Source organism: Molossus molossus, unplaced genomic scaffold (assembly GCF_014108415.1).
Source record: "Molossus molossus isolate mMolMol1 unplaced genomic scaffold, mMolMol1.p scaffold_m16_p_1, whole genome shotgun sequence".
Taxonomy (NCBI): domain Eukaryota; kingdom Metazoa; phylum Chordata; class Mammalia; order Chiroptera; family Molossidae; genus Molossus; species Molossus molossus.
Genome location: NW_023425344.1, coordinates 89,263,496 through 89,385,391, shown reverse-complemented (window position 1 = coordinate 89,385,391; position 121,896 = coordinate 89,263,496). Strand labels below are relative to the sequence as shown.

Here is a 121,896-nt window from a genome sequence, read left to right as displayed (position 1 = left end):
GGAGAGTGGATTAGCTATGCCTGTTTTGGTTTTGAATGAATATACCCCTTGGCAAGCCATGGGGCCAAAATAGTTCCTTAGGTGTCACATGTACAGAACTGGTAGCTTGCCCTTATAAACACCCTATATTCCTATGGGGCCAAGCTTCAGTTATCACAAGTGCACAGACACAGGGTCATTGTTCACAGCAGTTTTGCCTGCTTGCTTTTCTTACTTCCTTTCCTCCTATGTTTTGAAAGAAGAGAAGAATATAGGGACATGTCCACAAGCCTTTATGTTGTCCCACTCCTATCACGTTTCCTGGAAAGTCAAACCAGCTAGTCTACGTGAATGACCTACATCAGGAGGGTAAGAATCAGCGAGACCAGCTGGCCCTGAATTTTGTTTTGAAATATTACTCATGAGGAAAGTATTTGCCCGAAGCCTTTCTGCCCACTTGATTGCCATCCACATCTCGCCGGTAGAAATGAGCATACTGTCTGAACAAATCTGTGGCCAGTGAACTTTCAGGGATAATGCACAGGGAGGGCACATGGTCCTTCTCCCGGAGTGGGGATCCCAGCATCCAAGGTCCTGAGAATGTAGTGGGGGTGGGGGGTGGAATCAGTCTCACTCAGGCCTTGGGCCCAGATAACCAGTGGGAATGAGTTTCCAGCGTGGTCTGTAGTACATATAGCAGTATGAGGACGGGTCTCTTCACATTGAGGTTTGTATATCTAAAGATTGGTAGAGTCCTTGAAGATGAATGAATTAAATTTCTCTCAAGACAATACACTTCTAGCAAATTAGAGAAAAGAAATAGTTAAAAATTATTGAGGACAATTAATAGCCGGCATCGGTTAAAATGTCAATAGTACCAATTCTAGTAAAGGAGCTCTCGAATCAGTGCCCCTGCTGCTAGATGCCACTTTCACAGATACTGGGGGAGACGTGAGGGGGCAGATTTCTTTTCTTTAGCTAAAGGGGCATATATATTTAATTCAATATGTACTACACTGATTATACCAATATAACTAAAAAAATTAATAATATACTATGTACTAGGAACAGTGCCAATTCCCAGAGGGCATTAAAAGGATCAGATCATTTATTTATTTATTATTATGAAGGGGGAAAGGGGTGGAAATTTAATTTCATCTTTATTTTCCTTTTTCACCCAGAAATATGATGTTTATTTCTTTCTTGGTATATGCATCTGTTCTCTCCTTGACTTCACTCCAGGTTTATGCCGTTGCTTTCTGGTTTTTAAACTTTGTTATTTTGTTCTCGCACTTCTGGAAGCCAGTCAGCACGGTGGCTCTGGGATTTTTGCTTTGCTGTGGAATCTCTTCTAGAGATGGTGATGCAGGGGTGGAGAATTTGTCAAGACTCCTGCTGAAGTCTGCCTTCTCAGCACTGTCACTCACATCTAAAAACCTATCCATCCACCTATACGAAACACGAGTGATAGGGAATTTTCAACTTCAGTAAATGAGTTGAGTACTTTTTTTTTAATTCAAGGAAAGCACTTTTGTAATGCAAACACACACCCCTGTTTATCTAGCAGCCGAAGGGAAATAAATGCAGTCTTCTGGCCTGAGTACAAAACCTTCTGCACAGAATTATTAAAGATACTACTCTGCAGCAGGGTGTTTTTTCCTCCCTGTTCTGGGCTCTATTTTAGTGCAAATACATTTGTCTCCTCTGGGTCCTAAAGTTTTCAACAGAATCCCCCCCCCCCCTTTTTCAAAACTGCTGTGCCTATTTGAAGCTGCAGAGCAGCAGTTTAAAAACGGCCCCCATCTGCCACACAAAGGCCTCCAAAGGCTCGTCAAGCTCATTGACGCTTTCGTTAGGGGAGGCCATAGATGTTTAAGGGACCTCTAAAATGCTAAATTGAACTTCTCCCAGATTGTCAAGGGCATATTTTTCTCTTATAACTAGATTCCTTATACCCTCATCAGTTGTTAGTTTAAAATTAGTTATTTAAGATAACTGAAAACTATCTGTTTGAGTCTTAAGGAACTACACCTTGAATGTGAGAGTAAGGCAGTATAATTCAATTTTTCAAATTGAGCTCAGCACAGGGCAAGAACACTTTTTTTGAAACTCTGGAAGGGAGAAGACAATTCATCTGTTTCTTCCCCAGTAATGCGATAAAACTGGTTTTAAATCTACCCATTTTTCCTCTATGTTTGGAGGCTTCTCACGGCAACAATGGCCAAAAGACCTCTCTGCGATGACGGAAGTGTTCTGTGTCTGCACCATTTGGTGTGGTAGCCACCAGCCACATGTGGCTGTCAAGCACTTGACCTATGGCCAAGTGCAACTGATGGGCTGAATCTTTAATTTCATTTAAAAGATTAGTTGCTAGCATTTTGATAATATATCCTTATAGCTATTTATCTCTGGCTAGTTAAGGAAATATTTGTTCTCCTCAGACACAATTTTTAAGATTATAATTCTTGTCCCCAAATGAAGAAGAGTAATCTAAACAGTCATTGCAATGTAACACATTTTACCTTTAATCTGTCTATAGTTTAGTAACTTGATGTAAACTTAAAACCTTTGAGTTATTCTTATGCCTAAGCACGATCATAAGAAATAATAAAATTTCAAGTGAACATATACTTTATAGAATATACCTTGAGATAATAGTGATCTAATTGTCATTATTATGTCACAATAATAGAATTACTGTATCTTGACATTCCTGATATCTATTATAAATTTAAAAAATAATCTATCTAGCTAATCTGTTGTGATAGCTCAGCAGTTTGATAAGACATGCATGTATTTCATATTCCCTCATTTCTTTGAGTTAACAGATTTTTCCTACCGTTGCTCTCGTTTTTTGCACGTCTTCCCTTTTTTTTAAGACCTGCTAGGCATTGTCAATTTCACCGATTATATTCAGCCTTTGTCCTATAAAGACATCATTTATTACATTGGAAAAGCTACCAGTATTTCACATAGAGTATAAAGTTCATGTTGGTTTTTAATATATGGTTTTGTTATGTGTAAGTAGTTTTCTTTATTATTATCTTGTTGAGTGTTATTAGTATGAAAGGCTTTGAATTTTGTCAGAGTTCTTTCTGCATCAATTGAGATGATCATGTGTTTTTTCTCCCACTTTGTTTTGTTGACGTGTATTATGTTGATCAATTTTGCCTCAATGCTCATAAGGGATATTTGTCTATAGTTTTCTTTGCTCTTTCTTTTTTAAAAAATATTTTTTTCTTTATTGATTTCAGAGACAGTAAAAGGAGAAAGAGAGAGAGAGAAACATGGATGAGAGAGAACATTGATTGGCCACTTTCTGCATACCCCTCACTGGGAATTGGGTCCACAACCTGGGCATGTGTCCTGACCGGGAATCGAACCGGTGACCTCTTGGTGCATGGGTCGATGCTCAACCACTGAACCACACTGGCTGGGCTTCTTTGCTCTTTCATTAAAAAAATGTTTTATTGCCCTGGCCGGTTTGGCTCAGCGGTTGGAGCGTCCGCCTGCGGTCTGGAGAGACCCGGGTTCGGTTCCCGCTAAGGGCACGTACCTCGGTTGCAGTTTGTCCCCGGCCCTGGTTGGTCGTGCGGGTGGCAGCCACTCGATGTGTCCCTTTCACATCGATGTTTCCCTCTCTCTCTCTTCCTCTCTCTCCCTCCCACTCTATCTGTACAAAAAATGGAAAAATGTCCTCGGGTGAGGATTAAAAAAAAAAAAATGTTTTATTAAAGTAAAATTGGCATACAGTATTATATTAGTTTCAGGTGTAAAACAAAATGGTTTGACATTTATACATTTCATAATATCACTTCGATAATCCAGTTAACAGTAATAGGTAAAAACTTCCAGTTATAAAGTAAGCCTCAGATATGTAGTACATAGCACGGGGAATATCGTCAGCAATACGGTTTCCCTTTGTTGTCGTGACTTTGTCTGGCTTTGGTATGGGGGTCACACCGGTCTCATCAAACTAGTTTGGAAGTGTTGCCACCTCATCAATATTTTGGAAAAGTTTGAGAAGTTTTTATATTAATTCTTTCAATGTTTGGTAGAATTCTTCCACAAAGTCATCATGTCCAGGACTTTTTGATGTTGAGAGACTTTGATTACTGATTCAATCTCCTTACTAGTTATAGGTTGATTCATAGTTTCAGGGTTTTTTGTTTATGATTTTTGTCTTGATAGATTTTGTGTTTCTAGAAAATTGTTCATTTCTTCTAGGTTATCCAATATATTGGCATACAATTATTTATAGTACTCTCTTATAATCTTTTTTCTTTCTTTCTTTTTTGTTTTTTATCCTCACCCGAGGACATTTTTTGTTCAGATAGAGTGGGAGGGAGAGAGAGGGAGAGAGAGAGAGAGAGAGAGAGAGAGAGAGAAACATCAACATTAAAGGGACACATCGAGTGGCTGCCTCCCACATGACCCAACCAGGGCCTGGGACAAACTGCAACCAAGGCACGTGCCCTTAGCGGGAACCAACCTGGGTCTCTCTGGACCGCAGGACGACACTCTAACCGCTGAGCCAAACCAGCCAGGGCGATCCTTTTTATTTCTGTAGAGTTCATTGTAATGTCTCTACTCTTATTTAAAATGTTAGTGATTTGAGTGTTCTCTTTTTTTTTCTTAGTCCATTGAGCTATAGTTTTGTCAATTTTGTTGAGCTTTTCTAGGAACAAACTTTTGGTTTCATTTATTTTCTCTATTGGTTTTTTCCATTCTCTAGTTTGTCTTTCTCTGTTCTAATCTTTATTATTTCCTTCCTTTTAGTAGCTTTGGGTTTAATTTGTTCTTCTTTTTCGAGTTTCTTAAGTTGTAAAGTTATGAGATTTTTCTCGTTTTTTTTTTATTTCTCATCTGAGGATATTTTTCCATTTATCTTTAGATACAGTAGGAGAGAGAGGAAGAGGGAGAGGGAGAGAGAGAGGGAGAGGGAGAGGGAGAGGGAGAGGGAGAGGGAGAGGGAGAGGGAGAGGGAGAGGGAGAGGGAGAGGAGAGGAGAGGAGAGGAGAGAGAGGCAACCGAGGTATGCACCCTTGACCAGAATCGAACTCATGACGCTCTAACCACGGAGCCAAACCAGCCAGGGCTTTTCTTTGTCTTTTTCTTTTTGTTTAAAATGTAACTGTTTATAGCTGTAATGTTTTCCAGCACCATTCTCACTATGTCTCATAAGTTTTTGCTTCATTATTCTCTAAATCTTTTCTAATTTTCCTTGTGATTTTTTTTTCTCTTTTGTACGTGCCCCTAGTGGGAACCGAACCCAAGACTTTCTGGTCTGCAGGCCGATGCTGAGCCAAACCGGCCAGGGCCTTGTGATTTTTTGATCCATTAGTTGGTTAAAAACATATTTCATAAGTTCCACAAAATATCTTTTTTTTTTTTAACTTTTGCATTTGATTTCTACTTCATCCCATTGTGGACAGAAAAGATACTTTGCATCATACCTATATTTTTTAATCTATTGGGACTTAGTTTGTAGTCTAATGTATGGTCTATACCTCCAAATATTGCATGTAATAATTGTGTGTTATAATACTACTTTGTAAACTATTCATTAACAATTCTCTGAGAGCCCTGGCCGGTTTGGCTCAGTGGTTGGAGCGTTGGCCTGCAGACCAGAGAGTCCCTGGTTCGGTTCCAGTTAGGGGCATGTACCAAACAAAACAAAACAAAACAAAACTTTTTGAGAAATGAAAAGCATTTTGAATCCATGTCTCTCCTTATGTCGCCACATTCCCTCCCTGGAAAAAGAACTCTGATTCCTCAGATGGGTATGTTTTTGCATGTAAAGCAAGATGAGTTACCAAGTATTTAACGTGCCAGGGTAACACTGAGAAATCAAATGTCTCTTTTCTTCTTGGCTACAGGACACCTGGAAGAAACAAAAATGGTGCAGCTGGCCTGTCCTTGGAGCATTTCGTATAGCATTTGTTATTAGAAATTTATGGTAACTATAGTCAATAACTGTTTCACTCAAAATTCCCTAACCCAAGGAATTTATCGTAAGATGCCACCTAACATGTTTGTTGAATTAACCTGCGAACTAATCGATTCGTTTTGTAAAACAACACAATTGGATTAGACATTTGAAAAGGGTGGATGTCAAGAGACTCCTGTGAAATGACAACACAGTGAGCTGATGCAATCAGTTCAGGTGGAAGATACATTTCATGCGCCCACGACACCCGTTTAATTACTATGTTAAAGTCACTGGTTGATATGCCTGTCTCTCTGCTGAGTCTATAATCTCCTCAAGGACACAGACTTGATCTTACTCATCTCTGTTTGTGTCTGGCACACAGTAAATACCCAATGTATGTCTCAGCGAATAAAGGAGTGAAAAGGCGGATGTTTCGTATATTGTGTGTGCACACAGAATTTCTTCGTTAGGTGAAGCCCCTAGACGTAGCAAGTATTGTGAGTAAGACCATCAGGCCATAGAAGAGGGGTGGTCTTTGCAAAGGATGCTGGGGACCGAAACGCGAGCAGCGGGTGTGGATGCACCTTCTGTGACCGGCCGCCGGTCAGCATCACACTTGCTGTGCGACGTGCACACAGTGCAGGGAGCGGCGGGTGAAAGCGCCACCTGTGTGCACACGGCCCATCGCTTCGAGCTAGCTGGCACTGAAAGCCACTGTCACGGTTTATGTCTTCATGTAAACCTTGGTTTAAAAGTGTCTCTCTCGCCCTGGCCGGTTTGGCTCAGCGGTTGGAGCATCGGCCTGCGGACCAGAGAGTCCCCGGGGTTCGGTTCCCGCTAGGGGCACACAGCAAAACTAACTAACTAACTAACTAACTAACTAACTAACTAACTAACTAACTAACTAACTAACTAGAAGTGTCACTCTCTCCTAAATGTGTGGCCTCAGATAAAGTGCTTCTCCAGATCTGATTTTTCAAGGCATAAAGAGGAAATGTTTCCACAGAGAAACAAGAAATTCGTTACCCACTGGTTGACGCTTCGTGGAGAGGACGCTTAGAGTAGACGCACGACGGCCACGTTTGGGAAGAAGGGCAGAGCCCAGGGGGAAGGTTTCACCCGGTACCAGGGGCCTGCGAGGGCCGATCCTGGAAACACCGAAGCGGAGCCGCCACGGCTGCCTGGAAACCCGGGCGCGTAGAAAGCATGTTTGTGCTGTGCGGAATTAACCTCAAAAACAGACTTTTAAAAAGTTTTGTGTTTTTTTTTTTTCTGGAAGTTTGGAAAAGTAAGTAGCTTAGAAAATTGATGATAACTGTAAAAGTTAAGTTGTTTCGCCCTGGTGGGCGTGGCTCCGTGATTAGAGCAGTAGCCAATGGCGATCAAGGGAGCACACAGCCCAGATGGAGGTGCACCTGGAGAGCTCAGCTGGGGGGACCAGCGAGGCTGTGCTACTGGACCCCACAGGACACTGGCTACATAAGGCCACTCTACCAAGACCTGGACACCTAGCATCTCTACCTAACACATAGAAACAAACACAGAGAGGTAGCCAAAATGAGGAGACAAAAAAAACAAAACAAAACGTGTCCCAAATGAAAGAACAGAACAAAACTCCATAAAAAAGAACTAAATAAAATGGAGACAAGCTATCTATCAGATGTAGATTTAGTGAGATAAGAAACATAAAAATGAAAATTGAGAACAAAAATGGACCAGTCAGAAATGAAGACTACAACAACTGACATGAAGAATACATTACAGAGAATCAACAGGAGAGTAGAAAAACCAGAGGATCTAATCAGTAATTTGGAAGACAAAGAAGCAGAAAACAGCCAATCAGAACAGAAAAAAAAGAATTGTTTAAGGAGCCTCTGGAACAACTTTAAGCACACCAACATTTTCATCATGAGGGTGCTGGAAGAGGAAGAAAGAGAGCAACAAATTGAAAACCTAAATGAAGAAATAATGACTGAAAACTTCCCTCACTTGGTGAAGGAAATAGACATAGAAGTCCAGAAAATGCAGAGTTCCAAACCCAAAGAGGCCCACACCAAGACACATCGTAATTAAAATGCCAAAGATTAAAGACAAAGAGAGAATCTTAAAAGCAGCGAAAGAAAAGCAGTTAGTTACCTACAAGGGAGCTCCCCCATAAGATTGTCAGTTGATTTCTCATCACAATCCCTTTTCAGGCCAGAAGGGATTGGCAAGAAATATACAAGGTGATGAAAAGCAAGTACCTACATCTAAGATTACTCTCCCTGGCAAAGCTATCATTTAAAATTGAAGACAGATGAAAAATTTACCAGACAAGAAAAAGCTAAAGAAGTCTATCAACACCAAACCAGTATTACAAAAAAGTGCTAAAGGGTCTTCTTTAAGAAGAAGAAAAAAAGATCATAAATATGAATAATAAAATGGCAATAAATACATATCTATCAACAATTACTTCAAATGCAAATGGATTAAATGCTCCAATCAAAACAGAAAGGGTGGCTGAATGGATAACAAAACAAGACCCTTACCTATGTTGTTTAGAAGAGACTCATTTCAGATTGAAAGACATATACAGACTGAAAATAAAGGGATGGAAAACAATATTTCATGCAAAAAAAAAAAAAAGACTTTTAAGAAAGGCTATAGCAAGAGACAAAGAAGGATACAGCAATTCCACTTCTGAGTATTTAGCCGAAGAAACTCAAAACACTAAACCAAAAAGACATATGCATCAGTATGTTCATTGAAGCATTATTTACAATAGCCAAGATAGGGAAGCAACCTAAGTGCCCTTCAATAGACAAATGGATAAAGAAGAAATGATAGCCCTGGCCGGTTTCACTCAGCGGTTAGAGCATCGGCCTCTGGACCAGAGAGTCCTGGGTTTGGTTCCCGCTAAGGGCACATACCTTGGTTACAGTTTGTCCCCAGCCCTGGTTGGGGTTGTGTGGATGGCGACCAGTCAATGTGTCTCTCTCACATCGAGGTTTCTCTCTCTTTCTCCCTCTCGCTCTATCTGAAGATAAATGCAAAAATGTCCTCGGGTGAGGATTAAAAAAAAAGAGGAAGAAATGGTACACAATACAGTGAAATATTATTAGGCCATAAAAAAAGAATGAAATCTTGCTATTTGAAAAAACATGAATAAACCTAGAAGGTATGCTAAGTGAAATAGGTCAGACAGAGAAAGACAAATATCATATGATTTCACATATATGGGATCTAAAGAAAAAAATAAGCAGAAACAAATTCATAAGACACAGAGAACATTTTGACGGCTGCCAGAGGGGAGGCAGATTGGAGGGCTGGGTTCAACAGGTGAAGGGATTAAGAAGCACAAATTACAGTGATACCTCGGTTCTCGAACGCCTCGGTTTTCGACCAAATCGGTATTCGACCAGGAGATTCGAGAAACTTTTGTCTCGGAATCCGAACAAATATTTGGAACTCGAACTTCCGAGATGAGCCGAGTTGAGCCGAATGGCGTTCATTCGGCCCAGCGTGCCTTGCTTGCGTCATCAGTGTGAGTGCAGAGAGAGAGTCACGCTTTGTGGAGTCACGCTTTCCTATTGGGTTTCATTGCTTCGGTTCTCGAACAATTCGGTTCTCGACCGTCCTCCTGGAACGAATTATGTTCGAGAACCGAGGTATCACTATAGTTGTTACAATATAGTCACAGGAATGGAGTACAGCATAGGGAAAAAGACAACAGTATTTTAATAACTATGTATGATGCCAGGTGGTACTAGATTTAATGGGGGTGATCACTTCATAGGTTATATAAGTGTTTAATCACTGGGATGCACACCTGAAACATAATATTGTACATCTGTAATTGAAAAATTTTTAAATTATTTTTAAAAAGCTTTGACACTGTGATGATGATCGAACTTTCTTCTGTAGGCTGGGGGGAAGCTCTTGGTAGTTCTTACACATGGGAAGTGACAGACAGGATCATATCTGCTGGTTGATTTATCTGACCCATGGAAGGTAAAGAAAGGACTAAGAAGAAAAGGGGGGCGGGGTGAGTGCTGATCACCTTGGGCAGGAGCTGCCATTCACTACTTTTTTTTTTTTTAATTTATCAATTTTATTTATTTATTTTTAAATCGTTATTGTTGAATGTATTACAGATGTTCCTCATTTTTCCCCCATTGACCCCTACTCCCCACTCCCGCCCCCCCTCCCGCCTTTTCCCACACTGTTGTCTGTGTCCATTGGTTATGCATATAAGTTCTTTGGTTTATTTCTTCCCACCCCCCAACCCCCTTCCCTTTGAGGTTTGTCAGTCTAGCAACAAATTTGTACTTATTAATCCCTTCACCTTTTTCACCCATTCCCCCAAACCCCTCCCATCTGACAGCCAACAAAATGTTCTCTGTACCTATGAGAATGTTTCTGTTCTGCCTGTTCATTTTATTTGTAGATTCCATTGTCAATAGATATGTATTCGTTGCCATTTTGTTTGTTCATATTTTTTATCTTTTTCTTCAAAAAGACCCTTCATCATTTCATATAATAATGGTTTGGTGGTGATGAACTCCTTTAACTTTTTCTTGTCTGGGAAACTCTTTATATGGCCATCGATTCTAAATGACAGCTTTGCAGGATAGAATAATCTTGGTTGTAGGTTCTTGCTTTTCATCACTCTGAATATTTCTTGCCACTCCCTTCTGGCCTGCAAGGTTTCTTTTCAGAATTCAGCTGACAGCCTTATGGGAACTTCCTTGTAGGTAACTAACTGCTTTTCTCTTGCTGCTTTTAAGATTCTCTCTTCGTCTTGAACCTTTTGCATTTTGATGATGATGTGTCTTGGTGTGGTCCTCGTGGGGTTCATCTTGTTTGGGACTTTTGTGCTTCCTGGACTTATATGTCTGTTTCCTTCACCAAGTTAGGAACGTTTTCTGCCATTATTATTTCAAACAGTTTTCAATTTCTTGTTCTCTCTCTTCTTCTGGCACCCCCAGGATGCGAATGTTGGCACGCTTGAAGTTGTCCCAGAGGCTCCTTACACTCTTCTCACTTTTTTGGATTCTTTTTTCTTTTTGCTGTTCTGATTGGGTGTGTTTTGCTTCCTTATATTCCAAATCAATGGTTTGCTTCTTGGCTTTACCTACTCTACTATTGAATCTGTGTAAATTATTCTTTATTCCAGTTAGTGCCTCCTTCATTTCTGACTGATTCTTTTTTTATGCTCTTGAGGCCCTTACTAAGTTCACTGAGGTTCTCACTAAGTTCGTTGAGCATCCTTATAAGCAGTATTTTGAACTCAGCATCTGTTAGGTTGCTTATCTCCATTTCACTTAGTTCTTTTCTTGGGGTTTTGTTCTGTTCTTTCATTTGGGACCGTTTTCTTTGTCTCCTCATTTTGGCTGCCTCCCTGTGTTTGTTTCTGTGTGTTACTTAACGAGAGGTATGGGGCTATCTGAGACCAGATGCTGCTTCTTTGAAAGAATTTAGGAAAACCTGAAGCAGGATCCAAGACAGGCCAATCCTATGGTTAAGCAACTGGCAACAGCTTGGGTGGGCCTGAAAGCTGGGTGGGGCGGGGCCTCAGGGAATCACCAGGGCAGGGCTACCAGTGTGAGCCAGGTTGCTGGAGTCCCAGATATGGTGGCTGTCTGCTGCCCCAGGGAAGGGCTCGCCAAAGGAACAAAGGCCTCGGACAGCACATCTGTCCTGGAGAAAGTCCCCTCTCCAGCCCTCGCTCCAATGCCAAACAGCTCAGTTCTTCCCTGTATATCTCTGATGCCCCTCGAGCTGCCTCCCCTCCATGCTCAGAGGGAGAGAGTCTGATAAGTCCATGCGTGGGCCCTTTAAGGAGCTGTTTGGAGCTCCAGCTGCCTCAGCCTCCCTGAGCCTCAGTTTCTGCTGGTTTTTCCAGCCAGAAGTTATGGGGATTCTCTTCCTGGCACTGGAACCCTGAGCGGGGCACCTGGTGTGGGACAGGGACCCCTCAGTCGTCAGGGAGGACCTTCCCAGCCGAGGTGTCCTCCTGATTTTTATCCGACACAGGTGGGTGTGGGACCAGCCCGTCGCGCCTCCGCCCCTCCTACCAGTTTGGATGTGGCTGCTGCTTTAATTCCGTAGTTGTAGGACTTCTATTCAGCTTTATTTCAGGCAGTTTTGAATGATGGTTGTTCTGTAGTTTAGTTGTAACTTTGATGTGGTTGTGGGAGGACGTGATACCGCGTTTACCTGCCCACCATCTTGATGGGAACCATGCACTACTTAAGTGAATTCTCACAGCCACCCTGCGAGAGAGTGACTATCCCCACCTGACAGTCGAGGAGACTGAGTTTTCATTTCTTTGCCTAAAGTCACACAGCTAGTAGGTAGGTAAGGGGGCCAGAAGTCAGCCCTCTGCCTGTCTGAGGCTCAGGCACTCCCCTAAATGGAAACTGCTACCCTAGACTTCATTCTGGGCAGCTAGGAGGCTTTTGTCTGCTGAGACCTCAGAGGAAGGGAACATGGGCAGAAGCACACTGGTGCTCTGGACTGAAGAAGAACAGATTTTAAAAGGCTGATGGATGGGCAGGGTGTAGAAGCAGGGAAGTCATTGTTCTAGGACTCTGATGCTGGTTGTACTGTGAAGGGCCAGGACCCCTCCTGCCTCTTCATCTGTCCTCATCTCCAGCTGCTTCCTCAAGTCCCACCCCACAACCAGCTTGGGTGAGTGTGTAAAAGCGCAACCATTAGGTTATGTGCAGATTTTCTTTACACAGAATGACCAAGACTCAACCCAACGCTGCACAGACTGTTTGGAGTACCCCGTTTGCCCAGGATCCTTGTGTGCACGCTCTCTGGGCCACCTTGGCCTGTTTAGGCCATTGTTCTGCACTGAGAACTGTTGGAATCATTCTTCAGTGTAAATACCTGTAAAATGGAGATAATAATTGTCTCTGCTTTATCTGGTGCACGGGAGCAGTAGGTGAGATGAAGCACGTGAAGGGCCTAAAACGGGATTTATTTCAAAGTGAGCTTGGTATCAGAGGTCTGGGTTTTCATTTTAAAGCATAGTCCGTAGAGCACCCTAAGGCAGGGAAATGCTCTTCTCTGCTGCCATCTTGTGTGCATCTTGGGAATAACACCGAGTGGAAGTCACCAGGAAAAGATCGTCTCTGTTGTCATCTAGTGGTCATTTTGGGAATAACATCAGAGAAGAGGTCACTCTGCTGTCATCTAGTGTGCATATCATGAATAACAACTGAGTGGAGGTCACCAGGAAAAGCTCTTTTCTTTCAAAAGGCTTCTGAGCCAATGAAGAATGTATCTGACTTAGGTACCCTGCCACAGATATGATCAGCTGTGCCCTGGAAGCTGCCACTGGGGAGTTCTCAAGGTGAAACTTGATACAGAGCTTGGCATACTTCTTACCTTCTTGCCTGGCTCTTACCTATGCATCCACCCTCCGTATTGGCAGAGATGGTCCTGGAGAAAGATGGGCGAGGAGAGTCCTGGAGGTGGTTTCTCCATTCTGGCTTAAGCCAGCTTGTGAGGGGCAGAGGGGCTTCCTAAAGAAGGAAGGAGTAGAGACTTGGGGGGGAGGGGAGGAAATCTCCATCCCGGATCCATCCTGTTGTGATGGGCAGCTTGGGTGCCTGTGAAAAATGTTCAAGGAGAGACCTGGAGGTGAATTTTCCATCCCAGCTTCAGCCAGTCTGTGAAGTTCTGGGTAAATGGCAAGGAGAGACGTGGAGGAGATTTCTCCATCTCAACTCTAGGCAAGGTGTGAGGGGTAGCTTGGGTCCTGGGGTAAGGTGCCAGGAGAGGCGGAGAGGCGGAGAGGCGGGAGGCAAATTCTGCATCCCAGCTACAGCTAGCCTGTGAGGAGCAGAGAAGGGGCCCAGACCAGTTTCCGGGGCCCAGATTAAGCAAGCACTTCCGGTGGGACCACTTGTCCTGAGAACATCCTCTGGATCGGATTGGGAGCGCACTACTTCCAGTTCCAGTTTAGCCAAGAATATTTCAAGAATATCTTTCATCCCATTGTCGATGTAAAAAATGTCCAACAAAGTGCTCCAGAGAATGGCAGTTTTGCACCTTAATTTATACATTACAATCAGAGGAGGAGGTAGAAGGGGATTACACGAAATTCACTGGTGATAAATTGGGGAGAAGGGAGAAAACAAAGGTGGAGGGAAATCTCTGGGATAGTTAACAGTTAACGATTAACACGATTAACACGATAATAGCAATGAGGGGATTTGTGGTTTCTGCTCTGGTGCAGTGGCTCTGGAGTCTGGTAAAAGAAAATACTTTGCTTGATATTCCAAAGGTATGTTATCAGGAAGTTATTTTAGATGCAAAAAGACGACAGGCTCAGTTATGGTAACGATTGACCCTTGTTAGGAAAAAATATTGCCCTAGGACATGCCTACCCACCACGAACCACTTTTGGTTAGAAAGTTTTAATTTCAGACCATTCTTGTGGCTAGTTTAGCTCTCTGAGTTTGTAAGGCCTCCATGCAGGCCTCCACTGAGCTTGTCAGGTTAGCATGTGGCTCCTTTTCTGTCCACACCATGTATTGTAATAAAGTACCATATAATTTTTGGATGCTCAAGTTGTTTCAGATCGGCACAGCAGCGTTCTTTTATGCTGGTCTTGGAATCTTGAAAAGTCCAAGGATTTTTCAAGAAATTCCTTGGCTTTGTTTTTTTTTTTTTTAATCATTAAGATTCCCCAGATGCACTTGGCACTTTTGCTCCCCCAAAACTAAAAGTAATGATTTTTTTCCAAGGAGCCTGGTTCCTTCAGGTGGGGAATGGTGTATAGAAACTGAGATCTTGTACCAGTACCTGCAACTTCCACTGAGCGCTCAGAATTGTGTCTTTCCTCTGACATTTCATATTGAAAATTTTATTCTCCCACATAAAAAACACATTTCTTCCTAAGACATCAATGTATCTTGTCATTTGCTCAGTTTCACATGTGAAATGATTGCACCAAAGAGAGAATTTCCTTTGGATAGAATCTGATTCATTGACCTTTCCTGTATGTTGTTATAAGAGTTTTCTTAATGATACTGTTGTAATTAACTAGTTTATTAATAACAGGAAAGGAGCAAAGGGAAGTCCAGACATTACAGGCATGTTCCCTGCAAAACTCTGTCAGAGGGATCTCACAAAGGGGAGATAGACACATGCCCAATAAAGTTGGAGTGACATAGGGAAGATGCTTGCCTGTCCATCACACCTGAGGACAGAGATGATTGGCCAGAATGGACATGGCCACTGCAAGTTCTGGAAGATCTGGAATACATACTCTGCCAAACAAAGGAGCTGGTGCCCTTGTGCTATTGGGACTCTCGGGACTCTTGTTGCTCAGAGCATTGCTCTCCTGGCTCCCCTGCATTTGCCCGTATGGCCCTCAGCCACGCAGACCCCACACGGCGGACTGATGCGCCGTGGCCAGCCTGATGTTGAACTGGACCCGGCTTCAACATGGGAAGGAAACTCTGGACACTGGCTTTGTTTTTGCTCTACTGAATCCCCAGCTACACTTCTTCCAGGACTGGACTAAGGGAAATGGGACTTTGGAAACCCAGGAATATAATTCCACACAAATAAAACTTTCTACTATATCTTATCCTCCTATAGGGGCCCCCAGAAATGCTTATTCCAGCAATACCCCAAGAACCCCACTCCCAGCAGCAATGAGGGAGAGGAGGCATGCTCCCCTTTGATAACATTACTCCCATGTTTTAAGCTTTTCCTTTTTATTTTAAAATAATATTTGTGTTGCCAGGCTGGTATGGCTCAGTGGATTGAGCATTGTCCCATGGACTGAGAGGTCCTGGTTTGATTCCCAGTCAGGGCACATGCCCGGGGTTGCAGGCTTGATCCCTGGTGGGGGGCGTGCAGGAGGCAGCTGATTCATGTTTCTTTTTCATATCAGTATTTCTATCTCTCTCTTCCTTCCTCTCTCTCACTAAACAATCAGTAAGAAAAATAATATTTGTGTTGTTTTTCCTTTGAAATCATTCTAATCCAAAGCGATTTATGAATGCTGTGACATGCCCTGGCCAGTTTGGCTCAGCAGTTAGAGTGTTGGCCCGTGGACCAGAGAGGCCCAGGTTTGGTTACGGGTAAGGGCACGAACCTCAGTGCAGTTTGTCCCCGGCCCTGGATGGGGTTGTGTGGGTGGCAGCCACTTGTGTCTCTCTCACATCAATGTTTCTCTCTCTCTTCCTCCCTCTCTCCCTCCAGCTCTGTCTGAGGATGAATGTAAAAAGTGTCCACGGGTGAGGATAAAAAAAAAAAAGAATGCTATGACATTGAGATGCAGCTATTTTTCTTGAAATTAATAGCCAATTGGCCAATAAAATTTTTACACATTCCATCTTTCCCTCTGATCTAAACATTTGTCTTCATCACACAGTAATGTACAAATACAAAATCCTCATGTTGTCCACTTTTACATCTGCTCTTATGATGATGTCTCTACTGTTGAGATGATCATTCACTTACTCTTTTAATCAAATATACATTTATGTGATGATTCCATTTGATAAGTATAGTGAGAAAATATTGGTTATTTTTTATTTTTATTTATTTATTTTTTTATCCTCACCCGAGGACATTTTTTGTTCAGATAGAGTGGGAGGGAGAGAGAGGAAGAGAGAGAGAGAGAAACATCGACGTGAAGGGACACATCGAGTGGCTGCCACCCGCACGACCAACCAGGGCCAGAGACAAACTGCAACCGAGGTACATGCCCTTAGCGGGAACCGAACCCGGGTCTCTCGGGACCGCAGGCCGACGCTCTAACCGCTGAGCCAAACCGGCCAGGGCTTGGTTATTTTTCTAATTCTACATTTTCTGTTTGTAGAATTGAGAATACCCTTTTACAAAAAATGCTGAATCTTATTCAGAAACTCTATCAAAATATACACACATACACAAACACAAAATAGAGGCTTTAATATTTTCAAAATATTTTTCTTTTAACCAGGAACATTTACAATGTTAGTTATAACTGTAAGGACAGAAAACAGGCCTTTCTTTTTCATTATGACTTTTCCACAATTTATGAGGAGCACCTGGTAATTAAACACAGAGATTTCTGGCACCTCCAGACTCAAAGTGCTCTTCTCAAACAGTACAAAGAGAAGGGCTGTGCTTCCCCCTCCCCCTCCCCCTCCCTGCTGTCTTAACAATTCTGGGATAGAAGGGTTTCTGATAAATAGAAAGCCCCCCCCCTCAAACAAGTCTCCCTTTTTTGAACTCTTGGGAACCCCTCCAGACAAGACCCCCTTTTCACACTCAACTTTCTTTACTCCAAATAATATTTTACAGTTAGAGAAGATGCTGATAAAGACACTTCCTTAATGCATCTGCCGGACTGTCTCCTAGGAAACAAACCAACTGCCGCTTCTCAAGGCCACTCCAACTTCTGCTCAACTTCAGTGCGATCCCCTCCCTGCCCCCAATGGCCTTTACTGCCCAAAGCCCCCAGTAAAAGAGCATCTCTCTTCCCTGCCCTACTGCCCGTCAATGAACGGGTCCTTTCCCTGACTTTGGGCAAAGTCACAAACTTCCTCCTTTTTCCTCCTCTTCTCTCTGTTGTGACTTCTTCCACAGGCTAAACCCTAGAAACAACATTATAACTGTGTAGTGTTATGTGGCATTTTATATGAAGAAAATGAAAGGTTTTTATTTTTATATTTGTATAAGAGGTGTAAAATTTTACAGCACTTAGTACATTTTCAAGTACATTCAGTACCAATGAACACAAGTAATTTCATGATGGTTCTTTTGGTTAATGGAAGTTATACCCATTATCTAATGAGTGCAGTGAAGTGTTTGCAATATCTGCGAAACAGGTGCTGCTAATCAGTGTGTAACTGGCTTGGGGGCAGTGTCTTTCTCGATCTTACTCTTAACATTCTAGGGATAAAATTAGCAGCTAAAATGACTGTTAGGCGGCCCCAAAATATTCTGGAGAAAACTCTTTTCAAGTTCTGACTGAATTAACCTGAATAACCTGCACCAACCTGTTGTCTTCTGTGCTAAAAATAAATGGTGTGGACAAAAAGGGGCCACATACTAAACTTGACAAGCTCAGGGGAGGGAGACCTTACAAACCCAGAGACCTAAAGTATCCACATAGGGTGGTCTAAAATTAAAATGTTTTTTTTCCCCCCATCTTGGGTCTCGGTCATATTTTCCTGCCTCTTAGCTCCAAAAACTTTCAGTAGGAAAAGGGTGGAGGGAGGCACTGTTTGGGGGTCCTGAGCTTACAGCTCAGGTGAGACCAAAAGAAGGTGAGACCGCAGAGGAGGGGCAGCTGAGTCCCACCCAGAAAAGGGCCACCTGTGCCCTGCCTCTCCACCAGCTCCCCATATCTCCATGCGCGGGGGGGGGGGGGGGGGGGGGGGGAAGGCTACGTGAGACCCACCTCCTCCAGCACTGGGGTGACTCCTCCTCCTCCTGCAGCAGGTCAGCCTGCTCAATAGCCTTTGGCATACCCTTTCTGGAGGTGTTCTGGACATCACTCCCCATCAGAAACTCATCCAAGATTCAATAGGCCTTCTCAAAATTAAAGATGATGTCCACCTCTTTCTCTGTGATATAAAATATTCGTGGCTCTTGACTGTGGCTCTTGTTGCCTTCCCCCCAAATCTGCGACATTGTTCCCATCGGCAGCTGGGTTGCCTCCTTCCCTAGGCTGCTGCCCAAGTACGTGTCCAGAAGCGCCACGCGGCGGTGGGTCAGTGCCGGCGTGACGAGCTCATTGCCTTGGCCCTGGGTGGTGCAGCAGAACCAGAGGCTGGCGTAGCTCTCGTGGGCCCCTTTGAGGTCCCTCCACCCCAGGAAGCTGCACACTTGGGCTAGCGAACCAGAACAACCTGCACGGGCTCCCGGGCCATCTTCTTCTCTCCTTGTCTGACGCGGTAGGTACCGTTTTTGCAGCGTCAGCTTTCCCTGCCCAAGCGTCTACTTTCTTCAAATACTCAGCCCTTGCTCTCAACTCTGGGCATTCCTGCCAGCTGGTGCCTTTCCTTCGGGGGTGTCAGAGCTTCTGTGCCTGTCTGCCACTTGGGTTCAAATTCTGGCTTTACGAGTTGAGTAACTTGCTTTGGGACAATTACTTTATGTCTTTGGGCCTCGGTTTTCTGGTCTGGGCTGCAAGTTTGATCCTGGGTCCTAGTTGGGATCATGCTGGAGGCAACTAATTGATGTGTCTCTCTCACGTGGACATTGTCCTCTCTCCCCACCTCCGTCCCTTCCACTCTATTTTACAGAGTTGTTAGGAAGGATTAAATGTATGCAGCAGTGCCTGGCACTTGGTAAACACATCCTGCAGCCTCCCTCTGGGCCCATCCCTCTTGGCTAGGGCCACCTGAAACTGAAACTTTGGCTAAAGGAGGTTCCTGGTGGGTAGTCATGTCCTAAGGCAGTATTCTTCCCTAACAAAAGACAATCTTCACCTTAACTAAGCCTGTTGGTTCTCTTTTTTTATTGCATCTAGGATAACATACTGGATAAACCAGCCTTTGCAAAAACAAGGTAATTTCCCTTTTTCGGACCCCTGGAAACACCAGAGACCACAAATCCCCTCATTATCACTGTTATCATGTTAATTGTTGACTCTTAACTATCCTGTACCCACCCATATAAAAAAAGTATTATCCAATCCCAACCACCCATTTTGCTGCCCTGCCCCCGCACCCCAATCTATCACCACGGGATTTCAGGTAACCCACTTAAGTCTTCTCTTTCGATTGTGATGCGCAGAGCAGGGTGCAGAAAGGCCATCCTCTGGAGCATTTCTCAATGCCTTGAGGTTCTGCTTCCCAGCAACTGTCATCAGTTTGGCTCAAATAAACTCGTGAACGTCCTCTGCAGGTGTCAGCGGTTCTCGCGTTGACAATAGGAAAGTCACAATTAGGGCCAAACATCTAAGTCATAAATCAGATGCAACAGTGTGTTGGGGGTGGATGGGATATGATTTCTTTACATGTGAATTCTGCTCTCCCATTAAAAATCTTATTTTAAACATGCTCCAAAACTTCGAGGTTTCCAGCTGTTTTGGAACTTAGGAAAGGGGCAAGATAGCATGAAGCAGACTTACTTAAATGTAGGCTTAAACCTACTCAGCTTCCAAGACACACCTGATGATGGTTTGCCCTGATGTCTTTTGAGGCACTCTTGGAGCGACTTATTAACTTAAATGTTGATCTAAGCAGATTACATGTACAGAAGTTTCATGAATTTCCTACTCCTCATTTTAAGTAATGGTATTTTCTGTCAATCGTTTATTTAGTCATCTGTTCCTAACACCTCCAAGCTTAGTCAATGAAAGCTTTATCATATTGAAGACCCGAATCTCCTAATAGATGCAGGCAACACAACAGATTAAATGCTGTACCCCTAATTTTTTAATCCACCTTAACCAATGAGTTTATGATTTAAATTAGTCTGACTCTGAAGAGTCGGTTTGATGGAAGTGACTCAGGTGAAAAAAAGAACAGTCTATAGTCCCTATAGTATAGTGCATGCTGTGTTGTGCTGCTCGGATCTGTTCAGAACTGAAAAATTTATTCTAATAGCTGCTGGGAGTGCTGCTAGATCATAACCCCCAGCTGTCAGCCCTCTCTGGGACTTGCTTATGGCTGGAGAGCTCCCTGGTCTCCACAGAGGTCCCCATTTGAGCACCCCACAGAATCGCTGGGGTCCTGCTGTGACTGCATAACTCCTGCTGCCCGTCCCGGCCTTTTGCTTCCTTCACAGGTGCTGACCCCAGAGCACCCCCTGATCAACGCCCTGCACGCTGGTGTCTTCTCAGGGCCGGCCCCAGGGAACTCGACCCACAGCACAGTCATGTATAGCTGCCCTGCTTTTATCTTTTATATATACTGGATATTCATGTAAGAGTTCACTTTAAGCAAACCAAACTAAAAACGTTGAAAGTCACTGGTCTGACAATTAAACAAAGGTTTCACCTTGTATGAAAAATTATCATTATAGTTTTGTGCAAGACCAATTTATTTAAGTTAATCATTCCAAATCAACACCTAAGGAGTGTGTTTCTCCTCTGGAATCGTTTTTCTTAGCCTTTTTGTTTGTTGCATTTACACATATATACTCATGTTATTATTATTTTTTATCCTCACCCGAGGACATTTTTTGATATTTTGTTCAGATAGAGTGGGAGGGAGAGAGAGAGAGAGAAACATCGATGACGTGAAAGGGACACATCGAGTGGTCGCCACCCACATGACCCAACCAGGCCCAGGGACAAACTGCAACCGAGGTATGTGCCCTTAGCGGGAACCGAACCCAGGTCTCTCTAGACTGCAGTCTGACGCTCTAACCGCTGAGCCAAACCGGCCAGGGCTCGTGTTATTTTTTAAGCTGAAGATCCATTAAATAATAAAACGAGTATTTTTGATATTACATATGAAAAACCAGTAACATATACAAGGAAAGCAACCATGATAAGCCAGAGAAGGGTATTCAGTAGATGGCACATATTCTCAATTATTTTATGTAGCCAATTCTACTCCCTGTCACCCCTAATTCTTCTTAAGAGTTTGTCTCAAACTAACTAGGGTATAAATAAGTACATTGTATATAGAATTTTCATTCCTCTGTTTAAAAAAAAATTCTCACCTTAAAAAATACAGCATCAACTGACTAGCCTCTTGTAATACAAGGGTAAACCAGTAACAAAAAGGATTAATGGTCTTATGATAAAAGTCACTGTATTCTGTGGTGCCTTGGAAAACTAGCAAGGAAATTTCCAACTAAGAAAGTTGCTGAAAGGTTAAATGATAAAGCTTGGAGGCTGAAAAGATAACTCCGGTTTAATAAGCATATGAATGACTAAATTCTGGATTTTAGCGGGTTACTGCAGAGCTCACTCAATAATTCTAATTTACACAATAGTCAAGAAGAAATACAGCTTGGGTGTAGAGGTTGATTTTAATTTGCATTTTCCTACTACTCTATTGCCCGGGAAGCTATGCACACATCAGGCTTGGGCTTTCTGCTCCAGCAATCCGGACGAGAAAAGTAAATCCGCTCCACTCACTCTTAGGTGTGCTGTTGCTTTGGCAATCTCCGAATCTGATGTGGCAACAATGAACTGATGAGTCGACTATGACATAGGCAGTCAGAAGAGGGACTAGAGCGCAGAGCTCTGGAAGGATATTATTTATTAGAGAGAATAACAAAGTACTTTATGTACATGCTATTGAACACATATTATTGGGGCTACCAACACATTCTAGTGGTGAGTTTATTCTGGATACTAAAATAGCAAACTTAAAATACTTGAGAATTCCTGCTCACAACTTCTAAGAATTAAAATTTAGTAGATTAAGATCTATTGAAAAATATTGGAAAAATACAAAATTTAGGTAGCATCAGTGACCATAAGCATTCTAAAATATCCTTTCTGGAGGAATAGTGATTCCATTAAGCACTACAGTGAAAATGCAATTTATCAATGGGAAGGGATTAAGAAACACAAACTGCCAGTTATAACAGGCATGGGGATGTACAGTGCAGCATGGAGAATATAGTCGATAATATTGTAATAATTATGTAGGGTGCCAAATGGGTACCAGATTATCAAGGTGATCACTTCATAAGTATGTAAATGTCTAATCACTATTTTCAACACCTGAAACCAACACAATATTGGACGTTAACTGTAATTAAAAAATAAGAAAATATTTTTCAGAAGAGAATACATTTTCTCCTACAAAGTGTAAGTGTAGAGTAGCAATACTACACACACACACACACATATATATGCAATATATATATATATATGTGCAAATAACAACAATATTTTGCCATCAAAAGTAAATAAGCTTTAGTTCAGCCGGTGTGGCTCAGTGGTTGAGTGTCGACCCATGTACCAAGAGGTTGCTGGTTCCGATTCCTGGTCGGGACAAATGCCCATGTTGTGGGCCCAATCCCCATTGGGGGGCATGAAGGAGGCAGCCAATCGATGTTCTCTCTCATTGATATTTCTCTCTCTCTCTCCCTCTCACTTCCTCTCTCTCTAAAATCAACAAAGAAAAAAAAAAATTTTAAAAGTGAATAAACTTTATAGATGATAACATATACATTTACCCACTTTCTTTATGCACAATATGTGTTTTTTAGAATAAAAGAACTTTAAAGCACAACCAACTCGAGATTTTTCTTTGTTAATGCACTATAGGGAGAGCAAAAACACATGAAATCGATTTATTCATTTAACAGATACTCTGAGCATGTATTATATGCTGGGCATTGTGTTAGGTGAAGCAATTATAAACAAGGAGACATGTTTTCTGCCCTTGTGATGCCCATTGTCTAATAGAAGAAACTGACAAGTAAGCTATTGCAACAAAGGATGACAAATGCTGATGGGGTAGTGCAGGGTTCTCTGACAGCACACAAGGTACCAAAACTGGGTCTAAAAGAGTCAGAAGAATTTTCCTGGAGGACATGGTGTCTACATTGAGGCATAAAGCTGTGGGCCTGTTGGTGGGGAGGGGTTAAAGAAGGTAAAAGCATGTATAAAGTTCTGAAAGTGAGAAAGCATTTTTCTCTTATGGGAACTAAAAAATGAATTCAGCATAGCTGAGTCTTGGAAAGGGAAGGTGGTAGTACTGGAGATGAAGAATGCAAAAATCAGTTCATGCAGGGCCTTGTAAAACATATTAAGGAGTGAGGACTTTAGTACAGGCAACAGGAAGCCATTGAAAAGATTTAGGCCGCTCTGGCCAGTTGGGCTCAGCGGTTGAGCATGCTTGTGGACCAGAGAGTCCCGGGCTCGGTTCCTGCTAGGGGCACATACCACAAAAATAAATAAATAAATACAATCAATCAATAAATAATAAACTCAATAAAGAAAAAAAATTAAAAAAAATTTAGGCCAAGGAGACCAAAATTATCTTTTAGAAAGATTATTCTGACTATAAAATGAAAAAAATGAAGGCAGAAACCAACTAGAATTCTGAGACAGCGATCTAGGTGAGAGGATGATGGTAGTATAAGTTAAGTAATACTGGGAATAGAGAGAAGTGGACCGATTACTGCTTTAGGAAGTAGAATAGGCAGGACTTGGCTTAGTGATTGGTTATGTATGTGGGCAAGGTAGGAGGGGATTCTGTTATTTGCTGAGATTGGAAACAGAAAGAAGAAAGAAGGATACAAAGTTTCTTTTTTTTTAAAGGATGATTTTATTATTTATTTATCCTTACCTGAGGATATTTTTTCCATTTATCTTTAGATAGAGTGGAAGGGAGGGAAGAGGGGAGAGAGAGAGAGAAACACTGAGGTGAGAGAGACACATTGATTAGTTGCCTCCCGCACGACCCCGACCAGGTCTGGGAGGAACCGCAACCGAGCTACATGCCCTTGCCCAAAATCAAACCCGTGACTCTTTGGTCCATAGGCAGATGCTCTAACCGCTGAGTCAAACCAGCCAGGGCCTAAGTTCCTTTTTTGAACATACTGAATTTGAGCTATAAGGGATAAGTAAGTACAAATGTTGGGCAAGCAATTGAATGTTCAGATCTGATATTCTGTGCAGTGCTCTGAATGGGAGATGCAGACGGGAGAGTTGTTAGTATGAAATGGTCACTAAAGCCACAGGAGTGGTGACATTGTCCAAGGCAATGTATAACGTGATGAGAGAACAGGCTGTTGGAAGAAACCCTAAGAAACACCAAAATTAAAGAGAGAAATAGCCTGGCCGGTGTGGCTCAGTGGTTGTCAACTCATGCAGCAAGAGGTCGCCAGTTCGATTCCTGGTCAGGGCACATGCCCAGGTTGTGAGCCCAATACCCAGTGGGGGGCATGCAGAAGGAGGCCAATTTATGTTCTCTCTCATCGATGTTTCTCTCTCTTTCCCTCTCCCTTCCCCTCTCTCTAAAATCAATAAATTAAAAAAAAAAAGAGAGAGAGAAATAGGAGCTCTAAGTCCAGCAATAATTCTGAAGCAATAATTTGTGCATTTGTTTATATTCTCCTTGGCCAAGTCTATTACTAAAAGTACTAACAGGTTATCTTCTTTTACTTTGCAAAGCCATAACTTGGCAATGAAAACATTTAAAATAACCTGAAATCAACAAACATTTAAATAACAACTGTTAAGATATAATCTACAAGCCAAACAAACAGCCCTTGGCTGTTCATACCTAGCTTTGGCTATGCTAAGCTTTCCACTTTACAGCAAATCTTTACTCATGCTATAATTTGCCCCCCATTGGTTCTGTAATGGTTTATTTCCTGATTGTCTAGATTTTCTTTAATGGATTTGCAGCTAGCTCGGTGACAGTCCAAAGAGATTTTTTTCTGATCAAAACATGTGACTAACAGAGATCTGTCAGGAGATGACATGATCTATGATTCCCACATGGAGAAGATCCAAATATAGTTTTGGATGGGTCCCTGAGGATTTGTCTCAAAATACTTCCTCTTTCATATCTGCAGGAGGAGAGATGGGAATGTAGCCTCTAGAGTGGCTAATCATTGGTGTGTGGATGTATGTTTAACAATTGGCTTGCCAGGGAAAAGAGCCCTGATTTGTTGTGTTTGCCAATTTTTATTTTTTAGAGAGAGAGAGAGAGAGAGAGAGATTGATGTGAGAGAGATACATCGACTGGTTGCCTCCCACACGACCCTGACCAGGGCCAGGAACCGAACTGCAATCAAGGTAGGTGCCCTGAATGGGAATTGAACCCATGACACTGCTCCGTGGGCTGATGCTCTAACAGCTGAGCCAAATCGGCAAGGGCTGTGTTTACCAATTTTTTATAGTGTAAATATCGCCACCACTCCTGAGACCTGCAAGCTACCAACTTGATGTCACTGAAGGCAGAGTAGGAAAAAATGTACACAGTTGGCTTTTGCAAGCTAGCTCCAACATACTACTGGACCAAGAATGATCTGACTGGTAACCAGCAATGAGAAACTACCTTGTATGCAACAGCTTAAGATATGAGAGGAATAAATTCTACAAATACTGAGTTTTTACTCTGAAAATGAATTTATTCACCTATATTCAGTTTATGTGTAGATCTTAACCATTTGCCTTCAAATTGAAGCCTGGTGGTATGAGTAATTTATCATTAATCTAATAATTTAGCATTTGTTAACATATCTTTTTTATAAGTGATACGTTTCTAAAATTGGTTTGTATCTGAAATGATTGAGAATCATTTTCAATCTCATTCGTTATACCATGAACCAAAGAAATGACTATTTTCTTTTCATTTCAGGATATGAGTATACTTTGCATTCTAATATAGTTCATAAAAGAAAATATTTTATTTCCATCAAATAAGCAAAATTTGTTTTTTCCCCCATCAAAGCCAACAATTTGATGGTATACTACTCTAACCAATAATATATGCAGAAAGAATAGCAACAACATACCTCATTTCTTTCCAGAATTTAATATATACACTATTGACACACTATAGAAACATAATATTGTTAGTACACTAAATAATTACTATTAAAACTTACTTTAAAAATATTTTCAACATTAGGCACTGGTGGAACCAGAGCTGCTATTATGCATACTATGTCTTTTTCACATTCCAAAGGGTAATTAAAATTCCTGGTAGCACAGAAAAGGATGCATTTGTTAATATTTAATGCAGACATAAAAAACCTCATGGCTTCTATTAAAAACTTCACAATTCTTCTGACACAAATGAAGACACCTTTTCAAATAACTTACACTTGATACCGAGTTTATAAAGGTGACCATAAAAATACTGCAAGCCCAATATAAAAACACAATGAGATAGTACAAAGTCTTTTTTTTTTTTTTTTTTAATGGCAAACTTTAAAAGGTCTGCATTTATACAAATGCACAATACATTTTAGTGCCCTATGAGTTGTATTTTTGTTCAGGATTATCTGATTTTAGAAATCTAATTTGAACATTTTTCATTAATTTTCTGCTTCAGAATGGAAGACATTGAGAACCTAAATACATTTTAAAAACAGGATTGGGTAAAAGTTTCACAAAGTGGAATAGTAAACACTTTACATGCTTTAGTTATTGCTTTGCCAATGATAAAAATGTCCAATGTCCTATTTTCCTCTTACTTAACTTAAATTTTTAGATAATTATCTTAACTACCTCTTTTGTATATATAGAAACTCTTTTGAGCTAAAGTTCTAAAAATTTTAGGTTCAAAAATCCAAAATATTACTAAACCACTTTCTATTTTCAAAGGGTATTTAAAGAAATTTGTATATCAATATAAAACCCCAAAGTGGTGAATGAAGACACTTTAATAACTTTGCTTTAGCCTTAGAAGAATACTATTATAATTGGCTGTTGAGTTCCAAATTTAAGCATTTGGTTTTTATTCTGTAATACTGTATTTTCTAATACATATATCAAAGAAATGAGCTGATCCCATCCAACACCCCACCCCTGCTGCAAAGAATAGTTAAGTATTTCAGCTCTAGTACAAATAAAATTTTTTTGGGAAAAAAAAAATTATGTCAAGGTAAATTGATTTTTAAAGACTTAGAATAATTGCTATGAAAGAACTATAAAATATAAAAATTTGAAAAAAACAACAACACTGAAAATTTCTAAGAAAAAAATATGCAACTTGTTAGATACAAGAAAATATAGCATTATCATGGGCTAAAACCAACTATGAATCCGACTTATGGGACTTTAAAATTTCACAAAAAGTGATTAGCACCAAAATTATCTAAAACTTCAAATGATATACTGAAGTGATTCCCAAGTGTTTCATCATAAAAATGTCATATTTAACTTGGAAAGTTTCCCAAGCAATAATAAATACATTAGTTTCAATTTTTAGAAGATGTGCTAGCTTTACTGATTTTCATCAAAATATTAAGGTAGTGTAAAATGTTTTACTGGAGCTGTTTATTAGACCTATATTGCCCAATTTGAACTCCATATCCTGTTATTTTCCCTGCTCACTTGGTGCTAGGAATAGGGGTATTTAAAAATGGGCACAGATTATAGTATTAAAACATGAGTTTTGAATAAGCTACAAGATGTATATTGAACCCTGTTATAATCAAGAATTGAATATTATTTTAAACAACATCCATTTGTAATTATATTATGAAACAGTACACAATTTGAAACAAGGCAAACTTTTTGGCTTTCATGTAGTGAAATATATAACTTCACTAATTACATATATATGGCTATCAAATGTCAACCAACAGCTCATTCGGCCATATTTTAATGCTGTGCATAAATAATAACAAGGCAAAGAACAGCAACCAGTCCAAGGGCTTGTAGGCCAAGGAACCACAGCATAACCCAAAAGAAAATGACGATCACTGGTTCCACAATTTGTTCTCCAAAGTACATCCTCCTGCAGCCCATGTTGATGAGGTTTTTGTTCAGCTCACCAAAAAGTGTTCCCATCTTTTTGTAGTCATCTCTAACAGGATCATCAGTGCGGTTCTGTGATTCTTCACAAGCCTTTAAAGACAAACAGGAAAAAAAACAAAACATAAACATAAAATGAGAAATAATGAAGGTCTTTAAGAATAAACACTATAGCCCTAGCTGGTTTGGCTCAGCAGTTGGAGCGTTGGGCTGCGGACCAGAGAGTCTTGGGTTCGGTTCCCGCTAGGGGCATGCGCCAAAAAAAAGCATAAAGACTATCTCAGTCTGGCCAGTGTCGCTCAATGGTTGAGCGTTGACGCATGCACCAAGAGGTCGCCAGTTCGATTCCTGGTCAGGACACAGGTTGTGGGCTCAGTCCCCAGTAGGGGCATGCGGGAGGCAGCCAGTAGATATTTTCTCTCATCGATGTTTTTATCTCTCTCTCCGTCTCCCTTCCTCTCTCTCTAAAATAAATAAATAATAATAAAAAAAAAGAATAAAGACTATCTCATAATTCTGCTTTACCTTCCAAAGTACTGGACATACTTCTGATAATCATTCAATAAATACTTGGGGATGTTCCTTTTGATTGACATATAGAACAACTGTGTTTGTGCCCACCTTTCAAGAATAAGGAGAGCAACAGTTTATTTTCTGTGGAAATCAGCATTGACTGGACCCTCAACTACCGGAACACTGATTTACAAGATGAAGGAAGGAGTTGATTAATTTCTATTCATTTTCCAGTTTCCTGGAATTACACAAAGTCAGCTAGCTGCTTACAAGAACCAGGTCTGTATTGCTCTTATCAGTGGCAATGATTTCAGAACATCCTTTTCCCACCAATCTCTTTTTGAGGCAGGGCCCTGGATTTGTAAGTTAGCTACTTTTTAGTGCATTCCTTTGACACTAAGACTTTAAGGAACCTAGACTCAGCTGACTGAAACATGTCTTGGTGCTACTATTGAGCAATCCTGTTATGACTGCTATGATCTTTCAGCCTTGGCCTTAGCTAAGGAGACTTCAGTGTAGATAGACACTTGCATAGTTTTCTGCCTAAATTCTGCAAATGTCTAAAATGCTTCTTATAGAAACAATCATCAAAATGGAAAGGCAACCCACTGTATGGGAGAACATCATTGCCAATGATGTATCAGATAAGGGGTTAATTTCCAGTATATACAGAGTGCTCATACAACTCCACAAAAGGAAGACAAAGAACCCAATTAAAAAATGGGCAGAGGAGCTGAATAGACACCTCTCCAAACAGGACATACAAATGGCTAAGAGACATATGAAGAAATGCTCAACATCACTAATCATCAGAGAGATGCAAATTAAAACAACTATGAGGTATCACCTCACACCTGTCAGAATGGCCGCCATCAACAAATCATCAAACAACAAGTGTTGGCGAGGGTGTGGAGAAAAGGGGACTCTAATACACTGCTGGTGGGAATGCAGACTGGTGCAGCCGCTATGGAAAACAATATGGTGCTACCTCAAAAAATTAAAAATTGAACTTCCATTCGACCCAGTGATCCCACTGCTGGGAATATACCCTAAGAAGCCTGAAACACCAATCAGGAAGAATATATGTGCCCCCATGTTCATAGCAGCACTATTTACAATAGCTAAGATCTGGAAACAGCCCAAGTGTCCACCAGTAGACGAATGGATCAAAAAGCTGTGGTACATATACACAATGGAATACTATGCAGCGGTAAGAAAGAAAGATCTCTTATCCTTTGAGACGACATGGAGGGACCTGGAGAGTATTATCCTAAGTGAAAGAAGCCAAGCAGAAAAAGACAAATACCACATGATCTCACTTATATACGGAATATAATGAACATAACAGTCTGAGGAATACAGTAGACCCAGACACATGGAAGTAGGGCACAGACTGACATCCCTCAGAAGAGGGGATGGGGGGTGGGGGGGTGGGAAGAGATAAACCACAGAACTTATATGCATGTATGCATGACCAATGGACATGGACAACTAAGCCGGGGACAGGGTGGAGGGTGCCAATGGGGTAAAAAGGTAAAATATCTGTAACAAAAAAAAAAATAAATAAATAAAATTAAAAAAAAAAAATAAAATGCTTCTTATAAATATCATTAAGAGAAATACAAATAGAAATTATTTTGTACAATAAGCCCAAAAGTTCACCTAGAAGTCAGTTCCCCAGAAAATGTCTCAAATCCTTTCAGTCACCTCTTGATAACTGTTCATCCAATTCCTCATATTTATTTTTCCAAATCTTTGCCACTCTTCTATATTCTCCCTTCTAGAGGTGTTGCTAGTGCCTTTTAAGGTGAACAGTGATAATCCCAAATGTTCCCTGCATATCAATGGAGGAAGGGACTGGACAGAGGCAGTTTAGATGCATACCCAGTAAGGTCTGGGTGACAAGGGAAGATACTTAACTGTCAATCACACCTGGAAACAGATAATTGGCCAGAATAGGAGTGGCCACTGCACGTGTGCAAAATATGAAATACTTAACACCTTAACAAAGAAAGTTCTCTCTCTTACTCCCTTGCTCTCTTGACACTCTTGTTCTCTTGTGACTCCTGTTGCAGGGGGCGTGCTCCCCTGAATTCGCCCACATGGCTCATGGCCATGTGGGACCCAATAATGGACTGATGAACTGAATCTAGTCTGATGCTTTGCCAGACTCAATTCCACCATGGAATGGAAACTCTGGATACTGGTTTTGCTTCTAGCTCTGCTGAAACCCCAGCTGCATGTCTTCCAGGACTGGACTAAAGGAAATAGGACTTTGTAAACTGAGGAATGTAACTCCATGAAAATAAAGCCTTTTACCACATCTCATCCTCCTGTGGGGGCCTCTGGAAATGCTTATTCCAGTGGTTCCCCAAGAACCCCACTCCTACTAGCGGTGGAGAAAACCAATTTTCCAGTAACAGTCCTACAGGAATCAATAGCTCAATGGCAACTAAAACCACGAGTTTCACCCTGGCTGGTTTGGCTCAGTGGTTGGAGTAGTGGCCCCGAGGACCAAAGAGTCTCAGGTTCGATTCTAGTCAAGGGCACGTACCTTGGCTGTGGTTCAGTTCCCGGCCTGGTCGGGTCATGTGGGAGGCAACCAATCGATGTCTCTCTCTCTCTCCCTCCCTCCCTTCCACTCTATCTGAAGATAAATGGATAGCTAAATCCATTTATGGAAGATAAATGAAGATATCCTCAGGTGAGGATTAAAATAAATAAATAAATAAAAGTAAAACCACTAGTTTCTTTGCTATTGATTCTGACAGTAGAATATGTTCCTGTTATACACAAAGTCCTCTCTCTTCAAAACTAACTTTTGTCATGATAGTTTTTCCTGGGAAACCATATTGCTTCAGTAAAGACATCAACTGAATTTTTACCAAGTGTCATCATTTTGGATAGAAGTTTTTACAGGCTCTGTACTACCTCAGAGATGCCAAATTAACTGTCTGAAGCATTTGCCATATAACATGATCTCTACGTTCATGGAGATTATGGTTTAGTGTGAGCCTGTGAAGGGGTGAATGAGAATTGGCAGAGAATACATACGTGAACAAATAAATACATAAGATAATTTCAAATAGTACAAGAGCTATAAGGAAAATAAAACAGTAGTGGAAGAGAGGTAGATGGGGTGGATTGGAGGTTTTTTTTCATAGAGTAGGCAGAGCTGGGATCTTGGAAAGCTAACAGTTAAGTTGATGATCTGACCCTCTGCATAGGGGAAAATATGGGGAAGGAGTCCTGAGATAGAACTGAGTTGGCTTGCCTGATGCAGTGATTGTGACTGTGATCCACAATAAAATATATTTATTTCTTGACCAAGTACATATAAACTAAAGTTCCATGAAATGACACTCATGCCACCCGTGATACATTTTAACAATTCCTATCCTATCCTATCCTATCCTATCCTATCCTATCCACAATCTATTAAATTGATTTCATGGCCCAACAATAGCTTGGTGGTTAAGAACTCAGTCTTTAAGCATGGATTTAAATCTCAACTCCACAATTTGTTTGCTGTGATACTTTTAGTATGTTACTTAACTTCCCTGTGCTGTTGTTTTTACATCTTTAAAGTGGGGGCACTAATAATATCTACTCATGAGGTTTGATACCAGATTTCCTTTCAGAAAGTCTAAACCAATTTATACTACTAACTTCAGTTTATTCTTATTTCATATACGGTTTCTCTAAATCCACACTATTCATCATTTTAATCTTTAACAACTTGATAGGTGAAAAATCATTCCTAACAGTGTTAAGTTGCATTTCTTTTATTTCTAGTGAGGCTGACATGTTTTCCTGCTTCTTGGGTACTAAATATAGTTACAGTTTTATTTCCAACACAATATACAAATATAATATGTTAAATAAAAAATGTATAACTATATAAATCTTCACCTAACCACAGCATTATATATCATTTATAACATGTTTATTATTATATTTATAACTAAATGCGAAGTTATAGCATCCATTTACACTTATTTCCCACTGAATACAGAAGAAAAATACAACCCAGCTTTTTGAAGAGATAGATAAAAATCAATAAGCACATTAGTTTCTTTTTTTTTTTTTTTTTTAGAGAGAGAGAGAGACACCGATGTGAGAGAGACATATTGATTGGTTGCCTCTCACATGACCCAACCAGGGCTGGGGACTGAACCTGCAACCCAGGTACGTGCCCTTGACTGGGAATCGAACCCACGACCCTTTGGTCCGAGGGCCCATACTCTAACCGCTGAGCCAAACCAGCCAGGGCTATCAGCTAATTCTTTAATTAATCTTTGAAATTAGTATAAACTAAAAAGTACTAAAATTTGTTTTCATTTTCATTTTCACCAATAGGATTCAATAGTTTAAATCATACTTGCATATATAGACAAGTGAAACAACCAAGTATTCAAAAAGATATCTACAATTTCAGCCATATCTATTAAACATATTAAGAGTCGCCTACTGCAGTGGAAGAGAATGGTTATGTAGTGAAAATATAAATTAATTAAATTAAATAAGAGAAATACTGTGTATGAGCTAGTTATATATAGAAATACTGTGTATGAGCTAGTTATATATAGTTATATATAGTAATATGAAATAAAGAATATGATTAATTCAAGCTGCAAGTTAAAAATGTCTATATTTTGTATTTTTCCTAAAATGACTTGTTTTTTTAAAGAAATGAAGCCTCTGGTGACATTATCAAGTACCTTGCAGATGAAGGCAGTGCAGCAGTCCCCCTTATCCGAGGGGGATTACAATGTTCCAAGACCTCGGTGGATGCCTGAAACCAGGGATAGTACCAAACCCTATATAAACTTTGTTTTTTTCCTATACAGACAAACCTGTGATCAAGTTTAATTTATAAATTAAGCACAGTAAGAGATAAACAACAACAATAATAAAATAGAACTATCATAACAACATATTATAATAAAAGTTATGTGAATGTGGTCTCTCAAAGTACCTTATTGTACTACACTCAGTCTTTTTCTTGTGATGTGAGATGATACAATACCTATGTGATGAGATGAACTGAGGTGAATGACACAGACATTGTGACGAGGTGTTAGACTACGATAAGGAAACTTGAACACAAGCACTGTATTACCTTGACAGTTGATCTGATATCCCAGATAGTTACACGACTAACGGGCGGGTAGTATGTACAGTGTGGGCACGTTGGACAAAGTGATGATTCATGTCATGGGAGGGAGGGAGGGAGGGGAACCTCAAGAGATTTCATATACTACTCACAACAGCACACAATTTAAAACCTATGAATTGTTTATTTCTGAAATTTTTTATTTCATATTTTCGGACTGTGGTTGACTGAAGATAACTGAAACCACGGATAAGGTGAAACTACTGTATGTAACCAGATGGAATAGCTTGTCTACAGAAAGTAGCCAAATCAAACATCTTTCCTGAAAAATAACTTTCCTTCTCAATTCTCAACTTCTGGCAGGGAAAATAGCTTCTTTTATATGCAATTGCCTCTGAAAATCATGGAATAAGGAACTCTGATTACAATCAGCCTGATGACATTTGCCAGTCACAAAAAATCAAACTTAAATTCCCTGCCTCTGTAGATGATCAGCATATACTTAAATAAAATTTTGATCAAGAGGATAAAAAACCAAAATCAATTTTTTCAGATTATAAGAGGGAATAAAAAATCTGAAACACAGATATCAGAAAAAAATTATATCAAAGGTAGTGTACTAAAATCATAACTGAAATTTAATTTCTTAACACTGTTTACATAGTATTAATAATAATTTTATGTTTTGTTTTCTAAAAGTTTAAAATATTTTCACCAAGATTTCTCTTTGCTCAGAATTCTGATAAACTACAGTTGTTGCCATGAGGAAACATCAACAATAAATAAAGCCAATCACATCTTCCCATGCCAAGTTAAGGCATAGCTGCCAATGAGGTTAAATGGAAAAAAACACTGGATATGGGAGAAGAATTAGATCAGAAGATAGAAAGTATCTTTTACATCAAGTTAAATAGAAATTCAGTTTCTCTGCTCAAATAAAACTACTCTTTGATTGTCTTATCAATCCCCTTAAACACACACACACACACACACACTTAATGAACCAAAATATGACCAGTTGGGACTCTTAAGGTTTTTGAAGATATGTGACTGCTACTGCAAGATAAGATTATAACTACAGAGAAGACAGAAACTGAAGATACTGTGGCAAAGGCTTAAAGAAGACACGAATCAAGATATAGAGTTTCTACATAGGCCTCTTAGGTCAAAGCTAGTTGTCACCGTACATTTAGTTTTCCGTTTAACACTGCTTTCACACTTCCCTTGAATAAGAAATTGAGACTGACTTGTACAGAGGGTGGGCATTCTTTTTCCTAGCAAGAATCAGTGACCTACACAGAAAAAAAGTCAACTGAAAATGTACACAAAAAGCAACATGATATATGCTGGCAGGTTAATTTTTAATTTTTTTAAATCCTCATCCGAGGATATGTTTTTATTTTTTAATTGATTTTTAGAGAGAGAGAGAGAGAGAGAGAGAGAGACATTGATTGGTTGCCTCCTGTACGTGCCCCAGTGAGGAACCCAAAACCTAGGTATGTGCCCTGATCAGGAATCAAACCCATAACCCTTTTGGTGTATGGGACAACACTCCAACCAACTGAGCCACCTGGCAGGGGCAGGTTAAATTTTTTTTTAATATATATATAAATATGAAATACTTTATCTAATTTTTAGATTAGGAAATCTTAATACTTTATTCAGTAAGTATTTATTCTTGATATCTGAAAATTACATGTATTAAAATTGTGGATGAAAAAGGAGTTCTATGGAAAGCAACCTCACAGGGTGATCTGATCATAAATTCCTAACTGGGAAGGTCATGGTGGACAGTCATGCTCCAAGCATATAACTTCTTTAGTAAAAGGCTTATTTTTGCCTTAAGCAAGCCCTGTCCATTGTTTCTGTGCATCTAGGTTAATACACCTGTGGAATGCCCATTTTTAGATCTCACCTTCTAATTCCTGACCACCCTTTTAGACCCCGCCTTCTAATCCATGACCACCCTTTCAGATCCTTCCTTGTAAAGCATGACCACTCAAGGAGAGAACCTATAATCTATTCCCTGTGTGAACACACTAAAAAGTTTAGCTAATCTACCCTGGCTGGTGTTGCTCAGTGGTTAGAGCATCGACCCGCGGACCAAAGAGTTGTGGAATTGATTCTGGTCAAGGGCATGTACCTTGGTTGCTGTTCGATCCCCAGCCCTGGTAGGGGGAGTGCAGGAGGCACATCAATGTTTTTTTTTCTCTCTCTCCCTCTCTCCCTCCCTCCCTCCCATTCTATCTGAAAATCAATGGAAAACTATCCTTGGGTGAGGATTAACAACAATAAAAAAGTTTAGCTATCTTATAATCTGATCCCTGCCTTTCTTTCTTCCACCTTCATGTTTTACAGTTCCTTCTTTTCTTTTTTTTTAATCCTTACCCAAGGATATTTTTACATTTATCTTCAGACAGAGTGGGAGAGGGAGAGAGAGAGAGAAACAAGGATGTGAAAGAGACACATTGATTGGTTGCCTCCTGCATGACCACGACCAGGGCCGGGGACGAACCGCAACCAAGGTACGTGCCCTTGGCTGGAATCAAACCCAAGACTCCCTGGTCCACAGGCCGACGCTCTAACTGCTGAGCCAAACTGGCCAGGGCTACATTCCCTTCTTAACCTCAAAAGCATAAAAGAAACTGCAAACTTTTTCTCAGAAGTATTTTTCTCAGTCTGTCGAGACTTGCTTCTAGGTGTATTCTCTGTTTGACTCAAATAAATTATGAAAATTCTCTCCCAGTTTGGATAGTCTTACATCTACAAAATTCAGTACTATCATGTGGCTGGTTGATAAGAATCTGATGGGAACCAGGAAAAAAGTTGAGAGTGAAATTAAGGGTAAAAGAGGCCCTTAATATTCACTGAGGGTCTGCTGGCATTTTGTATACAAAATGTCACTGAATCCTCATAAGAACTTTAAGAAGTGGGTAGCATTATACCCATTACAATGAGAACATTGAGTCCCTAAGGCAGTGATTTTCAACTGGTGTGCCATGGCACACTGGTGTACTGCAAGAATTTTTTTTTTAATCCTCATTCAAGGACATTTTTGCATTTATCTTCAGATAGAGTGGGAGGGAGAGTGGGAGGAAGAGAGAAAGAGAAACATTGATGTGAGAGAGACACATCGACTGGTCGCCACCCACATGACCCCAACCCGAGCTGGAGACAAACTGCAACTGAAGTATGTGCCCTTAATGGGAACCGAACCTGAAACTCTCTGGTCCATGGTCTGACGCTCTAATAGCTGAGCCAAACGGGCCAGGGCTGCAAGAATTTTTAAAACACGCAATACCTGACTATTTAGTCAGGGGCACTGACCTATTTTCCCTTAGATTGTCAAATAAAAAAATGACAACAGCCAACACAACAATAGCCTTTAGTGTGAGTGAATCAAAATTATATTGATTTTTTTTGTTGGATCAGCAAAAAATATATTTTTTGGTGTGCTGAAGGATTTTAGTAATTAGTTTATGTGTGCCATGTGATGAAGAAGGTTGAAAATTGCTGCTCTAAGTGATGAAGTATTAAGGATGACAAGGCTAATAAAGTAGTAAAGCCAGTATTCAAGTTTGGAACTGTCATATGCCACAACCGTTTTCCTTGTTCCATAATTTTCCACTTTTTCAGAGGAGAGGATGCAGTGGGGAGGTGGAGATGTATAGAGAAAATAGCTGAGAAGAATAAAAGACAAAGAGAAAACGAGCCACTCAATAAGGAAAGATAAAAAGGAGATGAGTAGTAGGGAAGGGCAGAAAAAGATGAGAGAGAGAGCAAAATAGAGAAGTTGCACATGAGGGGCTGCTCGAAGAAGAGATGCAAGAAAAGATCAGTTGGGAGACTACCTCTGTGGAATGTAGGTAGGCTTCGAGAAAATAAGCAATTTTTACATATTCATTGGAATATCTACTAGCAGAGTAATTACTCTTGACAAGTGAAAGCACTATAACCCTAATACATTTTTTTTTTATCTTTACCTGAGGACATTTTTTTTTTTTGCATTTATGTTCAGATAGAGCAGGAGGGAGAGTAGAAGGGAGGGAGAGAGAGAAACACTGATGTGAGAGAGACATACAGAGTGGTTGCCACCCACACGACCCCAACTGGGGATGGGGACAAACTGCAACCGAGGCACCTGCCCTTAGCAGGAACTGAACCTGGGACTCTCTGGTCTGCAGGCCGACACTCTAATCGCTGAGCCAAACTGGCCAGGGCAACCCTAATACATTTTGAGCAGGGTTTCTCAACTTTGGCACTCAATGTCAGTTATTTTGAGCTTTGTTGGAGGGAATGTTGTGTGAATTACAGGATGTTCAGCAGTATCCCTAGACTCTTCCTATAAGAGGCCAGTGGCACTCTACCAGTTTTAACAATGAAAAACCTCTTCAGACATCGCCAAACGTCCGTGTTAAGACCCACTGATTTAGAGGTTACACTATGAATAATGATAAAAAATGCCTACCATATGCAAAATTATTCCCTGAGTTACTCTAGTGACTGGACATCCTTGGGAACAACATGAGATTAAGTTCAGGGCTGATTTCATCTAAACTCACGGCACTTGTTATAGTATTACTTGCAAACTGCATTTAAAAGGAAGTGGGTATAAACGAATATCTAATTTTGAACTACATAATCTAAGGGAGGGCAACAGATTTGTTAGTGACTGTTCACCCACCATGTAGGAGGGCTCTTTGTATATATGAAAAAACACTGGCTTTCGAGTTTGGAGACCTGCATTCTGGTTTGCGCTAGTATTATCACTTGTAGAACCTAGAACAAATCTATACATTTATATCTACATCTATATCTTTATATCTATCATTACAGTTATATATCTACATCTATATCTATCATTACAGATAGTATGGTGAATGCCGTGGATTGTCTTGTTTATCCTCTAGTCCTTTTCCACTCAGAGTAGTCCATGGGGGTAGATAGCAGCATCACTTGGGAATTTACTAGAGATGCAAAATCTAAGGCCTCACCCTAGACCAATGTAATCACAATCTGCATTTAACAAGAGACCACTTGTGTGTAGATTAAAGCTGAGGAGAACTGTTCTAGTCCACCTTCCTCCTAGGGTGACTTTCTAACTGCTGTCTGCAAAAGCTAAGAATGGCATTTTTCAGGTTTCTTTCAGTTAGTATTCTGGTTGAAAATTAGGTCCAAAAGCTAATTTATGTGCTAATTATGTGCCAGGGGCTGCTCTAAGTACTTTACATATATTATTAACTCATGTAATTCTCCCAACAACCCTGAGGTTCATACAACTATGATTCCCTTTATATAGATGAATAAACTGAAAGCAGAGAGGTTAATTAATTTGCTTAAATATCTATGAGCAAGCATTGATCTGAAAGTTCCAGGCATTGCAAAAAGCAATAAACAGAAATGAAGCATTACCATTTGAAAAGAAGCAAAATCAACCTTGTCTATAATACACTGGCTGATTATGTACCTAGAAGATGCAAAAAAGTCAAGTCCAAGAGATACTACTAATTTTATTAGCATTAAAATTAATAAAAGAATTCAGAAAGGTAGCTAGTTAAAAACTATATAAGGACCACTAGCTAGAAACCAGGAGCAAAAACATAATGTGGAAAAAAAAACCCTTTCATAATACCAACAAAAATATAAAAGTTTAACACAGAGTTTAGTATTTATAACTATTATAAAGAATTGTAAAGCCAGGGGGAAAGTGGATTATTCAATGACTAGGGGAAAACAAAAAGATTAGCTCCATACCTCACATTATAAATAAAGTCATTCTAAAATGATTAAATACATAGGATAAAAAAATCATAAACACACACACACACAGAAAATATTGGTGGGTATTTAACTAACTATAGAATTTTTGTATATATGGGGAGGGTATGAGTATATACATGTGAGTGTACATGATGTGTATGAAATTACCAAAATAATTCCTTTGTGCTAATAAAATGTAAAGGATTTCTAACTCAAAAGCATAGACAAAGCTCTCAAATAAACAGCAAGCAGGGAAAATATTTATAATCAATGAAAAATAAGGGATAAATATAATAATGTCAAAAGGAAAAAATGGTCAAAGAGTATTATTAAAAAGAAATACAAATGTTTATAATATGAAATACAAATGTGTGTGTGTATATATATATACACACACACAGGTGGGCAAAAGTAGATTTATAGTTGTGAGTTGTATTATTATTTATTATTAGATTATTTATTTGTATCTGTCTTTTATTTTTTCCAATTTTCATTAATTTATTTTTGTTACAGATGTTTCTCCCCCCCCCCAACCCCCCTTCTCCCCTTCTCGCCCCACCCCATGTGTTTTTCTTTTTCTATATGAACAACTATAATCCTACTTATGCCCATCACTGTATATGGTTTAGAAAACCTCTGCAGCAATGTCTTACAACAGTTAAGATAATTTTTACCTACTAAATTGGCAAAGATTAATATATAAATTATATTGTTCTTTGCCAGCATGGATGGTTTCAAATCAGCACTCTCACATACCAGTGCTGGAAGTGTATATTGGTGCAACCTTTCTTGAATGCAATTCTTTAGAATGTTTCAAGAGGCTTCAAAAAGTTTGACTCATTGACCTAGTTCTTGAACTTCTAGGAATCTATTTACAGGTAGAACTGTGAGGATTTATAAGCAAAGACATTCATTACAGCATTATTTATAAAAAAAAATGAAAGCAACTTAAATGTGAAGTACTGAAGGAATGGACTATTAGGCAGGACTAAAAATAATTTTTTAAAAGAATTTTTGATAACATGGGAAAATGACAAAACAGCTAAGTAGATAAAACATGATACCAAATTCAAATACTACATTAAAACATGTTAAACTATATCTGTGTATATATACATATATGCACATACAGAGATATATTAATGAAGTAATACCAAATTTTTGATATTTTATAACAAAAGATTCCTGTGTGGGACTTCAAATGCTTTTGTTTCCTTATTTAGATCTTTCTAAATTTCTACATTTTCTGAAGTACACATTACTTTTATAATGATCAAGACCTAACAGCTAAAGGTGGATCTAAGGATAACAGGACCTCTCTGCACTCTAGATAAGTAAGGCTGTCTTAGATTATTCAGGCTGTGCACTGCTGCATCTAAGTGGATGCCACTCACATTACAGATGTATAATAAATGGACTGGATGTTTAGCCTTCCAGCGATGCAGCAAGGCAGAGACTCTCGTACATGAAGTTACATGGCCTTCACAGTCATAAACATACTTGGACCATCTCTCGTGCACACAATTACCAACACACATGTAAGATTAACTGTGCCTTGTCCCTTCAGTTCCTCGGGCATTTTGCCACTCTTCCTTGCTTCTCTCTCTGAGAGGCCTGACTCCTACTTCAAACTTGACAAGGTTCCTTCAGTTTTGGTAAGACCAGAAGCCAACAGAGGATGTGATATCCACAAAAGCATAAATGAACTATTTCACACGCTCTCTTACAATCATGACAATTTACTTTGGGAACTTCAGCTCAAATGCACCACACACCCCTACTTCCCCCACCCCTCCACTCCTGCATTTACCAAGTGAGTTCCTGTTGCCTTTTTCTTCACTTTTCCAGTTGAACTAAGGTAAGAGGAAACTAAGTCCTTTAGCTACTGAGTATGGTGCAATTCACAGGGAAAACCACCAGGAAGAGATTCAGGAAGATCTCCTAGCTACCAATGATTTGCTTTAGTCACCATCTCTTATATTGTCATAACGATGAAAAATTACTTCCACGTGGTGAGCAAGCTTAATGCTAAGGCATATTATATTTGTGTGTGCCACACACTTACTTCTGTTTCCTAAGTAAAATACTGACAATACTAGAAGTTATACTTAATCTTAGTGCATTTAGTGATGATACTGGAGTTTGTGAAGTATCATGAGAGGAGACCAGTGTCGACTGTCCCAACAGTATAGGCTGTCCTAAAGGCAAATTAATCATTTGAATTCCTGCTCCTTAATGCGATTCTGAAGGTTGGCTTTATCTCGCATATTTTTTGAATGTCTAGTTGTATTTGCTGGTGAAAATTCATCCCACATGCAATTCAATTTCTCTTACTAAATTCCTCGCCTAATCTTGAACACATCTGATGTGTTATAACGCCCAGGTACCGACTGAAAGCGATTTTCTTGACTTTTTCTTACCTTCAAAATGAAGTTGAGCTCTCTCGTGTTCATGGTAAGACCCCGCTCTCGGAGAGTCCCTGCAAGACGTTTACTGTAATTCTCGCCCCTACACACGCCAGACACCGGCTGAACACGAAGCCCACCCACACCGGCCCGCGACGCTAGGTGTCGTTCAGAAACGCCAGGACGGAGGCAGCCGCTGTCCCCGAAACGCCGCACAGGGCGACGGGCTTGCATCCAGTGGGAAAAGAAGTGGGACGGCTTCGGGAGCAGTGACCACCGAGAAGGGACTTCCACGGAGCTGACGGCAGCGCAACGGCCGAGCGCCCCCGCCGGACCCAGGGCCCCGCGACCCGCCAGAGCGCGGCCGTCCAACCGCTCTTCCGGGCGGATGCGGAGCCGCGGGCCACGCCCTCCGCCGCGGGCGCTCGGAAACCTGCGGGCCTCCCCGCCCGGCTCACCTGCTCGCGCGCCTCCTGCGGCCGCAGCCCGCGCCGCGGGCTCGCCCCGCGCCGCCCCTCGGCCCCCGCCGCCGCCGGCTCGGCCAGCGCGTCCCCGTCCTCGTTGCACGCCCCGCCGTCGCCGCGGCCGTCGCTGCCGCTCCCGCCTCCAAGGAGCTCCCGGGCCGAGCACATCCCGCCGCCGGGGACGACCGCCGGAGGGGCCAGGTAGCGAAGCGCGAGGCGGCGCCACCCCCGGAGGAGACGTGTCCCGGACCCGCTGCGCTCGCTGCTGACAGAAGTCTCCCCGCAGCGGCCGCCAGCCGGGGAGCCGGGAGGAGCAGCCCCGCCCCGCCCCTGCTGTCACCGCCCACTCCGCCCCGCCCCGCCCCGCCCCGCCCCGCCCCTGCTGTCACTGCCCGCCCCGCCCCCGCCGCCCGGGCAGAGCCCCCGGGGCGGGGCCACGGCGGGGGCGGAGCCGACTGGGCGAGCGGGAGAGACCTGAGAGCGAGGGTAGGTGTTTTCGCGCGTGTGTGAGAGCGACTGTGCACTTTAACAGACTCCGTGTGTGAGAGTGTGTCTGATGGGAGAGGCTGCAGGTACATAAAAAGTGAGAGTGTATGTGTAAGAGACCACGTGTACAGATTGTGTGTGTGAGAGAGTGTGTGTGTGTGTGAGAGAGAGGGAGAGGGAGAGGGAGGGTTCCTCGGTTCTTGCCTACACTGGGGTGTGTGCTACTGGCTGCTAGTCCCCAGTAGCTGTCCATCCTTTCCGAGCAATACACTTCTCTCCTTTTTGTTCCTGTCTCCTCTCTCGTACCTGTCTGAAGGTCCGTGTCTTTGGGTCTCTCTCCTGAGTGCTTCCCCGGTGCGTGTGGGTTGGTTGGAGCCTTGGGAGAACCTGTGGTGTAGCTGTCTGCCTTTGTGTGCGTTTCTATAAATGGGTAAGGACGTGTCTCAGTGGGTGGTAAGGGGACACAACTCACTGATAATTCATTTTCTTACTACCTGTGATGTGATTTATAAAAATATACATTTGGTCTTCGCTCCCATTTATGGCACCGAGCCCCTAAAACCTTGGAATTTCCTAAATGAGGAGAATGATAAAAGTGCTTTTTGTTATATTAATGAGGTGACTTTTGAAAAGGCAATGTAAGGTGGGAGAACCAACCATGTAATTAAAGGGTTGGAAGTTTCAGGCCCACCCCCTGACCTCTGGGGAGTGGGAGGTAGGGGCTGGAGGTTGGGTCATCACCTATAGGCAAAGATTCAATCAGTCATGTCTGTGTTATGAAGCCTCCGTAGAAAGCCGAAAGGACTACGGTTTGGAGAACTCCTGGGCTGGTGAACACATGGAGATGTGGGGAGAGTGGCACTCCCAGAGAGACCTTTCCATGTACCTCACCCTCTACCTCTTCATCTGGCTGTTCACTGTATTGTTTATCATAGCCTTTATAATAAACTGGTAAACGTTAGTGTTTCTCTGAGTTTATTACTGACTCAGAAGTCCCTGTGCCTGATCCCTCAAAAGGCCAAAACGTAAAACATCAGAGTTTGGAGTAAGGAAAGAGTTATTGATTGAGAAGTCACCATTCAAGAAGATGGGGGCTCTAGCAGTTCTTTAAATCCGTCTTAACAAAGTACAGAGTTCAGGCTTCTTTTATATCAAGGGAAGGGCAGATGGGAGGGGCAAGAGCTGATTGATGACCAAAGACCAACATCTGAGGAAGACTGAGAAGTCTCGAAATCTCTTTGTTCCCAGTCTGTTGACCCCAGCTTGTCTAAGTCCAGTGTTGAGGCTCCTGTAAATCTTTGATAAGCTATCATTATTTTTGTACACATTTCTCCCCCCACCTTGGTAGAGGCACCTTTTGGCAAGAGAGTGATCTTTTAAAAACTCAAGCTGCAACCAGAATTTCTCTAACTATTAGCGTGTCTAAAGAAGGAGCTCTTACTTTAGAGGGCATGGGAATAATGCAGGCTGGAATAAGATGGAGTCAGAGAGACTGAGCATTTCACTCTGTCACAAATTCTGAGCCACTTTAGCAAATTAATCGAACTTGAGGAGAGAGAGTGTAGTAACCTTCAATTTATAGCCAGTTGGTCAGAAGCACAGGTAACAGCCTGGACTTGTGAGTGGCATGTAAAGTTGAGTGTCATGGAAGAGTCTTGTGGGACTGAGCCCTTAATGTGTGAGATCTGTGATCTATCTCTAGGCATATAGTGTCGGAATCAAGTTAATTGCTTGATGGTGTCAGAAAACATACATTAGACTACAATATCTATTTTAAAGGGAAATTGAGGGACATTTAAATAAAATATCAAATTTTGTATATCTCTTACTTGTACTTTGATAAAATAATAGACTCTTGTATAGATAAATTAAGCTATTTGGCAATGGAAAGTGAGTATGCTTAGGTATGAAGAAGAATAAGGGTTACTTGGGATCTTCTATTAAAATGTGTTGAGGCCCAGAGAGGGAATTAAAGTAGACAGGAACTTAAAGGCTTATTTTAAAGACTTGTTTCTAGTAATCAAGATTGTATAAACTAGAAAATATGCCTTTGGATATTAGAGAGAAAATAAATTAGAGAGAAAATAAATCTGGCTTATCACCTTTCTTAATTTAAAAACTTGACAAAAGTACTTAATATTACAGTTGTCCCTTGAAGAGCTTGCTTTGAACTGTGTGGGTCTGCTTGTATGCAGATTTTTTTCAATAAGTATACAGTCAGTCCTTCATATACTCAGGTTTTGTATTCCAGGATTCAACCAACCTTGGATTGAAAACAGCACTTTTTTTTTTTAATCCTCATCCTAAGATATCTTTCCACTTATCTTCAGATAGAGTGGGAGGAAAGGAAGGAGGGAGGGAGGGGGAGAGAGAGAGAGAGAGAGAGAGAGAGAGAGAGAGAGAGGTGAGAAAGACACATCAATGGGTTGCCTCCCACATGACCCTGACCAGGGCCAGGGACTGAATTGCAACAGGGGTATGTGCCCTTGACCAGAATCAAACCCACAACTCTTTGGCCCTTAGGCTAACGCTCTAACTGCTGAGCCACACTTTCCAGGACAAAATAGTATTTTTGCTCCATGATTGGAAAGCTGTGTATGCAGAGGGTTGGCTTAAGTTATCAATGGATTTTCAACTTTGCAAGTGGTTGATGCCCCTAATTCTTCCATGTTGTTCAAGGGTCAACTGTAGTTATGTGTGTGTGTGTGTGTGTGTGTGTGTGTGTGGTTGTGTGTGTCACTGAGGATATATAGGCAGGTTAGGCAGTGAGGGATAGGACCAGGAAAAGGGAAGGCTGAGATACGTGGAAAGTTTTAGATGATTTGGAGCTCAGCACACAGGCAGGCAACCTAGTACACAGTATATCTGGAGGTTTATTCAGGCTCTACAGAACTCAAAATAAAACCAAAATCAATATGGGAAATTGTGCTTCCAAGGCCAGAAACTCCCAGCCCCCATTTATAGAAATGCATATTAGAAGCTCCTGGAAGGAGCCAGGTAACAAGATTGCTGAATGAGTTCTGCTATGAAACTGTTGAGAGTGTTTCTATTGCAGAAAGCCAGGTTACCTTAGAAAGAATTATAGAAAACCAAAACTGGATTTAGAAAAGAAACCAAAAGCAAGGATAGTGGTGCTCCAAGGGTGTTTCTCTTTCTCCTCACTAACAGTCTGGAGAAGTTGAAATTATAAAAAAAGGAAGCCACTAAGGCTACTATAGATGACCTAGGGCTGAACTCAGTCAAGTGGAAAACACAAGCTTTAAAATGTATGGATGTTGCTAAGGCAGAATTCCTTGAAAGACCCGATCAGAGGCTAGCAATGGAGCCTCACAAGCAACCCTCTTGGGTCCCCTCCCCACTGTGGGAGCTGTCTTTCAAATAAACTTTCCCTTCGCTTACCCCTTGGTTCATGAACTCTTTTTTTTTTTTTTTTTTTATCCTTACCCGAGGACATTTTTCCATTTTTTGTTCAGATAGAGTGGGAGGGAGAGAGGGGAAGAGAGAGAGAGAGAGAGAGAAACATCGACGTGAAAGGGACACAAGTGGCTGCCACCTGCATGACCCAACCAGGGCTGGGGACAAACTGCAACCGAGGTACGTGCCTTAGTGAGAACCAAACCCGGGTCTCTCTGGACTGCAGGCCGATGCTCTAATTGCTGAGCCAAACCGGCCAGGGCCATGAACTCATTCTTTGATTTTGCGAGACAATGGACCTGGACCTAAACACCGCCGCTTGGTTTCATCACAACGGGAACCCTAAAACATTTCCTGATGGACCTCATTGCTTTCTTCTAATGACAGCATTTTTATTCTTGACATTTTGCTTTGCCTCCTAGTAGCCTTTCTTATAAAAAGTGGCCTTATATATTTTTTAAAGTAAAACTTTAGGATTATATATAGTGGCACAGAGAATATCAGCCTTTTACTGCCAGTTCTAGAGCTTAAGGCAGATTTAAAATTTTTTTATTGACTTCTGGTCAAGATGGTAGGCAGGTAAACGTGAAATCGTGTCCTCCCACAACCACATAAAAGTTACAACTAAACTACAGAACAACCATCATTCAAAACTGCCTGAAATCAAGCTGAATGGAAGTCCTACAACTACAAAATTAAAGAAGCAGCCACATTGAGACGGGTAGGAGGGGCAGAGGTGGACAGGCTGGTTCCACACCCACATGTGGCGGATAAAAATCAGGAGGACACCTCGGCTGGGAAGGTCCTCCCTGAGCACTGAGGAGTCGCCCTGCGCAGGGTTCCAGTGCCAGGAAGAGAAGTTCCCATAACTTCTGGCTGGAAAAACCAGTGGGAACTGAGGCTCAGGAAGGCTGAGGCAGCTGGAGTCCCAGTCAGCTCCTCTTAAAGGGCCCACGCACGAACTTATCGGACTCACTCCCTCTAAGCTTGGAAGGGAGGCAGCTCAAGGGTCGCCAGAGACATATAGGGAAGAACTGAGGTGTTTGGCATTGGAATGAGGGCTGGAGAGGGAGCATCCTCTGGGACAAACATGTTATCAGAGGCCTTTGTTCCTTTGGTGAGCCCTTCCTTGGGGAAGCAGACAGCCGCCATATCTGGGACTCCAGCAACCTGGCTCACACTGGTTGCCCTGCCCTGGTGATTCCCTGAGGCCCTGCCCCACCCAACTTTCAGGCCCACTCAAGCTGTTGCCACTTGCTTGACCATAGGATTGGCCTGTCTTGGATCCTGCTTTAGGTTTTCCTAAATTCTTTCAAACAACCAGCATCTGGTCTCAGATAGCCTCATACCTCTCATTAAGTAATACATAGAAATAAACACAGGGAGGCAGCCAAAATAAGGAGACAAAGAAACAGGTCCCAAATGAAAGAACAGAATAAAACTCCAGGAAAAGAACTAAGCGAAATGGAGATAAGCAACCTAACAGATGCTAAGTTCAAAATACGACTTATAAGGATGCTCAGTGAACTTAGTGAGGGCCTCAAGAACATAAAAAAGGACCAGTCAGAAATGAAGAATGCACAGTCAGAAATGAAGGAGGCACTAACTGAAATAAAGAATAATTTACAGAGATTCAATAGTAGAGTAGGTAAAGCCAAGAAGCAAACCATCAATTTAAAATAGAAAGCAAAAAACGCCCAATCAGAACAGCAAAAAGAAAAAAGAATCCAAAAAAAATGAGGATAATGTAAGGACATTACATTATGCCTCTGGGACAACTTCAAGCGTGCCAACATTCGCAACTTGGGGGTGCCAGAAGGAGAAGAGAGAGAACAAGAAATTGAAAACCTGTTTGAAACAATAATGGCAGAAAACTTCCCTAACTTGGTGAAGGAAACAGACATATAAGTCCAGGAAGCACAGAGAGTCCCAAACGAGATGAACCCCAAGAGGCCCACACCAAGACACATCATCATCAAAATTCAAAAGGTTCAAGACAAAGAGAGAATCTTAAAAGCAGCAAGAGAAAAGCAGTTAGTTACCTACAAGGGAGTTCCCACAAGACTGTCAGCTGATTTCTCAAAAGAAACTTTGCAGGCCAGATGGGAGTGGCAAGAAATATTCAGAGTGATGAAAAGCAAGAACCTACAACCAAGATTACTCTATCCTGCAAAGCTGTCATTTAGAATCGATGGCCATATAAAGAGTTTCCCAGACAAGAAAAAGTTAAAGGAATTCATCACCATCAAACCGTTATTATATGAAATGTTGAAGGGTCTTTTTGAAGAAAAAGATAAAATATATGAACAAACAAAATGGCAATGAATACGTATCTATCGACAATTGAATCTACAAATAAAATAAACAGGCAGAACAGAAACATTCTCAGATACAGAGAACATTTTGTTGGTTGGGGGAATGGGTGAAAAAGGTGAAGGGATTAAGAAGTACAAATTCGTTGCTAGACTGACAAACCTCAAAGGGAAGGGGGTTGGGGGTGGGAAGAAATAAACCAAAGAACTTATATGCATAACCAATGGACACAGACAACAGTGTGGGAAAAGGCGGGAAGGGGGCGGGAGTGGGGAGGAGGGGGTCAATGGGGGAAATATGAGGAACATCTGTAATATATTCAACAATAAAGACAAAAATAAAAATAAAAATTTTTTATTTGTCAATTACAGTTTATTGTCAATATTATTTTGTATTGGTTTCAGGTGTGCAGCATAGTGGCTAGACAATCATACACTTTACAAAGTGTTCCCCTAGATATTTAGTATCCACCTAGCACCATACATAGTTATTGCAATATTATTGACTAGATTTCCTATACAGTACTGTACTTTATTTACATCCCTGTGACTATTTTCATTTTTTTATCTTCACCCGAGTACATTTTTGCATTTATCTTCAGATAGAGCGAGAGGGAGAGAGGGAGGAAGAAAGAGAGAGAAACATCGATGTGAGAGAGATATCCGGTTGCCGCCCACACGACCCTAACCCGGGCTGGGGACAAACTGCCGCTGAGTACGTGCCCTTAGCCTCTAAGGCTTAGCGGGAACCAAACCCGGGACTCTCTGGTCCACAGGCTGACACTCTAACCACTGAGCCAAACCGGTCAGGGCTATTTTCACTTTTTTGATATATATTTATTGTTGAAAGTATTACAGATGTCCCTCCCCCCCCCCCACTTACCTCCCCCTACTTGCTTTCTTCCCCACTCCCTGCCTTCACTGCATTGTTGTCTGTGTCCATTGGTTATGCCTATATGCATATAAGTTCTTTATAAATTTTGGATATTAACTCCTTGTAGGATGTATCATTGGCAAATATGTTCTTCCATTTAGTAGGTTGTCTTTTCATTTTGCTGATGGTTTCCTTTGCTGAGCAAAAACTTTTAAATTTGATGTAGTGCCCTTTGTTTATTTTTCTTCTGTTTTTTTTAAGGCACATTTTGGAGTTCTCCCTCTTTTGGTGTGTGTGTGATAACATGATAATCAAGAAGCTATGCACTCTTCAATCAGGCTACAGAGTGAACAGAAATTCCTTGTGTACATGAGGACTCAGAAGGCACAGAATATATATGGGGGAGCAGGTAGGACGAGTTATACAGAGCCTAGCTTCTTCATCTCAGGGGGCAAGTCTTACAGAAGTGCTTCAGTCTACACTGTCTGGCCTTTGGGTGATTCAGGCTTCTTTCTGATAGTTTGAGAAGTATATTTATTGTTATTTAGCATGTATTTATTTAACAGTAGTAGGCATTAGACTTAGGTTTAGAACCCTAATCTCATGAAGCTTTCATTTTATTCTCTTTTGAATCTATTTTGCTCCTCCTGGCAAAAACCAAAATCTTTTACCAGAGTGAGCAGAATCCTCCGATCCCTCCTTAGGGCTAATGCCCTAATATTATCTACCTTCTATTTAGTGAATATGTTTCTCTTTGAACTGTTAACTCTATTCTTCACAGAGACTTCAGTCTTTCCTGGGGATTTAGGGAATCACCACTTTAAAAAAATCTAATAGTAGCATTTTACACAAAAAAAATGTGATTACATGACAGATACAATTTCAAGCACATCTTAAGGAAAGAGAGGGCTTCTTTCATTTTATTGCACAACATGAGTAATATACACATAAAGCTATTACTGCCAGTTTACTGGGGGAAATATAGGGCTATTATTACCTAGGCAACTATAATATGTTGGTATCAATTTGCATGTAGTTTAGTTATAATTGTATTAGTGTATTTACCTTGTGTTTCCCCAGGAATAATAAGTGGCAAGAAACAGATGCATGTCTAAAGAGTGGCCTGTGTAATGCAAATGTGTCATGTGCATTGTAGTAGCTGTGAGAACAAGAGCTTTGAATCTTTCAATTTCACACCTTTAATATCTTATTTTAAATCTTTTTCCACTTGTATCTGTACATCTTCCCAGAGAGGAAAATGAACAAATCAGAGTGATCCGTACTTATTTAGTAATATAATCTCGAAAAAACAAATGCAGTTATTTGTGGAAACTAGGCCAAACTTAATTTTTTCAGTTTCCTTTACGACGTACTGTGATGTTATTTATTTATTTAAATTTATTTACTTATTTTTTTGTTGCAGATATTTTACCTTTTTTACCCCATTGGCACCCCCTCCCCACCGCACCCCCGCCCCGTCCCCGGCTTAGTTGTCCACGTCCATTGGTCATGCATACATGCATATAAGTTCTGTGGTTTATCTTTTCCCACCCCCCCCACCCCCTCTTCTGAGGGATGTCAGTCTGTGCCCTACTTCCATGTTTCTGGGTCTACTGTATTCCTCAGACTGTTATGTTCATTATATTCCATATATAAGTGAGATCATGTGGTATTTGTCTTTTTCTGCTTGGCTTATTTCACTTAGGATAATACTTTCCAGGTCCCTCCATGTCATCTCAAAGGATAAGAGATCTTTCTTTCTTACTGCTGCATAGTACTCCATTGTGTATATGTACCACTGCTTTTTTATCCATTCGTCTACTGATGGACACTTGGGCTGTTTCCAGGTCTTAGCTATTGTAAATAGTGCTGCTATGAACATGGGGGTACATATATTCTTCCTGATTGGTGTTTCAGGCTTCGTAGGGTATATTCCTAGAAGTGGGATCACTGGGTCAAATGGAAGTTCAATTTTTAATTTTTTGAGGTAACACCATATTGTTTTCCACAGCGGCTGCACCAGTCTGCATTCCCACCAGCAGTGTATTAGAGTCCCCTTTTCTCCATACCCTCGCCAACACTTGTTGTTTGATGATTTGTTGATGGCGGCCATTCTGACAGGTGTGAGGTGATATCTCATTGTTGTTTTAATTTGCATCTCTCTGATGATTAGTGATGTTGAGCATTTCTTCATATGTCTCTTGGCCATTTGTATGTCCTGTTTGGAGAGGTGTCTATTCAGCTCCTCTGCCCATTTTTTTTTTTTTTTTTTTAATCCTCATCCGAGGACATTTTTCCATTTTTTGTACAGACAGAGTGGGAGGGAGAGAGAGGAAGAGAGAGAGAGGAAAACATCGATGTGAAAGGGACACATCGAGTGGCTGCCACCCGCACGACCAACCAGGGCCGGGGACAAACTGCAACCGAGGTACATGCCCTTAGCGGGAACCGAACCCGGGCCTCTCCAGACCGCAGGCGGACGCTCTAACCGCTGAGCCAAACAGGCCAGGGCTGCCCATTTTTAAATTGGGTTCTTTGTCTTCCTTTTGTGGAGTTGTATGAGCACTCTATATATATTGGAAATTAACCCCTTATCTGATACATCATTGGCAATGATGTTCTCCCATACAGTGGGTTGCCTTTCCATTTTGATGATTGTTTCGTTTGCTGTGCAGAAGCTTTTTAGTTTGATGTAGTCCCATGTGTTCATTTTTTCCTTTGTTTCTGTTGCCTTAGGTGATGTTTCAGTGAAAATTCTGCTCCGTATGATGTCCGAAATTTTGTTGCCTACATTTTCTTCTAGAATTTTTATGGATTCACGGGTCACATTTAAGTCTTTTATCCATTTTGAGTTTATTTTTGTGTATGGTGTAAGTTGATGGTCTAGTTTCATTTTTTTGCATGTAGCTGTCCAATTTTCCCAACACCATTTATTAAAGAGGCTATCTTTACTCCACTGTATGCTCTTGCCACCTTTGTCAAATATTAATTGAGCGTATTGCTTTGGGTCCATTTCTGGGTTTTCAGTTCTGTTCCACTGGTCTATATGCCTGTTCTTGTGCCAGTACCAGGCTGTTTTGGTTACAGTCACTTTGTAGTATAACCTGATATCTGGTATTGTGATCCCACCTACTTTGTTCTTTTTTTCCAAGATTGCTGTGGCTATTCGGGGTCTTTTTTGGTTCCATATGAACTTTTGAAGTATTTGTTCTAGTTCTATGAAATATGTCGTTGGTATTTTGATGGGGATTACATTGAATCTATAGATTGCTTTGGGTAGTATGGACATTTCAATGATGTTAATTCTTCCAATCCATGAACAGGGTATGTGCTTCCACTTTTTTATATCTTCCTCTATTTCTTTTGTCAATGACCTGTAGTGTTCTGCAAATAGGTCCTTTACTTCTTTGGTTAACTTTATTCCTAGGTATCTTAATTTTTTTGGCGCGATGGTAAATGGGATTGTTTTTTCAGTTTCTCTTTCTGTGAGTTCATCATTGGTGTACAAGAATGCCGTCGATTTCTTGACGTTAATTTTGTATCCTGCTACTTTGCCAAATTCACTTATTAAGTCTAGTAGATTTTTGATGGAGTCTTTCGGGTTTTCTATGTATAATATCATGTCATCTGCAAATAATGAGTTTCACTTCCTCCTTTCCAATTTGGATCCCTTTTATTTTTTCTTCATGTCTGATTGCTGTGGCTAGGACTTCCAGTACAATGTTAAATAAGAGTGGCGAAAGTGGACATCCCTGTCTCGTTCCTGTTCTTAATGGAAATGTTTTTAGTTTCTGTCCATTGAGTATGATGTTGGCTGTAGGTCTTTCATATATGGCCTTTATTATGTCGAGATATGATCCCTCTATTCCCACATTGCTATGCATTTTATTAGACATGGATGTTGGATTTTGTCAAATGCTTTGTTGGCATCTATTGATATGATCATGTGGTTTTTATTCTTCATTTTGTTTATGTGGTGTATCACATTTATTGATTTGCGAATATTGTACCAGCCTTGCATCCCTGGGATGAATCCCACTTGGTCATGGTGAATAATTTTTTTGATGTATTTCTGGGTCCGATTTGCTAATATTTTGTTCAGGATTTTGGTGTCTATGTTCATCAGGGATATTGGCCTGTAGTTTTCTTTCTTCGTAGTGTCTTTTTCTGGTTTTGGAATTAGAATTATGCTGGCCTCATAGAACGTGTTTGGAAGTCTTCCTTCTTCTTGAAGTTTTTGAAATAATTTGAGGAGAATGGGTGTTAGTTCTTTTTTGAATGTTCGGTAAAACTCCCCCGTGAAGCCATCTGGGCCTGGGCTTTTGTTTGTTGGGAGAGTCTTGATTACCTCTTCAGTTTCCTTAGTTGTTATTGGTCTGTTCAAGTTTTCTATCTCTTCCCGGTCCAGTTTTGGGAGACTGTGTGTTTCTAGAAATTTGTCTATTTCGCTTAGATTGTCGAATTTGTTGCCATATACAGTGATACCTCGGTTCTCGAACATAATTCGTTCCAGGAGGACGGTCGAGAACCGAATTGTTTGAGAACCGAAGCAATGAAACCCAATAGGAAAGCGTGACTCCACAAAGCGTGACTCTCTCTCTGCACTCACACTGATGACGCAAGCAAGGCGCGCTGGGCCGAATGAACGCCATTTGGCTCAACTCGGCTCATCTCGGAAGTTCGAGTTCCAAATATTTGTTCGGATTCCGAGACAAAAGTTTCTCGAATCTCCTGGTCGAATACCGATTTGGTCGAAAACCGAGGCGTTCGAGAACCGAGGTATCACTTCATCGTAGTTGTTAATGATCTTTTGTATTTCCGTGGTGTTGGTTGTTACTTCTCCTCTTTCATTTCTGATTTTGTGTATTTGGGTTCTCTCTCTTTGTTTCTTGGTGAGTCTAGCTAAGGGTCCATCAATCTTGTTTATCTTTTCGAAAAACCAGCTCTTTGTTTCATTGATCCTTTGAATTGTTTTTTTGGTCTCTATGTCATTTATTTCTGCGCTGATCTTTACTATTTCCTTCCTTCTACTTGCTCTGGGGTTTTCTTTTTGTTTGCTTTCTAATTCTTTAAGTTGTGAGGTTAAACAGTCAATTAGAAATTTTTCTTGTTTTTTGAGGTAGGCCTGTAGTGCTACGAACTTCCCTCTCAGAACTGCTTTCGCTGCATCCCATAGATTTTGTGTTGTTGTGTGTTCATTTTCATTGGTTTCCAAGAAGTTTTTAATTCCTTCCTTGATCTCCTCGGTGACCCATTCATTGTTTAATAACATGCTATTTAGCCTCCATGTGTTGAAATGTCTTTGCATGTTCTTGTTGCAATTGATTTCTAGTTTCATGCCATTGTGATCTGAGAAGATGCTTGATATGATTTCAATCTTCTTGAACTTGTAGAGATTTAGTTTGTGTCCTATCATGTGGTCTATCTTTGAGAATGTCCCATGTGCACTTGAGAAGAATGTGTATTCTGTAGTTTTGGGGTATAATTCTCTGTAGATATCTATTAAATGCATTTGGTCTAGTGCTTCATTTAGAGTCTCTGTGTCCTTGCTAATTTTTTGCCTAGAGGATCTATCCAGTGCTGTCAACGGGGTGTTGAAGTCCCCTGCTATGATTGTATTGTTGTCGATTTCTCCTTGGAAGTCCTCCAGAAGATTTTAAATATATTTTGGTGCTCCTATATTGGGTGCATATATGTTTATCAAGGTTATATCTTCCTGTTGGATATATCATTTCAATATTATGTAGTGGCCTTCTTTGTCTCTAGTTATGGTCTTCATTTTGAAATCTATTTTATCAGATATGAGAATTGCTACCCCAGCTTTTTTTTGCTTTCCATTTGCTTGGAAAAATTTTTTCCATCCCTTCACTTTCAACCTATGTGAGTCTTTTGTTGTGAGGTGGGTCTCTTGTAAACAACATATAGATGAGTCATGCTTTCTTATCCAATCAGCTACTCTGTGTCTCTTTATGGGAGCATTCAATCCATTTACATTTAAGGTGATTATTGATATGTACTTATTTATTGCCATTTTGGTTTAGTGTGGTTCTATTTTTCTTCTTGTTTCTACTGCTAATTACAGCAGTCCTTTTAACATTTCTTGCAGTGCTGGTTTGGTGCTAATGTATTCCCTTAGCCTTTTTTTTGTCTGGGAAGCTCTTTATTTGACCTTCTATTTTGAATGATAGCCTTCCTGGGTAGAGTAGTCTTGGATTCAGAGTCTTGTTTTTCATGACTTTGATTACTTCATGCCATTCCCTTCTGGCCTGTAGTGTTTCTTGTGAGAAGTCAGCTGAGAGCTTTATGGGGTTTCCTTTGTAGGTAACCTGTTGCTTATCTCTTGCTGCTTTTAGGATTCTCTCTTTGTCTTTAATTTTAATTACTATGTGTCTTGGTGTGGGCCTGTTTGGGTTCTTCTTACTTGGGACTCTCTGTGCTTCTTGAACTTGAATGCCTTCTTCCTTCACCAAATTAGGGAAGTTTTCTGTCACTATTTTTTTGAATATATTCTCTATCCCTTGCTCATTTTCTTCTTCTTCGGGGACTCATATGATGCGAATATTATTATGTTTCCAGTTGTCCCACAGTTCTCTTAAGCTGTCTTCCTGTTTTTTAATTGTTTTTTCCTTTAGGTTTTCTGATTGGTTGATTTTTTCTGCCCTGTCTTCTAATTCACTGATTCGGTCCTCAGCTTCCTCTACTCTGCTTTTTAAACCTTCCAATGTGTTTTTCATTTCTGATATATCATTTTTTATCTCTTCTTGATGGTTTTTAATTTCCAGTTGGCTTATTTTCAGTGTCTCCATGTCCTTACTCATGCTGTTCAGCTTCCTCAAGATCATGGCTCTGAATTCTAGCTCTGTTAACATGCCTAATTGCTCCACATTGATCTCATCTTCAGTGGAGGTCTCTTGCTCTTTCATTTGGCTTCTGTTTCTGTGTTTTACCATTTTGGCTATCACTGTGGGCTTTGGAGCCTGTCAAGTTTTCCCTGTGGGTGTTGGTGTTCTGCTGTTTGTGGCTCCCTCTCCTGTGTTTAGATGAGCGAGGGAAGACCCACGTTAAACACCACTGTCAAGTCTTACTTTCCTGGTTAAAGTTGCCAGCCCAGGAAAGGTACTGTTATCCTCTAGCTTTTTGCCTGGAGGCTAGCAGTCGAGGTTACTTGATGAGTTTTGGGTTGTCAGTTGATTGAAAAACTCCCTCAGGTGCTCAACTCAAGGGGCTTTCACGAGGGTGGGGCAGATGCTGGTTGTTAGTGAGCTTCAATTAGCACTTCTATGGCCCACAGGGTGGGGTTGGATCTCTGAGGGAGGGGCTGCTGCCTCTCCCCAGAGCCCTGGGAAGGAGCAATGTGGCCACCGTCCTGAGTGACTGCACTCAGCCAAAGCTCTGAGTGCCCTCCAAATCCGAGTGTCCCGACACAGTTCCAGTCCAGTCTGCCCTCCCTCTGCTGGAGCCCAAGGTGAGTGGCTGTGGCTGTTTTAGCCTCTGTCCTGGCTCAGCGCTGTGGAGCCGCCTGGGAGTGTAACCCGAGGGCGCTGCTCCCACCTGCTGAGCTGTCGACCATGGGCTCCCAGCCCACGTCTGGCGCCTTCGCAAGCCTACAAGGATGGAGTCAGTGTCCCTGGTTATATGGTCCTCGCAAGCTGCTTTTCTGTTGCTTTTTCCCATCAATTTGTCTGTGTTGTAGTTGTAATTCCAGTTTGGTTCTGGGAGACGGTCTGTGTAGCTTATGTTTACTCTGCCGCCATTTTTCGATCCTGTGATGTTATTTTATTATGTGATTCCTGTGCTTTAATTTTTGCTTCTCAAAGGATTTTTAAAAATATTTTTTTGTCTTTTCTGTTTAGCAGCGCTCTTGGTATAGAATATTATTTTTTGAGATATTTAAAATCTTATCAAAATCCCAAGAAAAAGTATGGTTTATGAACAACATACGTGATTTTAAAGGAAAAGGAACTTATTGGCAAACCCTTACTTCCTTTAGCATTCCTTCAGTATCAGGCAGCTGTATCAGAGAAATGTTAAACCAACACTCCGTGTTCTGTAGCCTTCCCAGAAAGTCCATTCTGATTGAGAGAAGGAGAAGTTTGCCCATATTCTTGGAATTAATTTCTATCCTCTCTGTGAGTAAATTTAAGGATTTTATTGGTTTTACTCAGTGTTTCATGGAGTGAGCAGCATCCAATCTAACAGAGAGGAGCTCCAAAGAATTGTACAATTCAAAGTGTTTTATAGACCAAAGTGAGCAGGGACAAGGAAGTTTTATTGGGTAGTTGCTGATTGGTTAAAGCAGGGTTACATCTTTTATATGGAGCAAAGGGAAGTCTTGGAGCTGGGTAACTTGTGAACAGTAGGTAAGCGCTGATTGGTTGACTCAGGTCATCCTTTTTTGGGAGAGCTGAGCATAGAAATTTCAAGTTTTGAGTTGCTAACCTGGGGCTTACCATGAGTGACTCCATTTTGAACCTAGTCTGGTCACTTTAACACTTTTTAAAATCCCTTTCTCTGGTGTGACTTTTTTGTATCCTTATGTACTGCTGAGTTCTCTTCCTCTGTTAGGTAGATTGAGTTGTGTTTTCATTTAAAAAGAAGAGTTGAGAAGACTATTCCAACTTATTTATAGAGGAAAAAAGTGGAAATGTAGAAATGTAAACAATTATAAAGTACCTGTTAATATATGTTAGCAATTTTTAAAATATTGAATAAAACCTAACATGGACAGTGCCTTAGGGAAATGGTTAAACTCAGTTATTGCTAGTAAAGCTGCAAATGGATGACATTCTTTTTTAAAAATATTTTCTCTTTATTGATTTTATTTTATTTTATTATTTTTTATCCTCATCTGAGGACATTTCTCCATTTTTTGTTCAGATACAGTGGGAGGGACAGAGAGAGAAACATCAACATGAAAGGGACACATCGAGTGGCTGCCTCCCGCACAACCAACCAGGGCCGGGGACAAACTGCAACCGAGGTACGCGCCCTTAGCGGGAACCGAACCCGGGTCTCTCTGGACCGCAGGCCAACGCTCTAACTGCTGAGCCAAACCAGCCAGGGTGGATGACATTCTTTTGCCAGTACATATTCAGAAAATCATACCCCAAATATTCATACCCTTTGGTTCACTAACCTCAGACCTAGGAGGAAAAGCTGTTTGTATAAAGATGTTCAAGGCAAAACTATCGTGAAAAGTTGAAAGAAGCCTAAGTGCCCTCCACTAGGAAATGGCTGAGTAAACATTGGTATACCAATGCAATTAAATGTGTAAGTCCTTAAATGGTAATGATGAAGATTACATATGACTGTGATAAACATATTTAATTTTAAGTGAAAAAGTTCAGCTTAATAGTAGCAGAGCCACTTAGTTATGCTGTATGCCAGGGGCTGGGAAAATGAGAACAGTGATATAGACTCAGCTTAGGATATACATGTAACAAAAGTAAAATTATGTGAGCATACTGAACAAATTTGAAAGATAATTTAAAAAATGTTTTTGGGGTGCTCTGGCTGGTTTGGCTCAGCAGTTGGAGTGTTGCCTGAGGACCAGAGAGTCCCGGGTTTGGTTCCCACTAGGGGTGCGTACCAAAAAAAAAAAAAAAATGTTTTTGGGGTGGTGCATTTCCTTGTAAAATAAATTTTTTTTTTTTTTAATCCTCACCCGAGGATATTTTTCCATTTTTTTGTACAGATAGAGTGGGAGGGAGAGAGAGGAAGGAAGAGAGAGAGAGAAACATCGACGTGAAGGGACACATCAAGTGGCTGCCATCCGCACGACCAACCAGGGCCGGGGACAAACTGCAACCGAAGCACGTGCCCTTAGCGGGAACCGAACCCGGGTCTCTCTGGACCGCAGGCTGACGCTCTAACCGCTGAGCCAAACTGGCCAGGTCAATAAATTTTTGTTGTTGTTGTTGTTGTTCAGGTAAATTTTAATGTTCTAACTTAAAAATAATCATTTTCAACATTTGTATCTATTTTTCTTGTAAAATTAGATAGCTGGCACTCAAAGTCTGGTTGATTCAACTTCACAGATAAGAGTTCTATTACCTTCCATTGAATAATTCAGTTCTTGAAAGGATTTGGATATTTTACCCATACTGTTCACAATCATTTAGAATCTAAGAGTTGGTTTAAAGCAACCTTTCACTCATTGTAGAGATCCTTTTTATGACACTCCTGACAGATGGCCACCCTCCTTCTGCTTGAAGGCTGCCAACTGTGGGAAACTCATTACTTCCTGATGCCACCTATTCAATTACTGGATAACTCTAATGGTTAGAAAGTTCTTTCTAGCTACTGAATTGAATCTATATCCTTATCTCCTCTGCCTATTGGTCCTAATTTATTTCTGAAGGACAAGAAAACAGATTAATCTTTTTCCCCTCATGACAGTTTTTGGATACTTTTTACAAGGCAATCTTAGTCTTTGTCTTCTCTTAGCTTTTATTTATGGATACATGTTGAAGAATTTGTGGATTTTGCCATTTGCTATTTGTACCAACATCTTGTGTTAACAGTATCCCAGATTTTTGTTATTGATCCAACTCTCTCCCACTCTCAGTCTGTGATTTCAGTGAAGATGACTCTGTTCCTGAGTCCAGAGTAAAAGATATGACCTTTACTAAGTAAATCAAATGCATTTTATTCCCCCTTCCTCCCATGGTGGGCCATCACGATTGGTTCAAGGATGGGCGCATGATCCATGTCAGGGCAATCAGAGCCAATAAACCTCAATTTTGTGACTTTTGTTTGTATTATAGGAAAAGCAAAATCTTGTTTACCGGATTGGTATATGATGATATGAGCTTGGAACTAGGTACAGCAGAACCACCTTATAAGGTCTAGGAATGAAGTCCACCCAGAAGAATGTTAGAGAGATAAACTTTTTAGCCAGCTACTCCAAAAGTTGTTACTGTAATGTAGCCAAGTGCCGCCGGTGGGAGGTGGGAAGAAACCAGAGAGCCAAACAGCTGAATAAGCAGAAATCAGGCTTTATTGGGTACACTCCGGGCGGGTTCACAGACTCGGGGGGTCGAGTCCGAGAAGCCGCGCCCGATGCTGGGGTTTGTGATTTTTATATCTGCGCCTGTGGCAGAGGGAACTTGTTGTTAGGGTTAGGTCCTGAGGGGCTATGCATGGGGGCCCCTGGAATGTGAGTCTATTGTCCTGGAGCAAACAGTTCCTGGACTAGGACAGGAGAATGGGACAGGAGTTGATCTATGAGTTTGGGGCAAACAGTTCCTGAAACAGGGAGGGAGTTTAGGTTGGGTAAGCGAGGTAACGGCTGAGCAGTTTGCCTGGTGCCAGTTCCCAGGCTCTCGGACAGTTACCTCCGTATATCTTTCTCAGTATATCTATTACTATAATCCTGTCTCTTCCCCACCCTACTCCCCTTTTTCCTCCTCATAAGTCATCTTGGGTTGGTTTCTCATCACTTACCAAAGGAGTTAGAATGATACAAGCTCCAAAATGGTATATGAAAGGAATGAGTAGTTCTGCTTATATCAGATGGAAGAAATTTGGGAGGTTCATTAAAGTCTTTGTTGAATCTGAAGTCTGTGTTGAATTAGTAAAATGAGCAGGTTGAACAAGATAATAATAATAATAAAAACTCCTTCCTGCTTTAAAATTCTAAGATTTCTATATGACCTTGCTTTCAGATCTAGCCTGTGTGTCTTGACTGCTGTCCATTGACTTTATTCCAATTGATCAAGTTGTTCTTATTGGAGAGCTTAATTCTCTCTCTTTTTTTCTTCATTGATTTTAGAAGGAGAAGAAGGGAGAGGGAGAGAGAGATAGAAACATTGATGAGAGAGAACATTGATTGGCTGCCTCCTGCATGCCCCCCACTAGGGATTGGGCCCACAACCTGGGCATGTGCCCTGACTGGGAATAAAAATGGCGACCTCTTGCCCTGGCCGGTTTGGCTCAGCGGTTAGAGCATCGGCCTGCGGTCCAGAGAGACCCGGGTTCGGTTCCCGCTAAGGGCATGTACCTTGGTTGCAGTTTGTCCCCGGCCCTGGTTGGTTGTGCGGGTGGCGGCCACTCGATGTGTCCCTTTCACATCGATGTTTCTCTCTCTCTCTGTTCCTCTCTCTCCCTCCCACTCTATCTGAACAAAGAATGGAAAAATGTCCTCGAGTGAGGATGATTAAAAAAAAAAAAAAAAAAAAATGGCGACCTCTTGGTGCATGGGTTGATGCTCAACCATGGAGCCACACTGGCCAGGCAGAGAGGTTAATTCTCAAAAGCAAAAGGATGAAAGCAATTTTTCCTATGTTGCATCTTCCTTTATCACTCATATTTAAATTACCTAAGATTATTTTCTCCCATTCCCCCAAATCTTTTTTATTTATTTATTTATTTATTTATTTATTTATTTATTTTTTATCCTCACCCGAGGACATTTTTTCGATATTTTGTTCAGATAGAGTGGGAGGAAGAGAGAGAGAGAGAGAAACATCGATGTGAAAGGGACTCATTGAGTGGTTGCCACCCACACGACCCAACCAGGGCCGGGGACAAACTGCAACCGAGGCACATGCCCTTAGCGGGAACCGAACCTGGGTCTCTCCAGACCGCAGGCCAACGCTCTAACCACTGAGCCAAACTGGCCAGGGCCCCCCAAATCTTTTAAAAATATTTTAATGAACCTGTAAATTGTCCTATTATAATTATAAGGCATCTATAATTTTAAGACTTTGTCATGAAATGACACCTTTTACCAGTGAAAATCAGGTCTATTACTCTTTTGTCTCCAACTTTTTATTTTGAAAGATTTGAAACCTTCAGAAAAATTTCGGAAATAGTATACCAATAGAACTTTCACCTAGATTGACTAGTTGTTAATATTTTGGTGTATTTGCTTTTCTGAGCAAGTCTATTACTCTCAATGCGTTAAAAGAGCATATATTGAGAAAACGGACTTCTCAGAAGAGTGCTACCCTTACCTGGGAACATTTAGAAGGATCTGGACAAGTGGACATAGTACAGGTTAACAATCCAGAATCTTAACTTCCCTTGAATTCAAATCCTGACTCTCTCTAATCCTCAGTTTCCATATTTGCAAAATGAAGGTATTATGGTACCTAAGTTCATACTAAAAACATGTTAATTAGTGTTAATATTATGTGAGTAGAGGTCACATGAAGTGTGCATAATTTTTCATTGCATATGGGAAACCATAGTTATCTCTGCTCTGCAAGTGGTTTTGGACTTTGAGTTTACTCACATAGGAAATAAATTAGTGGTTGGCTTAAAAGGGGAATGCAAAAAGCTGAAACAGAAATTTAAAAATATGTATTTTTGGCTGGGCAAGAAATCAGACCCATTCCGAAAGTTTCAAATAGCATCAGCCAAGTTGGTACTATTGTAACTAAACTTCGTTAAGGGAAACAAATGGGTTTAACTCATGTACCAATTACTCTTAGTGGCTACCTGGTACACTGTATAAAATACCTTGTGAGAACTTTTGGGAATGAATGACCACATGGCATGGGACAGCTGAGCAATGGTCCAAGTGCCATGTATTTGCTATTTCTGATCTAGGTGTGAAAGACAAAGAAGGCAAATTTCAGGAATGGGGAGTGAACTTGACAACTGGCTAGTAAATATGGTTCAGACTGAGGAGAGAAAAAATTTTGTAGATGTAAATGAAGTATTCTGTCAAACCTGTTAGTAAACCAATAATGTGTCTATGTCTGTCCCTGCATTTACCACAATTATAGTAACTTCTTTGTGTGTTCCTCTCTCCAATGGGACTATAAGTTTCCAGAGGGAAGATCCACTATTATCTTTTGTGCTTTACACAGTGCCAGGTATATAGTAGGTACATAATCAACATTTGAGCTGATTCAGCTATATCTAAATTTTGATTAGGTTTGGGTTGAAAGTTCTTACCCTGTAACACTTACCGCATTTCTATGCTTATTTTGAGGCCTCCTGCTTTGCTTAGTTGTCTATTAAAAATATCTTCTATAAATTACCATATTTTATCAAGTAAAACAAAAGCAAAAAGATGTCTGTCAAACTTTAATAATTGTAGAAAAGTAGCAGCAAGCCCCTGATTGCAAAACCTTTTCACAGAGTTCATATAGTACAGAATTCAGGTAGGAAATAGAGACTTGGAAGACCCTAGAGAAGCAAATTTGAGGCCTTCTGTGAATAATGACCAGATCGTTTCTGCTTCTGAAACTTATTAGACAATTATTAAAAGCTTAAGAACAAAATAAAAATTTTATGATTCTTTATCTTTGTAAATATTTAAATTATAGGTAGTCCTTAACTCATAATTTCTGAGATTTTGGCCAACTTGCACTTTGCACATGATTAATTGACTCTCAGAAATAAAGATGTTTACTGCTGTATTCAGAGGCTGGAGAAGGATTATTCTGAGACATAAGAGAAAGAGGGTCAATAGCTTAGTTTTGACCCTACTGCCTTCTTTTTCTGAACAAAAGTGACAATTTAGCTACTCAGTTGAATTAAAAACATTTTTTTTCCTTTATTGATTTTAGAGAGAGAGAAAGTGAGAGGAAGAGAGAGATAGAAACATCAATGAGAGAGAACATCTACTGGCCACCTCCTGCATGCTCCCCACTGGGGAATGGGCCCACAACCTGGGCATGTGTCCTGATCGGGAATAGAACCAGCGACCTCTTGGTGCTTGGTGCACTGAGCAACACCAGCCGGACTACTCAATTGAATTTTGATATAACATTTTGATAGTTGTAAGAGGCAATATGCTTGAAAAATAAAAGTTCTGTTGAAACTTATATAAGAGGTATGAGCCTTATAAACTTAATTGCAGTGAACAAAGTTCAAGCCATCAGGCATGTTCCTAATGGAACAATTTTGGCATAAAAAACTATTTAGTTGTAAGTCGTTCAGTTCATCTGTGAAGTTCAATTGTCAGGAAAGATAAAAATAGAGTTGATACAAATTACTAGACATTATATTCAAATTGCACCAATAGCATGTACACAAAGGATTTTTCAATAGTTTTTACCCTCTAAGGCTACACATGCCCTCACATAGATTTTTAGAAATCAATTCTATGCAAAAGTAGAGAACTACCAATATTTATTATCTTTGATAGTTGTCTCTTTTTTCAAATTGTACCTGAGTATCTTTAGTGTTTTCTGCTTTAATGACATTTTGCATCTCTGCCTTTTAGTACCTTATCCATCTAGAATACAGATAATTCTAGATTAATGTTGAGGGACACAAAGAATATTGAGACCCTTCTTATTCTCAGGCACGTAAACCTTAATAATGCACTATAATCATTTATACAGCTCAGAATAAAGCAATGTAGAATGAGGACAGTGTCATAGGGAACTACAAACGAAGTGCTATGTAGTTCAGAAGAGGGGGAGACTACATAGTTTCCTAATTTCCATACCTACCTATTCATCTGAAATAGCAAATTTGGAAGAGGGAAGAACTGCTGTTAAGTAGCAGGCATTATGTCAACAGCTGCTATTACAGCTGATAAGTTAACATCAAGAGAGAATTTAGCAATATTTTAGAAAGCAGGTATGTGAACTTAAAATGTCCAGGAGTCACTTACTGTAAGGTCAATTTTAGGAGTTTTTTTTTTTTTTTTTTATTCCTCACCCAAAGATATTTTTTCCAGTTATCATCAGACAGAATAGGAGAGAGGGAGAGAGAGAAACATCGATGTGAGAGAGACACAACAACTAATTGCCTCCCATACCACCTGACCAGGGCCAGGGATGAACTGCAACTGAATTATGTGCCTTTGACCGGAATTGAACCTGTGACCCATTTGTCCACAGGCTGATGCTCTAACCACTGAGAAAACAGGCAGGGCAACTTTAGGAGGTTTTGAAGACTTCATTGACTAATATAATAATCAGTATTATAATGACTAATAGACTTTTAGAATTAGAAGTTCTCTTAAATGCCATTAAGCTCTGCATTTTATTAATCATTTTAGGAAAGTCTAAATTGCTTGCTTCGGATAGTCTTGGGTTGGCGGGTCATCTTTGACTCCTTTTTTTCTCTTTCCTTTACCTCCTTCATCCTTCCCAACTGCCATCCCCATCTAATCAATTACCTTATCTTTTTGCTTTTATTTTCCTCAAATTTATATTCTTTTTTTTTTTAATCTCAAATTTTACTGCCTTATATCAGACCTTCAACATCTCTTGTCTGGAATTCGTTCCTGGATTCCTAACTCATCTTTCTTTTCCCACTTCTTATTATTCTTAAATCTATATACCACTTATCCAGCCATAGACACCTGGCTGAAATGCAAATCTGATGGTGACATATGCTGACTTCATGCTGTAACAGCTTTCTATTGCCTGCAAGATGAACTCTGAGCTCCTATCCAGCCCTTCCTTCCCTGCTTTATACCATGAACTCCTGATACTATATGTATAATATGAGGTGGGGGGCTTGGCACATTGCCCCCCTGTCCCTCCTCATTCCTTCTTCAAATTCACTTGGCTAATATCTCAAACTTGAGGATTCACCACAAATGCCATCTCCTCCAGGAAGCCCAGGCTAAGATAGGAGGTCTTTTACTTTCCAGTGATAGATTTTCACTGCATTCTATTCTTGGATTGACTCATTGTGCTATAATTACATATTTGGCTCCCCTATTTGAATGTGAACTCTTTGACAGACCATGGTGTATTCATCTTTGTATACCAAAGCCCATATTAGGTGCTCAATGTTGGGACATCTTACCTGCCCTGTCGATGTGCCTTGAATGCATGCACCACTATTGGAAATAAAGCTACCTGAATACTAATGGTCAGGCAAGTGTTCTTCCTCTTACACTCTTGGTTCATGAAACTGGCCATGAATGAGCATCACCTGGGAAAGTTTTAAAAAACACAGATTTCTGGACTTCACTTCTGCTCTAGTAAATTAGAATCTTTTCCCTATAGTTTTGTGAGGTTTCCTAGGGGATTTTTATGTGTCAACCTCGCACCTGATCTCAGGCTAGGATTTGTAAATCATTGCACAGTGTTTCTTACCTTGAGCCTTAAAGAATAATCGCATTTAAGAATCAAAGTAAAAGAAAAAAAAAAAGAAAGTCATGTATAACCGATTTTAAAAAGATTTGCAGTCAAGAAGGTTAAATGTGTTTTAAATGTGTAATAGTTAAATGACATACTTCCGTCTGTCCAGAAAACTGCACACCATAGTTCATTCACTAATGATTTTAGAGGGACAAGGTTTTAATTTTTATTTACCTCAAGCAATTTTCTTCCTTTGAAAAGATTTAATTTTTCATATTAGTTTTCTTTGTATGACTACTTTTTAATATATTTTTCTCCTTTTTCCAGGAGAGGAACTGACGTGGGTGATAATTTGTCTCGCTCCCCAGTTTTCCATATGTATGGTGTGCCCCTTGTGCTGGAGCGGGAAGCTGGTCTTCATGGGTAGAACTGGGAGCAGAGAAACAGCCACTATATGGGTGGTTTTGAAGAAACTTCCCTCTGTTTTTACTGTATCAAGCTGGTTTTAAGTTCCTGGACAATCGAGCTAAAACAATCTTCAAGTTTTGCCTTTGATTTAATAGGATTTCTGGCCTGTGTTTAAAGATTGTCCTTGGTTTTGGACCTATTTTTTGATGTATTTTACAAGACAATTTATCTCCAGTTTTGGATTTCTGTTAGATACATTTTGTGAAAGTGTGTATTATTTTTAGTTTTAATTATGTAATTTGGTACAAATCTAGCGTTCTCCTAATGGAAGTTTATATTACTCTCACCCTAATTATATAACGGATTGGTTATAATTTATGTAAGTATTAAGATTTATGTGAACTAAAGTTACATTCTAGGAGAAAGGCACAAAATATTCATGTTTTTTTTCTAAAAGTTATAGCTTTTGGTCACCAAGAATGTAGACTAATTGAACATTGACATCTTCTGATGTTACTATTATTTTTGTTGTTTTGCTAGCTAGCAATACATACTTGTTTAAGAGATCCTCTTTTTGTTGAGTGCTTAATCTCTAATAGGGAATGCAAAACATTTGCACAACTAAGATTACATCTTTTGGCCCGGCTGGTGTGGCTCAGTGGTTGAGCATCGACCCATGCACTAAGAGGTCACCAGTTTGATTCGCGGTTGGGGTACATGCCCAGGTTGTGGGCCTAATCCCCAGTGGGGAGCATATAGGAGGTGGCCAATCAATGTTCTCTCTCATTGATGTTTCCATCTCTCTCTCCCTCTCTCTTTCTCTGTCTCTCTAATATATCAATAAAGAAAAAAAATTAAAAAATAAAATACATCTTTTGGATTTGAGAAAATGTCAACATAAGTCAATGGAACATCTGTAGGGTCTTCAAAGATTTCTATTCTGAAAAATAAAACAAAATAACTTCACTCTGCCTTGTCCTAGACCTAAAGTGGTTGGTTCATGTAAAGACAGGAAGGTGATTTCAGGTGGATACCCTATGATTGCATTCGTTAACTGCAAATTTTGCTTGACTTTTCATTATATCTCCAGGAAAATCTGCACTGTAATCTTTTTTGTTATTTTATTTTTTATCCTCACCCGAGGATATTTTTCCATTTTTTTGTACAGATAGAGTGGGAGGGAGAGAGAGGAAGGGAGAGAGAGTGAGAAACATTGATGTGAAGGGACACATCGAGTGGCTGCCACCCGCACGACCAACCAGGGCCGGGGACAAACTGCAACCGAAGTATGTGCCCTTAGCGGGAACCGAACCCGGGTCTCTCCGGACCGCAGGCCGACGCTCTAACCGCTGAGCCAAACTGGCCAGGGCTGCACTGTAATCTTGCATGTTAATTTACGATATTAGATTTCAAGGTTAAAACATTTTTAAAAATTTTTAAATCGTTATTGTTGAATGTATTACAGATGTTCCTCATTTTCCCCCCATTGACCCCCTCCTCCCCACTCCCTCCCGCCTTTTCCCACACTATTGTCTGTGTCCATTGGTTATGCATATAAGTTCTTTGGTTTATTTCTTCTCACCCCCCAACCTCCTTCCCTTTGAGGTTTGTCAGTCTAGCAAAGAATTTGTATTTCTTAATCCCTTCACCCTTTTCACCCATTCCCCCAACCACCTCCCATCTGGCAACCAAAGAAATGTTCTCTGTTTTTATGAAAATGTTTCTGTTCTGCCTGTTCATTTTGTTTGTAGATTCCATTGTCAATAGATATGTATTCATTGCCATTTTGTTTGTTCATATATATTATCTTTTTCTTCAAAAAGACCCTTCAACATTTCATATAATGGTCGGTGGTGATGAACTTCTTTAACTTTTTCTTGTCTGGGAAAGTCTTTATATGGCCATAGATTCTAAATGACAGCTTTGCAGGATAGAGTAATCTTGGTTGTAGGTTCTTGCTTTTCATCACTCTGAATATTTCTTGCCACTCCCATCTGGCCTGCAAAGTTTCTTTTGAGAAATCAGCTAACAGTCTTATGGGAACTCCCTTGTAGGTAACTAACTGCTTTTCTCTTGCTGCTTTTAAGATTTTCTCTTTGTCTTGAACCTTTTGCATTTTGATGGCGATGTGTCTTGGTGTGGGCCTCTTGGGGTTCATCTCGTTTGGGACTCTCTGTGCTTCCTGGACTTGTATGTCTGTTTCCTTCACCAAGTTAGGGAAGTTTTCTGCCATTATTGTTTCAAACAGGTTTTCGATTTCTTGTTCTCTCTCTTCTCCTTCTGGCACCCCAGGATGCGAATGTTGGCATGCTTGAAGTTGTTCCAGAGGCTCCTTACACTATCCTCATTTTTTTGGATTCTTTTTTCTTTTTGCTGTTCTGATTGGGTGTTTTTTGCTTCCTTATATTCCAAATCAATGGTTTACTTCTTGGATTTACATATTCTACTATTGAATCTGTGTAAATTATTCTTTATTTCAGTTAATGCCTCCTTCATTTCTGACTGTGCATCCATCATTTCTGACTGGTCCTTTTTTATGCTCTTGAGGCCCTCACTAGGTTCATTGAGCATCCTTATAAGCAGTATTTTGAACTCAGCATCTGTTAGGTTGCTTATCTCCATTTCGCTTAGTTCTTTTCCTGGGGTTTTGTTCTGTTCTTTCATTTAGGACCTGTTTCTTTGTCTCCTCATTTTGGCTGCCTCTCTGTGTTTGTTTCTGTGTATTACTTAATGAGAGGTATGGGGCTATCTGAGACCAGATGCTGCTTCTTTGAAAGAATTTAGGAAAACCTAAAGCAGGATCCAAGACAGGCCAATCCTATGGTCAAGCAAGTGGCAACAGCTTGGGTGGGCCTGAAAGTTGGGTGGGGCAGGGCCTCGGGGAATCACCAGGGCGGGGCTACCAGTGTGAGCCAAGTTCCTGGAGTCCAATATATGGCGACTGTCTGCCCCCCCAGGGAAGGGCTCAAAGGAACAAAGGCCTCTGATAGCACATCTGTCCTGGAGAAAGTCCCCTCTCCAGCCCTCGCTCCAATGCCAAACAGCTCAGTTCTTCCCTGTATATCTCTGGTGCCCTCAAGCTGCCTCCCCTCCAATGTTAGAGGGAGAGAGTCCGATAAGTTCATGCGTGGGCCCTTTAAGGAGCTGCCTGGGGTTCCAGCCACATCAGCTTCCCTGAGCCTCAGTTCTCACTGGTTTTTCCAGCCAGAAGTTATGGGGATTTTTCTTCCTGGCACTGGAACCCTGAGTGGGGTATCTGGTGTGGGACGGGGACCCCCTCAGTCCTCAGGGAGGACCTTCCCAGCCGAGGTGTCCTCCTGATTTTTATCTGCTCCATGTGGGTGTGGGACCAGCCCGTCGCGACTCCGCCCCTCCTACCAGTCTCGATGTGGCTGCTGCTTTAATTCCGTAGTTGTAGGACTTCTGTTCAGCTGGATGTCAGGCAGTTTTGAATGATGGTTGTTCTGTAGTTCAGTTGTAACTTTGATGTGGTTGTGGGAGGATGAGATACTGCATTTACCTATGCTGCCATCTTGACCAGAAGTCTCAAGGTTAAAACATTTAAACCCATCGTTAGTTAGGTTTAAAAATCCATAAAGGTCCATGACTTTCTCCAAAGTAGTATTTAGGTAATATAAGGTGGTGTGTTTTAAAGTGATAGTAGTTATATGTTGTGTATGTTTTAAAGTAGTGGTAGTATATGTTGTGCTAATGTATTTTCTCAGTTCTGAAGGAAATAGATAACTATATATTATAATTATTTAAATCATATATTAAGATTTTTAAAAAGCTTTATAGAAGTTGGGTTAAGTACCGTATGCAACAAATGCAGTGTAGTTTTGTTTGTCTTTTTTTATCCTCACCCAAGGACATTTTTGCACTTATCTTCAGATAGAGTGGGAGGAAGAGAGAGACATCGATGTGAGAGAGACACATTGAGTGTCTGCCACCCACATGACCCCATACGGGGCCAGGAACGAATTGCAACCAAGGTACGTGCTCTTAGTGGGAACCAAACCCAGGACTCTCTGGTCTGCGGGCCAACACTCTAACCTCTGAGCAACACCGGCCAGGGCTGCAGTGTAGTTTTTGGTTTCTCATTTAAAAAATTCATTCAGGTGGTCATGCTCCTCACAATTGCAGCTATTTCATGTTCAAAGACATAGTCCTTTATGACGTATTCCTTAGATAATTGGTCTCAAACTTGATGTTTTTAATATATAATAACAAATATTGAAAACTTCACCTTCCTCCCACCCCCTGTCTAAACCAAGAGAGTGACTATTATCATTTATTGTGATAATAAGCAATTAAATGATTATGCAAAAAATATGTTATGACATCTAGAAAATATAGTATTTTTATGTCAGGGCTATAAGTGGAATGATAGCTAAGGTCACAGCAGGGACATTATTTGGTAAATTTATTAGCTTAATTCAGTGGTGAAGAGCTTAGGCTCTGCAGTCAGACTGTTTTAACTTTGATTCTCTCATTCCCTAGCAGTGTAATCCCAGTCAAGCTTCTAAATTCTACTTTCCTTGTCTGCAGTGTGGGACTAAGATACCTATCTCACTGTGATAATTACATGAGAAAATACATGATGTGCTTAGTTAGCATAGAGCTTGGCACATCGTAAATACTCTATAAAAGTTAGTTATGTTATTGATAATAATACATTTTAATAATTTACACTTCAAAATTACACACTGATTGTATGATAGATTATAATCTTGATTGTAAGCTATTAGTGACTTTCTTTTTCACATAAAAGTTCTTAGTTTATTAATCCTCTCATGAGAAATCTGCATAGTCATCACAGATAAAGTCACTGAAGAATCTTTACTCCTTCTTTTTGCCAGCACCCACATTAGCCTCTGCAGTCCCCCTGACTTTCTTCGTTCTGTTCTTGTGTTCCTTTCTCTGTTTTCATGTGGTCTTCTTCTTCTCGTACAGGCCATGTCCAGCAAGTCTATGTTTGGGTTCATTTTTCTTTGAGTAATCCAAGGAATCATAAATCATGCCAAAGCCAGTTGTCTTGCGTCCACAAAAATGGGTTCTGAAAACAAACACAAAGATGATATCTTGTGTAGCCTTATACATTTGGCTAGTTTTCCCCGAATTTCTGTGCTGAGTACTGTTGCCTTCCTAGGGTGAAGGACGTCAATGACTGTTTGTTTCCATTGAAGTAGTCTGTTGGTCATGAACTTCCTGGTCCAGATAGTTACTGTTGTCATTCATGATGGAGGTTCATTTTCAAGCAGCCAAGGAAGAAAAAACCTCTGTTAGTGACTTTTAATCGATAAAGTTTATTTGTCTTTTACAAATATACTTTGATTTTAAGTCTTTTTTTTCCTAAGCAGGAGACTTAGGGAATTTTTACTTAGAAACATTTCTGATAAAAAGCATTTTCAAATTGGATTTATAGGATGATGGAGTTTGAAAAAATTTAAAACCTTAATAGAGCTTATATTTCACCTATGAATTTATTGGAGAGGAGACTGAGTTATGTAAGAGGAAGAAAAATCTGTAAATTTGGTTGCTGGTTTTTATGGTGCTGGATATTAGTCCCTTATGGAAAGTGGAGAAATGGGATGGTCATCTGGACAATAGAAGTCTGATATATTAAAAAAATTAATGCTACAAATATTTAATGAAGATATTTTCTTTTTAATAGATCATGGTTCTGTTGTCTTGGTGTAATTATTAATGCTCTTTTCACTCTCAAAAGTATCTCAGTTTGGACAATATATTTTATGCTTTTCCAGTTTAATCATCTTTATACACGCAGATAGTGTTGACCCTGAGAAGAATATACCTGCCAAAAATGACTCCTCATGGTTAATTGGACTCAAATTTATAACCAGTCTAGCAGCTATTGTTTACAGAGGTCCCTAATGCACACTGTATTTCAGTGAAAAAGCACAGAATGGGCTGCCAAGCCTCCTGCACTGTGCTCCTGTCATCTGAGTAGACCCTTATAAGAGAGCTCCTAGGATCAAAATTTGACCAATAGGACTGCGACTTTCTTTGTCCAATCAGAGCTGCACAGCTATATCCTCATTTGCATTTTCACTGACCAGTCATAGTAGGACAGTGCTTTTTGGACCAAACTGTGAGGATTTGGAGTCCTCATTTTCATGAGAATGGACCAATCAGGGGCCAGGGGTGGAAATTCTTCTCTATATAAGCCAGTTTTACCTCTGTCTCAGTGGAGTGCACTTTCAGTTTCCACTGAAGACTGTATTTCCCTGGCTGGAGCAGCAGTACTGGAGCTGTAACATCAAGCCCTCCTCATTGGGCTGTCTCTCTCCAGCCACTTCAGAGATGTGCTGTTACACAATTGAGCTGTCTCACAGTCGTATTTTTTCACAACTGAGCTGCATCAAAATTGAGACGGTTTCATCTCACCACCACTGCACCTCAAATTGGGGACTCCTATTGGCATTGAATTGGTGATGACAACCTTCAGTTGACAGTAGCTACCATCTGGTAATTTGTGAACAGGGTAGACCCCAAAACAGACAACATTTCTTTCTTGTTCTAAAATTGGAAAATGGTTGGCATTACTAGACAACACTTTCTTCATCTTCTGAGTGTAGTCCTCTGGAAGAGGAGTTATGAATTGATGGCTTGGTGGGAATGAAAAAAATCTATTACCTTGATGGAACTATATGCAAAGTGGTGTGTATGTGTGTGCATGTGTACTTTTTCTGGGAAGAGTGTCCATATTTTCAAAGTTTCTATAATACCTCCAAAAAAATAAGAACCATTACTCTACCTTTTATTAAACTCACAAGTTACTGGCCATTGATGCCCTGTTATACTTTTAAAATATCAAAGCTGTAATAGACAGGAAGAAATTAATTTCAGATAGTGCTTTTATAATTAATATACTTCCATAAATTAAAAAATCTTTAGTGAAAATCATTAAATTGAGCCATATGAAATGTTGACAAAATCCCTTGAGTGTGAAGTGCCTGCTAGGAGAGTCTATTTACTGGGAGGGGAGAAGCTGACACTAAATACTGGGTTTCTGAAATTCATTTGGGCCAGGGTATAGACTTCTTACCAAATTTTGACCTAAGAAAATGCTCATTTTATATGTTTTAACTGAATGATATCACAAGTAAATTTAATCCAATGAACTCTATTAAGAAGCTACTTTATAAAGTTATTGTACAAGGAGCTATACAAGGAATATAAATATCAATTAGACATCCTTCTCCATTTTAAGAGAATTTGGAGAGCCTTAAATTGGGAAATGACTAGGTTTATATTCAATGTAACAGTGGTATACAATATAAAAAAATATGATTCTGATGGGAGTCACAGATATTTAACTATTACAATGCACAGCAGAATAAAATAAGCATTAAGTAGAATCTCAAGTAACACTCTGTGGGCACACAGAGGAAAGGCAGGGATAATTGTGACTGCAGTAGTCAGAAAGAGCTTGGTAAACAGGCAGTGGTCTCTTGTGGGTTGACATAACAGCCTCAAGGAATTTGATTTGCCCTAGTGTTTTCATACTGGTTATCTCCTCTTGCACTCTTGATCACATTATTTTTTTTCCCAGTATCACTTTTTTTTGAAGTAGGAAGAGAAAAAGTGGTTTTCTCTCTTTCTCCTTCCTTCCTTCCTTCCTTCCTTCCTTCCTTCCTTCCTTCCTTCCTTCCTTCCTTCCTTCCTTCCTTCCTTCCTTCCTTCCTCTTTCCTCCTCCTCCCTCCCTCCCTCCCTCCCTCCTCCCTCCCTCCTCCCTTCCTCTCTCTCTCTCTCTCTTTCTTTTTTAAGAGAGAGTGGAAGGGCCCTGGCTGGTTTGGCTCAGCGGTTAGAGCATCGGCCTGCGGTCCAGAGAGACCCTGGTTTGGTTTCTGCTAAAGGCATGTACCTCGGTTGCAGTTTGTCCCCGGCCCTGGTTGGGTTGTGCGGGTGGCAGCCACTCGATGTGTCTCTTTCACGTTGATGTTTCTCTCTCTCTCTCTCCCTCCCACTCTATCTGAACAAAATATGGAAAAATGTCCTTGAATGAGGATAAGAAAAAAGAGAGAGTGGAAGGGGAGGGGAGGTGAGAGAGAGAGAGAGAGAGAGAGAAATATCAATATGAGAGAGACACATTGATTGGTTACCTCCTCCCCAACTAGGGGCCGGGGATCAACCTGAAACCCAGGTACATGCCCTTGACTGCAACCCTCCAGTGTATGAGCCGATGCTTTAACCACTAAGCAACACCGGCCAGGGCAAAAAAGTGGTTTCTTAAGATGAGCACATGATTTCAGAGTGCAAAGCACTCAACCTCTTAGGATAAAGAATCTAAATATACATATTTAAATCCAGATATAGATAAAAGAGTATCTGCTGTGTTTCAAGGGAACACAGTGACTGGTTGAAGAAAGTTTGCTTTATTCTTTGTTGTTGTTTTTTAAAAGTGCCATGATTTTTCAAAATGATAACGATTAGAGAAACAGACAATCCAGTTGCTCAATTTTAAATAACTGCCTAACATGGGAATACAGTCCCAGGAGAGGGCTAGCAGAAATAGCTCATGCTTCTTACTAACTGTTTGTATTTTAATTTTGCACAGAGAAAACTGAAATCTATGTAATCAAAATATGCACGAGCGTGTATAAAACTAGAAGGCTTAAGTTGTTCAGTAGATAAAGACTCCTTCAAAAATACATAAAAATTCAAATAATATTGTATATACACACACACACACACAGAGGGATATAATGATATATTTTAGCCTGGTGATAAAAAGACACAGGCTCCATAAAGAGAAAAAGAAAAGCATAATACATACTTCTACCCACATTTAATAAGTATTTTTGTCATAAAATAATTCTTATTACTATTCAATTTATAAAAATTAAAGGCCTTTGAAAATTTGATTCTAAAGCTAATTGTCTAGGGCAAACGATGGAAGCTTGCAGATGCTGGAGGTCCTCTCACCCCGCTCTCCTGTCCCACATTAGGAAGTGGGGTCCCAAGAGAGACTAGGTCGCTTGCACAAGTTTTCTCTTTCATTGGTTATTTAGCCCCATAATCTTTCCACGATCTTATTTGTTTTCAAAATCCATGGCAACAAACAATTATAATTAGACATTTTTGTAAGAATGTATGAAACTTGAAGTCACTGATTATTACATTCCAATTTTCCATATTCCAAGAAAAGAAAGAGAAATTTTATTTTTTCAATACAGATTCTTTGGATGTATCTCTGTTCATAGAATGGAAAGAAGAAAGTGGAAGTCAACATTAATATCTTAGTTTTTAAATAAGTAACAGATTTATTGAGATATGGTTTACATCCCATAAAGCTCACTCTATACAGTTTAATGATTTTCATTCTGTGCACTACAGTGTGCATATATATCACTACTATCTAGTTCCAGAACATTTACATTTCTCCCCACCAAAATGTCATACCCAGCAGCAGCCATTCTCCATTATCCCTTTCCCCAGGCCCTGACAACCACTAACCCACTCTCTGCCACTAATGATTTTTCAGTTGATATAAATGGAATAATATATACCCATTTGTTTGTGGCTTCTTTTTTTTAAAATACTGTTTTCAAGGTTTATACAGATTTTAGCATGCCTCAATACTTTATTCCTTTTAATGGCAACATAAGTATTACATTGGATAGAGAGAGCATTTTGTAGTAAATTTTGAAATCTGGAAGTGTGAGGCCTTCATTTATTTTCTTTTTCAAGAGTGTTTGGGCTATTCTGGGTCCCTCATGTTTCCCTATGAATTTTAATACCAGCCTGTCAACTTCTGAAAAAAAAAAAAAGAAAAAAGACAGTTGGGAATTCTCAGTATTTACTGAAGCATAGTTTGCTGTAAAAACTAGACACCACAGAGACTACAAAGATGAAAACCAGTCCTTAATCTTAAAAGAACCAATAGTCTAGAAATAACACACATGTGTCAGTTATCAACTTATTGCCTTTCAGCTCCAAATTTGATCTTCGAGTATGCTCTTTGATGATGAACAGAATTCTTTTAAGTACCTCTTCTTCACAGCGAGCATGATGCCAAATCTTCTCAGTTGAAGCTGTTGCAGGGGTGTCTCCTGCTATTTCCAGCGGGTGGAGTGGGTGTTAGAACATTTGGTGGAGCTCTGCTTCAGCCACATGCCCAAAATGTGTGGTCACTAGGTGACCTTGCAGCCTCAGCCCAGCCTGGCAATAAGCTTCCCACAACAACCCCCTCCTCGACATAGAAGCTGGTGTCCTGAAGGCTTCTTGTCCACATCAGTGCCCTAATTCCCTGTGCAGGCCCGCATGTAGATTGCAAGAAACCTGGAGGGTTTTGAGGAACCATTTATTTCCTCTTCCAGCCTCTGTGCCCTGTCTGCTCCCAGGTCCCCGAACCCTAATCACACCCAGGCCTCTGGTTGCTGATCAGTTAGTTACCTTTGCCCTGCAGTCTGGAGGGAAGCCCCCTGTTTTTCTGCAACTCCAATCAGCTCTCACAGGAACAAATCAGTAGCCTATTTTGTTTTCCGGTGAGCTGAACTGTACTTTTTCCTGAGGTCTGAACCCCAGCCTTGGGAAGGCGATCCCCTTGCAACTTTGTTTCCCCTTGGCTACTATCTCTCATACCTAGGGTACCATGTAGTTTTCTTTTTTTTCTTTAATCCTCACCCAAGAATATTTTTCCATTTATCATCAGACAGAGTGGGAAGAAGGGAGAGAGAGAGAGAGAGAGAGAGAGAGAGAGAGAGAGAGAAACATTGATGCGAGAGAGACACATTGACTGGCTGCCTCCTGCATGACCCGGCCAAGGCTGGGGACAGACTGCAACCAAGGTACATGCCCTTGACTGGAATCAAACCCAGGACAAATTGGTCTGTGGGCTGACACTCTAACTGCTGAGCCAAACCGGCCAGGGCTCATGTAGTTTTCTTATACTTGTTTCTACATATTCATTTATCAGAATGTAGTAATTATATTACATGGTTTCTGATTAACCTACTCATGATTGGGCCTACACTAATACAACAGATAACATTTGCAAGTGAGAATATAGTAAGTATGGAGTGTCTTAAGAGTCCCAGAGACGCGGAAATGGGGTACATACTGACAATCCCCTAAGGAGTGGGGAGGTGGGGGAGGGATGAACCACAGAACTTCTACGCATGTATGCATGAACAGTGGACATGGACAACAATCTGGAGAAGGGGCAGGGAGGGAGGAGGAGGGGGGAATCAGTGGGGGAAAAAAGGAGAAACATCTGTAACGAAAGTTAATCAATAAAAAATAAACAAAATTAAATAAAAAAAAAAGAATTCGAACATGAGGTAAGGATTTGGAACTCAAAGTCTGTTGACAGGATCTGAAAAGATTTAATGAGGGAGTGCAGTTTTAGATGAACTTTCAAGAATGGATTAAGAATTTCCTTTAAATTTGCCATTAGAGAGCTTGTATTTTTAAGATGACTACTTCAGATCTCCATGTCCAGATCTCCATGTCAAGGATAAAGACGTTTACACACTAAATTGTACAATTTGTTCCAAAAGGTTGTTTTTTACTTTTAACTGACAAGCTCACTGCCAGTTTTTTTTTTTTATCCTCACCCGAGGACATTTTTCCATTTTTTATTCAGGTAGAGTGGGGGAGGGGGGACAGAGAGAGAGAAACATCGATGCGAAAGGGACACATCGAGTGGCTGCCACCTGCACAACGGACCAGGGCTGGGGACAAACTGCAACCGAGGTATGCGCCCTTAGCGGGAACTGAACCCGGGTCTCTCAGGACCGCAGGCCAACGCTCCAACCGCTGAGCCAAACCGGCTAGGGCTCACTGCCAGTTTTATTACGGTCTAGGTGAAGTTGCTAAAGGGTTAGAGATGAGCAGAAGAGAAGCCTGGGCCTGAGTGGGTTCCTCACCCCAAATGGGAGGTTATTACATGGCATCATTTCGTTGGAATTACTTAACCAAATGTTTAAAAGAAAGGCTTTGATTGAATGTTTAGTATTGTTAGAAAGAAACACCCAATAGGCATATGTACCTATTAATTTCCTCTACAAATGCGTTTATACTGTTGGGTGTATTTGGTCTATGTTTTGGAAGTATTCTTTTCTTTGAAGTAGTCATTACAATGTTTTAGTTTCTATATGAATTCTAAATACATATTAATTTTTATTTCCCTTTTTGCTTGCTAAAGGCTTTTAATTTTCTTTCATCTCCTCGTTAATATCTATTAAAAATTATGATTTGCAGAGCTCTTCAAAGCATGGTCTGTAGACCAGCAGAACCAGCATCCTTTGGGAGCTTATTAGAGAAGCAAATTCTTGGGTTTTGTCTTGGACATACTGAATCAGAACATGTAGGGGGTGGGGCCCTGATATATGTTTTAACTAGCTCTCCAGGTGATTCTTATGCATGCTGAAGTTTTCAGAGCACATATTAAAATTATACTATTATATTTCAATTGAGACACATTATGAAATTTTAAAAGAATATGAAATCTTAAAAGCTATCTAATCAATTCATATCAAGAGTATGTGTCTTCCACATAAGTCCAGGAAGCACAGAGAGTCCCAAATAAGATGAATTCACACCAAGACACACCATAATTAAAATGGCAACGGTTAAAGACAAAGAGAGAATCTTAAAAGTAGCAAGAGAAATTCAGTTAGTTATCTACAAGGGCGTCCCTGTAAGACTGTCCACTGATTTCTCAACAGAAACTTTGCAGGCCAGAAGGGAGTGGCAAGAAATATTCAGTGTTTAAAAAAGCAAGGACCTACAAAGACTACTCTATCCAGCAAGGATATTATTTAAAATAAAAGGGGGGACAGTGATATTAGAGGAATGGCGGCATGAGAGATCCCCTTGGCATCTCCCTTTGAAGTTTCAACAATCTGAACAGCCATATCTCAACAAAAGATTCCCTGCTCAATATACAAATACATCCAAGAGACCTGCTCAGTGAAACATCTACTGGTGGACAAGTGGGGCAAAAAGGGGAGGCTAAAAGAGAATGGGGCTGATAGGAGCCAGAAATACAGCCTGGTAGCTGGGAGCTCATGGTGGGCTCAGCTGGGAGAGGGGAGGATTCTGGTTGTCACTGACACCCCATTTGGCCAGAAGAAACAGAGAGACTTGGTGCAGGAGAGAGTAACACTAGCTGCAGCTGAACCAAGTGTTCTGGGCAAGAACACAGCATGGGAAAGCAGCCGCAGTTGCTGGGTGGTCAGCAATTCAGACAGTGAAAGAGAGCCACAAAACCTGCCAGCCCCCCCTTAACCTCCCAGAGTTCACTTCCCATTGCCTTGGAATCAAACTGTGCACAGTTCTCCCTGAGCAAAGGGGACACACACTCTGTACCAGTCCTAGTGTCTGGGACACAAGGGGGACCCTGGTGAAGGATCAAGGTCACCATTATCGGGAGGGCAAAATAACAAAGAACCTGGAGGGGATCCCACAGGGCCCCCCCCCCCCCCCCCAGTGCATTGCTGCTACACTGACTGCAGAGGCTGTGGGAGACAGCACTGGGACCTCACAGAGCTAAAAAACAACTTGTGATTCAGTGCCACCTACTGGAAAAAATAAAAATACCTGCTTGGGTTAATCTGCTAGAGAAGTGCTATTCACACATTGATGCCTAGACAGAGAAGGAATCCAACAAATACCATGAGTAACCAAAGTAGTGAGGCAGCTTGGAAAGAAAACAAAAAAGCTCCAGAAAACAAACTTCAAGATATGGAAATATGTGACACAAATGACAGAGAATTCAAGATTGCAGTTCTGAAAATACTCAACAAGATGCGAGAAAATACAGACAAGCAATTTAGTGAACTCAGAAAACAACTTAACAAGTAAAATGAGTACTTCACCAAAGAGACAGAAACTTTAAAAAAGAACCAAACAGAAATTCTAGAGATGAAGAATGAACTAGTGAGCTTAGGAAATAGAGCACAATGAATGGAGGAAAGGATCAGTGATATCAAAGACAGAAATCTAGAATGATGCAGAGGGAAGAAGAGAGAGACTTGAGCATAGAGAGGGAGGGGGGAGAGAGAGAGAGAGAGAGAGAGAGAGAGAGAGAGAGAGAGAGAGAGAGAAAGAGCTCTATGAGAACTATCTGACTCCATCAGAAAGAGTAATACAAGAATTATAGGCATATCAGAAGAAGAGAGGGAGAAGAGATTGGAGAGCCTATTCAAACAAATAGTTGAGGAGGACTTCCCCAACCTACGGACAGAACTGTTTCTCAAATCCAAGAAGCAAATAGAACACCGAATTACCTCAATCCAAAGAGGACCTCTCCAAGGCATATTGCATTGAAACTGTCAAAAATTAATAAAAAAGAAAGTATTCTCAAAGCAGCCAGAGTAACCTATAAAGGAAAGCCCATTAGATTATCATTGGACTTGTCAGTAGAAACTCTACAAACCAGAAGAGAATGGAACCAAATATTCAAAATACTGAAAGAGAGACATGATCAGCCAAAAATAATATATACAGCAAAGTTATCCTTTTTTTTAATCTTCACCCGAGGATATTTTCTGATATTTTGTTCAGATAGAGTGGGAGTGAGTGAGTGAGAGAGAGAGAGAGAGAGAGAGAGAGAGAAATATTAACGTGAAAGGACACATCGAGTGGTTGCCACCCACACGACCCAACCAGGGCCGGGGACAAATTGCAACCAAGGTACGTGCTCTTTGTGGGAATCGAACCTCATTCTCTCCAGACCGCAGGCCAATGCTCTAACCACTGAGCAAAACCAGCCAGGGCAACAGCAAAGTTATCCTTTAAATGTGAAGAAGAAATAGACTTTTCCAGACATACAGAAGCTGAGGGAATTTATCACCAGAAAACCTCCATTGCATGAAATACCCAAGAAGGTTATTCTACCTGAAAAAAAGAACAGAAGGTCACAAATCTAAGAGTCAGATCACCAACAAACTTATAGCATAAACAGGGATATTTCGTGACAATCAAAACATAAAATGGGAGGGGAAAAAGGCCTGAATTGGCAAAGGAGGATGGAGGTCAGATGCATTAAAAAGAAAAAGGTCTATTGGACATATGAAACTTTCTTTTTAATAAATCTAATGGTAACCACACATACACAAAAACCTTCAAACTGAAACACTTAGCAAAGACAAAGAGGAAACAGAAAAGAAGTATGGAAGACCACAAACAAAAACCACAGACAGAAACACAAAGGAAAAGAACCAATGGAGGCACCGAGCTACCAGAAAACAAAAGATAAAATGGCTATAAGAAATACTCATACATCAATATTATCCTAAATGTAAATGGACTGAATTCACCAATAAAAGGGCACAGAGTAGCAGATTGGATAAAAACAAACAAACAAACAAACAAACAAACAAACAAACACCAAAAAAACCCAACCACATGCTCTAAGCTGCAGAGACAAAGGTAGATTCAGAGTGAAAGGGTGGAAAATGATTCTCCAAGCAAATAACATCCCCAGAAAAGCAGGTGTAGCCAAACTTATATCTGACAAAAACAGATTTCATGATAACAAATGTAACAAGAGACAAAGATGGACATTTTATAATGATAAAAGGAATACGACATGAAGAAGACATAACACTTAATATATAGGTACTCAGTCAGTCAAGGAGCACTGAAATATGTAAAGCAACTACTAACAGAATTAAAGGGAGAAACAGAGCAAAACACAGTCATAGATGGAGACCTTAATACTCCATTGACAGCTCTTGACAGATCATCCAAACAGAAAATCAACAAAGACATATTGGCCTTAAATGATACATTAGACCAAATGAATATAATTGACATCTACAGAGTCATTCATCCTAGAACATCAGATTATTCATTTTTCTCCAGTGCACATGAAACATTCTCAAGGATAAGCCATATATTGGGTCACAAAACTAGTCTTGACAAATTCAAGAAGATTGAAAATATACTAAGCATATTTCTAACCACAATGCTTTGAAATTAGAAATCAGCTCAAGAAAGGAAGTAAAGGAACCCACAAATACAGAGTGGGGCAATAGTAGGTTTACAGTTGTTTGTATGAAAAATAATATAATTAATAAATAATAATACAAGAATAAACTGTTTCACGTACTCACAACTATAAACCTACTTTTGCCCCACCTTATATGTGGAGATTAAACAACATACTACTAAAAATGATTGGGTCAAAGAAGAAATAAAAGATGAGATCAAAAGACATATAGAGACAAATGAGAATGACAATACATATGATCCACCAAAACTTCTGGGATGTAGTGAAAGCAGTAGTGAGGGGGACAATTATGTTATTGCAAGCTTATCTCAAGAAACAAGAGAAACTTTAAGTTAATAACCTAATATTACATCTTAAAGAATTAGAAAAAGAATAAAAGCAATCTAAAGTCAGCAGAAGAAAGAAAATAATAATAATTGGAGCAGAATTAAATGAAATAGAGAATCAAAAGATACAAAAAATTAACACAACAAGGAGCTGGTTCTTTGAAAATATTAATAAAATTGACAAACACCTGACTAGACTCACTAAGGAAAAAAAAAGACTCATATAAACAAGATCAGAAATGCAAGAGAAGTTACCATAGATCACAGATATACAAAGGATAATATTAGAATACTATGAAAGACTATATACTACAAAATTTAATAACCTAGAAGAAATGGATAAGTTCCTAGAAATATCTAACTTTCCGAGACTAAATCATGAAGAACTGGAAAATTTAAATAGACAGATCAGCAGTGAGGAAATTGAAACAAACATCAAAAATCTCCCCCTAAATAGCCCTGGCTGGTTTTGCTCAGTGGTTAAAGCATTGGCCCGAAGACAAAAGAGTCACAGGTTTGATTCCCTGTCAAGGGCACGTATCTTGATTGCAGGTTTGATCCCTGGCCTCGGTCAGGGTTGTGTAGGAGGCAACCAATTGATGTGTCTCTCTTCCATCGATGTTTCTCTCTCTACCTTTCTTCCTCTCTTCCTTCCTCCCTCTCTCCCCAGACTCTATCTAAAAAAATCAATGGAAACATATCCTCAGGTGAGGATTAAAACAAACAAACACAAAACCCAAGAAACAAAAACCCTCCCCCAAAAGAAAAGTCCAGGACCAGATGGCTTCATTAATGAATTCTATCAAATACTCAAAGAAGATTTGATACCTATTCTTCTCAAATTATTTTAAAAAATTGACAAAGAGGAACCAAAAAGACCCCGAATAGCCACAGCAATCTTGAAAATGAAGAACAAAGTAGGAAAGATCAAAATACCAGATTTCAGGTTATACCTCAAAGCCACTGTAATCAAAACAGCCTGGTACTGGCACAAGAACAGGCATATAGACCAGTGGAACAGAACAGAGAACCCAGAAATTGACCCAGGACATTATGCTGAATTAATATTTGACAAAGGTGGCAAGAGCATACAATGGAGAAAAGACAGTCTCTTTAATAAATGGTGGTAGGAAAACTGGACAGCTACATGCAAAAAAAATGAAATTAGACCACCAACTTACACTATACACAAGAATAAACTCAAAATAGATAAAAGACTTAAATGTGACTCATGAATCCATAAAAATCCTAGAAGAAAATGTAGGCAACAAATTTTCTTTTCTTTTTCTTTTTATCCTCATCCAAGGACATTTTTTCATTTTTGGTTCAGATAGAGTGGGAGAGAGGGAGGGAAGGGGGGGGAGAGAGAGAGAGAGAGAGATATCAACGCGAAAGGGACACATCGAGTGGTTGCCACCCACACAACCCAACCAGGACCCAGGACAAACTGCAACTGAGGTACGTGCCCTTAGAGGGAACTGAACCCGGGTCTCTCTGGACCACAGGTCTATGCTCTAACCACTGAGCAACCGGCCAGGGCTAGGCAACAAAATTTCAAACATCACACGCAGTAGAATTTTCACTGATACCATGCCTAAGGCAAGAGAAACAAAGAGAAAAATTAATACATGGGACTACATCAAACTAAAAAGCTTCTGCACACACAAAAGAAACAACCATCAAAATGGAAAGGGAACCCACTATATGGGAGAGCATAATTGCCAACAATACATCAGATAAGGGGTTAATTTCCAAAATATATAGAGTACTCATACAACTCAACAAAAGGATGACAAAGAATCCAATTAAAAAATGGGCAGAGGAACTAAATAGACACCTCTCCAAACAGGACATACAAAGGGCCAAGAGACATGAAAAAATGCTCAATGTCACTAATCATCAGAGAGATGCAAATTAAAACAACTATGAGGTATCACCACACACCTGTCAGAATGGCCGCCATCAACAAATCATCAAACAACAAGTGCTGGCGAAGGTGTGGAGAAAAGGGGACTAGTACACTGCTGGTGGGAATGCAGACTGGTGCAGCCACTATTGAAAACAGTATAGTGTTTCTTCGAAAAATTAAAAATTGAACTTCCATTTGACCCAGTGATCCCACTTCTAGCAATATATCCCCAGAAGCCTGAAACACCAATCAGAAAGAATATATGTACCCCCATGTTCATAGCAGCACTATTTACAATAGCTAAGATCTGGAAACAGCCCAAGTGTCCATCAATAGATGAGTGGATAAAAAAGCTGTGGTACATGTACACAATGGAATACTGTGCATCTGTAAGAAAGAAAAATCTCTTATCCTTTGAGATGACATGGAGGGATCGGGAGAGTATTTTGCTAAGCAAAATAAGCCAATCAGAGAAAGACAAATATCACATGATCTCACTTATTTGTGGAAAATAATGAACAAAATAAGCAGATGAACAAAATAGATTCAGAGGCATGGAAGTAGGGGTCAGGCTGACAAACCTCAGAATAGGTGGGCAGGGAGGAGGGAAGAGATAAACCAAAGAACCTATATGCATATATGCATAACCAATGAACATAGACAGCAAAGCTGTGGGAGAGGGTGGGGTGGGATTGGGAGGAGGGTGTCAATGGGGGAAAAAGAAGAAACATCTGTAACAAAATAAACTAAGTAATAAAAAAATGAATTAGGGCTGAAAAGTAAGAAAACAAAAACAAAAAATTAACACTCTCTACCAATTAAGTAACTCTCCATTCATCCTTCTCCCCCAGCCCCTAGCAACCAGCATCCTAATTCTGTTTGAATTTTATTTCTTTAGATACCTCTTTCTATAATAATTATGGCCTGCTCGACATGTAAAAAATTAAATGTTTGGAACAGTGACCATTTTCCTATATACACTCTAGGTCCAGTCACCCAGAAATTCTCGTCATTGCCTAAACCCTAAGCAGACTGATTCCTTTGCTCTTCCAGTTTATACATGGCTTACACTCACACAAAATGCTCGGCCCCAATCTGTCTTCACTGGTAGTTCTGTATCAAGCCCCAGGACCCTTACTTCTCTAGCAGAGGATGCCTTTACTGCTTGAGCTTCTGGTCCACAGCTCGGTCAGTTCTCTGCTGCCCAGCAGTGTTGTTTCAAGCAACACAACTTGTACTCCCTGATTTTTCCTCTATAAGAAACATGTTATAAATTATACTTGGGTATAGTTAAAATAATTTAATTTTGGGTACTTACTGGTAAAGAAAAAAAAATTGACAAAGAGGCAATACTGCCTAACTCTTTTTATGAGGTCAACATAACCCTGAAACTAAAACTTGGCAAGGATAACACTAAAAAAGAAAACTACAGACCAATATTTCTGATGAATACAGATGCAAAAAATCTAAAAATACTAGCAAATTGAATATAACAATATATTAAAAAAATAATATATCATGGTCAAGTGGGGTTTATTCCAGGGGCATGAGGACAATCCAACATATGCAAATTGATTAATACACCACATCAACAAAACAAAGGATAAAAATAGATGCAGAAAAGGCATTTGATAAGATACAACATCCATTTGTAATGAAAACACTCAATAAAATGGGTAAAGAAGGAAAGCAACCTCAACATAGTAAAGGCCATATATGACAAACCCTCAGCCAATATCATACTAAATGTTGAAAAACTGAAATCTTTTCCTCTAAAATCAGAAACAAGACAAGGATTCCCACTCTCACCACTCTTATTTAACATAGTTCTGGAAGTCCTAGCCAGAGCAATCAGGCAAGAGAAAAGAACAAAAAGCATCCAAATTGTGAAGAAATAAGTAAAAGTATCATTTTTTGCAGATTATATTATTCTGTATATAAAAAACCCTAAAGACTCCACCAAAAAAACCTATTAGAAATAATAAATGAATACAGTAAAGTTGCAGGGTACAAAATCAATGTACAAAAACCAACTGCTGCTTTCCTATATACTAATAATGAAACTCCAGAAAAAGAAATGAAACCAACAAAACACCAATTCCTTTTGCAACTGAAACCAAAAAGTAAAACACCTAAGAATAAACAAAGGATGTGAAGAACCTATATACGGAAAACTATAAAGTATTATTAAAAGAGATTGGAAAGGACACAATAAAATGTAAAGACAGTTCATGTTCATGAATTGGAAGAATCAACATAGTTAAAATGCCCACATTACGCAAAGAAATATACAGACTTAATGTAATCCCCATCAAAATCCCAATGTCATATTTTAAAGAAATAGAACAAAAAAATTGCCAGATTTGTATGGAACCACAAAAGACCCCAAATAGCCAAAGCAATCCAGAGGAAAAAGAACAAAACTGGAGGTATCACACTACCTGGCTTTAAATTATACTGCAAAACTACAATATTCAAAACAGCATGGTATTGGCAGAAGAACAGGCACACAAACCAATGGAGCAGAATTAAGAACCTAGAAATAAAACATTTATGCACCTAATATAGGAGTACCTAATATATAAAGTGAATATTGCTGGACATAAAGGGGGAGATCAACCATAATACAGTCATAGTAGGAGACTTAAACATGCCATTGACATCAATGGATAGGTCTTCCAGACAGAAAATCAACAAGGAAACGGTGGCCTTAAATGACACACTAGAACAGATGGATTTAACTGATATTTTCAGAGCACTTCACCCTAAAGCAGCAAAATATACATTCTTTTCAAGTGCACATGGAATACTTTTTAGGATACACTACACGTTAGGACACAAAACAAGTGTCAAGAAATTTAAGAAGACTGAAATGTTACTAAGTATCTTCTCTGACCACAATGGTATGAAACTAGAAATCAATTATAAGAAAAAAAGACTGAAAAACACACAAACATATGGAAACTAAATAAGAGGCAACTAAACAATGAATGGGTTAACAATGATATCAAGGAAAAAAAAAAGATACAATGAGAAAAATGAAATTAAAAACACAACAACACAAAATTAATGGGACACAGTAAAAACAGTTTTAAGAGGGAATTTTACAGCAATACAGGTCTACCTCAAGAAACAAGAAAAATCTCAAACAATCTTACCTTACACATAACAAAACTAAAGAAAGAGAAACAAACAAATTTCCAAGTGAGTAGAAGAAAGGAAATGATAAATATCAGAGTGGAAACACAGTACAGTCTAAAAATAAAACAATAGAAAAGATTAATGAAATCAAGAGCTTCTTCTTTGAAAAGATAAACAATATTGACAAACATTTAACCAGACTCATAAAAAAAAGGAAATCAAATAAATAAAATCAGAAATAAAAGAGAAGAAATAACTGACATCACAGAGATACAAAGGATTGTAAGAAAATATTATGAACAACTATATGCCAACAAATTGGACAACTTGGACAAAATGGATAAATTTCTAGAAACATACCATCAATCTATCAAGACTGAATAAAAAAGAAACAGAAAATCTGAGCAGATCAATTACAACCAACAAAATTAAAGCAATACTTAAAAAAAAAAAAAAACTCCCAAAAAACAAAAATCCTGGACCAGATGGCTTCACAGGTGAATTTTACCAAACATTCAAAGAATAACTAATACCTATCCTTGTCAAACTATTCCAAAAAATTTAAGAGGAGGAAAGACTCCTGAGCTCATTTTACAAGGCCAGAATCATTCTAATTCCAAAACCAGATAAAGACACTACAAAGAAAAAAAAGAGAGGTCAATATCCCTGAAGAAAATAGATGCAAAAATCCTCAACAAAATATTAGAAAACTGAATTCAGCAATACATTGAAAAGATCATACACCATGATCAAGTGAAGTTTATTACTGGGATGCAAGGTTGGTATAGTATCTGCAAGTCAAATAATATAATACACCATATAAACAAAATGAAGGACACAAATCATAGGATCATATCAATAGATGTAGAAAAAGCATTTGACCAAATCCAGCACTCATTTACAATAAAAACTCTCAGCAAAGATGGTGATAGGGGGAATACGCTTCAAAATAATAAAGGTCATATGTGGCAAACCCACAACCAAATCATACTCAATAGGGAAAAGCTAAAAGCATTTCCCTTAAAATCAGGAACAAGGCAGGGATGTCAACTTTCACCACTCTTACTCAAAATAGTATTGGAAGTCCCAGCCACAGCAATCAGACAAGAAGAAAAATAAATGGCATCCAATTGGAAAGGAAGAAGTAAATCTGTCATTATTTGCAGACAACATGATACCGTATATAAAGAACCCTAAAGATTCCACCAATAAACTACTAGAACTGATAAATAAATTCAGTAAAGTAGCAGGATACAAAATAAACATTCAGAAATTGATAGCATTTTCATACACCAATAATGAACTATCAGAAAGGGAAACAGAAAATCTGTTTATCAGAAAAGAAAACAATCTCTTTTATAGGTTCATAAAAAACACACACCCTAGGAATAAATTTAACCAGAGGGGTGAAAGACCTGAACATGGAAAATTATAAGACACTAGGAAAAAAAAAAAATAGAAGAAGATACAAATAAGTGGAAGCATGCTCATGGATAGTAAGAATTAACTCATTAAAATCTCCATACTATCAAAGCGATCTAGAGAGTCAGTACAATTCCTACGTAAACACCAATGATGTTTTTTACAGATTTAGAATAAAAGTTCCAAAAATATATATGGAACCACAAAAGACCCTGAATAGCCACAGCAATTTTGACAAAGAAGAACAAAGTTAGAGGTATCACACTATCTTATAACGAACTATACTACAAGGTTATAGTAATTAAAACAGCATGGTATTGGCATAAAACCAGACATATAGATCAACAGAACAGAATAGAGAGCCCAGAAATAAACCCATACTTCTATGGTCAATTAAAATATAACAAAAGAAGCAAGAACATACAATGGGGTAAAGATAGTCTAATAAATGTTGTTGGGAAAATTGGACAGATACATGTAAAAAAAATAAAACTAGACCACCTTTGTACACCATACAAAAGAATAAATTCAAAATGAATTGAAGACTTAAATGTAAGAATCAAAACCATAAAACTTCTAAAAGAAAAGGTAGGCAGTAAAATCTCAGATATTTCTCCTAGCAATAATTTTTCTGATATATCTTCTCAGGGCAAGAAAACAAAAAAGATTAACAAATGGGACTACATCAAAGTAAATGTTTTCTCAGAGGAAAAAAAATCAATAAAATGATAAGACAGCCTACTGAATGGAAGAAGATATTTGCCAATGATACATCCAATAAGGGGTTAGTATCCAAAATTTATAAAGAACTCATTCTACTCAACACCAAAAAGACAAACAATCTAATTTAAAAAGTGGGCAGAGGACCTGAATAGACACTTCTTGAAAGAGGACATACAGATGGTCAATAGACATATGAAAAGATGTTCAATGTAACTAATTATCAGAGTAATGCAAATTAAAACCACAAGGAGATATTACCTCACGCCTGTCAGAATGGCTATCATCAATAAATCAACAAACAACAAGTGTTTGCAAAGATGTAGAGAAAAGGGAACCCTCATGCTCTGTTTGTGGGCATGCAGATTGGTGCAGCCACTATAGAAAACAGTATGGAGTTACCTCAAGATACTAAAAATGGAACTGCCTTATGACCCAGTGATTCTACTCCTGGGAATATATCTGAAGAAACCCAAAATACTAATTTGGTAGATATATGCACCCCTATGTTTATTGCAACATTATTTATAATAGCCAAGATGTGGAAGCAACCCAAGTGTCCATCAATAGATGAGTGAATAAAAAGTGATAATACATATATACAATGGGATATTACTTGGCCATAAAAAAGAATGAAATCTTATAATTTGGGACAGCATGGATGGACCTACTGGGTATTATGCTAAGTGAAATAAGTTAGGCAAAGAAAGGCAAATGCCATGTGATTTCACTTATATGAGGAACCCTAAGAGCAAAATAAATGAACAAACAAAATAGAAATAGACACATAGATACAGAGATTAGACTGATGTTTGCCAGAAGGAAGGGGGTTTAGGGGGCAGGGTGAAAGGTGAAGTGATTAAGAAGTAAAAATTGGTAGTCATGAAATAGTCATGGGGAGGTAAAATATAGCATAGGGAATATAGTCAATAATATTGTAACAACTATGCACGGTGCCAGGTGGGTACTTGAAATATTGGAGGGACCACTTTGCAAAGTATGTGATTGTCTAACCACTATGCTGTACACCTGAAGCTAATACAAAAAAAAAAAAAAAAAAAGGAATGTAAAATGTAGTTGAAAAAATAAAATAATATGCCCTGGCCAGTTTGGTTCAGTGGTTAGAGCGTCGGCCTGCGGTCCAAGAGACCTGGGTTCAGTTCCCCCTAAGGGCGTGTACCTTGGTTGCAGTTTGTCCCTGGCCCTGGTTGGTTGTGTGGGTGGCAGCCACTTGATGTGTCCCTTTCACATCAATGTTTCTCTTTTTCTCTCTTCCTCTCCATCTAACTGAACAAAAAAATGGAAAAAAGTCCTTGGGTGAGGATAAAAAAAATAAAAATAATTATAATACAACAAATTCTTTTTTTTTTTTTTTTTTTGTGGTACATGCCCCTAGCAGGAACCGAACCCGACACTCTCTGGTCCACAGGCCAATGCTCAACCTCTGAGCCAAAATGGCCAGGGCCAAATTCAATAATTAAATAAAAGAGTGTGTGTCTCCAACATTCCTGACAGATTGGCATCTAACTTCTGCTTGAAATTTTTTACTGATGGGATCCTACCACCTGATGAGGTAACTACATTTGGGAACAATTCTAATTATTGGAAATTTATCTTATTATGCATTTAACCCAGTTTAACTTTACTTTATTATGCTCATTGTTCCTAATCTTCCTCAGGAGGGGCAAGAAATACATCTGTTTTCACACAGCTCATATGTTTAGATATTTGAGATAGCTGTCTGCTCTCTCCTAAGAATTTTCTTCCCAAGAGATAATATTTTTAGTTTTTTTTTCTTTCTTTTTTTTGTAAACTTTCCTCATCTGATATTGCCTTTTGGATAATTTCCTCTTATATATCAATAATCTGCTTACAATATCACCTCCATAATAAAATTTAAAATACTCCATGGAGCTTATCCTGTGAAGGTTATTATAAGACTGTTTATCTGCTGTAGAAAGTAAACCAAATACTTTCCTGGGCCTTAGAAAGTTGAATTCCAAGTCTGATTTTGTCATTATGAATTTGGACAGATCACTCAATTTCTGTGGATTTAGTTTTGTTTAACTATAAAAATTGAAATTATTATTTGGCACTTGAATTTGGTGAAATGCTACTGTTTAGAGAGTAGGCACTGGCCAGTAGAGCTATTGAAAAGAACTGAAGTTGTCCAAAAGGCAGAAAGGGAATCAGTAGAAAGTGTTGACACATGTCAGATTCCCTCTCCTGACAGGTGTGTCCTATGGGCTCAGCCTGGACAAGTCACAGGAACCTGGGCTGGGCTCCAAGGCCGGATGTTTCTTACCCAAAGGACCAGAGGTCTGTACGGAGTCAGTGGGTAACTAGCAGATGCAGTGCTCTGATGGCGTGCAGTTAGAGAGAGGATATTGTCCCAAACTGGGTCGCATAAGCCTGCATTAAAAAGGAGATCAAGAACAATGTGCTGTTCTGTTCATGTCTGTCTGTGCTTGTTTCCCTGGATATTCTGGATGGTCTTAAAGGGCAGAAGAAGAGTGAAGGGTTGAAGCTGTGAAAAACTGACATAAGTGAAGTCATTTGAAAATGAAGCTAGGGAAGCCATTCTAGAGGAACTGCCTTGCACATCCTATTACTCAAACCTTTGGAATGTTTGAACTGGGCAAAGTAACCTTTGGACTGAGTCAAACTAACATTGTGTTCCAAACAAATGCTTGTACACCTAACAGGAAAGCAGCCCTCCTGACCCCAAAGACTAAGGATTGTGAACTTTCTTTAGCATTAGCACCACTATATGTAGCTAAAGAATAACTTAGCTTATTTGCACCTATGGGAATTCCTTCCTTGGCTTATTAGCACCAATAGAAATTTCTTGCCTTCACCCTGTAATGTGAACTGTGTTTGGGCTTCCCCAGTAGCTATTCTTTGGTCTCAAGTAAACGCTTGTTGCCTTTCACTTTGGCCTTTTATTTTCAGGCTGACAAAGCCCAGGAGGACAAAATTCTAAAAAGTCATTGACCGTGTCAAATAATACAGAGAAGTTTAACAAAACAAAACAAAACCCAGGGAAGAAAGATGTTGAATGCTTTTGTTGTAAGAAGCAGAAAATTGAATTTAAACCAGCTAAAAAAATCTATTTTTTCATACACCATCTTCATGATTGGGCTTTCGGGGCTCAGTATCTTTCTCTGAGATTTTCCAGACTTTTCCCTTCTCCTTGTGTTAGGTTTATCCTCAGATTGATTTTTCTCATGACTGCTAAAGGCCACTGGGTCACTTCCTGGTAAAGAGAACATTTAGCTTCCCTAAACACTGATTGAAAGCCCTGACCTTTGTCTTGATTAGATCACTTCTAGACCAGCACTGAATGAGGTGGAATGTCTTAAATTGTAGAAAGAGAAATGGGATAATTGATTTTTAAAAATCCCTTCCAATCTCATGACTAAATGGTGGGAGAAGAGTGGTTCATTGTTTGAGAAAACTGCACCTCTAGGCTTCCATCGTCTTCGGGCCTAGTGATCCACCCCAGCAAAAGAGAATATACCTCTTTCTCACTCCTTCCAGTGAAAGTTCCAGGGAGGGCTCGGGATTGGTTCATCTGCTTTTTCTGAGGATAAGGGGGGTGAAGTACACTGATTGGAAGGCCAGGGTTGTATGTTTGCCCCTGTAGGGAAATGGAAATGGCTGGCACCACCCAAAGCACACGGAATGAATTCTCCATAGCTAGCATAGTTCATTCTAATTGGTTTGCCTGATTAATGGTAGTGGTACCACTGTTATCAAATATTCTCCATGTTCTGCTGCAGAGAATAATTTTCTTTTCTTTTTTTTTATCCTCACTCGAGGACATTTTTCCATTTTTTGTTCAGATAGAGCGGGAGGGAGAGAGAGGAAGAGAGAGAGAGAGAAACATCGATGTGAAGGGACACATCGAGTGGCTGCCACCCGCACGACCAACCAGGGCCGGGGACAAACTGCAACTGAGGTACGTGCCCTTAGCGGGAACCGAACCCGGGTCTCTCAGGACCGCAGGCCAACACTCCAACCGCTGAGCCAAACCGGCCAGGGCTTATTTTCCTTTTTTTGTAGAACTTATTTATATGTTTATAATTTGTAGTCTTGGATTAAAAAACAACAACTGATCTTCCTTTCATTCTTATGTAAAGGATCAGTGAGTAACTTCTTTCTTGGTAATCTGCAAAACTCCTATATATATATAAAGGGGTTTCTCTTTAAGACTTCTTATTACCAGTGCAATCATGAACTTTCAGTAGTGTGCTAGAGCTAGATTCTTCTGACTCTCTAGAGTCAACAGCTAAATAAACAGAAATTTGTGAGCTGGCCGTTAAACCATTAGTGCCTTGATGTATTTACATCACGGATATTGGGAATGTTACAAATCAGAATCCACCCCCCCAATCCTGCCTCCACCCGCACCCCTACTCCTAAGCCAGTTAGTTGTAAAGCACTCGTCTAATAGCAAAACGTATTATTCTAAAAGGATTTTCTTGTGTTATATAGTTCATCCTCTAGGTGGGCAACTTTCAACTTTCCAGTTTGCAAATGCAGTCTACACTCTACCCAGAAGCTCTAAAGTTTGTGTTTCAGGATTTAAAAGAATGAAATTATTAGATTATCTTTCTCACATAATGTTAATTCCATTGCATTTCCTCCCTCATTTCAAAACTTGAAAATCTTAAAAAGACAAGCCATAAATTGGGAGAACATGTTTACAAATAATACATTTGGTAAAGTATTTGCATCCAGACCATACAAAGAACACTTTTAACTCAACAGTTGTAAGATAAACTACCCAATTAAAAAAATGGGCAAAAGATAGGAATAGACATTTTTTTTTTTTTATCCTCATTCGAGGACATTTTTCCATTTTTTGTACAGACAGAGTGGGAGGGAGAGAGAGGAAGAGAGAGAGAGGGAAACATCGATGTGAAAGGGACACATCGAGTGGCTGCCACCCGCACGACCAACCAGGGCCGGGGACAAACTGCAACCGAGGTACATGCCCTTAGCGGGAACCGAACCCGGGTCTCTCTGGGCCGCAGGCGGACGCTCTAACCGCCGAGCCAAACCTGCCAGGGCAGGAATAGACATTTTACAAAGAAGATATATAAATGGCTAAAAAACTCATGAAGAGATTCTTAATTAACATCATTAGACATGAGAGAAATGCAATATAAAAACATAGTGAGATATTACTACATACTCACTAAAATAGCTGTAATATAAAAAGGCTAGCAAGCCCTGGCCATTGTGGCTTGGTTGGTTGGGCGTTGTCCCATGCACCAAAAGGTTGCTGATTCGATGCCCAGTCAGGGCGCATGCCCGGGTTCCAGGCTTTATCCCTGGTAGGGGGCCTGCAGGAGGCAGCCGATTGATGTTACAATTTCACATTTATGTTCCTCTCTTCTCTCTCTCTCTAAAAATCAACAAAAAAAATCTTAAAAAAGACTAACACCAGCAAGTTTTTGTGAAGATGTGTAGCAGTTGGAATTCATATGCATTGCTGCTGGGAATACAAAAACAGTGTGGCTAGTTTGAAGACAGTTTGGCAATTCCTCAAAAGGTTAAATATGGAATTACCATATGACCCAGTAGTTAGAGAACTGGAAACTTGTATCCACATAACAACTTGCAGATAAATGTTCATAGCAGCATTATTTATAATAGTCAAAAAAGTGGAAACAACCCGGCCTGGGGGGCTCAGTGGATTGAGCATCGTCACATGGACTGAGAGGTCCTGGTTCAATTTCCTGTCAGGGCACATGCCTGGGTTTCAGGCTCTATCCTCAGTTGGGGGCATGCAGGAGGCAGCTGATCGATGATTCTCTCTCATATCTATGTTTCTCTCTCTCTCTCCCTAAAAAAAAAAAGAATAAAAACATATTTTTTAAAAAATGAAAAAAAAAAAAAAAAAAAGTGGAACCAACCCAGAAATCTATCAACTGCTGAATGGATAAACAAAATGTGGTATATCTATCTACACAATAAAATATTATTCAGCATTAAAAAGGCATAGCCAATGATCCATGCTACAATATAGATGAACCTTGAACCATTATTTTAAGTGAAAGAAGCCAAGCACAGACTATTATTTTATGTATAAGAAATCTTACAAAAAGATAAGTCTACAGAGATGGACAATTAATCAGTGGCTTCCTGGGGCTGGGAATGGGACTGGGAGTGACGGCGAACAGGTATCAGGGACCTTTCTGAGGCAACAAAAATGTTTTAAAATTGGATTATGTTGGTTGTTCCACAGCTATAAATTTACTAAAAGTCATTATATACTTACAATGGGTGAATTTTATGATACACAAATTATAACTCACTTAAGTTGTTTTTATTTCTTTTTTTGTTTTTAAGTCTTTGTTGAAATTATTTCCAGATGTTCCTTCTTTTTCCCCCCATTGACCCCCACTTCCCCCTGCTCCCACCCCCCTTCTGCTTTCCCCAAATGATTGTCTGCTTAAAAATCACAAATTCATATCTATATTTCCTATTTTGAAATAAAAGTAATACATAAATATTCAGGGAATTGAACCTTTTAGTTTTCAGCTTCTTTCACGTGCTGGCTTCAAACTTTAATGAGGAAAATGGGTCCAGAAACGTTGAATAAGTGTACATTTTTTTTTTTAATTAATTAATTTATTTTTGTTACAGATGTTTCTCCTTTCCCCCTCACTGATTCTCCCCCCATCCTTCCCTGCCCTGTCCCCAGCTTTGCTGTCCATGTCCATTGTTCACACATACATGCATATAATTCTGTGGTTTATCTCTTCCCCACCACCCCCTCTACTGGGGATTGTCAGTCTGTACCTAACTTCCATGTCTCTGGGACTACCCCATTCCTCAGACTGTTATGTTCATTATATTCCACAAATAAGTGAGATCATATGATACTTGTCTTTCTCTGTTTGGCTTGTTTCGCTTAGGGTAATACTTTCCAGGTCCCTCCATGTAGTTTCAAAGGATAAGAGATCTTTCTTTCTTACAGCTGCATAGTACTCCATTGTGTATATGTACCACTGCTTTTTTATCCATTCGTATACTGATGGACATTTGGGCTGTTTCCAGGTCTTGGCTACTGTAAATAGTGCTGCTACAAATGTGGGGGTACATATATTTTTTCTGATTGGTGTTTCAGGCTTCTTAGGGTATATTCCTAGAAATGAGATCACTGGGTCAAATGGAAGTTCAGTTTTTAATTTTTTGAGGTAACACCATAGTGGCTGCACCAGTCTGCATTCCCACCAGCAGTGTGCTAAAGTTCCCTTTTCTCCACACCCTCACCAACAAATTGTTGTTTGATGATTTGTTGATGGCGGCCATTCTGACAGGTGTGAGGTCATACCTCATAGTTGTTTTAATTTGCATGTCTCTGATGATTAATGATGTTGAGTATTTCTTCACATGTCTCTATGTCCTGTTTGGAGAGGTGTCTATTTAGCTCCTCTGCCCATTTTTTAATTGGATTCTTAGTCTTCCTTTTGTTGAGTTGCATGAGCACTCTATATAAATTGGATATTAACCCCTTATCTGATATATCATTGGCAATTATGCTCTCCCATACAGTGGGTTGCCTTTCCATTTTGATGATTGTTTCTTTTGCTGTGCAGAAGCTTTTTAGTTTGATGTAGTCCCATGTGTTCATTTTCTCCTTTATTTCTGTTGCCTTAGGTGATGTATCAATGAAAATTCTGCTGAGTATGATGTCTGAAATTTTGTTGCCTACATTTTCTTCTAGGATTTTTATAGATTCACGGGTCACTTTTAAGTCTTTTATCCATTTTGAGTTTATTCTTGTGTATGGTGTAAGTGGATGGTCTAATTTCATTTTTTTGCACGTAGCTGTCCAATTTTCCTAACACCATTTATTAAAGAGGTGTCTTTACTCCACTGTATGTTCTTGCCACCTTTGTCAAATATTAATTGAGCATATTGCCTTGGGTCCATTTCTTGGTTCTCTGTTCTGTTCCACTGGTCTATATGCCTGTTCTTGTGCCAGTACCAGGCTGTTTTGATTATAGTGGCTTTGTAGTATAACCTGAAATCTGGTAATGTGATCCCTCCAACTTTGTTCTTCTTTTTCAAGATTGCTGTGGCTATTCGAGGTCTTTTTTGGTTTCATATGAACTTTTGAAGTATTTGTTCTAGTTCTGTGATGTATGTCGTTGGTATTTTGATGGGGATTGCATTGAATCTATAGATTGCTTTGGGTCGTATGGACATTTTAATGATGTTAATTCTTCCAATCCATGAACAAGGTATGTGCTTCCACTTTTTTATATCTCCCTCTATTTCTTTTTTCAGTGACCTGTAGTTTCTATGAATAGGTCCTTTATTTCTTTGGTTAAGTTTATTCCTAAGTATCTTAATTTTTTTGCTGAGATGGTAAATGGGATTGTTTTTTAGTTTCTCCTTCTGTGAGTTCATCATTGGTATGTAAGAATGCCATCGATTTCTTGACATTAATTTTGTATCCTGCTACTTTGCCAAATTCATTTATAGTGTACATTTCTAAAGAAAAATATATTTACCGCTCTGCAGTTTCAGAAACTAGCTTACAAATAAAAATGTTTCCAAGTTATGTTACAAACCAATGACTGCTTATGTGGAAATACCACAAAGAAAATTGAGAGACGTTGGTAGTGACAGTTTGCCAAAGCAGAAAAATTTTAGTGATATAAAGACCTGATTAAATTAAAATAATTAAACACACACACACACACACAAATTTATTTTCAACAATACTTTGAGGGTCTTTACCTAATCATATTCTATGTACTCCTAAGAGAGTCAATGAATGAAGATTTACCACACAATGGCAAAGAGATAATAAAAAAAGAACATAAAGCATCCAGAAGAGATTACTATTTATCTTTTTATATATTCAAATATGGCACATTATAATTTCCTTTCAGCATTTCATTAATTATTTTGTTGTTCTGATAATCAAAAAGTCATTCTTCCTGCGATTTGAATTAAACCTGCCCTTCCTACAGTCTACCTTGGGACCAAAAGTCAGGGAAAATTTGGCTCTGTTCTTAAAATATGCTGTGGCTGACCTAACAGCCATAACTGCAGTTTCTGGTGATCCCTAGACTGTGTAATGAGGAGCTGAAATGAGTCTGAAGAAGAGAGTTGGAGTTACTTCAATTTTTCCATATAAGAATACTGTATGTGACATTTTTCTTAATGAGGGTGGAGCTTAGCAGAGAAGAGCTAGCAGCATGGCTGGAGACAGTTGTGGAAATGATGATAGGGCTTTTTAGGAATAAGAATTTCAAACTTTATTTTTAGATGTTTATATTTCTTCAAAATAAATTTTCTCTATCTCCCCCAAACCTCAAGAGTCAGCTCCTCTCAGAAAGTATGTGATAAGTGTGTGTGCGTGATTTTTTTTTTTTTTTTTTTTTTTTTACCAGGGGTGGGGGTGGGTTGAAGCGGTAGTTTGGAGAACAGCAAGAAAAGGAGTTAGGATCCTCCTGTGAACCCATCTAGGCAAACAAGAATTAGCAAATGCAGAACTCTGATTCAGTAGAAGCAGAACCAAAAGTGATTTCAGAAACATGGCTTCCTGAAAATTCTTAGATATTTAGGGGAGAGTAAGTATTCTTATTATATGGGTTAAAAAAAAAAAGCAACAAAATATCCTGTTTGTATTAACACATACTAATTATTTCTTTTGTTTCCAGAGGTCAATGAAGGGATGTATGCTGAGACATGGTAAACTGCTATTTCTTCCTTTGGCTGTCTAAATACCGTAAACTCGACACAATTAAAACTTATAGAGAAGAAAACTGGCTTATGTGTAGGTGTTTAAAACCACTCTACAGTAATGCTTTCTTTAATTTTAGAACAACAATATTAGGTGGATGAGGCCAGATCCCGTTGATGCTTTTAGGATACCTGAGTATGATTCATAAATTATATTCTCCTCTGTGTATCCCCGGGCCTGCTCTCCAAGGCTGCTCACTCCCACTGTGATATGATTTTCATGGTGAGAAATTCTAGATTTCTAAATAATGTGCTCCTACTGCCATTTCTCAGCTTGTCATTTGGGACTTGGTTTTCTCCCAGAGTTTAATGCAGGGCATGGCCACCATTCTAGGGATTCAGAGCCGGAAAATCACTTAAACAATTAAGTGATTACCAAATTGTTGTGGGGGTGGAGCAGGCAACAACAGAGGCAGAGGCAAAGCCCACCAAGGACTCTTGGACCCTGTGGCATACCATACAGAGTGACTGGCACACACCTGGAGTCCTGGATAGACAGTGGAATGTCAGCTCTCTCCTCCAGCAGCCACGGCCACAAGGAAATGGCCTTTGCCTCACTTCTGCTTTTCAAATCATAGACGAGTGTATCTTATGACATGACTTGAAGTGATCCAGAGCTGTAGCTTCAAGACCATTTGGGAAATGTGGTCATTCTTAGCTTCCCAGCACTGGTGATGAGGGAGTACACAGAGAGGGTGAGAATGTGTGTTGAAGGTCAAATGCTCGTACCAAGCACACTCTCCTTCTTTCATCCCCTGCTGTAGCTACATGACAATTTTTGAGCTAAATCAATATTCAGTGTTTGCATCATTGTGACTGTGTAAATGTTATGCACAAGCCACCAGTGTGCCACATCGCACCTCTTTCTCATGTACTTTTTCCTGCAGTTAATAATTCGCTCATTGTTTCATTTGGCAGGTTTGCTAAGATCCTCTTCCTATTTTTTACAAATATTATATCTCTGCCACATGCCTGTCAAGTATTATTATTATTATTTTTGGTAATCCTCACCTGAGGATATTTTCCCACTGATTTTTAGATGACATGGAAGGGGAGAGAAAGAGAATGAGAGAGAGAGAGAAACACTGATTGGTTGCTTCCCACACGACCCCGATCAGGGCCAGGGATCAAACCTGCAACCCAGGTACGTGCCCTTGACTGAGAATCGAACCCTAGACCCTTCGGTCCACGGGCTGACACCCTAACCCCTGACAGACCAGGGCACCTGTCAAGTATTTGGAATGCATTTAATGCACCATGAACTGGAGAGAGGAGTAAATGTGAAGAGTTGGTGTGTATGTCAGTCTGGCTGCTGTTCTGAAAAGAAGGTAGAAGAAAGAGCCGAAAGTCTCATCTTTCAGTATTCAGATTTTCACTTAATCCTCTCTAATTTCATTTTTCATCCCTCACACTCTTTAGTTTCACGAGTCATGTGCTTCTCTGAGTCATTTCTTGTCCACCACGGGTGAGGTGAAATGGGGACCTAGAATTCCAACTGCTTCACATGCAAACATACAGATTTTCAGCTGGGTCCTGGTTTTAGCAGGAGGCACCCCCACCCCTTTTCCATGGGACTCATATCTTAGCCCCAAGCCTCTAGAAAAAATTGGCTCGTCTACTGGTTTACCTCTCTGCAGACCCTTGGGTTACACGGCTCCACTAGTTATCCCTGCTCCATCTTCTTTTCCACTAAATTTGTTGAAATAGTTCTCATTTGCTGTTGTCCATTCTTTCCTTCTCATACTTATTTCCTTTTAATTCTTCTCTTGTTTGTTCATTTTCTGTGGAACTTATGAAAGAAATAGAAGCACGATCAGTTAATTATGCTTAACTGGAAATCTATGCCTTTCCCCTTTTAACCCATGTTTTCCCAATAAGGCTTATCTTTATATAATTATGAAACCTTAGGAATGTTTAAATACATTTATACATAAAAAGAAGTTGAGGCTTAGAAATGCCAAATAATGCATTTAAGATAAAAGAGCTAGCAAGTGGCAGAGCCAGGACTGAAAATGTGGCCTCATGCATTTCCAGGGTAGCTGGAAGTGTGACTGGCATTGTAGATGTACTATAAATATCAATAGAATGAATAGATGATTTCAACAGATTCTCATCTAGACTTTGAGCAAACTACCCCATGAGGCGTGCTGGTAATGTTCTGTATCTTTATTTGGGCTCTCATTTTACAGATGTGCTCAGTTTGTGAAAATTCTATTTTTGGATGTTTCCTTTTAGAAGGCAGGACCTGGAACATTAACGAGGAAAGGTCAGGACTTGGAAACAGGGAGGGGGAATGTATTGACTGGATAAGCCTTCAGGAGTGCTGGGGGGAGAGTCTGGCCTACAGTAGGATCGTGGTGTACAGAAGGCATCACCACAGGAAACAAACAGTCTGGACCAGTATTGTGAATTGCATCAGGGAGATTAAAGATGTAATAACTACTGTCAAGCAGATGGAGCGTGGGGAAGGAATATAAAAAGCTAAAACTGAAGCAGATGAAAAGCAATTATAGATTTTTAGTAGCTATTAGGGTCTATACCCTGAAAAGGAAGATAGAAACCAAGATCTAGTGTTGGTAGGTTTTCAAGAATAAATTTATGATTCATTTCTTAAATCGTCTCCAGTTTTTCCATATCCTTATAAAACCACAGAGATAAAACTAGCTTGAGTGCACTAAAGGTGTGACTGATGTTTTACTTGCTACACTACAGTTTATAAAAATAATGGGACAAGAGTATAAAACAAATGTGATATATTATGTAAAAAGACTGTTATGAAAAAATACTGTTTTGTATATTTAAGTTTTAAACAATTTTTTAAAGGTTTTTTTTTTTTTAATTAATCCTTACCTGAGGATATTTTTCCATTAATTTTTAGATAGAGTGAAAGGGATGGGGAGAGAGAGAGAAAGAGAGACATCGATCCATGTGAGAGAGACACATCTATTGGTTGCCTCCCACATGACCCCAACCGGTGTCAGGGACAAACTGCAACCGAGGTACGTGCCCGTAGCGGGAACCAAACCCGGCTCTCTCTGGGCTGACGCTCTAACCATGAGCAAAACCAACCAGGGCCCATTTTAATTTTTAAAATATGAATTACTCATGATTTTACCACATTTTTGACTATATGAAATATTTTTATGACATAAAGAAAGTGACAAACTATAACTGGACTGCAAACACTGGCTTATAACCTACATTATTGTTTGTATATTTTATGTATATATGATAGGCAAAGAGAAAAGTGAACATACTATCATTGTAAAACTCAATGAATTTTCACAAACCAAGCACTGCTGTCATGACACAACATTCCCAGCACTGTGGTAATGTGCCCCACATGCTCTGAAGCCACTAGCCAACACCGCCAACACCCTCCCAAAGGTAACTACTACCCTGACTTCTAAACATCGTGCATTAGTTCTCGCTGTTTTTATATTTTGTATTAATAGAGTCATACATTAGCCACTTTTTGCGTGTTTGACTTCTTTCACTTACCATTGTTTGTGAGATTCATCTGTACCATTAAGTACAGTAGTATATCATTCATTCTCAATTTTGTATAGCATTCCATGTTGAGAACATATTATACTTTATCCATTCTGCTGTTGGTGGATTATCAAAATATTAGTTATTTCAAAAGAGAGGATTTAAGAGAAAGAATTGATTAGGTATGTGAGGACTGAAGAAGCAACAGGAGACATTAAGGTAATAGGAAGATAATAACTGCAGGAAGCAGTATAGAGCTTGCGGATTAAGAGAGGAGGTGCAGATGATTTCAGTCTAGGAGACCGAAGGATTAGTTCTGCAGAGCTGGCGTTGAGACATCCAAAGAGGAGTCACTGCTCAGCTGATGCTGGCTCCTCAAGACCTTGGAGGAGAAGCCCCTGCGGGGCGCCGATGGAGCTCTTATCCTTGAGGGGAATAAGGAGGCTATTTCTGGGAGTGTGGATAAAATTGGAAATTGCAGCCAGTTGCTAATGGCAGAGTGAAAAATAATTATTGAGGTGACGCTGACAAGAATAGGGAGCAAGACAGGTGGGAATCCAGGACTTTCTCCCTTTTCCAGCTTTTCAGTCTCTCTTTAGCTTAAACTAACATAGATTAATCTGACAAAGTAGAGATGAGATAGCATCTCAGAGTGGTTTTATTTGCATTTTCCTGACAACTAAGGAAGCTTAAGCACATTTTATAAATTTATATTCTATTTTGTAAACTATGTATTCATGTCTTTTGGTCATTTTTCCATTGGGTCGTCAGATTTTTTTTGTTATTTGAGTCTCATCATGACAACGCAGAGTACAGAATGGAGGTTTTGGAGCTGAGAAACGGTAACTGGAAACCAGAACATGTAATCCCTAGGTTTTGGAAATTTAGTTTATTACCAATCATGCTGATGTGAACATTCTAGAACAGGTATTTTGGTAAATATGTTTACATTTCTGTTGGGCTTATACCTAGGTGGGAACTGCTGGGTCAAAGACTATGCTTATGTTAAATTTTAGCAGATATTGCTATACCAATATATATAGTCTCACCAGCAGTATATTAAAGGTCCAGGTGATCCAATCTATTCTATCGTTTTAGCCATCAGTATGTATGTAATAGCATCTCAGAGTGGTTTTATTTGCATTTTCCTGACAACTAAGGAAGCTTAAGCACATTTTATAAATTTATTTGCTATTTTGATATTCTATTTTGTAAAATATGTATTCATGTCTTTTGGTCATTTTTCCATTGGGTCGTCAGATTTTTTTTGTTATTAACTTGCAGGTATTCTTTATATATTTGGGATACTAGTCCTTGTAAAATATATGCTTTGTGACTATCTTCTCTCACTCTGTGGATTGTCTTTTTACCCTTTTACTAATGTCTTTTGATGGAGAAAAGTTAATTTTATGATGATCCAGTTTCTGGAGCTGCAGTGGAGGTTATCTGCATCAAAGCTAGTCCTGCACCTACAGGCACAGTCACCCTAATGAGAAGTCCCCTTCCTCCATGATACTTAGAACATTAGTGATGAGGATCCTTGTTGAAGTTATCACAGTGTCCATTGATAAGTATATGACTGACAAACTGTGGATGCCCAGAAATACTTGGCAACTTTGTAGGGGACTGACTGATAGGGTAGCCCAATAAAATATTGAATGCCCAGTTAAATTTAAACTCCAGGCAAACAATGAAATTTTCTTTTAGTATCAATGTGTCCCATGCAATATTTGGTGCATGGTTATACTAAAAAAATTACCCACTGTTTAATGGGAAATATTTATACTAAAAGAAAAGTTAAAAAAAGTTATTTGTTGTTTGTCTGAAATTCAAATGCTACTGGGCATCACTTATTTATATTTGCCAAATGTGTCAGCCCTGGACAGCAGAAAAGAACAAAATCCAGTTAGGTGTGCATTATTACTGTTATTGAATCAATGGGCTGTTGAGCACATGGAATCAGGTCTTATATTGAACCTGCTGAGAACTCAGAGAATCCTTTGCAGGGTACTGTGGAAAATATAAGGTTCATGTTAAAGTCTTTTTTTTTTTTTTGGTTGTTGTTAATCCCCACCCAAGGATATTTTTTCATTGCTTTTAAGAGAGAGTGGGGAGGAAGGAGGGGAGAGAGAGAGAGAGAGACACTGATTGGTTGGCTCTTGCACACACCCCTACTGAGGCTGTGGATTGAACCTACAACAAGGTATGTGCCGTTGACCAGGAATCAAACTCATGACCCTTTCATCTGTGGGCCGATGCTTTAACCACCGAGCCACACTGGCCAGGGCTTATGTTGAAGTCTTCATGAAATTTATATTTAGCTGTGTGAATGTGGATAGAGTCATCAAAGTAACAAGTATTTCAAACTTCAGTAAGCCTGATGTAACTACTTACCTACCTAAGAGGTAGAAAGAATACATTCTTATTTTTAAGGTCACATTGGATATTTTTCTCCCAATCTTTTTGGAAAATAGTTGGGTTTGGATGGAGTATGAGTTTACCTCTTAACTATTTATAATGAACAGAAATCAAATCTAGAAAGTCTTTTTTATTGGTCCAGTTTGTAGCACTTAATGATTGAGTTTTATAAGCTGAAGTAATTGAAATTACTGAGAATATCCAAGATGAATGGAAACTAGGTTATTATCTTAATGTCATAACTACTCCTAAAAATTAGAGTACAAATTAGACTTACTTAGTTAAATTTGAAAAACCTCTTCACCATAAATTGGGTAATTTCAGGATAAACATTGCTTTGGAGATTACATTTTCTGTCTCTGCTCTTATTGATCATGCAAACCATAAAATATTTAAATACTCACTTTCTACCACAGTCTTTATGAGCTCCATACATACTTTAATTCTTTAAATAAAATTATATATTAGAATAAGTATTTGTACATACCCTACCACATTTTTAACGAAAGGATTGAGGTGATTATATCTGCATATTTTATGACTCATCATGTAGGCTCAGGCAGAGTTGGCATCAGCCTTGTTCATCAAAGCTGCTTGCAGAAAGTGGCAGAGTTGGAGTTGGGTTTCTAGGGCGAGGCAGCCGAAACTTTCTCTTGAAGTCCCAGCTCATTACTGGGGTCAGTCCAATTTCTGTTTTCATATTTTCTTTGTTGGTAAGTGGGGTCCCACTGGAGCTCTTCTCTACATCAGCTTTTCTAAGTAGTTTCTGCAGGTCTATTTCACTTTTACCAGGAGTAATGAAGACATTTGTAACTCAAGTTGGGCTTCAGGATAACATACTGCCAGTCAGAGATGAAACTAGTGAATTTCGTGCATTTGGTGATGGAACAAGCTTCATCCTTTCATCAAAACTCTGTTTTTAAAAAAATTTACAGTCAGTAAATCTTTAACTGTTATCTGCATTAGCATTTTTTTTTGAAATGATCCAGCCTGAAGCGCTGTAGTGAGATTGGATTTTTGGAGCAGCAAAGATGCTACAGGTGGTGCAGGTGAAGGCAGAGGCAGAGGCAGAGGCGGAGGTGGAGGGGCTGGAGGCCTAGGTGGAGGAGGAGGATGGCTGGCTGTGGTAGCATGGGGGGAAGTACTGCTCCAAGGGTGCCTAGAGCACAGGAAGGCACATTTGTAAGTTTACCAGTCATGCAACAGGTTTGACCACAGGTTGCACAGAAAGAATTTCTGAGTAGGTCTTCAGTGCTTCCTGGAGCTTGTATAACTCACTTTCCAAAATGCAAAACTGTTTTTTTTTTTAAGACTGTAAAGTTCTCAGTGACAGAACCAGGATGGAAAGATGGTGTCTTTCAACATTTCTAAACTCTGGGCTATGTAGTTCTGGCACCAGTTGCATATAGACTGTACTCTGTTTGTCCAAAGTTTAACTACATTTTTTTCTTTTCCAAATTATAAGAGAAAGTTACAGAGGTAGTAGAAGTGAGCCAGCTGGGCTGCGTAGGCTCAAGAAAGTTGTAGAAGCAAAAGAAAGGCCCCCTAGGCCCTGGCCATTCTGGCTCAGCAGTAGAGCGTTGGCCTTAGGCCCCAAGGGTTTCAAGTTTGATTCCAGGTCGAGGCATGTACCTGGGTTGCAGTTTGATTTCTGGCCCCAGCTGGGGTCATGTGGGAGGTAACATCCATGTTTCTCTCTTTCTCTCTCCCTCCCTCTCTCTCTCTCCCTCCCTCCTTTCCTCCCACTCTATAAAAATCAATGGAAAAATATTCTCGGTTGAGGATTAACAACAACAACAAAAATAGAGGCTCTTGGAGGTTAGTAGAAGGAAAGGCAAAGGTAATTGCCTGGGGAAGAGAGGAGGGGGCAGAGGAAGGGGAGGGGAGGTGAGGGCACTCTCCTTAGAGGGAGAGCCATACTGCATCTTTGATGCTGGGAAATTTGAAGTTCCGGGATGATTTTAGTCAGCTTCTGCCAAGTGGTATATCTGTTGAAGAAATAACCAGTTTTTCTTGTGAGGGTGGAGGAGGGGGAGGTGTAATTAGCTTGGAGTGAAAGTGAGAAGATTTTATTTTTTTAAATAATCTTTTTTGCTTTTGCCTTTAGCTTTTTTTTTTTTGACATTTGAATTTGGACATGATTTTAGTCTAAGAGTCTGGGGATTAAATGGAGTCCTCACTCTCAACACCAAACCAGTATTATATGAAATGTTGAAGGGTCTTCTTGAAGTAGAAGATAAAAAATATGAACAATAAAATGGCAATAAATACATATCTATCAACAATTGAATCAACAAACAAAATAAACAAGCAGAACAGAAACACACTCATAGATACAGAGAAATTTTTGTTGGTTGCCAGATGGGAGGGGGTTAGGAGGATGAGTGAAAAAGTGAAGGCATTAAGAAGCACAAATTGGTTAGATTGAGGAACCTCAAAGGAAGTGGGGGAGGGAGGCCGGAAGAGATAAACCAAAGAATTTATATGCATATATGCATAACCAATGGGCACAGACAACAGTGTGGAGAAGGCAGGAAGAGGGGGGTCAATGGAAGATAAAAGGGGGGACATCTGTAATACTTTCAACAATAAAGATTTAAAAAAAACCTTATGTAGAGGGACTAATCTAACCATGGTCTCTCCATAATTGCCCTTTAAAAATTTTGTGCCCTGGCTGGGTAGCTCAGTTGGTTAGAGCATCGCCCAATATTCTAAGGTTGCAGGTTCAATCCCCCCGTCAGGGCACATATGAGAATCAACCAATGAATGCATAAATAAGTAGAACAACCAATCCATTTTTCTCTCTTTCCAAAAAGTCAATAAATTTTTTTTTTTTAATTGTAACAATTTACTCTTTCATTTATAGTGTATGAGAAGGCCTATTTCCTTCCACTCATGCTGGGTTTTAGTTTTAAAAAGAATGCTAATTTGCCCTGGCCGATTTGGCTCAGCAGTGAGAGCATCAGCCTGCGGTACAGAGACACGCGGGTTCAGTTCCCGTTAAGAGCATGTACCTCGGTTGCGGTTTGTCCCTGGCCCTGGTTGGGTCGTGCGGGTGGCGACCACTCAGTGTGTCCCTTTCATGTCGATGTTTCTCTCTTTCTCTCTCTCCCTCCCACTCTATCTGAATAAAAAACAAAAAAAATGTCCTCTGGTGAGGATAAAAAAAAAGAATGCTAATTTGATAGACAAAATATGTAATTTACTCACTTTAATGTCATTTAAAAAATTATAAGGGAAATTAAGCATTTTTCATGTTTGTTGTTCATTATTTCTGCGAGTGGTCTATTCTTATCCTGTTGTCAATGGTTGTGTTTTGTTTATTTATTTATTGCCATTAAGAGAGTTTAAAATTTTAGGAAGTTAAACTTAGTTTACTTTTATGGCTTTTGTATTTGAAGTTATGCTTATAATGGCTATTCTCCTTTCAAGATTAAAACATAATCCTTCACTTTTTTTCTTTGTATTTTTTGGTTTCTGATTTGTTTTGTTTCATTTAAATCTTTGGTCTTAAACTTAAATTTATTTTGGGGTAAAGAGTTAAGTCACTCCTTGGGGAGCATTCAACAAAGCTACCAAAGGCCTCTTTGCTACCCTTAGCAACCCTGCTCTTCTCGGTAGTATTTCAGAGAGTGAAGATCTTATCAATTAGAAAGCGTTTCTATCTCCAGAGTAAGGATAAGACCACGAGTGAAATATCAGTCTCCTGAGGCTTTGATATTCTGTATTTGCTGTCTTATCACAAGGGTCGTCGTTGAAGCTCTTTTAACTCTATGAGTAGAATAAGAGTTTGAAAGCAGTCACACAGAATCTTGGGGATTTTCAGTCTGTAGACAAGTTCTCTTGGTCAGCATCTATGTTAAGGAAACTAGCAGGAAGCTGGACAGCTTAGAAATACAACCTCACTGTGCATTGGGTCAGGCTCAAAACTTCCTTTTAACCTTTTAATTATTTACTCAAAGATGAAAGTTCTGTTCAAATATGTTTTACTAAAAGGAACCATATTTCAGAGATTGATCTGTAGATTAGTTTGTATGAAAATGCCACAGGGCTAACCACGTGAAAATCTCCGCCTAGGCTTCTTACTTCAATGCAGATTTAAAAAATCAAGCAGTTACATCTAATTCCTTAAGACTTGCTTCTGTAAAAATGTTCTCGTGAGCATCTGTGGTAGAATGATTAAATAATGACCTAGTTTACCCAAAAAGAAGGTAAATGAGATACTATGACAAATAACTAGCTTATTATTCAAAATACTCTCCCTTCTTTCTTCTTATTTTTTGCAGTTTTCCTCCTTTGTGAAGACTTACTAAAGTATACTATCATCACAATTATTTTTATTATGTGCTCTTTCTGACTTCATTTATTACTCAGATCATGAGAGAATATAAACAGAGTCTCAGGTCTCAAATATATTGTAAGATTTAAAATACAAATGTTTCCTTGAGGACAGACAGTTTAGTATCATCTGTTGTTACTGGTCCAAAGTCCATGCACCTGATGCTGTGAAAGACCAAAACTCAAAACGTCAGAGTTTGGAATGAGGAAAGGTTTACCGATGGAGAAGCCACCAACTGAGAAGATGGGAGCTATAGCGGTGCCTCAAATCCACCTTAAGAAAGTACAAAGTTCAGGCTTCTTTTAGTTCAGGAGAAAGGGAAATGGGAGGAACTATTTTTGTAAAACTCAAGCTGAATTCTTCTAATGATTGACATATCTATAGGCAGGGCTCAGCTACTAGCCTGAAGACTATGGGAGCAAAGGAGGCTTGAACAAGCCTGAGTCAAAGAGAGACTGAGCATTTCATTCTGTTAAACTCTGCTTTAGTAATCTCTCCACAACATCCCTGAGTGAATCTTCAAAGCTATTCTTTCAGTGACAGTGAACTCACTGCCTTATAAGGTAGTCTGTGGCATTACTGGATAGTTTTTATTACAGAATATTTCTTATTTGGACATAAATGGACTCAAGTCCATGGGAGAATAATCCTGATGGTGAAAGGACCTGGAATCATATCTATAATATTATGATTTTTAAGAAATATAAATCTTCATCTACAGTGCCTGGCTCACAGTCCCCAGTCTCTTGAAATTTCCTAAGCTGTGAGTGTGACGATGGTGTCTTTGTTATATTAATGAGGTGGCTTTTGGAAAGCACCTAAGGATGGGGACCGATTGCCAGGAGACTCAACCATGGGACTAGAGGGATGGAAATTTTAGTCCTACCCCCAAAACTTTCACCTCCCAGGGAGAGAAGAGGGTTTAAAGATTGAAATAAATTGTCAAGGTCCAGTGATTTAACCAATCATACCTATGTAGTGAAGTTCCCACCCAAGAGGATGGGGTCCAGAGGGCTCCTGGGTTGGGAAACGGGCGGAGGTGCCGGGAGAGGGCATGGAAGTGTCATGTCCTTTCCGCATGTCTCACCCTGCGCGTCTCTTCCATCTCGCTGTTCCTGAGTACAGTGAGCCTTTTACAAGAAACTAGCGATCTAAGAAGTAACATGTTTCTCTGAGTCCTGTGAGCCATTCTAGAAAATTAACTGAAACCAAGGAGGGGGTTGTGGGGACCTCTGATTTACAGCCAGTTAGTTAGAAGTATAGGTAACAATGATGATGGCTCTCTGAGTTGGAGGGGGTTGTTGGAACCTCCAATCTGAAGTCAGTGATCAGAAGCACAGGCAGCCTGGGTTGGCGGCTGGCATTTGAAGAGTATATGTGTTGGCAGAGGGCAGTCTTGTAGGGCTGAACTCAACCTGTGGAATCTGATGTTATCTATGCAAAAAGTTCCCCCCAAATTAGTGCTTTAAAATAAGCATTTTATTATGCTCGAAGATTTTATGGACCAGGAATTTGGATAAGGCATAGTTCAAATGGCTTGTCTCTGCTCAGTCTGGGTCCTCAGTTGGGAAATGATGGCTGGGTTGATTCGAGGGCTAGACGTTGGTATCATTTGCAGGTGTCTTCCCTCATTTGTCAGTTAAGTCTATAGCGATGGCTTTGCAATACTTCCATATAGCCTCTCCTTGTTGCCTGGGCTTCCTCAGAGTATGGCAACCTCAGGATAATCCCCCTCATAGGGCATCAGGGGGTACCAAAGTTAATATCTCAGCAAACTAAGTGGGAGATGCATCACCTTTTCTGATCTAGCCTTGTAAATCATGCAGTGTCATTTCTTCCACATTCTATTGGTTAAAAGAGACACATACACACCAGTCAAGGGCAGGGGACAAAGATAAGTGTGTCAAAGATGACATATATACAATTGTTGGCTCTTTTTTTTTCTGGAGGGTGCATTTTTCCCCTTCTGCAAGAGGAGCTATGACTGCAGTAAACAAGTAATATTCCCATATCTGGCTGCTTTTGAGTCTCACTTTAGCCATAAGTTTCCGGCAATATACCTCTCACGTGTGCCCTCAGCTGCTCCGGGTTGAGCTCTCACATCCCAGGCTGTCTCTCTGTCCCAGGATCCACAGCTGGGTCCTAGGAGACAAACGCCTTTGCACACCATCACTGGAAGTGAAGCTCTTACCCAGTACAACCCTCTTTGATGTTTACAGTCAGACTGATCTAGTCACAGCTTTGCGTCTTTAGACTTCTTGCAGCAAAGGCAGGGTCCAGTTTCTGGTCTCCCAATCTTCAGGGGCTTTAAGCCAAATTCCTTGAGAGATTCACAGAAACCTCTCTTTCCTAGATTAAGGTGAGGGGAAGTATTTTTTTCTCCCTTTTCCTATCCTATACCCTCTATAATTTCCAGAACTCTCCCCAAAGACATTTTCTCTCTAGGTTTTCGCAGTTTCAACAGTGACGGAAATGGAGGTGGAAGATGGAGCAATGTTGGTAGAATCAGTCTCACGGTTCTTAAGATGTATTGCTTCAGTGGTCTAGCGACTCAGTTTAGACGTTGTCCTTAGACTTCAGGGCCACTGATGAAACTCCAAGACAACAAGTCCTATTTTCATATCTTGCTACCCTTCAGCCAAGATTAATCAAGCAGAAATGCCACTCCCCCATATCGGTGTTTAAGAAGTCCTAAAAACGATCAGTCAGGCTTACCCTAGTTTAGAGGAAGGATTTTTGGTAGCATTTCAAAGCCAACAAAGGTTGCAGGACATTTTGAGAGAAGTTTGTAAGAAGAAACTTGTGAAAGGAGTGTGGGTGACCTCTGTAATCCAAATGCTTGGCTTGTCTCCGCTAATCTACTCTTAACCGTGTGGTGAAGGAGCCATTCTAAGTGAAAATCTATTTGTATAATTCTCCTTTAATGCTTTCTATAGTTTCCCTACTAGATAAAGCCCCAGTTTTCATGGGAAGTAATTTTTAAAAAGTTTCTTGCAATATTTAAATATAATTTTAAAATAATGCGTGCAGCTTCAAAGGAATTTTACTTTTTGCCAAGGACAACTTGGGCTACATTCTTCCTCATCCTCATTGTCTCGCTCTAGTTTTATGTTCTATTTATGTTTCATTTCTTAGGATAACTTAAAGTAGCCTGGGTGGACTTGTCTATATAGGCACAGTGAATAGAGCCCATGATACTTTTAGGGGACCACAAAAATATTTTAACTTTAAGTTAAGAGGAAAAACTGAATATAATAATATTATTTAATAACTAATTCAGACTGGAGTATATATATATTTTTAATTTTATTTTATTTTTAATTTTATTTTTGTTACAGATGTTTCTCCTTTTTTACCTCATTGACACCCTCCTCCCCATCCCCCCCCACTCCGTCTCCAGCTTTGTTGTCCATGTCCATTGGAGCATGTTTGTTTTTATACCAAATCAGTCATAAAAAACAATTTATATGTATATATATTGTATGGAGGAAGAGACCCCGCAAGTAAAAGAGCCCAAAGCCCACAAAAGTTATAACACACTGAAAGTAGCTAGCTTTATAGCAAATAAACATTTCTTAACTGACAACCATATTAGAAATTCTTCAGAGTTTTTATGTTTGTGGGTTTGGTGATTCGTTTCATTTCTGGCTATGTTATGCAATTTACTGGTCATAAGTAAAAACTAATGTAGAGCATAAAATTCTGAGTAACATTTACTTGGACAATAAACAAGCCTTCAGATATTGACTTAGTATCTTAATTTGGTTTAGACTTTCCTTAACACAAGTTTTTTTCTATCTTAAACAAGTTGTTAAATTTATTATCGTTGGCTTTACCTTTATTTTTTACCAAAACCATGGCGCTATCTACTGGTAGTTTAAAGAACAGCTCTACATGCTTAGATAGGAAGCATGAGGGAATGTGATTTACAAAATGAAGAGAGACAACTCACACTACCCTCTTCTCTAGGTAATTCATGTCTGTTTTCTTGTCTGGGTCCCTTAAAAGTACGGTTTCTATCGAATTACAATGTCCAGACTCCAATCCTGATTTCTCTTAGATTTGTCTTTTCAACTGCTAATCGAAAAGGATGTCTTTTCAACCCCAGATGAAAATCATCGGCTATATTAAGGGTGCTATTAAACTATCTTCTTGGACAGTACCTTGTAGAGTTCAGGAAGTTCACCTCTGCCTGATCTCTTATAAGATGTTTGGTCTTTATTTCTACAAACTGCCTTCTGTGGCCACATCTTAGACTTTTTTTTCATTCTAATTTGCCTAGTTGTCATATTTGTTTCTAACTCTTTTTCTATAGAATATTTCTGACTGACCTATTTCTGGCTTTGGACCTTCTCCTTGACTATATTTTGCTCCCTGACCAGCTATTTCCTGCCATCAACTCTCACATACTGTATCCTTTTTAGGACCTAGACTCTCAGGTTGGAGAAGCCCTTGGTCTACCAGCTTATCAGAATCCCTGGGACCCTTGTGAGTTAAGAGTTCAGATACCCAGGTCTCTCCACATGGGATTTGATTTAGTCAGTATGCTGGAGGTCCTGGGAATCTACATTTTAATAAGTAGCTCAGGAGATTTCTTGTGCAGCTCTTGTGTTTGTAAACAACCAACCCCAAGACAGACTATGCTCCTCTGAGTATACAAAGCTCTGCATAAGGTAACCCAAGCCTATCCTTTGCTATCTCTACCTGTCATTCTTTGGCATGCACCATCTTTCCTGCTAGTTCTTTCTTTTCTTGCACCTTCCTAGCTAGTTAATTCCTTCCCCTCTTTTAAATCCCAGATTAAATATCATCTGCTCTTTGGAGATGTCTCTCACTCTCCTCCTGCCTTCCCTTTTCATTGAGCAAAAGTAGTTTCTCATCTGCACCACTACACATCAGTAAGAGCCCATTATCACATTGTTAGACTCACAGCCTGAATCTAGATATGTATGACATAGGAAACTTAGATAGCAACCGACATGCAAAAGATGATCCATGGAGCTCTTGCCTCAGAATCATCTTTGGTTGTGTGATCAGTGAAAGAGTTCTTTGCCATATCTATTGAATCAGAAACTAAGGATACAGTTTACAATTGGTTAAAAAATATGTGAGTCTCTTCTGTCCATTAAAGTTTGAGAACCACTGCTCTGTCAATAGCAGAAATTCAAGATATCAGCTGAAGTGGCAATCCCTCCATGAACTACATTAATCAATAAGACATATGCCAGGAGGTCAGTGCATTCACAACTTTATCAGCACCAAGACCTAGGGGTGGCTTCACTTATGTGTTGCAGTTAATATTAATAGTAGTGGTACTAGTGCTTACCTTTTTATTTATTTTTTAACATTGATTTCCTCTTAATCAGATCTCTCAATTGAAAAAGTTAGATAAAAGAAAATATGCTTGCAAGTGGCATTTTATTTGCTTATTGAACTATTTGTTTATTGAAGGTCTCATTCAAAAACCTGAAAATGCCCCAGTCTTAGGAAATGTAAGTTTAAGAAAATGATATTTTTATAAAACTCCTAGAAGAAAGCATAGGCAGTAAACTCTCTGATATTGCTCTTAGTAGTATTTTTTCTGATATATCTTCTCTGGCAAGAGAAACAAACAAACAAAAAAGCAAACAAATGCGACTACATCAAAATAAAAAGTTTCTGCACAGCAAAGGAAACCATCAACAAAACCAAAATATAACCAACTGAATGAGAGAAGATATTCGCTAATGATACATCATACAAGGGCTTAAATGTCAAAAATTTATAAGGAACTCATACATCTCAACAGCAAAACCCCAGATAATCCAATTAGAAATAGGCAAAGGACCTAAATAGACACTTCTCCAAAGAAGACATACAGGTGGCCAATAGACATATGAAAAGATGCTCAACATCACTAATCAACTGAGAAATGAAATTAAAACCACAATAAAATATCACCTTATACCTGTCAGAATGGTTATCATCAATAAATCAACAAACAAGAAGTATTGGTGAGGATGTGGAGAAAAGGGAATCTTTGTGCACTGTTGATGAAAATGCAGATTGGTGCAGCCACTATGGAAAGCGCTATGAAGGGTCCTCAAAAAATTTAAGAGAGAACTACCTCATGATCCAGAGATTCCACTATTGGATATTTATCCAAAGAAACCCAAAACACGAATTCTAAAGAATATACAGGGTGGGGCAAAAGTAGGTTTATAGTTGTTTGTATGAAAAATAATTCAATTATTAATAAATAATAACAAAAATAAACTCTTTCATCTACTCACAAGTGTAAACCTATGTATGTCCCACCATGTATGTACCCCTATGTTCATAGTGGCATTATTTACAGTAACCAAGATATGGAAACAACTTAGTGTCTATTAATAGAGGAATCGATAAAGAAGATGTGGTACATATACACAAAGGAATATTACTCAGCCATAAAAAGGAATAAAATATTACCATTTGATGAATCTAGAACAGGGGTGGGGAACCTTTTTTCTGCCAAGGGCCTTTTGGATATTTATAACATTGTTTGTAGGCCATACAAAAGTATCAACTTAAAAATTAGCCTGCTATATTTGGTCAAACATTTAATTAACTCACCCCTAATGGGATGGTTGGAACTGCTTCTCTGTGGTGAGGTGTGTGATGTCAGCTGGTATTGATGATGTTGCTACTCGCAACTGCTTTTCCAGGTTTGCATTGGTCAGTCTGGAGCACAGTAGACTCTTTACGTGGTAAGTTTAGGAAAGAACTGCTCACAGCAGTAAGTTCCAAACAAAGGTGCATATTTCAGTGCATTTCTCCTCAAAGTGGGAAATTCATCGTTGCTTATGGAACATTTATAGTGGGAGGTGGTTGTACCCAGCTCTCAGCCCACCATCGCTTTGCAGCTGAATGATTTCATTTTGTAGGTTATGAGGCATATCAGCTAGTTCAGCATTGAATGGTGTAGCAAAGATGTTCAATTTCATTTATTTACTTTTCAGTCTTTGAATCTTTAATTAAATGCCTCATTTAGCTTCACACATTCACCAGCATATTCAAGTGCCCTAGAAGGCTTTTGTCCTTCCAGAGTGGGGAAATGCACCATGTTATTCCTTTCGAGTTGCACTTTCTACAGCCTTAATTTAGCTTCAAATGATTTTACGTTTGGAAGTAGGGTGCTGAGAAGCTGGTTGGGGCCCTGTAGCTTGACATTTAGCTCTGAGAGGTACTTGGTAACGTCTACCATGAATGCTAAATCACACAGCCAGTTGCTATCATTGAGTTCCCTGACAGGTTTTCCCTTCATCTCCATGAACTGCTCAACTTCATCCCGCCGTTTGTAAAACTTTATGAGCATGTTCCCGAGACTCAGCCACCGAACGTCACAGTGATAAACACGATCACTCTACTCAGAGTCAAGATCATTCAGTAATTCCTTAAACTGGACAAAATTTGTCTACTTTTGACAAAATTTATGCATGACACTACTGTTGACACTACATTGTTGAGCCGCAATGACTGTGCACAGAGACTTTCTTGGTGTATGATGCAGTGGCATTTAATTAAATCTCTTGGATCACCATGGAGATAATTCAGTTCTTTCTTGACAAAAGCAATTAACCCTTTTTGCGAGCCAACCATGGCTGGAGCCCCATCTGTAGTAAGGCCACTTAACTTTTCAAATGTTAGCTCAAGTCTTTTTATTGATAAAACAAGGCTCTCAAACAAGTCCTCACCTCTTGTAGCGCCATGTGTGGCTTCCAGTGACAGCAGTTCCTCTCCTGTATCAAACTCTGCAGTTATCCCACAAACAAAAATGGCCAGTTGGATAATATTTGTTATGTCTGTTGTCTTGTTACAAGCAATAGACAAAAATTGGAAATCTCCTGCAGAATCCTTGGGTGTTTTTACAATATCTTGTAGTAAGTCAGTAATCTGATCTGAGATGGTTCTCTGAGGCAAACTAACACTCTGAAACAATTTTACTTTGGTGCTAACAACTGTGCAGCAGCCACCGCACACTCTTGCACAAACTCTCCCTCCACCTGAGGCATCAGCTCCTTTGTGATCAGCCTGCCCACTACATAACTTATCTGAATAACGTTGTCTCTGTCACAACGAGGCCTAGTGAAAACGGCTTGTTGTGATTCCAAATTCTGCTAAAGAGCATTGACTTTATCCAGATGCATTTGGTCTCCCAGTTCATTGAGTTTGTCATGTGTTGAGCTGTGTAATGAGGTTTCAGATGGGCTTTTTTCACTACTGTTGACACATTGCCACAAACTAGGCGCACAGGTCTGCCTTTGACTTCAACAAAAAAATAATCATTTGTCCATTTCTTGTGGAAAGATCTACACTCTGCATTAACTTTTCTTTGTAGTCACCATTTGTAGAATGTCACACCACTTAAGTTTTAATAACTGTCCAGTGTGCGTGTCACCAGCAACACAGTTATTTTGCTGTTCTAATCCTGCATCTTGGACTTGGAACATATCCCACATTTTTATCATCGAATCTTGGGGTCTTTTCTGTGTACTGTAATTTCCTTAATCTTCATCTGAGATTCAGTTTTTGTGAGGATTGTAGATCGTGGATGTGTAAATGAAGGTTGGATTGGTGTTATTGTCTGTGTCAACAAAGAAGTAGACACCATTTTTGTCAATCATCGAAGGCAAGGTCATCAATGTCACAAGGAATCATCTTATCACATCTCGTCTCATCATCACCAGATCAGATTGCTGTAGTTTTGCCACAGTGCATTAATACTTTCAAAATGCGTACACTCCTGCCTGTCCTCTGAGTCACCGCAATACAGGCAGACGGGCTGCAGGCACCCGACAAGAAGCATTCATGTCTGTCCCATCATATACTCGTGTACTCATGGGTTCTGTCTACCCTGTAATGGACGTTCCTTACTTGTCCCTCAAAATGTGCGGTATTATTATGATTCATTTAATATAAGTTTATGTTGCTATGAAAAAAGTTCCTACATTTATTGAATTTTGATTCTCACCTCTGGTTGCCTTACCAGGGCCAGATCAAATGATTTCACAGGCCTTACACACGGCCCAAGGGCTGGATGTTCCCCACCCCTGATCTAGAGGGTATTATGCTAATTGAAATATGTCAGAGAAAACAGATACCGTGTAATTTCACATATAGGTGGAATCTTTAAAAGCAAAACAGAAACAAACTCATAGATACAGAGAAGAAATTGATGATCACCAGATGGGAAGGGGGTGGCGGATAGATGGAAATGATGAAAGGGATTAAGAAGTACAAATTGCTAGTTATAAAAGTAGTCAACATAGGGAATATATTCAATAGTGTTGCAATAATTATGTATGGTGTCAGATGGATACTAGAATTATTAAGGTGACCACTTTGTAAGGTATATGCATGTCTAATCTATATTGTACAGTTGAAACTAATATAATATTGTATGCCAAATGTATTTAGAAACTAAATTAATTTAAAAACTAGAACAAAAGCAGAAAGAAAGGCTGTAAGTATTCTAAAAATTGTATATTCAGATATTGATTGAATTGATTATAAATACTAGATTATGCAAAAAAAATTCAAGTCAGGTTGAATTTCCAGGGTCCATATTCTAGATCAAGTGGATTATTCTCCTCTTATTGTCGTGAGCCCACATGAAGTATTAAGAGCAATAGTTCCTGTACTATGTGTTTTAATCAATTTCCCTTTCCACATGAGAGATTCTTTCAGGCTTTTGAGAAACCATATAATAATGAGTAATCTAAATGTATGAAAAAAAAAGATGAAAACACAAAGCAGTAATAATAATGTTTGACTCAAATGTACATTGTTTCTGCTACTTGTATCCCTAATAGAAGCTCTGCTGTCATCTAAATTATACTCTGCACTTTCTTCCTATCACTAATTAAAGTGCTATAGCCTTGTGCTATTTATATCTATGTAGTAAGGTTTTATTATTATTTTTTAATCCTCACCAGAGGATATTTTTTTATTTTTTATTTTTATTTTATTTTTTCCTCACCCGAGGACATTTTTCCATTTTTTGTTCAGATGGAGTGGGAGGGAGAGAGAGGAACAGAGAGGGAGAGAAACATCGATGTGAAGCGACACATCGAGTGGCTGCCACCCACACGACCAACCAGGGCCGGGGACAAACTGCAACCGAGGTACGTGCCCTTAGCGGGAACTGAACCCGGGTCTCTCGGGACCGCAGGCCGACACTCTAACCGCTGAGCCAAACCGGCTAGGGCCCAGAGGATATTTTTGCATCTGTCTTCAGATTGAGCGGGAGAGAGAGAAGGAGGAAGAGAGAGAGAGAAACATCAATGTGAGAGAGACACATCGAGTTGTTGCCACCCACACAACTCCAACCAGGGCTAGGGACAAACTGCAACCGAGGTGCGGAAACTGAACCCCGAACTCTCTGGACCGCAGGCCGAAGCTCTAACCGCTGAGCCAAACCAGCTAGGGCTGTAGTAAGGTTTTAAATGTGAAACACATTGGCTATCATGGATAGATTTAATTTGTCTAGGACTTAACTTTTTTCTAGGTAGGATAAAATACTTATCGATTAAGTATTTTGTGTTAATGAGCACTGGCTAAGAGTCAATATATAGTTTGAGTTCTATGAAGTTAGGAGAAGTTCCTTAACCCCTCTGGAACTCTGTTTTTTTTTTTTTTTTTAATGCATAAAAGATATGTGTTTTAAGATTTCTTTCAACTTGGTTTTGCTTCAACTGACTTTTTATTTTTTTATTATTTTTAGGGGTGTGAATAGTCATGTCACATTCAGCATAATCATTGGTATTAGGGTAAAGTACATGTAACAAAATTTACCATTTTAATCATTTTGTGTATACAGTTCAGTACATCAAGTACATTCATGTTGTTGTGCAACTATCACCACTGTTCACCTCCAGAACTTTTTCATCTTCCCAAACTGAAACTATGTACACATTAAGCAACACCTCCCTCATCCCCCCTCTCCCACTTCTGCAAACTACCATTCTACTGCACATATATCTGTTTGAATCCTTGTTTTCAGTTCTGCTGGGTACACACTCGGAAGTGAAGTTACTGTGGAATTAAATAGAATGAACTTGGTAATTCTATATTTAATTTTTTGAGAAACCACCATCCTCAACATTAGTTTTGAGCATCAGCTGGATTGGTGAATGCTGTCTGGTTTAATCTGCAAAGAAAACCCTGTTAGGCATCAACTGAGTCCCAAGGTAAGTTGAAGTTAGTGCCTTTATCAGGTTCCTGTTGTACAGCTACCCTTAGAAAGGGTTTGCTTCAACACTCTAAACTTATTTTGATGTTGGCTTCACCACAAACACATTCTTTGGCATATATGCTTTGAAAAAC

The 121,896-nt window shown here is 39.7% G+C and overlaps 1 protein-coding gene, 1 long non-coding RNA gene and 3 pseudogenes across 5 annotated transcripts; 1 reads left to right on the top strand and 4 right to left on the bottom strand.

The window, feature by feature from the left end:
- Positions 1–1,223: 1,223 nt before the first annotated feature.
- On the bottom strand, positions 1,224–18,923 carry LOC118631660 (annotated as a pseudogene).
- A 709-nt stretch (positions 18,924–19,632) lies between these two features.
- On the bottom strand, positions 19,633–42,321 carry FAM241A (family with sequence similarity 241 member A). 4 transcript variants are annotated; one of them, XM_036268886.1, is made up of 4 exons: positions 42,078–42,321; positions 28,289–28,361; positions 21,951–22,058; positions 19,633–19,774 (listed from the first exon to the last, which is right to left on the bottom strand). In XM_036268886.1, exons 1-4 carry the CDS (start codon positions 42,294–42,296, stop codon positions 19,734–19,736), a joined length of 441 nt encoding a protein of 146 aa, XP_036124779.1. In that variant the 5' UTR covers positions 42,297–42,321; the 3' UTR covers positions 19,633–19,733. The 4 variants fall into 4 exon arrangements, with proteins under 4 accessions (XP_036124779.1, XP_036124762.1, XP_036124787.1 ...); XM_036268869.1 differs by lacking the exon at positions 19,633–19,774 and having other exon boundaries at positions 21,878–22,058; XM_036268894.1 differs by lacking the exons at positions 19,633–19,774; positions 21,951–22,058 and adding an exon at positions 26,317–26,486.
- Positions 42,322–42,967: 646 nt separating this feature from the next.
- LOC118620407 lies at positions 42,968–67,063 on the top strand. Its single transcript, XR_004957537.1, has 3 exons — positions 42,968–43,012; positions 49,874–50,021; positions 66,943–67,063. It is a non-coding gene; the product is annotated as an uncharacterized LOC118620407 (long non-coding RNA).
- A 4,799-nt stretch (positions 67,064–71,862) lies between these two features.
- On the bottom strand, positions 71,863–72,257 carry LOC118631585 (annotated as a pseudogene).
- A 34,525-nt stretch (positions 72,258–106,782) lies between these two features.
- Positions 106,783–114,408, bottom strand: LOC118631444 (annotated as a pseudogene).
- Between the last annotated feature and the right edge of the window lie 7,488 nt (positions 114,409–121,896).

Coding starts and splice junctions, on each gene's coding strand:
- FAM241A (XM_036268869.1), bottom strand. CDS start 42,296: ATGCAAGCCCGTCGCCCTGTGCGGCGTTTCGGGGACAGCGGCTGCCTC. Junction 28,362..42,077: donor AGCTCAACTTCATTTTGAAG/GTAAGAAAAAGT, acceptor TTGTCTTTAAAG/GCTTGTGAAGAATCACAGAA. Junction 22,059..28,288: donor AAAGATGGGAACACTTTTTG/GTGAGCTGAACA, acceptor ATATCCTTCCAG/AGCTCTGCGCTCTAGTCCCT.